This window comes from Cinclus cinclus, chromosome 5 (assembly GCF_963662255.1).
Source record: "Cinclus cinclus chromosome 5, bCinCin1.1, whole genome shotgun sequence".
Lineage (NCBI taxonomy): Eukaryota > Metazoa > Chordata > Aves > Passeriformes > Cinclidae > Cinclus > Cinclus cinclus.
Window position 1 is genome coordinate 12,224,910 of NC_085050.1, and position 144,179 is coordinate 12,369,088.

The 144,179-nt window shown below is 38.4% G+C and overlaps 2 protein-coding genes across 2 annotated transcripts; one reads left to right on the forward strand and one right to left on the reverse strand.

Annotated features, from left to right (window-relative positions):
- Window positions 1-205: 205 nt before the first annotated feature.
- On the reverse strand, window positions 206-48,883 carry EVC (EvC ciliary complex subunit 1). The gene is made up of 21 exons (XM_062493370.1): window positions 48,713-48,883; window positions 45,635-45,745; window positions 43,162-43,245; window positions 42,409-42,641; window positions 41,400-41,484; window positions 39,084-39,182; window positions 36,777-36,914; window positions 34,665-34,823; window positions 32,856-33,072; window positions 29,083-29,231; window positions 26,216-26,314; window positions 17,805-18,017; window positions 10,377-10,486; window positions 9,579-9,789; window positions 6,784-6,990; window positions 5,872-6,013; window positions 5,011-5,116; window positions 2,969-3,095; window positions 2,613-2,706; window positions 1,297-1,408; window positions 206-287 (listed from the first exon to the last, which is right to left on the reverse strand). Exons 1-21 carry the CDS (start codon window positions 48,881-48,883, stop codon window positions 206-208), a joined length of 2,949 nt encoding a protein of 982 aa, XP_062349354.1.
- Window positions 48,884-49,082: 199 nt separating this feature from the next.
- Window positions 49,083-113,555, forward strand: EVC2 (EvC ciliary complex subunit 2). Its single transcript, XM_062493371.1, has 22 exons — window positions 49,083-49,211; window positions 52,604-52,658; window positions 59,895-60,055; window positions 60,603-60,668; window positions 64,488-64,674; window positions 66,320-66,429; window positions 67,537-67,599; window positions 71,424-71,558; window positions 73,050-73,201; window positions 82,457-82,781; window positions 85,344-85,583; window positions 87,013-87,188; window positions 93,212-93,371; window positions 94,611-95,071; window positions 98,004-98,208; window positions 99,515-99,637; window positions 103,558-103,785; window positions 105,575-105,783; window positions 107,209-107,296; window positions 111,817-112,010; window positions 112,906-113,007; window positions 113,234-113,555. The coding sequence occupies exons 1-22, from the start codon at window positions 49,083-49,085 to the stop codon at window positions 113,553-113,555; spliced, it is 3,891 nt and encodes a 1,296-aa protein (XP_062349355.1).
- The last annotated feature ends 30,624 nt before the right edge of the window (window positions 113,556-144,179 follow it).

The window sequence follows — 144,179 nt, forward strand, 5'->3', positions numbered from 1 at the left end:
CCAAAGCTAAGACGGAATGTTTTATTAACAGCTAGAGGAAGTTGAGATTGATTCTTGGCCTGCAGCTAAAAAAGATTTATGGGTTATTATTGATTTTCCTCGTTGTTCCTCAGCAAAGCAGCTCAGTAAGTACCTACAGCTGCTGAGATTCCCCAGAAGAATGCCTTGGTACACTGTGTTCAGACAGCTCACACAAAGGCTTTTACTACCTGCTGCCTTTCTTTTCTAACATCTTTGAGTTTTTCCTTGGTTCAGTCTCCCCTTCATGTGAACTCTGTGGCATCTCTCTGAAAGAATAAATAAGAAAAAAAAATTGCAGATGGTTTTTAAAATGCTATACTTCCCTCTTAAACTAAATTAATTTTGGTGAAAGAAAGACCCTTGCTATATAACTTCTGCACTCACTGGTTTCAGCTGCCTCTGTTAAGGCTGCCAAAACAAAGTTGCAAAAACATAAACGCTCCTTTGTTGGGTCCCTGTTCCCTACATACGTGTCCCTTGTTGGCTGTGGGAAAGGAGTGTGTGAAAAGGGTTGATGCTATCAGGGAAAGGAGCCATCTCCTGAAGTCAGTCCCAGGCTGAGGTCACTCAGGGGATAAATACTTTTCCCCAAAGGCCTGTGGCTCCTGAGAACCAACTGTTTGCTTTGCCTGTCAGCAGGATTTTCTCTGCTCAATATATCAAGCCGCAGTGACCAGCTGGCTGGTTTGATCTGCCTGTAGTAATCAGCTGGCATCTTTCAGGTTTGTAGCCATTTCTTCTCCTCTAGTTAGCACCCCAGCATAAGCCAACTGAAACATCTATCAAGAAAATCATTGTTAGAGCTGCTACCCTCATCAGCCAAAGACAGCGCTTGCCTTTGTTCCTGAAATAAAGGTGGAAGTTGAAAGCCTAAATACCACAGACCATATTTTGGTTGCTACATTTCAGCCTAGTTCCATTGAATTCACTTGCCTCTGCTGATTTATGCTGTCTGTGACTCAGGTTTAAATAAAACTAAATAAAGGAAATTTGGAAACAAATTTCTATTTTCTATGTCTATTTTCTCTATCTTTAACCAAAGATATTTATAAAATACACAGCAGTACAGACAAGCAAATACAGATGAATTTCCTAACTTCAAAAAAAGATTATGGGGTAAAAAAAGCTTAATTACATGTGTGAAGAAAATATTGAGGAAGCTCAGCTAGTGCAGGCATTGTGTTTTGAGTTTGATTGACATATCTCCTTAAGACGTAGATTCTGTAGCTTTTATAAATAGTTTTTCACATACCATATTTTTAGTCTCTAAAGTACCTGCATAAGCCAGAAGTTATTCCATGAGGCTCTTGAATATTTTCATGAGAATCGTCTATTTCTGCTGGTTCAGGTGACTGCAAGGTCTGTCTTTTGGAATTTGCTTTTTCACCTGAATTGCCAAATGCAGTGGATTAAAAAAAAAAAAAAAAAAAAAAAAGAGAATCACATATAGTAGAGCTTGTCTCATTTTGATTAACCTGAAGCCAAAAACTACACTCTAACACTTCTTATATACCTATTATTATTCCAAGGAAATCACTCTATATTAGCCCAGCACATTGCTTTTTTACCATTGGTTAGCTCTCACACAGCAAACTATGAAGGGCCATGCTTGCTGAACTGAAGTAAGTTTCCATGTGGTGCAACAGTTGAAAGTCCTATCATATATTTTCTTATCAAGTGACTGAAAATGGCTTTTTATTACCACCAAACAGAAGAAAAAAGAATTCAAATTTTTGAGTGATTTGAATCAGAACAACATGATGTTAAAAAATCAATTGCTTTTAGGGTCCTGAACTAAGCTTCCGTATATGTTCATGCAGTCATGGTGCCCACCAAGGCAAACAGTTTTCACACCTGAGAAATAACAGCTGGGGAGAGAGACTTCAAAATTGCGCAGGTCAGTGAGTTGCTTTTTCCTTTCAGGCACCCATCTTGCCTTTCAGCATCTTTCAAATGTAATACCATATGTTTCATTCTGATAATGACAGCAAGATTGCACGGCTTAAAGGATGACATGTACACTGCATCTGAAATGTGACCTAGGAAACACGACTGCTATTCTAAAAATTTGTCTCTAAGTATCTCTTGAAGGATGAATTAGTATAATTTTTTAAAACTACAGTGAACTCATAAAAATAGATCAAGCTTCCTGATTCAGTAGGATTGTAATCTTGAGTACATGTGTGGGAGGCAGTTCTTCCATTCTACCAGGAGAATGAAAGCTGGGTGATTCAACTCTGCTGTTCTCCCATAGATTTAGCAATTGAGGTGAACAGAGTAGTTTCTAAAGGACATGACAAAGACATGAAAAATATTTTCGTTTCAGCTGGGCAAAGCCTTACCTCAGTGGACACAATGTAATCTATCAGCTGAAGGGCTGCTCCGAAGTTAGAAAAGGTGACACTTGTTTGTGGCTGTGCTGCTGGAGAACCGGGTGACCTTGAGAGGTTTCATTACTTTTCTACAACCCAGTTAGGGGAACGGCACTGATGAAAAATCTCTTCTAAAACTGCAATGTGTTATATTGCAAAATTTGCACTGTATTGTGGAATTGCGCACGGGTTTTTTTAACAATTCAGGATAGTACCAACCTGCTGGCTTGCTCCTTTTGGAAGGCTTCTTCTTCACAGCAAGTGGAACTCGGGTTAGCGCAGCCAACTCACGCACAAAGTCCTGCTCTGCTTCCTGCATGCAAGAACAAAGCAGCACTCAACACAACACAGCTCAATTCTGTGCTATGTTATTACATGTGGCAGAACAAAACAGGCACATCACTGCAGAAACACAGGAAAAGATATTTATGGGAAACAATCAGTGAAGCGTTCCTACAAGACAGTGATGAATCTCAGCACTGATTTCACCTAGGGTAGCAAAGAGATTACTACAATCTGTCCCATGTTTTTCCACTGAATGTTTCAGATCCATGAGCCATTTTACCCCTATTTACCCTTAGCTGATTCTCCAACTCCGTTCCTAGGTGGTGCAGTCCCAGCAGCTTCTGTTTCAGAGACTCCAGGCGAAACTGTTGCTGCAGTTCAAACTGTGCCAATATCTTGTTTTGCTGTAGCACGACCCTGGTCAAGAGAAATGTAAATGCATAGATGTTCAGTGCAAGGGAGGAACACAATCCTGTCAAAGTCTATTGAGAAGATTTTGTAGAGAGAAAGGTTCATTAACAGTATTGGCCTAGCCAACTTCTGCTGGGACAGAAAATTTTGTGGTAGATTTTTAATAACCTGCCTTGGCTGTCCATAGGATACAAGGTCCTTTTGGAGGCAGGAATTACAGGAGTTTACAGTGTCCATGCCTGGACTTTGGGAGCTGGAATTCAGCTCTAAAGTGGAAGCCTGCTTTCAAAACCATTGTATGTTCCTAGGGTCAGTTTTACTGCCTGCTTGTCAAAGGGCCAAGCTGTTCAAAGATCAGGTGTGAGGATAAAGGATTAAGAATTAGGCACTTCATCCAGGGTTCTTCAGTATCAGACTGAGCCATCACCAGTACCAGACTGATCCATCAACATGGTAACTCAAAACTTGGCAACTGAAAGCATTAACAGCTGTATTCTTCACTTGTTTTACTTTTCTGGCTAAGGATTATTATTAAAACAGTACAGCCTGCACAGCTGCAACTTCGCTGCATCTGTATTTCTTCTGTTTTCTTGCCTGATCTACCTTAAAGCAATGCTGCCAGTCACCCAGCAAATTCCTCAGGGAAGGAGGTAACACAAATAGACATTTACATTTAATGAAGTTGCTATTGCAATGGTCACTGGTTACAGAGGTTACCTTTCAGCATTTGCTTTTTGAACTCACACTCCTAACCTTGTACTAAGGGCAAAAAGAAATAAAACAATAAAACAAGGTCCAATTTATAGGAGTTAGACAAATTAATGCAAACTTCATCATTAATTTACAAAGGACTAGACCATAAAGAAATCATAATGGCAGTAGGAAAATGAGTTTGATCACTGATGATTATGAGATCAGCTTAGATGCTGCACACCACACTTCTGCTTGTGTGAAGGCAAATTTCATTGTCTTTTAAGATACTAGAATAGTTTACGGGAGAAAAAAATGAGACAACAGCTAGAAGTGAATTTGTGTGTCAGAATAAATGATAACTTTGATAATGAATAACTAACAGATCTTTTATGAAACCCTTTATTACATAAATCCATTAGTTTACTAACTTAAACAGGGATGAAAAAGTGGTCAATGGTATCTCTCAATAGTGAAGAAACAGAATGTCTAAAAAAAGATTTAACCTCTTTACAATGTCAAAATTGCAGCTGTTGTATTTTTCTGGATAATAAACCAAGAGTTAAGACATAAAATTATTACAAAAATGTATCACGTACATGACAAGCCATAGATATTTTTATGACAGCTTACTCCTTTATAATTGCAGTGCTTTTTGTCTGGACTTTAGGTTTCATTAAATCAGTAATTAATTCAATTTTATTTTTTATTTAACTAACATTTGAGGGATTCCACTCTAAATTTAGTGCAAGTAATCTTGATTTTCCAAGGCATTCACTGAAGCCTTCTTTCCATTTTGAGTATTTTTTTGGTTTAAAATAATTTCTCTTCATTATGGTTTTCTCCACAGCAAACTAACACAAACTTTTGATGTTCAAAGTATAAAGGATGGAATGCAATGAATTACATTCAGCATTGGTTACCATCCTACATTTATATTAAATTTCTTCTAAAATTTGGCATATGTTTTGGCATTGTATTTCATTCTCTCATTTCAAACTGCCTAAGTATAGTTATTCAATCTGTAACTAATGACCATCAAAAAGTTTATTTAATAAAAAAATAATTCTCTGAGATCAAGGGGAAGACATCATTTGGCAATAGGTATTTCTTTTCCATGAAAGACAAGTATAAAATGCACACTCAAGACATTTATTCAGCTGGATATTTATGTAGATCTGCAATCACTCACGAAGTTTAAATAGACAGCAGTGCTGCTGCCTGGTCTAACCTCTGATGGACCGTGGATGACACATTTAGGAGGCCTTTGGTGTGCTTTTCCTTCAATGCCAGTTCATTCTCTTTACTCTTCAGTCTGATCCTTTCATTTCTTTCTGCTGAAATAATGTTTTTGAAAAATTTTCTGCTCAAAATTAAAAAGTCTTGAGTTGTGACAACCTTCATCACAAATTAATCCTGATTCTAGGTAGTCTTTCCAAACTTACTGCTCCTTAGGGATATCAAGAACTTTACACACTCTGCCACCGTGATCTGCTGCAAAGAGAATACTTTGTGCATCATTTAACTGAGACAGAAATGTCACTGAATTCCTGTTCACCTACTTCTCCCACTAGGCCAACTGATTAACATGGAATTCAAAGCAGAAATTTTCTAAAAAGACCTTGGTGCCTTAGGCAAGAACTGTAACACCTAAACAAAAAATGCAATATAAAGAAAACCCTCCATGCAGAGGTGACTTATTCTGGAGAATGCCCAGCTTCACAAGAAATCCCCTCATCTGATAGGAAAGTATTCTGGTAACTTTTGCATATGCTCACACTCTGTGACTGAGTGCTTATTTACTGGCCAAACCTTTTCTGAACACTCAGAGAGGTTGACAGGCACCTTTCCTACCAACTGCACCATCAGGGACAGTTACTGAATGTACTCTGAGCTGAGCTGGGCTGGGCTGGGCTGGGCTGGCTGTGCAGGGGAGGTGCTCTCTACCTTTGCTCCTTGTGGCTCTGCCAGGCAGAGTAAATTCAGATTTACTAGGCCAAGGGATGCCAGAAAAAGCAAAATCTTCTAACCTTACATGAACTAAAGTCACCGGGAAACAGAATTGTCTTATAGTTGTCAATGTCATACGAACCTTGAAAGGATTTCAGATGTTGAAGCTTTTTTTCTTCATAGCCTTCTGTGATTTTTCCTAATTGCTGGTAGTAGTTTTGCACCAGTCTATTGATATTGCTGGTCCCATACACACTTTCAACAGCAGATTCCACCAGTCTCTCCTGTATCATATGGTACAAGCCACAATTCATTTTCCAAGCCCAAAAGTGTTTTGATCTGTTTAAAAATGCCCCATACCTAATTTGGTATGCTCACACAAAATTGTGAATTTAAAATGTATCATTAAAAATAGGGCAGACTGAGATACTGAAAACCATGCAACATATCATCATGAAAAATTATCATCAAAATCTTTCTAATTTGCCTCATCTCCATTTGGAAAGGGGTTATTCCTCTATCCCTTCAATCTCTACAGCCAATTTTAACAATCAAACCAACTGCCAGCAAAGCAAGCTGATCTATGTGTAGCTCTACTGTGACTTTCCATTACACAGCAAATCCAAATATTTTCTTTGGAAAAAAAATATTAATCTATGATGTAAGTTTTAATTTTAATTTTATTTATCTATGAATTAATATTAAGCTATTAGTATAAAAACACTATTAATTAGTCACAAACCCTTTATCAACAAATAACCATCTCATTTCTTTCTTCTTTTTGTTACTCTTTGCCATCAAGTGTTGTGACAATTTTTTTCCTGTTCCAGTGTTCACTTAATAAAACCAGTTTTGGCTGCTGTAGCAAATACTGTACTGCTACATAAGTGTTAGCTTGTAAATACTTTGCAAATTATGCTCAGTTTTAACACAGGTCCTAACAGTCTTCTGCTGATACTTCTAGGCATAGGTTAATGCATACATTAAATTGCTTTCCATCTGTGCAAGGTAGCCCTTGTTTTGTTTGGAAAACTGCTGTTGACCACTTCCATACCTTGAAGTCCTGTCCATCATCTGAACTCTTTCTTTCAGCTTCCCCACGGGCATACTGCAGCAATGTCTGCCCAATCACCTGCTCCATGTGCTGCTGAAGAAACTGTAGAGCTTCTTGGATTTCTGTGACTAGCTGCTGGTGAAATTCTAAATTGGTTTCTTGTGTTTCTTCCTCAAGCTTCTCCTCCTCTTCACGAATGTGGGATTCCTGGTAATCAGACAATAAGACAGCACCACCATTTAAATATGTTAACAACTGTAGCCAGCTTCACTTTGAAATAAAGTCCTGCACTCATTCAGAATGTTAGTTAGAGTAATTATTATAATTTATAGAGGAAGTTTGTACAGTCATTTGGCCCATTTATCTTTGCAACAGAACTATAGCCTCTGTCATGATATGTAGAGTAAAAGTTGCATCCTATCCTATTAGTCACTTCTAAGCGATGTATTCACATGTATGTGAAATATCCTAAGTCCAGTAAGGGATAATTGTGGATGCCTTGATAAACTGCCCAGGAGCAAGGATCACACCAAGAATAACTGTACAGTTTGTGTGGTCTATCTGAGAAAAATTTGGTTTGTTGGTACTTGGGAGTACCAATGGCCCTTGGGACAGGTCACAAAGCTGTGTAATAACACTCGAAAACCATTTCCACAACATCCTCTGGTGGTGAGTTCTAAAGCTACTCTACATATTTCTTAATTCTGAACCTGCCATCTGGTAACATTGCTAGGTGCTTTCTTCTTTCATTTGAGATGTGAAAAATGGCTCTCTATTCACATATTTGATGCCAGTTTTAAAACCTACTATATTCCAGAAGACACCTATGTTTTAGGCTAAAGAGTTCAAGTCCTTTGAGGTCTTTGTACCATCCTTGCCTCCATTTTTGTGCATGGAAAGTGCACACTTTTCATCTAAGCTCTCTTCAGTGAGCAGTAGTATCTGCTTACCAGCCTGGCCTGTTCTGTCATCCTTAAGTGTAGCAGTCTGCCATAGATGGCCTTCTATTCTGTTTCTGATGTCTTTCTTATATACTCAGTTAAGGCTAAATAACATTAAAATATTCTGGGAGATGTGATAGTACCAATTTGATGCCTTCTTGGAAATATGAAATACAAGTAGAAAAAAGAACGTTCATCTGCAGAAGTACTCTTATTAATGCTGGGTTGTTCTGACATGTTTTATTTATATCTAAGACATATGTTTTTGAGGTTTTTGAGAAAGTTGGAATGTCATTAAACTGCTTCTTATTTTTTTGAGACACAATGTCATGTGATTATGCCCAAGCTAGGATTCATTAGTTATTTTCCATTCTATATGAAACCACTGGATAGACATGACATTGTCCACCAGTATAAAACTAGCCCAAGCAAAAATTAAGTTCGGGTAAAACAACAGAGTATGTCTAAAAATCTGGTGGAGTGTCTGTAAATTAACCTTTACTGATCTCCTTATAGATTGGTTCTACTTTGGGAGGTTGTTTGCAACATGTTTTTTCTCTCTTGAGTTTTCGCAGTTCCACACCTATGCCTTACTTCTTCAGCATCAAGAATCCTACATGCGTATTTTTTATTTTCCTTGAGAGATGGGTTTTAGCTGGACTTGGAAAGCGACTTTGGAGAGAGGCCAAAGGAACATTAATACCAGAGGACATTTCATTTTCACTAGGGAACCCAGTGATTGAGTCAATTAACGTCTCCATGTGAGCTAAGTGAGAGGGAGTAGTGGAAAGCAAGAGGAATGCAGTGATAAGCATTTGCATTTTATTATATTTTATTTCTTCTGAAGGCTAATAAATTTTCCAGATTTTCAAACTTAAAAGAAACTGCTTCAATTGACATTTTTCAAATATGAAAATAGAAGGACACATATTTTCCTTATTCATCTTCCATGTGGAGATTGAGGGTATGTATTATGCAAATCAAAATTAGAGGGATACAGAGTTTTACCTCTCAGCTAATTGCACAGCAACAGCATGGAGCATAGAGCTGCAAAGTGTTTGATGGGTTCAAGCCATATGTGCAGCAGCAGTGGGCTGGGCAGAGCTATCACTGACATCTGCTGGGAGGGTTGTCTGAGGTTGAAATATGAAATATAGTGTTGTTCTACATAAACAGCCAATGCAGGAATTGAATAACCAACAACACTTAATAGATCAACACTAAAAATCAGCCATGAATGGATGTGAAAAGTGACCTATGGGAACATCATGTCTAAAAATCTCTTAAACTTTCGTCTTCTTGACCTACAGTAGACAGATAATTTGAGAGGATTGGGAATGGATGCTGATCTTATGGACAAAGAGAGAGAAAAAAGAACAAAAAATTATGACAGTATAGAAGAACTTGCTTGTTGTGGTAGGAGTAAGAATTTCTCACATGCATATTACAGTTCCCAGCAGAATTAGTAGGAGCTTCTCTTACCATGAAGCAGTAGCTTTACATAAGTCCTTTATACATGTTGGCATCCTTGCCTTCTTGCATTAGTATTTTCATAAAAATGAATTGCTAGGGTAACACGTATCACAGACAGCTATACACTCTATAAAGCATAAGGGATTTTAAAATGTCTGCCCAAACTACAACAGACACACACAGGGACCTCCTATGCAGTGTGCACATTTTTGACAAAGAATATTTTTCTTTCTCCTTGGAGCTTGAGCTTCTTTTTTTTTTTTTTTGGGGGGGGGGTGGGTAGTGGAGTTTAGATCTGCCATGGCTACTTCTAATGCTAAATATCACATCACACGAGAGTTCTGGAGACAACCCACCTGGACACTGTGACACTGTACCTACCACTGCCTTCTGTAGCTGCCACTGGTCCTCATCTTGGCACAGGGAGGATCCCTTCTGCAGGGTATGTTGCTCTCTCAGCTCCTGAAGCGAGCTCTTTTTTCTGGACAGTCGCATGCACACCAGGGCTGCCATTCCAACTCTTCGGAACGTTAACCTTCTGAGTACTGAACACAGCAGAAGTCGGTGCTTTTGCAATATATAGCTAACAGACCTGTAAAAAGGACCATTAAAAATCCATCAGTGAAGCTGCTTGCCGGTTTGGCACACCTGTGTTCAGCAAAGTTATTGCTTAAAGGTGACAAGAGTTATTCTTCACTCTGTGCAATGTCGTTTTGTACAAAGCATGCCTTTGAAAGCTGCTCAGGTGTAAAGCATGGGTACTGCTGTGTTACAACTCTAGTTCTGTCAATGAAGTTAAATTAAAGTTCTAACAATGAAGTTAAATTAAAATGAAAACAGAAATAAAATAGCTAAATAACCATCTATATGTTGCTGGAATGAACATTTTATCTTGCAGAAAGTGCAACTCCACTGTGACATAGGGAGTGCAGAGAGAGGCTGGTTCAAGACTAGAAACCTCTCAAAAAACACAGCAGATATTCACAAAGCACACCAGTGACAAATCACGTAAGATTATTTTTTCTAATTTCCGAGAGTCATAATATACCTATTTTTTAAATTTTATCTGTCTGAAGGTGCTAATAATCTCTCAACACTGCTTTCCACAATGTAATGTTTTTATCTGGGCCTACAACAGTGAAGTTTTACCCCACAGCTCACTGATGAAACTGTGCTTACTCATCACTGAGGCATCCTAATCTGTTTACGACACCTTGAATTATCTTCTCTTGTTTCTCTGACAGGTGCTTTTGCATCACGGCAGACAGAGCATATTCTGTTATCCAGAGCTAAAAGCAGGGAAAAGAATTACAAATATAAGATACTCTGATTTCAGCCATTCACTGCATAAAGAAACAATGGTTTATTTTGCTAAAAAACTCATCCCTTGCTTTCAAAAACAAACTGATGCTGAATTAAAATTATTCTACTTAGGAATAGTATTTTCAATTATCAAAATCTTAAACAAAACTCACTGAAAAGAAAAACTTTGTACTGTTTTGGATCAGGCCTAAGCAGTGTATCCTACAGATATTTTAGTTTCAGCAACAGAGGAACAAGAAAAAAATAACAATACTGGCACAAAATACTGTAGTGACTCTTATCAGCAGGTTGCAGGAGGTGTATTTTTGGTCTCTTTCTTTTCACTAGTAAAGAATGTAGTTTTTATTTTCACTGAACAAAACAAAGATATCATCTTTCATCACACTTCTGTCATAGTAAGCATTGCTAATAGTTGGAAATGGAGATTATGTGATTAGGTAAATATATGGACTGCAAGTTTACATCTCCTTCACAGTGATATTTAGATCGAAGAATTTAATCTTTAAATGAATTTTGATGGATTTGCCATTAGACTGGAAACTTTTGAAGATATGGACTTCAGATTTTGTTTAGTACATTGCCAGTATTTAAGGAATAGTAAGTCATAAGCTGAAATATTTCCAAGGCTCCAACTCTTACTGTAAGATGAAGAGTATATTTTAGGCTACTGAGAGCTGAATAAAAGCAGGTTACCGCTGATGTATCCAGAACCCTAAATGAAATATAATACCCAGGATGTCTGACAGTTTCACTTTGTGTTCCAGCATCATTCAGAATATGAGTGACTAAATCTTCTATTATAGCAGACAGGTAGGTTTCATTAGATCAGTATGACCAGCAAAGGATTAGATGTAACTAGATGCAACAATAGATGTTGTACTGATTACAGGAGGATGAAGCTTAGTGTGGTGTGGGCACATCCAAGCTGTCATTCTATACTGCCCATATCATAAATGTGGGAGTGGTTTTGAGGTGAAAATGAGCACACCCCTCAGAAGTGGGCACCATTTTATGACTCTCTCTCTAGCAGGAAGGTATCAGCATCAGCCCCTGTAGATCCAGCCCCCATCAGCACCTCAGCTCCAGTTTTCTCTGGAATGCAGCTACAGGACCTGGTGCTCAAAGGACAGCGGCAACAACACTCATCAACAGCAGGACTGAACCAACAGAGCCTGGCCAGAGGCTGCCACGGGGGAAGGACTGCTGGGGTTGAACCCCAGTCCATTTGAGGGGAACCCCACTGACAACAGCTAAGCTGAGCTGAAAGGAGTTGGCAGAATGGTTGGAAAAGCTGCAGCGACCTGCAGGACCAGTGCAGTGGGATGGGAGAAACAGCAGCACAGACACCTGTGCAGAACTGAGCCCAGCAGAGCAGTGGTGCAGCCTGACTCAGGGGACTTATCTGTCACTGGCTTTCGTTGTTTCAGGCTGGGGTGTGTGGGAAATGTTAGCCACGGGAGTTCCCTTGCCATCCTGCCTTTGCTCCTGATGGCCCCAGAGTGGGAATGGTCTCCATATTACCTTTGTCTGGGGAAGTGGACACCACCTACAGGAAGAATCCACCATCTCTTTGTTTATTCCCAGTGGTGAACTCCTTTTTGTTGGGTAAAACACCTTCTCTTTTTTATACCTTTGCTATTAATATTGCTGTTGTTATTGTGTATTTCTTCCTCCATAGCTTTGTGCTTTCAGTAAATTGTTATCTCAATCCATAGCCTCTGCTTTTGCCACTCCCTTGCTGGAACAAGCAGGGGAAGGGGAGTGGCTCATTTGCAGTTTAGTTTCCCTCTGGTGCTAAAACCAGCACAAATCGCACAACTGTTAGTGCTAGAAATCAGGAGTGGTACTGGGCCTCTCTGCTGGATATGAGTTTTTTTGTTGGGAAGCAGTGATATGTGCAGGAGAGAGGCTTTCTCTGTGAGCACAGAATGAACTCCCTGGGAAGTACAGAGAACATCAGAAACCTTGTCATCTTAGGCTTCAAAATAAAAATGTATTTATTTCATAGTTAGTGCCTTCTCTGTAGAATACACAGTGACACATCTAACTGACCTCTCTCCATGTAGAAAACCTTACCAAAACACATGTTCCTGACCAGGATGTCTGACAAGGATGGGCAAGCAGTCAACAACAAGTGACAGATGGGAAGAGTGCAGCTGAGCATGAGAAGCACAGCCCAGAAGACTGCATGGCACTGGAGACCCACTAGGCTGCTCTTGGCAAGAGCCTCAGACGAACCTGTGTAGCCAGATTTCAACTGATCTGAGTCTAGGTAGTGTGATTATCACAGAGCACAGCTGAGCACAGTGTCTTCTCTGATTGCATGCTGCAAGCAGCAAATTAAGGTCTATCAGGTCTCCAGGTATCATCATGACAGATGGCAAAGACTTGCTTGAAGTAATAATTGTTATCAGCATTTCCCTTTAGCAGCTCTGTGGATATAGCTCCTAGTGTTTCATACCTCTCTGCACACATATCCATCATATTGTGTATTTCACTGTCTCTTTCAGCAGTTACAAGAAAGTCTGAAAACGACCTTTTACTTTCCAAAAGTAATTTTATTTCTAATGAGAGATTTGCTGTGGTTCAGATGTGGGTTTCTATAATTTTTGGAGACCTGAATATTTACTGAGAAGTTGCTCTTGAAGGGCAAGTCAAACAACATGAGGGTATATATCACCAAGAGACAGAACACAGGAAATGATATCTGAATTACAACTGAAATGGCAAACGATATAATATTGCAGCCAAGAACCCAAAATATAGCACCTCACTTGCTATCAGTATATCCTAGCACTGTCAGTGATAATAATGACAGTGCTTCTTGTAGCTGTTCTTTACTTCTGTTTATGAAGAAACAGCCTAGTTCTGTACTAGTGAAGAGTTCCTTCTAAAGAATGAGTCACCTTTTCCATTAAGAGTGCATTTAAGGTAATCCATATGCAGAATTTATAAAATGTCTCTGCACCTCCCTGAGACCAATGGGAAACTGAGAATACAGCATAAATTCCTCCAGCACACAGTTATTAAACTCAAGAGTAAAAGTGCCTCAGTTGTGTAAGTAGTAAGAGAAGAAGAGGAAGGGAGAGGGAATTATTACACATTTATGATGAGAGGATAAATAAGGAAGATTGAAAGTTAGACCAAATACTAAACCAGTGTTTTGTCTCAAAAAGGCCATTAGGAGGATGATCAAGATGGAAAGGGTCAGCTGGAATAAGCAGGATATTTTATGTTTAATTGGAAACAACACCTAGGCAGCTCACTGGGATGGGCTAGCAAAGCTGGGTATTTTCCACCTCCACAATACATGAAGAGAGGCAGAAATGTGACAGCAAAGATTTCCTGGGAATATTGAGGCTGCTGGAAGTGGCTGAAAACCAGCAAAACAGAGACAACTACTTCTACAGGCCAGGTGGCAACATCAGGCTTTGTGCTTGCACCAATACTCCACTGTTGAGTCAAGTCACCAGGCAAATCTCCAAGCTTTCCTATTCTTGGGAATCGCCTTATTTTGCACAAACATGGGTCATATGGAGGGGACAAACTTGTGCTGCTGCACAGACTTATTGGCTGAAACAAAGCTCAGGCTCTTTGATTCTTACATTCAACCACTAAAACCAGTGACTAAAGTATGGTAAATGGGCGAGTAAAGCTCTAGAAGGAATGCCTCACTTCCTGAAGTGTTATTCCAACCACTATGAAAAAATAAACCAGAGAAAGTGATAAAATGCACACACCATGTCAAAACGGGTAAGCAGGTGGCAGTTTAGCTTCCTGGATATCAAGCAATGATGTGGGGATGGATGGAAATCTCATCCCATTTCTATTCTGTAGGTTTTCAAGTATTTTGCTTCTTGGTCACAAGTTCACTCCAAGATCTTCTGAAGCACTGCTGAAGTATATTACTCTCTGGCAATAGAAGTGAGGAATATGCCTCTCCTTTCTGTTTTGACATCTTTGGCACAGATTATTCAGGGAATGAAAGGAAAGTGATTTCTCTGTTTCAGCCTGTAGATGGGGTGCAATGCACACTGACTGCCTAGTGAGTCTCAGCCTGGTGCAGGTGCCTGCTCCCTGAAACTGCTCTCTACAGAAATCATGAGTTAGGGACTATGTGGGAAAATGCTCAAAATTTATTTTCATTAGTCATTTATTCCTGGCCTCACTCATACAGTCAAGCCTACAAGGCAAAGTTATATATGAAACTGATTTTTTTTCTTTTCAGTTGTAAAAGTGATTCTTTTCACCCAAAGGACATCATATTCCAGACATGTATAAATGCTAGGAAAGATCATCTAAAAATAAAGGTAGTTAAAGTAAAATGGAAAAATGTTTCTTAGAGCCACTTTGAAAAGCACACATAAATATCCTGGTGAAAATCTTCTGGTGTTAAGACTTCCCAAGCCAGTAAAGCAGGTGACTGTGTAACTCTTAGCATAGCACATTTATCAAGAGGTAAATGAAAGACATATCTCCTGCTGCAAAATGCCTGACAATTTAAAAGGTTGTCAATATGACTGTTGATTTATGGATCTCTTGTCAAACCCAGAACTCTAACATCTATGGGATCTCCCAAATGACATAAACTGGCACAAGGATCCAATATCTTCTTCTTAAAAATGACCTGGCAAAAGGGTCCAATATCTTCTTCTTAAGGTGGAAATCAAGTGTTCCTTTTTGTAGGATGCAAGTGTCAGCTTATTGCTAAAACTTTCATGCTGCTTTTTTATAGTAGGAAAGGGACAAGAAATGCACTTTGCATCTGAACCTAATATAATAGGTTGTGGTGTTTTTCAGACTCATGAAAATTTGCCAGCCTAGCTTTGGTGGAACAGCTATCTCCCAGCATGCTCTCTTTGGAGATAAAGCAGATCTTTTTCCCGTTCGAATCCTTTCCAAAAAGCCACAAGCATTAAGTTAAAAAAGGTACTTAGGCTCCTGCACAGAATATTGTTTTGAGGAATCATAAGGTGGATTTCTCACTAAGAGAAACTCTTATCTCTTCTTGGAATTTATCCTTTAGAATCACTTGTCCTTAGGACAGCTTTGTCTGCCACTCAGAAAATTTTTGTATTGAATAAAGCCCAGCTGCACTGCTGGTGAGTCAGAGACCAATGCGAGAGCTCTGTCATTGCTCAGTTAATTCCTCTATAGCTCAGTAATTACTGTTAATGATGTCAGCAAACCCTTTATTATTTTATTTTCTTTTTTCTTTTTTGTTTTGTTTTTTTCCAGCTAGGAAGTCATCTGCTTTCCATTATGCATGCTAGGGTACACAAAGTGATGGAAAGTCAATTTTCTTATTTAAATTACCTATGCTTGGGCATGACCAGAACACCTGAATTCACATACAATCAATCTTCACACAGGGCTGCCCAAACACCTATTATCTAGCAGCTGAGTGCTGGAGATGAACTAATCCTTTAAATCCTTTGAGAAAAATCCCCAGGGTATTGTTTCTCCACTCAACAGTGTGCCAAATTATAGCAATAGAGGAATGTACAAAACATCATTTTTGGACTGAAACATCAGACTTGAGATGTCCCCCCTCTGTGGTGAGTCTATTACTTGTTAAGCACATCCTCTCAAGCCCTGAACAATGGCTGAGGTTCAATGAGACAGTGGAAAGGCCACAGCAGAGGTGCCCTAATGTGCACTCTGACATGACATTATTCTGAAGTTGCACACTAGAACCTCCTGCTTCTCTGTTTTTTTATGACAGAGAATGCTACCACGTTGCTTAGGGCTCTATGTGCTGTGAGACATGCTTGTTGCTCACCTACCAGACCAGGCTGCTCAGGCCATGCACATAAAAGGACAGGCAATTTGTGCACCCTTCAGGAATGTGGAAATAAACAGCAAGGTTTAAACTTGACAAGTCAGATATTCAATCTAATCCTTGATAAAAAGGGGCAAAATATTTTTTTTAAAAAATTGAGGTTTTCATTGATTCATTAATCACAGAAGGTACAGGTATGCCAAAATCAAACACTAAAAGCCAGCCAACAGCTCTGGAAAATACAAATGTAACTAAGTATGTGAGCAGACCCACTGGCATCAGTGGTTGATCCAAAGCACGATTTAGTTTAGTTTGCTAGATAGCCCTGTGAAATCAAAACAGAAAAACAGAATTGTTTTTCAAAACAGGTCAGTTACAATGACAGGAAATACAAAAGGATCAGGGAGGTGCATGCTGCATAACTACAGATTAAGGAAAATAGAGAAGAAAAAAAGAAATGTCTCACTATGAAAAATTTTACTTTTGTATTTCTAAGGGTGTTCTAAACCCACTGATTAGCAAACAACTCTACCAGATTTAGTAGGAAGCCCACAGTTTCCTGAATCACAGTGTTTTACAGCAGAATCCTAAATACAAGTGGGTGAAAAAGTTGAATACCTTAATCCAGTTGCAGTAATTAGGGACTTGTTCAGTACCTCATTAAGAATGTACTGGATTTTCTAGGCACTTTGGAGAATGAGGGCAAGGGAAATTACGATTCTACCAGTGTTAAAGAAATCTGCCAACCCTTCATTTAAGAAGCTCCAATTGCTGTACACACTGTAGCACACATTTAACATTTAGGAAAGGACACCCCTTTGAATAGAGAAGGTCTTTCTTTGACTAAGCTGTGTTAGAAGCAGTGCTAATAGAGACATAGCATTGCATTAATAAACTGAAGGTATATTTGATGCTGAACACACCTGTCTCAGCATTTACTCTGGTTTTCTCCTCTGGCGTCAATGGCCCCTATAGCAGGCACACACAGAGCAGGAAAGCTGGATGTGTGTTTTTTCACCTTTGCAGGGCAGAGTAAGTTTATAAAGGTACATATCATATGTTTCCAGTTATTATAGTATTAATACATAAAAATTAGTAAGAAATCTTTATCACTGCAAGGCTTTCTTGCCTGCAAACTGTATTTATACATACCCTCTCCAAACAGAGCTGGTGAAGGTTTTTTTGAACTGTTTCTGTAGATGCCAAGAGTTGAGGACATCAGAGAGCAGCCTTGCCAGAAAGCATTTATGTGCTGACAAAGCTGTCAAACGCCCTGGACAGATGTTCAGTAATTACTCTCTGACTCCTCTATGCAAGCCTACATGCACAGCATACATATTCACTCCATTCTACAGGTAAAACTGCTTCTCCTCAGCCTAGAGCTGTGTCTGGATCAGGCTATATATTTATACACTGAACACTCCTCACAGGTAAGTATCTTAATTTTTTTCTGTATCCTGATTTTTAGACATTGAGATCTCAAAATGTTACACAGATCTTACTTCTTTTTCTTGCAATAGCTGTTCCTGGAAAAGCTTCCAGCGTCTCTGGCGGTGGTTCTCCCATTTCTCCAGCTGAGGAACCAAATTCTCCTGCCATTCCTCTTTCAGAAGCTCACATTCTCTGTAAGAGAGGCTGGTCACCACAGGCAAGGTCTGAAGAAACAGCTCCGTCACCAACTCTGCTAAAGCATGGGAAGCCTTAGAGTACAGCTCCTAACACAGGGACAGAGGTGAACAGAGAGAAACAGGTGACAAGGTGAACCCCCAGCCCTTTGGAGCTGTTTCCCTGCACGTTCCATGGTTGATACCAGTGAGGGAACCATGTGAATACACTGGGCTGGTGACCAAATCCTAGAGTAACATGCAATGCCACTAAGGCTTGAGTTAACAAGACCAGGTTTTGTAGATAGAACAATTAAAGTGTTTTGGTTCAAGCTACACAAGGCATTTAAAATGCAACAGTGGCAAGTGCACATGAGACCCTGTGCCCTAACTGTTGCTCACATGCGACTGCAGTAGAAAAGAATATCTTGTTTTACTGGCTATGGTGATGTGTTATAAAAACACCTACTTTGAAAGTTGCTGTAGAAACAATCTGGTGTAGCACAACACCTCACAGCACATTTTCTCAAGCACTGATATGAGATGAATGAAGAAAGAGGGAAGAGTTAAAAGGGATGGTATGGCCTTTAGCTAGACAAAAGTGACATTAGTCATGTCAGTAGTTGGTATTTCAAAATACGACACGCTTCAGTGCCTGAAGAACAGAATTATTCAAATTCATCCTGATGCAGAATAGTTTCAAGGCTAGGAAAACAAACATCTTCTGGTAGTTTTAACAAAACTAGTCCCATATGAACAGTTTCTAATTGCTGAGGTTGTTTCACTCACAAGAAGCTTTGGGGTGATTTAGTCAGATGACATCCAAGGTAAAAACTGTTCTAGTTTCATTGTCAAATACAGGGTGGTGATAGGAGCTGTGTTGGCAAACTTAGTGACATTTGAGATAATTCCTGGGGTGAAGGAGTGGGGACAGGTAGCTTTCCCAGCTGAAAAGGGAACAAGAAAACCACACTGGAAAGTCACATGGACACTGCAGTATTCCTGCAGGATGAGCTATTTTTGTGTGAGCTCTGCATGATCCTACCAGTCCAAAAAAGCTTTACTGCCTAGCTGGGCTTGCTTTCACTGTAAACCAGTGTTAACCCTCTTGAAAAGACATATATTTCTTTCTTTTCTTTAAAATATTGATAATATTTTTTAAACTCTTTTAAGGTTTCCTGTTGAAAGAACAAGTCAGGTCTTCCAGATTCTTCCTTCTTTTAAATACAGGTTTAATTACAATTTCTTAGATGATCAAAACCTAGAACCTCTCAATAGAAACATAAGGATATTTATTTAGATGTCAATTATGCTTGTCTGCAGCTCATATTCAACAAAAGTTCTTGTGGAATTTTTTTTGAGGGGGCATACACTGCTGTAATGTACCATTCTGTAAGAGCCCATTCCAACTGCTAGATATTGAATTATAAAATACAAAATACTAAAAAATGATAATAAAAAACCCCCCCAAAAAGCAAAAGAGAATGTTAAAGTGCAAGAACAGTAACTCAGAAATAAAGACCAGAACTTAGGTTGAATGTGAAATACAGTTCTGTGCCCCCATAATGATACATTTGGGGTTCGTGTAATGTTTCCACAGCACCTTTATCTGTTCCATGTTTAGGTTTATGAATATCCTTTGAATTGATTGATTTCTGAAAAATACTTTAGTATTTCTCATTTATTGTAAAATATACAAGCTGTGCACTGAGTGCTAAATCATTATTTTCCTCCTATGATCCCTCTAGGATGCTAATCATCATATTAATTAGCTGTTTCACAAACAATAAATAGCTTAACAGCTCCCTGCAGTAACCTCTTCTTATGGATAAAATTGAGGCACAACACTACAAAACATATTCACTACGCCTTTGAGACAACCTGTCTCAGCTCTTCCCACTCTCTTACCTGTTTAAAGAAGGCAGGATTTTCAGAATCCAGCTCCCACTGGTTTTCTTTAATCTCAAAGTATTCTGAAAATCCTGCAAATTGGACTAAGGCTTTTTGAAAATGAATTCTGGGCGTAAGTATGAGAATTAGTAGTCAAAGACCCAACATAATATCTAACTTCTGATAGTACCTTTTCCATTTCTAATGATTGCTCACAATCTAGACATGACAGTATCATTAGGGTATTAGTATCATCATGTGCTGAAGGCTTATTGCCCCTACTCCTTAATTATTATAGTTACAAGTTCCAGTTACAACAAGAGGCATGATTTATACCATCCCAATCATCTGTGTAGCTGTGAGCCTGGCTTAGCTTGGCAAAAGCAATGCCAAATGGTTTGCCTGAATTCTCTCTTTGGTTTGCCTGAATTCTCTCTTCTGTTATTTTAAAACCTCAGACTCCAAGTTCTCAGATTTAATATAAACTCAAAGATACTGCATTTCTAATCCACATATCCCATACAACATTTAACAAATAATAGCTCTATCTGTATAAGCCATCTCTCCTCTGAGCTTTATCAGCCTTTCAGGACATGTTAATTCTGCTGCCTTTACTGGGTTTTCAGCAATATAAGAATTTCTATTGGGTCTGAAACGGTTCAGAAGGAGTCTAGAAGAGTCCATGGCATTTCTACTGCAGTAGATCAAAAGATCTCAGGCAGGGTGTTAAGGAATTCTATTCTTAAACAATGGCAGCTAAATCCCTTTTGAACACATTTTGTTGTGGAACTGATAGCATTTCACTGGCACGCTCTCAGCTCTGTGGTATTATTTGCTATAAAATATTTTGCACAGAACAAAAATAGGGTATTTTGTTCATTGTTGTCAATACCATTTTGTTCTGCCTGTACCCCCTGCACCTTCAAATTATACTGTATGCTCACCTTTGGCATGACCACAGTGGAGACACTTAGTGAAGAAAAATGTGATTAGGTCCCGTTCCCACAAAATTACTTATCTATATCACTTCATTAATGTGATGCTCACATGGACACCAGAGCCCAGGCAGTCCTTGCATGCCAGACTTAAGAGGAGAGCATGCTGTTCCCAGAGGCCATACCACACAGTGGCCACGCTGTTTAATGCAGCGCTTGAAAAAAATGTAGTGGAATGGCCTTTTAAAATTTGGGAGGGGAAATACTAAGTCTACATTTAGGAAAGACTGCAGACGTGATTGAATTCTACACAAAGACTCAAGGTAACAGAATAGTTCAAAACTATTTATACTCTAAGGAATGTATGTGATTTCAAACTGCAGTAAAGTCTGTCTGTGAGCAGGGATGGCACACTAGGTATTATAAAAGTTATTTTTCACAGGAAAGAAAAAGGAAAATCAGTACTGCTTCCAGGATCTTATTTTTGGACTATGGCCTCTACAAATATTTTTTTACGAGCTTCCTGATATGCCAGCTCTTGTTTTTAGGGTTTTGACTTAATGAAATTTATTCAAATTGATTCCATAAATAGAATAGCTGATTGCAGTATTGAATGAACCTGTTTGTAGTACCTGGCAGTCAGTCTCAAAGCTTTTCAAAAAATCCCCAGAGAAATACAGCAAGCATAAAGAAATACCATGGGGTATACATAGAAACAAAATGGGCTTAGATTAAAATGCTGAGTGCATCTGAATTTTAAACAAGGCAGTAAATATATAATTTTGTCAAAAATCAGGGGAAATGCATAGCTTATCTCATTTTCCCCATACAACAGTATTAATTCTCTCCCTTAAACCTAAATGATTAAAAGGGTCCTACATATAGATGAGTGAATAGTGAAATTGTGAAGCAGAAAAATGTATTGAGAAAGGCTGGTTGTAGTTTATTTTACATACTAGCCGCTGAAAAGTATATATTACCTTAAAGAGGCAACTGCACAGCTATTTATTAACTTATGGTACAATATTTTATTAAAGGAATTGAAGTATCTGATCAAAGCAGTAGAGCACTGTTGCATGTGCCTCCAGAAGCTCAGTGGCTAGGACACTTGTTTAGTAGGTAAGAGATTAATCTCCCAGCCCACACTGTATCTTAGGAAGGACAGAGATTCAATACTCACATCATACATCCTATAAATACATTAACATTCTGGGACACTGGACACACACATCACTGGCCACTACAAGATACTCCACATACACTCAGAAGATACACTCACTGGAAATGGGGAAGAGCTGATTGCATGTGCTTCTCTCTTCCTTGTGAAGAATTCAGGAAAGTCGATTGGAATACTAAAACCCTACCTGCTTTTAAGCATCAATAACATCAATACAGCACAGTGACACTGAAGTCATCCTTAGCACAAGTTAATAAAAAAGCCCAACTGCTTGATTTCCACACATTTAAAATAGAGGTTTATTGAAATTTCAGTCTCACCCCCTCACTGGCCTTTGATTTATTCAGGAGACAGTTTCAATCTTCTCTTTTGGTACTACTTTTTTAGAAATATGCCTTTGTGGATGAGGTTAAGTCCTTCAGGAGATCTAAGTATTAGCCAGTGGTGAATCTGTACAGTGGTAAAGCATATTTTCTTATGCATTTCCCCTTGCAGGAAATGTAAGGCAAGAGTAAAACTTTAGAATGAAGGCTACCCATACCAGTCAACCTGTATCAGCTTTGACTGAAGCAACCAAAACAAATCTAAAAATGCCAAAACCCAGAGTTAGAATTGGCTCCCAAGGTATGATTCACAGATTTAATCTACCAGATGTTGCTATATTTTTTGGGTAAATCACAGGGCAAAAATTTCAAAAATGAGCCTTTGAGGTGGAGGTCTCTTGATAGGGATTTCCACCTGAGACAAACTGAGTGATTCCCCTTAAAAAGATGCCAGCTCTTGGTACCCAAAAATGCAGTCCAGTATCCCTAACCATATCTCATTTCAACAAAATTACATAAGGAAAATAATGAAAGAATAAGTCTTTGAGAATCTGTACTTTTTATCTTGTCAAAAATATTTTTTGTCCCTTTTATTAATAAAGGAAAAAAATCAAATACTTTTCCTCAAACTCACATTTATGTCTACCAATTCATAAAATGTCTACTGCCTTGCCCATTGACAACACTCATGACTTAATAGCTTTTAGTGTAAATTCTTGTGCATTTCATTCCCCTGCCAAGCCAAATGAAATAACATTCTGGTGAACTGCTATCAGCAAAGGGGAATTATAAATGACAATAAATTGTGTTTTTATGGTTTTGAAATAAAGGCAGAGGAAAAAGACCTACCTTACCACGTAGTATGTAATTTCTAGCTGTTAACCGATTTCCTTTGTGCAATCTGCATATCTGTTTTCTTAATAATGAACTGTTATCCCTCAACCTCTTCACTTCTCCTTTCCCTACTGAAACATATGTGTAGTTCACACAACAACAAAAAAAGGAAAAGATGAAAGGTTGGTGACTATCTGATATGTTAAACTTGAGACAGACTTGAGATAGCCATTAATATGTTCAAGGTAAACAGAACTGGATATACTGGGGCAGGGAGTGGGGTGGGTGGTGTGTTACTGCTGTCATGTAATAGAAAATTATAGTAAAAACAACACAAAATTCCTCGTATACAGGATAACTCTGCAGACCCTGTTTATGAAAATATTAGGCTGATCCATTAAATTAGCTTTGCTAATTACTAAAAAAGAACAATTTTTCGTTAAGCTATGATGCACTGTGATAAGCAAAATCATTCAACCCCATTCTTCAACGCACATTTCAAAAATTAGTTACGGAGCATGTGTCTAGACACAGACTATTCACCTACAGCACACTATTTTAATCCCCTAGTGTGGCTGAAAAGTCTTACACTATCCTCCAAATATAACTCATTCATTCACTTCAGGCATCAACAGATTCTGTTGGCCTTGGTTAAATCATTTTAATTGATTTATTCATGTGTACACAAAACAAACCTACTAAATTATTCTATGCAAACACAGTCAGCTTCCAGATCATTGAATTTTTACATATTTATTCACCAATTTGGATAATTCTTCCATGTACTGTAGCAATACAGACTTCCCTAGTGCTACAGGGTTATATAAATCTATCTTGATCTGTTTAAAAGGGGAAACATGAAAAAAATGGAAAAGGCATAGAAATTTGCTAAGGGCTTAGAAGAACATTGTGAGAACAAGCTACAGATCTTCCACTAGGGAGTGGCACTTACAGGTTAGTGACACCTTTTCTTCTGTCCTGAGATTACTCACTGGTTCCCTGCTCAGTCACATGGTGACCTCTTCCTTATATTTTAGTATCACTTTTTTCATTGAGATCATGTTTCAGCTTCTTCATTTGCAAGGCAAATGACTATCTGTTAAGCTTCAGGTAGTGCAGAACTTCCGGAAAGGCAACATCAAGCTCTGCAGTGTTTACAGAAGTGCCCAAACTAGCTGGTTTTACAAAGGATTATGGTCCAAACGCAGTGGGGACACAGGTCTTGTAGCTCACAGCTGCTGCCATGTGAGGCTTGCTGGTACCCAGCTTGTTAATGCTTCTTTGTTTAATTCTACTTGAGCTGCAGTCACACAACTGCACTAAGGAGGATCTCAAATCCCTGTCATCTTCCCACTACTACCTTGCCTTCCCCATTAATAGCAGCAGCATCTTCCTATGACAAACCTGGAGCAACTAAGTGAAGAGGCAAAGTCCCGCTGCCCAGGGAAAGACTTGTACATGCTGCACTTCTGCTCTGGATGTGTTGTGGAGCAGAGAGAGAAGCAAAGGCATTGTGTTTCTGATGCACCTCCTTCCTTTAACAGCAAGTCTACTTTTTATTTTATGCCCCTGGTTATGGAAAACATGCAACCACTGCACTGTCCTCATCTGTAGAAGTCAGAACAGCCCCATTTATCTTCAGTGAGGCTATGCTCATTTGTACTATCTCTTCTTTCTAGCTTACAAGGTATATTCAAAATCAGCCTCCTCTCCTAAAACAGTTCATAGGATCAGTATTTGGGGTTAAGGGTAGAAAGTGCAGTTGTTCATTATATTAGATATTACAGTAAAAATGTTTTGTTACAGAAAAGAAAAAATGGAAATAAAGATTTATGGGCCCTCACTTAACAGATGCCAGTTGGAAAAACCTGTAGTTTTTCACATCTGGCAGTATTTGGGTCTAGTCATAGGAGAGCAGCTGTAATATGGAATATAATGGCCTAGAGCTGGGTGAACTGGCAGAGCTCAACTTTGTGCAGTTCTCCTGGCAACCTGGCAATTCTAGAAAAGCTTAATTTACCCAAACCAATAGTGGGAAAGAAAACTTAGCTTAGTACTGAAAGAAACAGGATTTTCAGTCTGGTCTTAGTGTTACTAAGGCATAGTACACAATAAAGGAAAGCAACATAATTTCACAAATGAGGTGAAACTGTGTAGGATTAAAAAAAAAATAAATTCTTTAATCTCCAGACTTCAAACGAATAGAGGAAGGGGATGGAGAAGTTAGTAACTATGGATGATGAACTAAGCACAGTAATATCAGCAAATATGTTGACTTTTCTTATATTACACAACTCTGTACGTTTAATATACTCTTATTCACTGGTATATTCTTCCAAGCAAACCTCTCCTTTCTCCAAAGCAGTAATTTTTCTCAAGTTGTCTCTTGCTTTCACTATTACATAAAACCACGGCAAAACTACTTGTTATAAATAGAGTGGCTTTATTTTTTTTTATCAAATTTGATAAAGTGCATGTGGACTACTGCCAATTAAGATTGTATGGGTATATTATCATTATGTGATAGGGACCACAAGTTTCTACAACATCCTGATTTGATCATAATTAATCATGACAAGGATCCTGTTGAGCTGAAATTGATTAGTTCCAGCCTAATAAAAGGTCACTACTGAGTACAGTTTTGGGCTTCACCAGATCATATTATTGTATTTGTTCTGCACAGACACAAAATAATTAAAGATGATGCAAAAGCATGAAGCACCTAGAATTTTCCAAATCAGTAACAAAGAGAAGTGCAAAAATATTACTTACCAAAGATCTGAACTTATTTTCGGGAACTAACTAGAGTAAAAAAGAATTATCTGTGAGAAATGAATGAAAAGACTGTATTTGGAGGTGTAGTGAAGGTTCAGCTAGAATAGTATCATCCAGCAGAGAGGTAATTATGCCACATAAATGAAATCTCCCTTCTGGTAATAGTGACAGACATTGTATGTTCTCAACATTGCTGCAACCTTGTCAGCCACCTGGCAGCATGTTTTGGCAGACCTTGCAGGCATTTTCTGACTACTGCGAGGTTAGGAAACATAGTGTTTTGGGAAGATAATGGAAAAGGTAAGCTAATATGGAAGACTGTCCTGCTTCAATCTAATTAAATTAGCAAATGACATTTATCACTAGAAGTGGCACCTTGTAGAGATCGGCAACAGCCTCTGTGCTCTCACAGTCATCCTCCTCCTCCAGATCCCACTGTGCTCGCCAGTGTTTCTCTATCAGCTGGTGGTAAGCCTAAAAGAAACATAGTAGGTATATTTAAATAACTGGAAAGATCTTAATAGTTTCTTGTGATCCTTCCCTTTTCTTCCTTGATGCTCTTCCCATGTATCACTACAACAGTAACTGATTACCTGGAACCATGACTCAGAGTGAAATGAAACTTGCCTTACCACCTTAATTTGAGGTTATCCAGTCTCGAGTATAGAGTTCCTTAGTTTTGGCAATATGGGGTTAAATAATATGTACATACTACTACAAAACATGTGAAATAATGTGATTTGAAACCTGCTTTCCAGTGTATGAATATCACTACATCATAGCCATTCCTAGGAGGTGCAGAACAACAATCTCACATCATCATGAGACATCTGAGTTACAGCTGTATCACACTGTACAAGGCTTTTGCACTGGGGTTGGTCACCATGTCCCATGGTGGTTCCTAAAAGGCTGATCTATGATGTGGTCCTGACTTGGTCCTTGGTCACAGTTTCAACAGGAATGCAATTATTTTCTTAAAGTGAGGACTGTGACTGTGAATGTGTTGGCAGGCTCATGGAAGGTTATATCTCACAAAGACTCCCTCAATCTAAAGACTAATGAATAGCATTATAAATAAATATTTCATATTCTTACTTAATCTGCCAAGTGCTCCCTTTCAATGCCACGGCAAATATGGCTTTCTTCATTAGGTATGTCAATAGAGCTCTTCTGAAGACGACCAAATTGCCCATAAATTCTTCATAATTCTTGTAGAGGTATACTTGAAAGTGCACACATCTCACGGAGTCATAGTTTATGACAGAATTTGACAAATTAACTGCTATAACTTCTATGTCCACTGTGGGTAGGCAGAGCCAGACTGGATTACTGTAACTGACACTTTATGGTTTGTGTTCTTCATTGATTATTCATGTATTCTCTGCTAGTAAAAGACAATATGCTCCTTTCCCAACAGAAACATAGATGAAGGAGAAAGAATGATACATGAACTCTTACCTTTACTATATATATCATTCTGTTTCATAAAAAAATCGGATCTACAGCAACTCAATTGTTACCACCCTACTTGTGTTCACAACAATCTGATGTGAATGAAATTTATTGCAATAAACTTCCACCATCATAACTGGCAACCACTTAAAATTCAGCAGAAAGGTCCATTACTGGCAAGGCTGCTACCATGGTGGTGTGAGCCCCTTGATGAGGTGAAGGGGGAAAGGCAGAGAAAATGTTTTTGATGGGTACAGCTCTGAGCTCATGGTGATGCTTTGGGATCAATTCCTTTATTGATGGGCTGGCTGTGAAATTATGGAACAAACTTAAAACAGCTCCTCAGTGCCAAGTGGATTGTTCTCACAAAATAATTACTGAACTATCAAAGTCAAACCTTGGGAGCTGCAGGTACAAATTTTTCTTATTCTTTGAAGAGTTTCTGCACTTAAGATCTCATCTGTTCTGGGACAAAAGACTCTCCCACTGTGCAGCAGAAAGGCTTACATTTCTGACTTTCATAATGTGTACACAGGCATTTCATAATCCTGGGACTCAGCTGTGTTCTGTCCTGCAGCATGAAGTGCAAGTTGCCCCTCCCTGTTCAGCCTGTCAGAAAGCTGTTGAGTAGGCTTAGTTAAACTCCAGGCTAATGATCTGCTCGTAAGGTGTACAGAATACAGCATCTCTTGAACAAAGCTGTGTAGCTCTATGTTTGTAGGAAAGGGGACTTGGCAAAATTTTTAAGCTTTGTTTTATGAATCTGGGATGTGTCAAAGTGTCCAATAATGTGTAAAAGGGAAATACACTCACAAATTCACACTGGCTACAAAAACGAGTGACAGAATTATTTGTCTCAAGTTATGAAAAGCCAAAGACCTAAAAAGTGCTCTACTTGTTTCAAAGTGAGGTGTTGCCAGGCAAGTGTGCATCCAGAAACAGTAACTGTTTATCCAATTCATACAACATAATTAAGGAACATGTCCCCACAGAACAAAATCGCAGTGTTAAGATCAATATATTTTGATAGTTTGCTGCAGTTGGAATCTGGGTCTTCTCATACAGAAATTTTATCTGAGTTATTAGATTTCATCAAAAATTTAATGGTGCTGGATGTAAGCACTTTCACCTTAAATTATTTTTTATGAAAATTGAGGATTGATTTTTTTAAAATTCTTAATAACTTGGGTTTGCAGTTCTTAGCAGTTACTTGAATTTTGCAGCTCTCAGCATTTACAGCTAAGAACTCTGATTCTGTATATTCATTTGGAACAATAACAAATTTCTATAGAAAATATGACCATGAAAACATTACACTGGCCATTGTATATGATATTAAATTATCAATTGCAAACATTCTCTAAGGAATCCTGCCAGAGATCATAATTACTTTTTCCTCCACTTCTCTGAAATTTAGTAAGTCTTTTGAACCTCAGTAACCCCACTCATAGAAAAGTAATTAGATCAGTGCAGACTGTTTTCTTCTGTAATACAGGCCAGATACTTCCCTCCAGATATTTCCTGTCTTGAATCCAACACACACTAAGTAAAAGATGTTTTCCACAAAACACGCAATTTTGCATTAACCCCACTGGCATTCTGTTCCAATACAACACCAACACTACAGGAAAAGCCATGGCAACAAGGGTTCTGATCTTGTCCACCTGTGCTACTGCATGTGATTCTCATGAGGACCCGAAATTCCCAATTTTACAGAACTGGGAGAAATCTGCAATACATTTGGACTTAAAAACCAATGGAACAGGGAAAATAAGCTTTTACTTGTTCACCTTGAGAAAACTGTTAACATCTTCAGTAAGAAAAGTTTTGCTGAGGAGACTCTCTTGTTCAGCTTCCTTTCTGTGTTTGAACTCTTCCTTCTTCTTTGCACGGCACTCCAGCCGTTTCAAGATCAGATCTTTACTTTGTTGCATACATTCTGGAACATAAACCACAAACAATTAGCACCACAACTCCACCGAGAGAAAGCAGCATCTGCTACTGTCACACAACATAAGCTCACAGAAATCTGTTAGTGAGTGAAACAGAGAAGTAATTACCTTGCAGGATCTGAAATTTGCTTCTTACCCTGATGGCCTTTTTAGATGTGAACTTCTAAATTGTTACATGGCACTTAAAGCTATCAGGTTTTTGGAGTGCTATCATCCTGCACCCTTCCTTTCACTGGTGCTGCTGTTTATGCAAAGGCAGTGCGTTAGTCCAAGAAAGAGATTTCCTCAAGCAGCACTCCAGACCTCCCCCTCCTGCTTCAGGAAGGCCGGTAAGTGGCTCATTACCTAACTGCAGATATGCAAATGCTGCTGCAAGGACAGGGACAGTAACATATGGTGGAGAGAAAAGGTCTAAAGCAGTGCTAGTTCCGATTAGTTTGAACTGGCATGCAGCCATACATATCAGACTTCTGAAGTGACTCATCCAAGAACCTGCAGTAAAAGTTGTCAAGGTCCCTCCAATTTCATGCTAGTAATGTGAATGATTTGTGACTAAATTCTTCCCCTCCTTCAATCTTGCTGTAGCTCCAAGTGATGTGTAAATTCATGAGTCTATTTTCATTCTCGGCTGCTGAGTGCAATTGGTGCTCTAAATGTTCTGCCACTTCATGTCTCATTGCCTGTCCACCTAAGAAGAATTTTATTCATTTCCCCGAGCTGCCCTGCCCCAGAGCAGTACTGCACTCCTGACACAAGCAGCTACAGGGGAATGCAAAAGAACAGTTACCTGTAGCTGCTGTTCTGCCACTACATCAAGCTGCTGTAACTATGAGAAATTATTATATATTGTAGAGAAACAAAAGGAGCACCGTAATGCAGCACCAAGAATGTTATTTATTCTCCATGCTAATTTATTGTGCTTATCCACAGGCTGATGATGACAGAACACTTGAAAGTTCACCAGAAGTACAGGAAAGCCTGTAATGAACATATCATTCAAATAAATGTAGCCGTGTTTTACTTTTAAACACTACTGATTCTTTACTACTTCCTTGTTTTGTATACTAGGAGCATAGTCTTGCTGGCTTTGTGCTGTTGGTAAATTACAGGTACAGTTTAACTTCTGTATTTAGGAACTCATAAGAAAGGTCAATGTAAGATTCCATTGGAATAAATGTTGCACTCCAGATAATTTTTTAAAAGTACATTTCATTTCTATCTAAAACCAGGAGGTTGATAATGTTCTTCTACACAGGATGTACCAACTATAATATATAGCTATATATAACTATAAATACCTACTTTGCATAAAATAAAGGCCTTGACAGAGGTATTTTTGCTTTGGAACAAGTGAAAATTGACAAAAAGATGGAAAAATCACCCAGAGACACCCATTTATGGTTAAAGAATGTTAGTGGCTGAACCTATGTGAAAACTACAAACTAGGCATAGATAGTTTTAGAAGCAAACATACATTAAAGAAACGATATCACAATATACATGTATTTGTGAATATCACACAGCTGCTCACACAGCTAGATGTTATAAAAGAGGACCAAGTCTGCAGCACCTTCCACAATGAAATAACCAGTTCAGTAGGTGATAGAAGAGTGGTGGATATTGGTACCTTGACTTCAGGTAAGTGCTTGATGCAATCTTCTAACAGATCCTCACAGAGAAAAGGAGGGATGTGCAGTCAGATGGATTGAAAACTTGCTTAAAGTCCACCCGGAAGCCAGCACCTACTGGTGTACACTAGGGGTCAATACTGAGTAAAATCCAGCTCAATAGCTTCATTAATAACCTGGATGATGGGGCAGGGTGCAAATTTAGCAAGATTGCACAAAAAATGGGAGTGGATGATACACCACACATGCTTGTACTTCCATCCCCAGGGCACTTGACAAGCTGGAGAAATGGGCTGATGAAAATCTCCTGAAGTTTAACAATGGGAAGTGCAAAGTACTGCACCCGGGGAGGAACACCCCCGAGCACAAGCACATGCTGGGAACGACCCAGCTGGAAAGCAGCTTGGCAGGAAAGGACCTGGGGGTTCTGGTGGATGCCACGTTGAATATAAGCCAGCAGGTAGAGGGAAGAGATCCCTTCCCTCCACAGCACTAACCAGCACTTAATGGAGAGAAAGGATTCACACTTAGAGCACTGTGTCCAGTTCTGGACTCCACATCCAAGTACAAGAGACAAGGAGATACTGAAGAGGATTCAACAAAAGGCCACAAAGATGATGAATGGACTGGAGTATGTCACCTGTGAGAGAAAGCTGAGAGAGCTGGGGCTATTCAGCCTGCAGAAGAGAAGGCTCAGGGGGGATCTGAGCATGTTTATAAACACCTGGAGAGTGGGTACAAAGAAGACAGAACCACTCTTTTCTGCTGTGCCTGACGAAAGGACCAGAGGCAGCTGCCAGAAACTCAAACGCAGAGGTTCCTATTACCATGAGGATGACTGAGCACTGGAACAGGTGGCCCAGGTGGAGTCTCCATTCTTGGACACAGAAGCTGTCTGAACATGATCCTGGGCAATCAGCAGTAGCTCAACCTGCTTGAGCAGACAGGGTGGACCACACAACTTCCAGAAGTTCTTTCGGCCTTAACCATTTTGTGATTCTGTGAATTTATGACTGTGATGTGAGATAAGGCACAAATTGTCACCACTAAGCCCAAAGTGAGTGAGCAGCACTGCAGCAAGAACATACTGCAACAAGACTGCATTCATTCTGACTATTCAGTTCACTGAAGTCTAAGCCTAATGCCATTTCACCATGACAATTTTCTTTACACTTGTCCAACAGTAGCAGAAATGGATCTGGAAATTGTGTTGAAGTAGTTATCATTATTTTCCTTCTGGCTACACGTTTACTGTAATTTTCTGTAAGTGCTGATGGGAGGCACCGAGCCCTGAAACAGCACCTATCAGAGAAGCTGGGGCTGCATTTCTCAACACTGGGCATCAGGTAACATACAAATGACACAGGGAGAACCTTAAATCAGTGGGTCAGTCAACTCAGCATTTATTTTAATTGTGTACTTTTCAGATAGGCAATAAGAAGACATGTAAAAGGAAGAGGAAAAGCCTTAATTTTAAAAGTATTTTAGTCTGACATAATAAAAGAGAGACTTATAGCAGGATCATAAGCTTTAGCATTATCTTTTCGGAAGAGTGATAGCACAAGTGCTTTGTATATAGAACAACTGCTGCTGGCTTTACATGCTAGCTGAAAATCACGAGACAGTGTCTTATGTCAGCCAGTATCACCAGCAATGGGAAGTATGTGAACTAAATGGATAAATATCACAAATACTTGTACCAAGTGTGATTCTTCTTTTATGTTCAAATTAATGGAATTAGATTATGTGAACTGTAGAGTAAGTACCTCGTAATACCTGGAACAAGATATAAAAGGCCTAAAGTCAAAGTTCCCATTCCAAACATACATCCTTCAGAATAAAACTGATCCTGGTCAACTTGTTAGTATCTTTTTAAAAGATATATATATATGTGTATATATATATATGGCTACAGCTGTAATTTTTCACTCTTTAAAACAGTGAGAACTCATGTAAGTAATGAGCTCCAGTCTAAGTACTCACCATTACTGTAATGTGACAGCTGTTCCCAGAAGGCCTTATGCAGATCTGTTAGAAGTTCTTCCTTTCGACGGACTGAAAGATTATTCTTTACAGTTAAGTGGTCCAGAATATTTGACACAGTATTTAATCTACCCTTACACTCTTCTGGTATAGAGGATTTCAGTGAATCAATCATTTTCACCATAAGCTCCCAGTTGAATAACCTTTCCTGAATGTCCTAAAACAAACATAAAGTCCTTTTTAGAAACCAAGAATGTGTCTTTGCTTTGTGTGTTTTCCTTACATTGAACTATTGATTCCCAAACCATGAAGAAAACCACTGAGTCTTCTCAAAACCATGTGAATAACCATCTTCACGTACTTAAATACTTCTGAAAATCCTGATCAGTGCAGGCTAGCAGTAGGTTTACTGCATGTTCAGTTGAAAGAGCTAATCTAAAACTATTGCTGTTTTTCATTATTTGTAGCTGTCAAGATGACATTAAATCTGGAAAAGATAAGAGACTTGTAGAACAAACTTATATACTCAAGGAGGATAGATGGACAGAAGACAACATGTAAATCCTGGACCTATACTATACTATGGTAGATACTACATGGCATACCAGTACAGGTCCTCAGTTTGAAATGAGGACACATACCTGATTCTGATAATGCTGTGACTCCTTCAAATACACGGTCAGACAGAGTTCAATACATATACTAAAAATTAGTATAACTGCCTATGGCCTAGCAGCTTTCATTGCACTATTAAAGAAGCAGCTCATGATCAAAGTAGGGAAAGATTTCCTGGGTGAAAGTGCAGCTGCTTTAAAGAACGCTGCAAGGTTAGAAAGAGTTTGACAATGCTGCGATCAAGTTAGGACTCAGTCTCAAGGGTCTTTTCCAAACCAAATGATTCTATGATTCTCTGACCTACTGTCAAGAGAACTAATAGAGATGTACCTACAATTACCGCTACAATGAGATTTAGCATCATCACAGTAGTGACTTCAGGCAGGAATATCTCCTATATCTGTATCCAGGTATCTTATCTGCCATCTACCCATCTGAAGGAACTTACCGTACAGCAGCCCAGTTTGGGTCAAGTGTGACAAACAGCAAAGACTTTTTTCATACCTGGTCAGCTCAGTCTACTTAGCTGCTCTGACACCAAACTAACAAAATAACTACAGCATCTGTTTATACACCAAATTACTAATAAATTCAGTGATTCCAATTGTATGGCAATCTATAAATTACATGTAGCTCTTTCAGGATAGTATATCCTGTGAAAAAAAAATAAAGAATCTGTTACATTTAACACAACATAAAGCACAGTGTTGGTGCATTTATGAACAGAGGTTTCCCTCTTCAGACTATATCACTAGGAGCTGCTAAGAATTTTCAATTCCAATTAAAAGTCACTGAACACACAGAGTCACCCTCAAATTTAAATTAGGATTTGTCAGTCAAAGTGGAATAAATATTTTGAAAGAAAAAGAAATTTCATAATGCCACAGTAACAATTCTCCACTGAATAGTGCTCTAGCTCCTGGTTCACCAGCTGCATTAGTAATACTTTTTCCTTATATGAATACCTAAAAGGTAATCTGAGAATCAGAACTCAAGTGCAGAGAGTTCATTCTCCTGTGAGTCTTCCTAAACTGCAATGGAAGTTGAGCTCTTTGCAATAAAGCTCAAAGAGACAACTGGATTAAGCAGTCTGCATCACTCCTGAGGCAGGACTGGCAGACTCTGTGCACTGACATAATTCTTTCTGTTCAGATTGACTAAATCTGTCTCAACTTTCATTTCTTTTTACTTTACCATCGCCTGCAAGTCTTGAGATTCACTTAAAAAGCTTTCTACTGCAATCAGCTTCTCAGTCAGATCCGTCATCATCTTTGTTGCTTTGGCACTTGAGCATTTTGATTGGTCCAAAAAATCCTGCTGGGCTTTGTCAGTCTGCTTCCAGAAGGCTTCCATCTGTGGAATATGAATCAAAAAACAACCCATGTTCCCTCATTAATCATCTGGTATTTCATTACACAAAGAGGCATATATATAAGTCTACTGAAATCTAAGTCACTGAGATTACAGACAGCTCTCAGTATTAATTATGTTGAACAATTTGCAAAGCTAAAGAGACTATTATATATTTTATATATATAAATATATATATATATAATATATTGGTGGTGGCACATAATCAGTAGGTCAAACCTGACCTTTTAAAATAACTGTAGTAATTCTATTTAACTAGCTAAGAATTTAATTCTCTACACATTCCATCTGTAAGAGTCAATAATGCTTTTAGTATTGATGGTAGAAAACTAGAAGATAAACTGCATCCTTTTTATTCTGTGAAGTTTATTTAGCTGTCGGAGCAGGTATTCTAGTTGAACAACATTTTTATAAAAAAAGAAAAACTGAAAATTATTAAAGCTTTACACCATCAAAGCCTTTCACAGCTGGATGTTACATAAGCACCTTACTGGCTGGAATTAAGTCCTTTATGCAGTGTCAGCACAGTGTATGTGCCAATTGTGATAGATTTATTGTATGGACAATCCCTAGTTTTAGGTTCTGATTACACAAACATGACTGTGCACAACTGTCAATATTTTGTGCTCTGTGGGGTTACTTGTACACATAAATGTAAAAAACGTATCCATCACCAAGATTTCTATTAAGTATCCATGAGTTTTGGAAAAAAATGTGATTATGGCATCTGTGAGTATAGCAAAAACCCTTTTATATTCTCAGGGGAAGACTGGTTTAGTTCAAGGTACTGATCTATACAAATCTGCATAGAGGGAAATTATTTTCAATACGATGAAAAGCATCTGCAGGTACAAGAGTGACAGACCCACTGAAGGATGACTGCTGCTGGTGAATAAATGCCTCATGCTGCTCAGCAAGGTTGCCAGCAATTATATTTACATGACTAACTCTGGAAAACTCTAAATAATCATTTTTCCACTGAGCAAAATTAAAGTGAAAAAGAAACTTGACACAGATGATCCAACATGACCGGGACTTCCACTATAAAGTGAAGAGCTCAGAGAATCAAAAGAAAGCTGAGAAAATTCCCAGTGAAGCACTTAAGCACCAGACATTAAAGAATGCTAACTACTGTACAAAAAAGGCCCAAGGCTGAGGTGATGGGCTGTTCGGTCCAGGGCTGAAGTGCCAGAGTCAATCAGCACAGGCAGCTCACAGAGCTGTCACTCCCTCGTTTTCATCAGCAGTCAATTTGCTCAAACTTCAAAAACAGGGCTGGGAAGAATATTATTCAGTTTAATGGAAAATAATACATACAATGTTCTTAACCTCTAGTTTTGTTGCCTGAAAGCTATACAGACACAGTGAACCTACTCTAGAGAAAAAAAAAATCTTTATTTTGAAAATCAAATGCCTGCTATCAAACTGTATTTTCACATCAAAAATTGTCAATATATTCTTAGACAGAAAGTTGCTAAAGACGTATGCTTTGCTAAAATACATGCACAAAACATACTAAAACACTGCCCAGAAACTATATTCTTAGTACTTCTTTCAGCTGAAAAAAAAATTGTAGCCTCTCGTTACTACCTTACTCAATTATGGGGATTGACAAAAGCAAGATGCTAGAACAACAATCCTAAAAGTCAGGCCATACATAGGCTTGAAATAAATCTTATCATCAGACGAGCACTAGACATTTCTCAGCTGATAAAACAGTAGTGTTTTACAAAAAACGCTGAAAAATGCTTTATCTATAAAAACATACTGACACCCAAAGGTCTTTGGAAATGCTTTGCTGGGTAAAAATACTTTCAGGATTCATACACATATAAAATACTAACTGTGGACTACTCAATGAAACCATTCCACTAAAGAACTCCCCACCAGAAGAAAAACATTACAATAAAAATTTAGAAAAAATTAGAAAGTTACATTATCTATGATGTGCTCAGCATATTCCCTTTCCCTCCTTTCTAGGTCTTCTAGAGTCTGGAACTCTGAATTATGGGCTCCTGACATTTCAGTATTCTGGAGTCTCGAGTCAAGTTGTTTCTGTAATTCTTCAAAATCCTGGGGGAAAAAAAAATCAAGTGATTTGTTAAACAGAAAGACAGACATAACTTTTAAATTTGGGAGTGAATCTGTATGTCAGTTCCAGCTCGTGGCTAAGGAAGTTGAACAGGAGTGTTCAGAAAATTCTGTCTCTTGGTGATGTGCCTTCTGCAGCAAGCAAGGAAATATCCAGATATATGGCAGCTCTCAACTAAACTAAATTAAAAGTATGTTCAAAGACATGCATTTCCACTAGGATGTGAGTACAGTCAAGACCTTAGTCCATCTCCACTGAAGTCAAGTTTTAGTAAACACTGCTTCAGGAGCTTTTATACTAATAACCCCTGGAATCTATCTACAAATATTTTTATTTTAATGCACATGCCCCCCCTTAAATGGCAGCTGTGCATGTACATGCTGTGTTTTTAAAGCTCAGGTAAGTATCCAGGTGATAACCAGATAGTGATGCCTGCAGAGTGCTGGATGAGCACACCTGTAATGCTCACAAGGGACAGACTATAGAGTGCATGATTACACGAGTTTTTACAGTTTTTCATTCCTTTAGAAACCATTTTTTCTGAAAGCTGATGCTGCTGACAAATACTTGTCTGCTGCCATTGCTTAGTAAATTGATACCAAAAAGGGGGATTCTTCCTTTGCTGCAACATGCCTTACATAGAAAGCACTGACTTCTAATACCACCTACTTTTGGTTGTCAATGCATTAACTTGATATCCTCATGCCTTAAAGAAATGTAAGTAGAGTTTGACAAACTTCACTAACAATTTCATCAAAATCCCATGACGTTTTATGGTGCAGAATTAAAAGAGGAAAATGCTGTCTGCAATAAAACATGTAACACTTTTACTTATCACCAACATCTCTTTTACATGAAGGTCATAACCAGCCTTGTTCCTTGTATGACATCCCACCTCTAAGACTGTCAGGTTTACAAGACCTTTCTCTCCATCATATAGGACACAGAAACCCCATACTGGCACTTCAACTGGACTTCTCTGGCAATTCCTGCATCTAATTTTTCAGATTTAGTCCTTGTCTTGCAGCATCTTAGGAGCACGGAGAGGACACCTACGCCATGAAACTTCACTGAGGATGAGGTTCTATCAGGAAACATGCCTATTCTAGATTAGCTCTGTTTATAATTTGAAGTCGTTACCAGAAGACCACCAGTAAAAGGATTTTGCACATCTAATCCCACTTTTCATCTAGTAAATAGAGTAAGCTTTAATGTTAAACCTGAGGATTTAAGGCAGAAGTGTACTTTAAGGCAAAACACATTCTGATATAAACCATAGCATACAACTACAGAGATTCTTTACAGTAATTCACAGATTGTGAGACTGTACAAAGTATTCAGCTAGACCTCATGAGCTCTAATGAGACTAATGCCTAGATGTGAAATTCCATCTACATGTAAGAAAAGCATAATGGGTACTGTGATTAGGTTGCTCTCAGTACAAACATTCAAGACTTGGATTGGCAGGGCACTGGATAACCTTATATAAAACAAAGCTTCCTATACAAGGCCGGACCAGACAATCTTGAGATGCGCTTCTCAATCCTGATTTTTCTGTGACTCTAAACTGAAAAGTGTAACCAATAGCTCTCCTATTTTCTGTAGTTTTGAAAAGCTTTTTGTTCCTTCTAATAACCTTAAAATAGTACTGTGACTCCACCTGAAATACACATTGACTGTCAACATACGTCTTCCGTTGAGAAGTGGCATATGAACTTTGATACAAGTACACGAAAGAAAAAAAGGAGGATGAGGAAAATAAGTGATGAAAGCCTTGAACTTTTTACTGCTACTTTCTTTGCTGCTATTTTATTATCAGCAATGATACCTGGGCCCAAACAAAGCCCATGACAATCAGACATTATTAAATATGAGCGAAGAAGGTTCAAAATGTTCTGTCTGCTTAAATGGATTCAACTACAAAATATTTTGTCCTTTAACAGATTACACAGATCACTTTGTGCAGCAACAAAGAGGAAAAGCATACAAGATAATAGAGAAAATCAACTAACAAGGGAGTTTCTTTGCATTTTCTTCAGAAACGTATTACAAATGACATTGCTGTTCAAAAGGAGTAGGTGAAATGGCCAGCTGTTGTAATAAGATTAACTATTATTTTGTGTGGTCATAAATGTTAACCAATAACTTACATTTTCCTGATTTAAAAGGATCTTCTTCAAGAAATCATCAGTAATCTTCTTTCTACGATGGAAGTCTGTGAGGTATATCTTGAAAACCTGAGTAAACATCTGTTTAAAGGAAGAAAACAAAACCCAGGTTAAGTGGCTGTTCAACATTGTAAGGACATCTTTGTGATAACTTCTGCTGATTTAAATCAATCAGGGAGATTATAGCGAATCATAAATGAAACAACAGATAAATTAACAGATAAATCACCAGTGACTCTCAAGTACTTTCACTGTGAAAAATTCTCTGATTTTGGCTTCAGTGAGGTACTAGAAGATGGTGTTACACATAATCTCATATATCCTTGTAACCACACAGATGCATGTGAAACTATTCTTGACTGGAGAAAGTGCAGGTCACTTGAAAATACAAAGTCTATTTTTCTGAAGTTTAATGAACCCCAAAACTGGAAGATATTAACTATTCAAGAGATTCTAAAGACTCATTACTCTGACTTCAAGTGTAGTCAGCCACATGATACATCAAACATCTTTATACATAACCCAAAATAAACTCCTTCAAATTCTAGCCAGCTTCTCTTGCAAGAAAAGGACTTATTTTCCATTTGTGTGCCCATTTTTTTAAAAATACTGTAATACTAGTGTCTTCAAAAAGATGGTTTTGAATTTTTTTAAACACTGGGAAAACTTTTGGTTAACCATTTCCCCCTCTTGCCTCACTTAGAGTTTCAGTGTAAGGTTAATTCACTTCATTACTAAGTGCTGCAGCATTTTCCATTCATTGTGGAAGTAAAAATACATGAAATTTAACAGCCACCTGCCTGTTCCTCATAATCTTGAAAATAAGATGACGCAGAACTTGCCTGCTTAAAATATATAAAAACATAAATAAATACATATTTATATACAGAAACAGTTATTGAAGCCAGTATGTCATGTGAGTAAAATCTGGAAAATATAATTAGAGCTCAATAGAAGAGAAAACCATACAGGAGTCATGTATTTGATCTCTTGCAAATGTTTTGGACAGGAGTTTGGCAAGTTTAGAACACACTACCAAGATACCATATACAGTAAAAAGAAAATAAACAGGGTTCAGGAGAAGTCTGAAAGAAAAGGATATATTTCCTTAGACCTGATGCCAAGAAAGACTGAAATCAGAGAACACAAGAGTGAGAAAGGAAGAAATTATTCTCAGACTGCTTTATTTTTTCCCTTTTTTTCCTTCTAGCAAAAATATAAAGCTATTTAAATATTCAGCTAAAGGTCAAAGTCATTTGTGGTGATTTCTGGTGGGCCACAAAGTGCATTAAATACTCATTTTCTCCATGTTTCTGTGATTACATCACTATTTTGCTACTTACCTTCCTTCAGAAATTGATGATTAACTTAGACATCGATTTCAACCTTCTATAATCAATCTAAACTTCCTTCTGGAAGTCTGATTGCAAGTTCCCCTTCTCATCTAATTAGATGTGGATAATCCATCAGATGAGAAGTTGCTTTCCAGGTTTACTTTCCTGTTTCCTCCTTTGGGTTGTGTAGAAATTTGTTCAGAAAATCTCACCCTTTGAAATATTCTCAGTGCATTTAGTAAATTATAACAGAAATGACCAATTTGTTTAAACAGAGCCCAAGAAAAGAAAAGAGGAGAAAGCTATAGACTTTATGTCCAGATTCATATTTACTGAGCTAAAACCCAGTAGCAGTAATGGTGCTGTACTTGATTATAGCTAGTCACCACAAACAATCATTACTGAGTATTCTGTGGCTTTAATTGTACTTTTCTTTTTTTCCCCCCTTGTCAGTTTTGGATGCTGTGACTTGATGTAGGTAGTTATCTATGGTTTAGATGGTACCTTAATCCCTCAGTCATACAAAATTACAACTATTGTACTTATCACAATGGCACTGATTCAGCTGAACCAAGTTTTAAATTTTATTCCAAAAGCTTTAAGTCTTTGGAGTTGCAACACATAAACAAGCAATTATGTCCTTAAGACAAACTCTTCTATTAAATAATTTATAATCTCTTTTTATGAGCCTCAAGTGCTGTATGTTAATCTCTGGAGAAATGTTCAAAACCAAATTTTTGTATTTGCTATATTGGTATTTCACAGACCAATATGCTTCATTATATCTTACTTCTTTACGAAGCTCATATACATGCATATCAGGAGAAAAAAAAAGAAGAGAATAATGAGGAAATGAAACTCTGCTACACTACATCCCACCTAGCCAGCTGTTTATGTTATTTCCTAAATTGATATTCAACAGATGTTCAAAACAATGAGCTATAAATGAGATGTAAGTACCTACCACATGTTTTTCTTTTCTGAGTTCAGTATCAAGAAGCATGAGATCTTTTAAAGTAAGACTGCAAAGGCAGAGCTTAACATCAAAACTAAAACAAAGATTAAAAATGCATTAATAGCAATCTAAATGACAGTTACACAAAAGGACAACACAATATAAGTTTCATTTAAGCACTAGATTCTCCTGAAAGCACTGCCCCAAAACACAAGTGAAGTCACTTTACTTCAACATTGCCTCCTTTAACAGAAAATATTTCTGTATGTAAAAGTCAATAAAACCAAGTAGTGCTTTTAATGAAGTTGGTATTGCAGTTTCCTCTAGAAAAAGACAAGGTGAACATAGGCATGAGTGGATACAACCTGTGAAAACATGGCTTTAAATTGAAACAGCCACAGTAGGAGTGGATATTTCGCAAATATTCTTCAGTGCTTGTACCTCTCCCAACCCCTGTGACACAAATATGATTTTCTTGTTCTTGCTGACAGGAGTGCAGACGTGTATTCATCTAGGGGTACCTTGCCATGGTACAACTGAAAGGAAATCAGAGCTGACAGCCCATTTCAATTACCTCTACCTCCTCAGCAGTGTCAGAGAGGAACTGTTTTCCCAGAGTAAGACATGTGTAGTTCCCATTAAAACAGAGAGAACAGACCACTGAATGTTCTCAAGGCACCTGCAGTTTCAGATGGCATTGTACAGTGCAGAGGACTCTATCCCCAGCACATGTGAACTGAGCACAGGAGCTGCAACAAAAACATCTCCTTATCCTAACAGTGGATAATACACTCTTCATGAGACAGCTGCTGGCCAGTTCTGATGCCCAAAACTTCACAAAGAACAGGATGACTTCCAACAGCTTAATGTCTTTATCTCCCCAACAACTTCTTAGGGTTATAAGCAGATAACCCTGTCCTGATGTGGTGACTGTGTGCATTTATGCCCAGCTTTTCACATTTTGTGACCGCTCTAAAAACACAGGAAATGACCAAACAAGAACAAGTTTACTGCTTACCTCTCACATGTTAGCACTTCAGGGAAGCTGGCCACCTTTAGGAAGGCTCGAGCCTGAAATCTGTCATCGCTTGTTGTGGAATGTATGGATGTGGAGGAACTACAGTCCTCTTTGTCTCCCTGGCTCAGGGATCCCAGGCTGCCTGACATAGATGTCTCCACCACTTGATGAGGCAGAATTGTCTGCTTTGGATTCTCATGCAAAGATGGATTGGATGAGCCATCTGCCAAAGGCTTTAAGTCAAAGGAAATTCATTAGTTCAATTAATACAGTACAATAAGGAGACAAACATGACATCAATTTTCAGTGTTTACTTTCAAGGGAAAAGTTAAACCGTATACACAGCAAGAGTGCTTCCATATACATGACAGGCTTTTGCATTGCCCAAGATAGCATTCTTCTGTTGTAGTTAGCTGCTTGGTGCATGCTTTCACTATTCCTTTTAGATCCTTGTGGTGTTTTTCTTATGGCTCCTTAGACAGATCCAACTTCCATTAATGTTAAGGGGCAGACAACCTCTCTTAAGTACAGTGAAAACTGACTGGGCACCATGTTAAGTATTGCAGGCTTCAGGGGGAGCCGAGTGCAGCTGACACCTTACAGAATAAGCCATGAGTCAATAGACTGGCAAAAAAAGGGAAGATCCCTATTATGCAGATTGGCAGTAAATTTTTCTCCATTACTTGAATCTGCAATTTACTCTGGTACAGAATGATTGTTAGTAATTTTAACAAGGAGAATCTAAAACCTTACCCTGAATTTCTGGTTGATGGGATAGATCACTTTTGCCTTTAATGCAAATGCTGCGATGTTACTGCTCAGAGGAGACTCACTTTCCTGTATGGAAAAGAACAGAAAACCATTTGGGAACACCATCACATCTGGCAATTATTCACTGTAAATACTGTGTGCTTCTTTTTGTTACACAACGTGAATGTTCCTATTGATAACTGTTTATTGATTGGCTCTGCTTTGGTACAAGAAGTCTTCTCACAAAGTCCATTCCAAGTAGGAAAACTTGAAAAGGGAACTCTTGTCATTACCACTGCTACAAAATAGTTTTAATTCTCCAGGAGGAAATAGGTAGTATCTGGTATTAGCAAGGTATTTTCATTTTGTGTTTTGTCACCCACCTCCGTACCCTTAGCAACAACTAAAGATTTTACAAATAAGACTGATAATAAAAACTACTAAATGATAATGTGCTTCACAGATGTCATTATGGCTATAAATTCTGTCTTTCAATTTAAATAAAGAAACAATAAATTAAGCAAACCCAGTCATCATTTTGTCCCAGGAAGAACTTTTATAATACAATCCTTGCCCAAAATCTAGAGAAAGTAACAATGTTTTTCCAAAGAACATTTAATAGATACTGATTTTTTTTCCCACAACTTCCTGTATCACGTAATCTGACTTTCTGCTACTGCCTTTTTCTAGAGACTGGAACAATGGGATAATCATTTGTTTTGAGAGGTTAGGTATGGCTTAATAAAAGTTTGGCTAGAAATAGCAGATAAAATGTGCAAATCCAAGCACTAGGATTTCCTATTTTATCTCTTTTGGTTCTGTCATATGAAAGGAAAGACTATGATTTGTCAAAACACAGGGTTTTTGTTTTTTCTAGGAAACATAAAAGCACTAATAGAATCTAAAAAACATAAATGGAAAGAGAAGAGCAAACTATGTAATTCACTAGACCTCTACCATTGCACTTTTTCATCTCCATTTATTTCCAATTTTTGGTTTACTGATGAAGTATAGAACACTTGCCCCTAGTGAGCAGTCCCAGCAGTGCAATATCTCATCAGGAACAGGAGTGGACAGAGCTACTGCTCTGCAATGGCTGGAAGCAGAGCAGCCAGTGCAAACCTTGAAAGCTGTATTGGAAAGCTACATTGCAATGTGCTAGAAACAATGCATCCTGCTTCTCAGCAGGCATAAATAACACACAATTATTATTAATACAGTAATTATGGCATTACTGCAATGTGTAAAGTCTCAGAATGAAAATATCTATTTTTGTGAAGTGCTCTGACCTAACTATAAGCATTTTTCATCTATGCTTCTTCATAAAATGTCAATTTGATGCTACTAACAGTAAAAGCCTCTGGAAATCAGAACAAATTAATAGAAAAAATACATATAACCTCAGTAGTTAGACAAATAGGTGGGAGAAAGTCCCCTCAAGTAACAAGGTTACTTCTTAATGTCTTATAAATGAGCCATGTTATGGAAATGGGTATAGTTGTGAATGATCATCTTTAGAAGACTGTGATCCCATTTCAAAAATACTGGTAATTAGCATAAAGAGGTAAAATTGTTAAAGTTCTACCACAACACTTACACTTCAAAAAATTACCTAATCCACGCTCATTTGTTGTACTCTAACTCAAACAAAATGACCAGCATGTTTTGTCATCACACCTAATCACAAAGCTGAAATGAAGATTCATTACCTGTCAGGATTTAAACCAATAGTTTAAATGTTAACAATAACATTTTCTTGAAATCATGAAATCAGTTCTTGTTACAAGCTAAGCACCAGACTGGCTGGTTTTGATTGGCATTTTATGCATGTATTTAATTTATGTATAATAGACTGAATGAGTCAGCTGAACTGCACATTTGAGCACTTTAAATTACAATCTTTAGCTTCAGCAAGAGCAGTCAAATCAGCTTTGGGTGAAAGATAGTGATCTAATGACTACACAGTAGGACTGGTTCTCCAGTTATTTTTGGATTATTAAAAAAAAAAGTTACTCAAGTTACTTGATGTTCTCACTGAGAGTGGGTTCTTAAGTTTGTATTTGTCCATCTTCACAAATTCTCTACATGTCTTTGAATCCCAGTTCACAGTGGTCTTTCAGTACTTCCAAACCTTTTTATGTTAATAGTGTTAATTTATCCCATCAGCCTTTTGAAACTAAGAATGACATGGAGATGAAAGCAAAGAAGCCTCTGTCCAAAAAGAACTCAGGATCTTGATTAAAATATCCAAAGAGTGCCCCAGGAGAAACGGGATTCATAAGGGCAGTAAGTGCTTGAAATGGTTGCATTCATAAGGAGCAATCAACTCCCACTCTTCATCTTACACTTTTCTGAATGCTTTTTAAAGTCTCTCTCTCCAAACCCACTAAAATTAAAACAATTTGGAGCAGGCCCTGAACATGCTTACTGCTAAATGCAGCAAAATGGACATCTACCTACAAGAGTAGAGCTTTACCTCCAGCACCATTTCCTCTTTTGATGTATAGGGTTCTGCTTTACTTTCCATCAGTGTTGGCTCTTTTTCATCAGTGCTGAAGCTTTCCAGAAGTCTTTGAGAATCATCTTTCTGAAATTCCAAGAGAAAACATAAAATATAACACTTGAGATCATGCAGATTAACTGGAAACATCTTCCAAGGAACCTGGATACATTCATGTCTCCATCATAAAAATTATTCCAGTATTAGCTGAAAATTCTGGAAAAATGCAATCTGAAAATGAATTAAAATTTTACATATTCAGAAAGGAATACTTAAAATTAATGAACTTTTCAAATTTGTGATTCTAGAAGTAGAATTTTGATATAAGAAGTTTTAAGAGGCTGTGAACATGTCAAATCAATCCATCTGCTCTCAAAATGTCATACTACAGACTATAGCGTCAACCTCATAGTCTGAGCTCAAACATCTCAATTATAGCAAGTTAACTAAAATTGTCTGTAATTACCAGCAATAAAGAGAATGCCAAGTATTTTTGCTCCCTTGCCATGAGACAAACTTCCTAAATTAAGCTTTATATGTGTGGAAGTTCCTGTCAGGGAAAGTAATTATCAGAAAATGTTCATCACCTTCCTTACCCAAATGCAGCCCGTATTATTGGCCTCGCTTCATAAGCACAAAAAGCCACTGGTAGGGACACAGATACTGCGTGGAAATGAAACCTCCTGCTACATATGATTTTCCCTACACACTGCAGAGGTCAGAAAAAAACACTAATGTGCCTCCCTCCAAACACAGCATTGAAAGGACGTTTTTAATTAAGAAAAAGATGGCAGCCACACTACATGGACTACTTTTAAAATTATTTTTCAGGTTTTCAATCCACTGAATACTTTTTGATGTAGTCTAATAATACAGCTGCAGCCACTACACGTCACTGCCTTATGGAAAGGTTTGCCTTAAATTATTTGGAACAGGTATGTAAATTAGTCCATTTTCTCAGAACACAGAGAACAGCCCAGCTTTGGAACACATTTAATCCCTTATGTCTTGCCTCTATCACCTCTCTGGATCTTAGATGGTGCAATAATTCAGATTATATTCTTGGGTTAGCCTTTTCAATGTAATGAAGTGCCGACGCTGGCTCCTTAAAATCTACTTATGAGAAAGAGCAGCTACAAATCTCTCTCAGCAATCTTGTAATTTATTTGTTCCCATCGTGAAGATTTCTTCTTAAAACTATCCCAGTCTATCCTATGTACAAATCAACAAATAACGGACTTATGCATCCTCCACACATCCAGGTGCAACAGATTCAGGCTGAGATCTATAAAACAGTGATTAACTGGGGCTGAGTGATGTGTTGGCTTACTGTGGTGCTTAAAGCTGCTTCAGACTCCAGGTACTTGCCCTGCTACCAGGTTAAGGATAATTTAGGTGCCTGGGATGGAACACATCATACTCAGGAAAGCTATCCCTGCTTTTACTCTTGGTACAGAAGGCTGCAACAGATGCAGTTCAGCACCTGCTTGCTCCATAGCATCGGTGGGGCAGATAGTTGGAAGAAGGAACAGCCCAAGCTTGCCCTTTTCAACTGGGGGAAATCAGAGCCACACCTATGAGGATGGAACCTTCCCACCCTTCAACGTGCTCTGTATGCACCAGAGAGCAGTTTATTTTTCTTTCAAAATAAATAACCCTTTTACAGCAGCAGCATTGATTTTCATGGCATTTAAACATCTAAATGCATCTGAAGATCCAGACCAGGGAGAACTGACAGCTTCAATTCCCTATTGACATTTATGACATGAAGGATAAAATTGTACATGGCTACATTTGAGTTGGTAGTGGCAATACAATACAGATACACCCATTAAGGCAGGGAAAATGAGCAATTGAATCAGAAAGGCTTGTACTTGCACAGGACATATTGATCCAGCATTTGAAGTGTCTCAATAGCTAGGCTAAAGTCTGGCTTCAAACAGCTTCACTCCTCCAACTTAAAAGCAGTTGGGAACAAGAGAATTTGTCTCCTATGTCACATTTAATGATGATCAACACCAGCAGATACACACATGCAGCAGAGCTGTTATAGCTCAAAAAAAGGTGTGAAAAACTAAGCCAGACCAGACCCCCCACTTGCAGGCTGGCAGAACTCTCAGTAGGGCTCCAAATCCCTCAGCTGCGCCAGTGCCAAGCACTGCTATACCCAGTTAGTCCAGCATGACCTGGGTCTAAGTGCCATGGGAGAATACAGCATAAATCAATAACAATTCTCAGAAAAATGGTGTCTGCCTCGTAGATGGGTGAGTGTTGCCTCTGCAATCTTTGAGTCCAAACAAACATCACAATGAGATACGAAACACGGTTACTTAAAACAGAAGAGTAAATATGTTATTAACAAAATCACACACTTCAGAAAACCCTGTTAGTTTGGCATCATGCAAACCATCAGCGGTGCTCAGGCTCCTTTATTTCTTTAGGTATCCACGAGCATACCCTCAGTGCAAAGTTACTCTGGGGGTTAGTACTAATACTCTGTGCTGTATTGTAACATGAACTTTGGAAAAGTTTCAAAATACTTTGGAAATAAAATTACTGGTTTAGGGCGGAAATTAGTGTTTATTTTCAATTATCTCACAAAGCTTCTGCAAACCGGGTCCATCTTCCATTACCCCCAAAACAACACCGCCTCGTACACGAAGCGGTGGTTGCGACAAGGAGCTCGCAGGTCACCTACGTCAGAGATACAGGCCAGGGGGGCAACACTGGGAATACGCAAACACTTTCACCGGCCTCCTCCTAGAGCTAGTCCGTTTCTTTCAGCAATTGTTTAAAGGAAATAGAGAAATCCTCTCCAGCAGAGGTGTGGCAGGAATCACAGCAGGCTCCATACCAACCCCGCCGCAGAGCCCGTCCCGCCGCGCCGCTCGCCCCGGGCGCAGCCCCCCGGCTGTCCCGTGCAGCGGGCAAAGCCCTCAGGCGGCACCTCCCGGGCCCTGCGCCCTTCCAACCTTCACGAACCACTGCTGCCGTTCCCCCCGAGCTGTTCGCCCGCGGCCGGCCCGCGCCTCCCTCCCCGCCCGCCCCCCGTACCTCTCCGCCCCGGCGCGGCCCGAGCGCGCAGCGGCAGAGCAGGGCGGCGGCGGCGGCGCCCAGCAGCAGCCCCAGCAGCACGGCGGGGACCAGCAGGGCAGGCAGCGCCTGCAGTGAGTCCGCCCAGAACTGCAGCCCTACGGCCCGCAGACACCCCTCGGCCGCCGCCATCGTACGGGGCCCTGCCCGCGGCGAGGAGAGGGCAGGGCGCGAGGGGAGGTCCCGCTGCTCGGGGCCCCTCCGCCCCTCGCCCTCGCCGCGGTGGGAGGAGACCGATGGCGGAGGGATGTGGCGGCTGAAGCCGGGCCCGATTCGGGCAAGGCCTGGAAAATCTCCACGGCGGGGTCCCGCGGAGGGTCCGGCCGCCGCTATGCGGTGGCCGCTGGCCGGGCTGCTGCTGGCGCTGCTCCCCGGCGGCCCCTCCGCGCCCGCTCAGCCCCTCGCAGCCGCCACCGGGCGGGGCCCGCCCCGGGAGCCCTGCGGTCGGACGGCGGCTGGGGTAAGCGCTGTGCCCGCGGTGTGCGGTGGGGAGCGGCCCCTCGGCGCGGCGGTCGGTGGCGGGCTGAGGGCAGGCCCCGTGTGACTGTGCAGCCCTCGCGGCGGGCTGGGCTCGGGAGCGGGGCCCGGCTGAGCAGCGGCCGCTTCCCAGGCACTGGGGCGAGGGGCAATGGCCCGAAAAGCTGCCAGGCGTCGGACTGGTGAGGCAGCCAGCAGGTTCTGGTCAGGTTCCTCAGTACAAAAAAAGATGAGGAGCCACTGGAGAGGGTCCAATAGAAGGCTACGAAAGCGATGAGGGGTGTGGGGCATCTCTCTTACGAGGAGCGACTGCGGGAGTTGGGCCTGTTTAGTCTATAGAAGACTGAGAGGAAATCTCAGTGGTACATATAAATATCTCAAAGCTGGGTGTCAAGAAGATAGTGCCAGAATCTTTTCAGTGGTAGCCACTGAAAGTGGGACAAGACAAGGAGCAATGGCCATAAAATAAAACACAAGAACTTTCACCTCAACATGAATAACTTGCTTTCATTGAGGGTGGCAGAGCTCTGGCACAGCTGCCTGAGAGGTCTTGGAGTCTTCCTCTCTGGAGACATTCCACACCCACCTGGATGTGTTCCTGTCACCTGCTCTAGGTGACCCTGCCTTGGCAGGGGGTTGGACTGGATGATCTCCCGAGGTCCCTTCCAAGCCTAATGAACTGTGTCTGCTTCACTGTGCTTCTGAGCAGAGGCCCTTGGTGTTTATTAGGTCACAGCATCTCTGCTCACTGCTGTCAATCTCCAGTGAGGAGTGGAATGGCTTTTAGGATGGAGCTTTTATGTTCATTCTTTCTCTTTATCTAGGTTTGTGTCTGTCAAGCCATCTTGAAATGTGTCGACTTAGTTGTCTTTTGCCCATGTGGAGAGTACCTTACTGTGCAGTGTACTGTGCAGGGATTACATTGAGTCACAAGTGGTTTGTGGTAGAATTCAGAAAGACTAATGAACAGGAAATAATATTGCAGGAAAAGAGCCAAACAACCCCCTCCCCCCAAAAAAACCAGGACCCCCAAAAACCAACAAACAGCACACCAACTTACTTTACCAGAAAAGTAAGTTAGTGTAAAACCTGGGGGAAAAGCTTCCTGACAATGTTATTGCATTAAATTAATGACTTTTGAAGTGTGATGTGAGTACAGGTCCATGGAATTGGCGATACTTGTTGATGTGGAGCCCCTTGTGATGTCCTCTGCTATTGTGGATACACCCGAGTGAAGGGCTTCTGCTGAATACTCAAGCTATATTTTCCACTGAAAACTGAATGTCAGATGTGGCAGAAGGAAAAACAAGGATTGTCTTTATGTCTTCTGTACCTGACACACATGGGCATACAAACGCCATAGATTCAGTGCATCAGCTCTTGTAAAACCACACGGGAATAAAAGCCTGGAGCCTGTGGAAATCAGGAACCAATTGTGTGCTGATTTCCTAGAAAGCAGGAAATAAAACTTGTTAGCCAGAAATCCACATTTTTAGCATTTAAGGCTTTATAACATATTTAGTCTTTATACATGCTTAAATGGTGGTCTACTTTTGTTGCATGCTCACAATGCAGCTGTTGACATCTAACACTGAAATTCATATATATGCTGATTTAATGTATAATAGTAATATTTGGGATTTATATTTATAAACAAAATTGCCTCTAACATAAAAGACCATGTTGGTGGTTTATATTACATAAATTTAGTGGGCTGGTACACATTTCCTTGATGCAGATAGGGCCCTACAGTGCTCTAGAAGTGTCTGCCAGGGATTGATACCCTTTCAACATGACTTCTGTTGCTGCATATCCATATGCATAGATGGAAGGGCACAGGAACAGCAGTTTTGATTCCCTTATGGGCCATTCATTCAAGAGCAAGACACAATGATCTGTGAGGGTCCCTCCAGCTCAAAAGGGACTGATTTTGTGCATAATAATAATAATAATAATAATAAAAATAATAATCATCATAATAATCTGTCTGATTTATTCACCAGGCAATTTTTTCTGGTTTCAGCTTGCTGCTGTAGTTTCCTGTTCTTTTTGTGTTCTCGAGGTGCTTGGTTGCTCAAAATCCATGGTCATACAGATTGTTTAGCCAATGAAAATAAAATAATAATGACATTAAAGGACTTTACACTTCAGCTTGTGTGTAAGAATTCTGATCAGGAGACCAGGAAGAGCTGTACAACAAGGTATATGGAAATAGCCTCTAGTGAAGAGCTCAGCGCCTGGGATCTCCCAGAGCTGTGTCCCAGAGCTGCTCAGAGTTTGATGCATGTACATGCTAATATTTGCTTCTGAGTCGCTTCTTTCTCTCAAATAATTGCTTCCAGTCCAGTGTGGATGTGTTTTCCAGAGACTTCTTAAACCCCAGGGCTTCTGGTGCATCTGAATTTGTGGGATACCTTGCATTTTCTGTTATGTTGAGGGAAAGTGCCCTGTCTGAAGTGAGAAATATTTTCATATAAGGATAACCAAAGTTACAGCTCTAGCAAGAATCAGTGATGGCTTCTCTGAGCAGGCAAAGAAGAAAATTGCTCCTAACATGTACTGTAACAGTGGTGTTGAGATAAATCAGTACTTAACATTGCTCACATGCAGTGCTTGGTAGCAAACAGAAACAGCAAATGTGGCTGATGTCACCAGGCAGAGTTAGATCCCAATTAATCAGCCCACTTTCCTAACTCTCTGTTGGCTCCTGCAAGGAAGAATTTTCGATAAATGAGAACTTGCTGATATGACTACTACATTTTGATCAAAACACTGGGCAACAAAACTCCTTAAAAACACTGTTTTCTCCTACTGATGTTTTGAGCTGTGATTTTTGTAGCAGTCTCTGTGGTCTGGACACAGGCAGACAAGAGGCTGTTACAGATTGCCTTGCAAGCTGCAGTTTTAGCATATGGCCCCTTTGAAAGGCTCTGTGTAGTTCTCTGGAGGAAAAATGAGTGTGATGTCAGTGGACCTGATCATCTAATACAGAGACTTTCCTGCTGCCTTCTAGTGATCAGATTTTCCTGCGTCCTCAAATATGCCCATAAAAATGGCAAAGAAAGATTGTTTAATCAAAGTAAACTAATAACCTGCCCAACTCCACTATTGTGCAGGGACTCATCCTGATAGTATGAAGTTTGAGTACAATTTAAGCTGTAAGAGTGCATATCCATGCTGGGCAGCAGAGCCTCATGCTGCTTAAGAAGCTGTGGGAGACCTCTGGAGCCATGTTGTGTCTCTTCTGGTAGTTAAGTTTGGATTTGAGGCTTTGTAGGATAGGGTTCTGTGTAACTGTGAGGCATAAATTCAGTGTAAAAGTTGAACAATAGATACTTACAAAAAGAGTTATTTTTTATAATTGCTCTCTTCCAGGTTTTTGAAGATGATTTATGGCTTCAGAAAGAGATGGGATGCCTAAGAATGGCAGGTATGCAGCTGTTTCCTCTCTCTTTTCAGCACTGTGGGAGGCCCAGGACTCAGAGGGCAAAGAGTGTGAAGGTGAGCAGGGATCTGGAGCTGTGTCTTGGTGGCCTGCTGACCTCAGTTGTGAGCTACAGGGGAGTGTTTGCACAGAAATTAGGAAAAAGGGTGCTTTAAGTTCCCTGAACAGCTCATCTAGAATGAAGCCCTTGTGAGAAGGCCTCAGTTCATACCCTGCTCTGAATAATTTTCAGGAGGAGCCCTTTTTCACTATTAAACATAATGGTGTAGAGCAACACCCTCTAATGTCCAGAGTTCCTAGGTTTGTGAAAAACCCAGATTATTTAAAGCTGATCCAGGCGTTCATTTTCAGAAACTAGCTTAAACCCTGTGCATTTACCAGCAGTGTTGCCACACCTATTCTTGAAGCTCTTTTTATATATGTCTGGAACTGCAATGCCTAATACACTTTGTTCTGGACCAAAGACTGATTGTTAAAGACTGTTAGATGTAGTGGGTTAATGACTGATAGATATACTGGGTGTAGAGGTACTTCTGGGATGCTGGTACCCTTCACAGCAGATATCAAGTATTCTTGTCAGTGATCTCAGGTACAGTGAACATCTCCAGTGGTAGTTGTGTAATCTGATCAAAACAAGGTCCCCCAAAACTGAGAGAAGTCAATTTGAGCTTGGAGTAGCTGTATCTGAGGGCTGACTGCCACAAGCTCTTTGTGTAAATTTGAGAAAATCACTCTGTTTCTCTGAGTCTCTGGTCTTTAATTTCTATACATGTATTATAAAGAGTGTCCTGCTTCACCCGAGTGTGGTGGAGATGAGTGTATCCTGAAAGGTTAGGATGTCCTCATATACCACATTAACAGGACAACACAGTGTTAAATAAACCTCTCCATCATTACAGTTCCCCAAGAGATGATTTCATGACATGCATTTGCCAAGAAATTACATGCTTTGAAGCAGCCATCAAGTGATATACCTTTAATTTCTTTGCCCTGTGCCATGGCTAATTCACAAATGTGTTTATTAAATTAAATATGAAAGCAAGTAATTCAGATTTTCTGAGCTTGTTTTTTTCCAGTATTTATTCAATGTCATCTTTGCTGTGTGCATCTTGCTTTGTGATGGGTTGCAAATTATTCATCTACCATCCACTGAGAGAGGAAATGAGTGTGGTTTTATACTTAAGAAAAACCTTCTGGCCCTAAAAAAAACTTGACATGCAGTATTATTTTGTTAGTGGTTGAAATAGTGTGGCCAGCAGGATGATGGAAGTCGCATCCCTTTGAACTGAGGAGGCTACACCTCAAATCTTGTCTTCAGTTGGCCCCTCACAACAAGAAAGGCATTTGGATGCTGGAGTGTGTCCAGAGGAAGGCAGCAAAGCTGGTGAAGGGTCTGGAGAATGAGTCTTATGATGAGTGGCTGAGGAAACTGGCGTTGATTAACCTGAAGAAAACTCTCAGGGTGGGACCTCAGCACTTTGTATACTACTGAAAGGAAGGTTGTAGTGAAATAGGGGCCAGCCTCTTCCCTCAGGCTGAGACAAAATGGTCTCAGGTTGTGCCAAAGGAGATTTAGTTTGGATATTAGGAAGAAATGTCTTCGTGGGAAGGGTTATACTAAGCATTGGAAAAGGCTGCCCAAGGAAGTGGTGGAGCGGCCATGACATCTCTGGATGTATTTAAAAGATGTGCGCTTTGAGACGTGGTTTAGTGGTGAACTTCATGGTGCTAAGTTTGCAATTGGACTTAATCTTAAGGGTCATTTCCAAACTCAATTATTGTGATTCTGTGAAATTCTGGCATTTTGTTTGTAGGTAAATATGTGTGTTAAATGAATGCTACAAGGACTGACTTAGATGCTTGATTTTATCACTGAAAAATCCCATTCTAGTGAACATCAATTTTTAACATATTTTTATTTTTATGTTTATAAGGTTTTAGTGATTTGCCTAATCAAAGTACTAGATTCTTTAGTTTTTACGGAGGATGTTCTTGATGAAAGCAGAGAGATGGGACCTTCTGCATAAAACCTTTGTCATTGTGACTGGCAGTGTGCTGAAGTGTGAAATGGTTTGTGACAGCACACTGATCTCAGTGTTTCTGTTGGAAGCTTTTTCGAGTTGTTTCTGCATAAGATGAGAAAAGACAACCCCAGAATATTCCTGTGACTGGGGAACACAGTGGATTGTTGAGAATTTGAGTCTGCTCTGATTTATTCAAAACAGACCTGGAAAGTAGATTTGTTTTTTCTTGTTGATGCCCATAGTTTCTTTGACATTGTAACAAAAAAAAGCTAATGGCAACATTCAAAACTGAATACCGTAAATTGCTACCTTTGCCTGTTCATTGTTGTGTGTAATTGAAAGGACTTCAAATTGGATCTTGTATCCTGGATGGTTTTCAAGACAGGGAGTAATTTAGAACAACAACAACAAAAATATAGCAAGCGAGTATATTTAACTCCTTTCTTCCCCACTGAAATAAAGCAAGATTGTTCAAAGCTTTGCTGATAAATGTGTGGGTAAGCAAGTGAGACTCTGGAATCTGAGTTTAAATACTCAGCTTTTGAGAGCCATAAATTGGAATTAATATCTTAGTTAAATTGCTTTTTTTGCTCTCATTTTTAATTCTGAACTTGAAATTTCATAAACTTGCCAGTGTCTTTGCTTTCCTAATGTAATTTGGCATCCTAGTGCTTAGAATGGGCTGTAAAGGTAAGGGAGACTTAAGGACCTACTGGAGTTTTTGCTGTAAACCTATCATAAGACTATTTTATTTTTCTCTGTTTAATTGCTGTAGCCAAGAGTAACCTTCACCTTCTATCGCGGTGTTGTGTGTGCTGTTCTGATGGTGGGCTGTCGATACCACTGACACGTTCAGGACTCAGCCCCTTGAGTCCAGTGGTCAAGGCTTGGGCTGTGCCAGATTCATGTCCTTCAAAGCAAAGGGCAGTGTGCTGACCATGATCAGGGGACAATTTCCTTTCTTAGAATACCCATCCTTCTACCCTCAGTCTGTATGAACACAGACCCACTGCCACTACACCCTTTACATGGCGGGTGCCTTTTGTACCAGGTCAGATCCTCAGTATTTGCACTCCCTGAGCAGCAAGTGAAGGCAGTGAGGGCTGGTAGTGGGAACTCTCCTTCCTAAGCATATTGCCTGTGCTTTGAGTGTGGCAGCTGGAAGCCCAGAAGAGCAATATGTCACCACCCAAGGCGATAGGGCACAAAGATGGAGTGGCAAGTAACTACCTAAGGAGAACAGCAAAGAGAATTGAACATTAAGTAGCAGAGACTGCTCTGATCAACTGTGCATTTGTTATTTTGTATGGTGGTGGAATGCATATGTGGGGGACTGAGTGAATACTACAGGAAGGTGAGAGGTAAAATGTTACACCAATATTCCAGCTGTTGAAGCTATATTAATATCTATTTTCATGTTTTAATTTTGAAATTCAATACAAAGTCTACCTACCAGCACTGGTAATTAGCTGGGAATATGCAGTTTAAGGGGTTCTAGCATACCTTTTTATGTAGAATTAAATCATGGGAAAACATTTTACTAATGTGCTAATTAAAAGTACGATAAAATATTTAACAGCTTGATAATATCTTTTAAAAGCGGGGAATTTTTAATTAAAAAAGAAGAATTTTTTTTCTTTAAGATTGTGATATTGTCTCACATCTCAAAAGAAGGTGAAATTAGTGTCTTTCTTTGATGAACTGTTTGATTTGGCATCTTTGGTGATGTTTACAGGAAAGCCCTAGATTAAGCCCCATGCTCTGCTAGTGTGCTTGCTGGGAAGTGTTTTGGCCTGAGGGCTGTATTCCTGGAATGCCTGGTGGAAGCCTGGCAAGCCCAGCTGAGAGGGGACCACTTGGGCTGTATGGAGAGCTCAAACTGTTCCCCTGCATTGCAGAGAATTTCTTTTGAAAAGGAGTAGGGATCATTGCCATTTAGAAACCAATGAAAATGATGACCATGCAGCCTGATAATGACTTTTCTGAAAACTGCCAGAAAAATGGCAAAGATTGAAGCTGTAGGAAGAAAAGTGTGGAAGAAACAAGGAGACCTCTGAATCACTGACAGAACAGGGATGCATCTCTGAAGGGGCACTGTTGATGGCACCATGGAAACAAATTGCACTTCTGAGCAGCATCCAAAAGAAAACTCTGTGCTTCTCAGTGACAGGTTTCAGCAGTCAAGTGTTAGTATTTTCCAAGGTCAGATGGATCTATTTGTTAAAATGAAAAACAAACCAAAACCACCAAATTTCAGAACAGAAGTCTAGAATTTCTGTGAAAATGACAATGTATTATGCCTGTACCATCCTTTCTCAGATATTTAAAATCCAGCTTTTCAAGCACCCAGCAGACATCTACAGTCCTACATCTAAAATAGGAACTTACTTGAAAAGAGACAGCAGGTGAATGATAAATAAAATTATGTTGGCTGATGTTGAGTATGCAGCAAGTTATGTGGAAAAGCAGTTAAGTTCTTGTATATTTGCTGTTCCAGTGACAGTTAAATACGTGTGGATCAGAAAATAAAATATTTAACTAACAGTCAATACTGAAAACAAGAATACTACAGAAAAGTGCAGCTTTACTGGCTGTGGATCCAGGGTATTATGGAACAGCCTATATTGTTAAAAATTAATAGGAAGAATGAGAAGAATTCTGGAGAAGGGCAGTGGCACAGGCTGTGTGGTCATCCTTCATATTGGTTGGCTCTGTTTAAGCAAAACCTTCTGCTGGGTGCTGGGAAGATACAAGTGGATTTGCAGAAACATCCTTGTCATCATCATCATCAGTGTTGAGGCCGCTTAATATAATGCTCAACTACTTCAACTACTTATGATGGAGCAGGCAAATAACATGCCTGGAGACTTCTGCTGGGAGTTGGGAACATTATCTTGAGATTGTAAATGATGACAAAGCACTGCTTGAAAACAGGCTCATGTCTGTAATTATTAATCCAGAGACTCATTCAAAGTCAGGGAACATGATCAGTTAATTAAATTGGTTACTGTGGACTTGTTGCTCTCTAGAGGGGGAGTGTCAAGCTTTGCTGTCTCATGTAAAGTGCAGTTGGATGTGCTCATGGAGATGTTATACTACACAGGACACAAGGTGGACAGGTACTCTATGAAGCAATTACACACTTCTTGTTGTCTGACTGCCCTCATCCAAAAGTCAGAAGGAAATGATCTGCTAAACTAGAAGTACTTTAAAGGTAGTGGTTGCTCAACAGAGTTTGTACATTTTGTCATTTTGACTTCTGACTCTTACAAAGCCCTGCAACAAAGCTCATTCAGGGTTTCTGTTTACTGTAAAGGAAAGTGCATTTTCTGTAGTCAGGCAAGAAAACAAAAAGGAGAATTGTTGCCCCACCTTCATAGGAATGGGGTGACAATTGCATTAATTTATGAGAGACACAGCTTATATAAAATTAATCTTCTTCAGTGTAAGAATGTACAAAATTGCAAAGAGGCTTGATTCAGTAGTCAGAAATAAGTTTAGAGCCATTGTAGGTGAGATACTGTATATTTGTGTTGCTGGGGAGTGCCATGGCTAGTTGAGCTCAGATTGGTATTTATCAGGTTTGTACTGCACTGAAAAAGCACTGGTTTCATTATGAGTAATTTGGACCATTGCTTAGTCATGTAATAGAAATAAGCCATGCATGACTGTCTTGAAAAAATTCCAACCCCAAAAATACACAGATATTTGCTATAATTATATGTGTTCCTCTTCTTACCAAGTTTGCCATGTTGTTTTTACAGTCCCTAAATTAGTCCAAGTCTGTCACATTGTTTAACAGTGCTTTAAATATTTAAGTAAAACTCAGAGAAATGAATTAAAACTGGTCATAAAATAAAGACACCAGCTTTCCCTGACCCATATATCCACAATTTTGTCAAGTATAAACTAGTCCCTTCCAAATAAACATGGGAAGACAGGGAAGCTCCCCAAGTACGTGTCCACCAGGGTTTTGGAAGCAACAGGATTGCATCTCATTAATTATGTTAACAGAATTATTTTCAGTAATTTGTGTGCATTAACGCTTTAAGGCTCCTTTTAAGGGTCCAGTTCTGAATGCTCTGTTCATGCTTTTCTATTTGCAGCTAATTGTATTTCCCTATATTGTTCTTCTTACAAAGCAGTGGCTTTTCAAAAATACTGCTGCTTCTCATATTAATGAGATTTTAGTGTCTTCAGCTTTTCATATTTTATTAATATGTAATAGGCTTTTTCATAGAAAAGTAATTTCACAAAATTACTTGCCTTTTTAATGGGAGTTTTTGTCCATATTGATGTATATTGCTGAAAATTGATTTTAAAATAAGTAATAAATGAAAATAATATTAAGTGAAAAATGAAAAAAAGTAACTTCTTTGAACATAGACAGCCAGCTATCATTTTAAATTTTCATGACATTTTTCTCTTAATTCAGCAGCTTTACCTTTTGGCAATTTAATATATTAAATTATTTAGTTTTAGTATAAGCATATTTTATTAATGTCATAGGTGCTTTTACTTTCATAGATTAAAGTGATATGATTTTAAAACTATGCCTGTTACTTTGTACAATATCACTGACTAATCTTTCATAAAAATTTAAGAATATAAGCTAGCATTTATATTGCTTATTACTAAATTTATGAGCATTTGATTTGATGGCACTTCAACTGAAATGTAACTGAGACCCATCCTCAGCTGAGTATTTCAGTTCTGAATATGTATTGGCTAGGTCAATGCTTAATTGGAGACTGTATTTTTGAAGCAGAACACCTTTAGCACTGATGCCCCTCACACTGTGCATTGTTTGAATTCTTTATGCTTTGCTGAAAGTTTATTTATGTTGAAAATATTAGCGGTTGACTTATGGCTTAAACCTTTTAATTAATGCATTAAATGCTTTATATTTAACTGGCTAGAAGTTTTCTGTGGGGTATTATGAGAGTTCCTTAGGGAGGAAACAGTTTTGTTCTGACTCCTGCTGGGTTTTGTAGGACAAATCCCATCTCTGTTTCCTGGCTAGCCTCAGTCTCTGTTGGCTGGCATGATTTTGAGTGCCTCGAGGGAGAGTAGCTGGGTCTGAGTGCACACAGACCAATGGTGCCATGTGCCCCCTCCCTGGCTGAACTCTGCACCAAGTGGCTGCCATGCAGGACCCAGCCTTAGCTCTAATGCTGAGTGTTACCTTGGTTTTCAGCAGTGCCCTTACCTGTGGTCATTCAGGCAAGCAAAGTCCCTCACCAGCTCTTGACCTCTGCAGCCTTGGACAGCCAGTGGAGCCATTCACTGTTTGCCTTGATACCCTCATGGACAAAGAAGGTGTTGTTCAAACGAGAGTCTGACGTCACCCACCTTGTGGTCAGTAAAAGATGGTTTGTCACTTGCAGTAGTTGTAAGGATTGTAGCAATTCTGTAAAAACTGGATGTTGGGAATTTACTCTCCAGTTAGTACATTTCTAGTTTTGTCTCAGATGTTGTGTTCATTTGACATCACTTCAGCAGCACCAGCTAATTTTGGGACTTACGAAGAATTTCTGTGGCAGGTGCAGCTGTGTGGTTGCTGTGTAAATTCTGATAGATATTTGGTAATGAAAAGAATCTTTATAGTCTGATGAACTTGGTGCATAGTGTGGGGTTTTTTTTGTGAATTGTGATAGTCAAAAGATAAATATATAAATTAATGTTCTGACAATTACTTGTGGAAATAAGTAGTTTTTGCACATTTGGACTAGAAAAAAGATTTAACCATTGGGATAATGGAACTCCAAAATTTGAAGGTGATTTGTACCTCTAAATTTTTAAAAATAATTTCTTTGTTTAATAATAATAATAATAATTTACTTGTAGCTGAAGTTTGTGAATTATGTTTTCATACACTATGTAAATTTTCCCCCTTCCTCCATAGCCTGAAGATCTGTCCAATATATCAGTGTCTTCTGAATTTGGAATAACCCTTCAGAAATGTGGTATGGTAAGTTTTCTTACATTTGTCTTGTTAATTTGATATTAATGACCAAATGACCTTTAAAAAGTGGGAACCTAATTGTGCCCATAGTGAATTTTTGGGAGTATTTGCATTTTGATGTTACAATGGTCCGACTCTCTGAGGGGTACTGTTTTGCAATGTTGATTCAAAACAGAAGTTGGTGAAATCTCTCAGGCTTCATGGCATTTTGGATTGTGGTTGATGTAAAAACCTGACTCTGAATTTCTGAAACTGCAAGTGAGTAAATCCCAGTGAACTCCAGAGTAATGAGCCAAGAGGCTGGATAGAGATAGAGACAAATTTTACAAGATGAAATAAACCTTCTGAGATACTCTACTGGCCCAGCCATGGGTGCCCTACCTGGATCAGGTATGGACTTCTTTTTGAGGGATGAAGCACTGACCCCTGTATTGCCCATTGTGTGTTTGAGCATCCTAACACACAGCTATAGAAAACCTGTTGTGTCATAGTCTGCCTATTCAGTGGGACTCAGCTACAGCACAATATTTAATGAATAAAGGTTTCATTTGTCTTGTGTAAATGCTTATGAGGAGCCAAGACGTCTTTATTGTAAGAAATTTTTTAACTTTCCATTTTATTTTTACAAGACTGTTATTTTTCCTTTATTTTCATTTTTATTAATCCTTTCTTTGCACTGGATGAAGCAGGTATGAATTTTTATAATTACTGCCAGTTCATCTTAGCTTGTCTCCTGGAGAGAGAGAGCACATGCAACCAATCTGAATTCAGCCACTGAAATGGTGCCTATGAGGGTAGAGGATTCAGTAACCAGTGCAGAAGAGGTGACGTTATAACCTCACCAGATCAGCTCGGTAGAGAAGAAATACGCATCACATCTCATGGCACTAATCACCCCCAGTGTCGTTATTGAAATGGCAGCATGTCATGATTAATGAGGCTGAATAGTGAGCATTTCAGACATAAGTAGTTACACAGAATCTTCTGCTTTTCTATCTGTGGATTCTCAATTTTTACACCAGAGCCTTTCAGAAACAGACTTTGAAACAGTCTCATATTGTTTTTTCTGCTGTTTACAGCACAGCCTCACACAGGCTCATTAAAAGATGTAAAATAACTGCTGTAGGAGATTAAAGGTAATCTGTTGTAGATGCTGGCTTTATCAGAAAATAGTTTTGTAGTGCTATTAATTGCAAATTACTGAAAGCTGTACAATTGTATGTGATTGTCTTCCACCTGCAAATGCAGTTCACATTTAATTTTCCTTGGCTTACCTTGTCTTCTGCTTCAGTCCTATTTTGAGTGAACAAATGCTTTCATCCTAAGAGATGGACTGGCCATATGGTGCTTTTTAGCTGTTTTAAATAGAAAAAAAAAGAATTTTTCAGATTTTCCTCCTCCTGCAATGAGTTGCTGCTCAGACCATAGGAGTGTCGTATGTCTTGTAGTCAGGATTCCTCCAACATCTTAATGTAGAAATAGCCTTATTAAAATGGAGGTGTTTAAATTTTACCAGTGCTTCCAGCACCTACTGTCTTCCTTCTTTCAAGAAATGTGTTTCTTTAAGAGCTTCATTCCATACTATGAGGTGAACTTTTCTGTAATAGTACTTCACAGTGACAATTTCAGCAGAGCTGAAATTAATCTTTAAATTTGTTTGCTTGTTTTCTAATACTTTTACCTGCCTTGTTTCTTAATCTCCGAAGCATTCATGAATTGGGGATTATCACTGATTCTATAATCTTTTTTTTCTTCCTCCTTTCCTGTTTCTAGTTGTTCTAACTTATTTCTAAGAAGATTCCTCCTTTCCTTTTAACTTCCATGGCAATTCCTTCCTCCTCTCTTTTCTCCAGTTGTGTCCATGGTCTTGCTGTAGCTCTTTCATGCCCCTCTCCCAAGTGCCTGAATGAGGGTGCTTGCAGGGAGTGATGACACACATGGGGCACTTCAGCAACAGAGGGAAAATAGAGTATATGTTCTTATGCATCATTAATGGCTGCCATTGGATTTGGTTCCTGTAGATGCCTGGCAGCCTAACCATCTGCTCCAAAAGCAGGAAAATAACATCTTCAGGCAAATTAGAGGAGCAGCTTAAACAAGATAACCAGTGGTCACTGATCACAGTGGCAGCACTTCATAAAGGAGCTCTTTCTAGGAGCAGTCAAACCATACCTATTGCTTGATTCTCATCTGCTGATTTCATGTGGGAAAAAAATCTGAATTCTTTCAACCCTTTAGGAATTGAGTTTAAATCTGATTGCCAGTCAAAAATAAGGAATGGATTTAATAAAAAATGGATTTAATAGTAATGAGAAATATGGTTTTGAGACTTTTTTTCCTGTTTCATTCTGGTTTTGCTTTTTAAATCAAGTATCTAGACTTCTTGATGGCACATGAAATGTTGAAAGGCATCTTGACTGTATCATGCCAGTTTAGAAACCAGGAGAGAAAAAGTCTGACCAAAATATAACACATTTTTAAAACTTGATGATTTTAACTCTCAGAAGTTGGGGTATAACTCATTATATACAAGCATATGAAATTGGTGATGGTTTCCTCAGAAATATAACTAAGCCTATTTTTGTGCATGCATTAATACCTACATTTTTATACATTGTTTGCAGCTATTATTATTTATACAATAAATAGTTGTGAATTTTGTCACTTAAATAGAGAAATAATTTCATTAAGCTGTTTCTTCTCCTTGATTCATGTAATTCTAAAACTGATCTGGTTCTATGCTGAATTAGTATGAAATACAGAGATCAGTGCACAATGACACCATAGCTGCATGGTTTGAACCCTGTGGCTACCATGAACTCTGGTGTGATTTCTGAAGTCTTATCACAATTCATATTTTTAGAACTAATTTTTTGTGGGGACTGCTTTAATATTTTATATTTGCTGGTGTCCAGATGCAGTGTAGACATTTCCTTAAAAGGAAGGACTAAAAAGAGGTTTAGCCTGAACCATAATTCTGGCAGTTAAAGGACTGTTAATTTAGTGTCATTTGAAACCTCATAAACAATGAATATACTATAGATCACCATATTATTATGGATCCTGTAGAGATTTAGACAATTCTGGTTTCATACAAGTTACAGAGGAAGGTAGTTTGGAAGGTGAGAGGTCAGTAAGCAGCTCTGTGCTCAGAGTAATTTAATTTATAGGGTATAATTGCTCAATAAGACTTAAGGGCTTAATGGAATAAATAAATGAAATCACATGAGTGCATGTTGCTAGAGACTGGTGATTAGTGTATGACCTTCACTGCTAATTGGAAGCAGAGCCGTGAACTCCCAAGCTGACTTGGTGGCTCCACCTGCCCTCACATGGGAAGGGCAAGTCAAGACACCCAGTGTCCTTCAGAGAATGGGGTTGCTATGAAAGAAAGGAAAATAGAGATCAAAGCTGCTTGTAGAGAGTTACTTTGCAGTGATGCAGCTTGCAAAAGAAACATCCTCGTGGTACAGAGGTACAAATTTAAGAATTTTCCAAACTCTGGTTATAAAGTTATGATCCAATTTTGCAGTATCACAGGGATATTCAGAATTTGATTATGCTTCTGGTCCTGTATGAGCTGGGTTTCCACCTTCTGGCTTTCTGCCACTGTCTTCAAGCAACAGCTTGACATACCAAAGATTAAAATCCTACTGGGAGTGTGAGATCAAACTGAATGGAGTTTCATTTGCAGATCAGTTAGAATACCTTCAGAAAATAAGTCTACACATATAATGAATTTTTATTTCTAATCTAGGCTGATTTTTCTGTTAAGATGCACATACAGCTATTTTGCACCATTAATACTAATATTTCTGTTTCCAGGTGGATGTTGAACATGACCCTCAAACTGCATACATTACGCTTGTGATTAATAACACCAACACATTGGTCTCAACAAACATCACAGATCTTATCCTCCTGGACAACATCACTGGTCTACATGTTCAAAAAAACAGTGGGAATAAGACCACAGATGGCATACAGATTTACAGGAAAAGTTTCTTGCAAGGTAATAAAATCGGCAGTAAAATGCCCCTGATAATACATGTCACAGTGCAGCTGTTAAAGTCACCATATTGATTGATTGATTGATTGATTGTGGTGTAAATTGTTTGATTATCAGTTAATACAGGTGAAAGGCTTTAGGCTGCAGTGTCCAATTCTGTCAGCTCACTGTTAACTGTTTTGACTTCCACCTTAGAACTGCTTCCATTCTTCCAGGCACAGAACTGAGCTTCCTGTACTTTGTAAAAGTTGCCATCAAAAATTAAAGTCTTTCACAACAGTATTTGTTAATTTTGGGTATTCTTAAAAACTTCTTCAAAAGGCATCCTAATCATATTTTGAGCCATTTTTAGCAAAGTGTGGCAGTTCAGCTTTCTGAGGTATTGAGGTGCATTGGAATTGCAAAAGGCCATGCAAACAGTGAAAATGATTCATCAGAAATCAAGCAGCACTTCTCAGTATCTCTTCTCTCCAAACTGAACAAATTTTTAAGTCAGAGCAAGTAATAGAGAAATAAACCTCTTCCAGTTGTGAAGTCAGTTTGTTCCTTTTCTAATTGGTAGCAGTTCAATCAGTGCACACACATTAAATTTTATCTTTCTTGATTTCTTCATCTTCTTCTTCCTAATCACAAGCATGTCAAAAACTAGCAGCTTGCTTTTGGGAGGCACGATATTTCTTCAGGAGCTTCAGAAGTGTGCACTGATTTCTGTTTATGATCAAAATATCTCTGGTTATGATCGTTTTATTGTGAAAGAGTTCCACATAGAAAAGGGAAATAAGAAGACTTGGGGATGCTGTCTGATTGCAATTGGATAATCAAACTCAGTTTCTGATAACAGCAGTGTGAGCAGTGGTACTGATTTCAGGACTGTTTATTTTTTTTTTTTGAAATGTCAAGGAGTTTCTTGCTTTCCGCAGAGATTTCCTGGAAACAATTATCCCTGAGAAAGAATAGAAAAATGACTTGCATATCTGATCTAGTAAGCCAAGTTGGAGCTGCTACGTAATCTATTTATAGTTACTGAATCTGGAGTTGAAGCTAGCTTTTCCAGAAGAATCAATGTGAAAAGTACTGAAGCGGAAGAAAATCCAGCCCACCAAATTTCTACATAGTTTAAGGTTTGGTCATTAGTATTTTAATCCTGAAGTCAGCCCATACCTTGCCACTAGGGCTGGACAGAAAGGCTCTATTTACACTGGCCTATGTACTGTCCTGCTCAATGTTGGCCATAATAATTTTTCCCTCCTTCACTGCATTGTGAATCAAAATTCACCTGGAATCTGTCAGGTTTCTTTTTGGTTTCAACAATAGGAGTATCAACATGTTAGTGGCTAAAATGTAGGCAGTCATTTTATAGTAAAAAAAAAAAATAGTCTCATGTAGAGTTTTGGCATCAAAAAATAATGCTTTTGGGTAGGTTGGGGCATTATTTAATGCAGTTTCCAGATCCTGGGCTGAATTTGCTTGACTTAGAGGCAGCAGATAGGAAGGATGTTGTTGAGCTCAAGTGGCTATGAACTATGTACTCTGAATGTGTGGCATCTGCTGTGTCAGAAAGGAAAAGCTCCAGTGCTGTCCTGAGCCTTCCCCAGGGTTCTTTGAGAAATTTTCATGGAACACTGCAAATCTATCCCTGTTTTCATAGGTGGTGAATACTTTGCAATCAACTACTCTGCACTTCTTGATGCAAAAGAAATGTGGCATGGCAGGGTTTTGACACTGCCTGCAAAGCTGACTTTCAGGAGTTCATCGCAGGTATTTAATTCATTATTTTATTCTCCTTTTCACAGTTTTTGTGGGAAAAAAAACAGTCTCCAAAGTGGTTCTTGCCTGCCAAAAACAATGAGGCTATCATGTAATGAAATGAAACTCTTAGGCTCTCTGATTGTTTACCATGAATCTATAAATGTATTAATTATTCTTCATAGCTTAAGAAGTCATAGACCTCCTTAAGTAAAGTGTCTTTGTGTGTTCTGTTGTAGCCTTTCTTTATACTTTTCCTATTTCTCTCCAGTTTATTGATCTGTCCTGGAAATAAGTGTCCCACATGCTTACGTGTGTATTCCTTAAGTCTAAGAGAGATTGGGAATTTTGCCATATTTTTATAATAAAATAATTTCTTTTAACTGAAAAACAAGTCTTTCCTTTGCAGCAAAGGAAAATGTCATTGCTCATAAGAAAGACACGTTTTGGTATAAGAGTTTTCTGGTTCTGAAATATTTTTCAGAGAAGCTAATCAATCTCCATCCTTGCTTATTTTTGAGAACTCTTGCATTAGATTCTGAAACAACTGGTCTAATGCTGGAATTAGCCTGGCTTTGAGTAGGAAACAGGACAAGTAGTTTCTGCCAAAGTAAAATTTTTCAATTCTTAAATATGGCTTGATGGTTTTTCTGGGTTGTCATAATTACATGTAATTATAACCTGCAGATGTATTTTCATTTCAGTTGCCTTTCTCCTTGGTTTTGGAGGAAAAAATGTTCCATGTGTGGGAGTGGTACTAGCAAGGTGGAGAGGAAAATTTAAAAACACAGGGCATGGTAAAAGTAGAGATGTATGTACTGACTGTGGCTCCTGTTCTGTGCATTCTCAGTCAACCCAGATTTTATAGGCAAAGAAAAATTTAATACTTTTAGCACTGGGTTATGGGGAATGTATCCCACAGAGCAGCTGCTTCCATGTCTTTTAGTATTACCTCTAAGTATACTGCATTTTCCTATCAGATTTATTTCAGCTTTAAGATTAATGAGAAGTATAGCTAATCTTTTAAGAAGAGGCTTTTATAGAGACTCTTGGCTGTTTGCCAGTGGATTCTGCTTGCTTTTTTTTTTTAACACAGGTAATTTTTTATATCTCCCTCAGAATAAAACACATCTCGTGTCACTGACAGCATCATTTACCATAACAGAAGAAGAAAAGACCAAGGTAAATTCTATGATTTGGTATTACATTGACTCTCCTGGTTATACTTCTGGACAATGTAAAGCATCCTAGGAGCTAAGGATGTAATCGTGTACTTGTCTCATCACTCATCTATTGGCTAGTAATCATACACAAGTTCCACCTTCTCAGATTTTAAGAAGAAAACAGGACTCAACATAAGGGGTCCTTTTGTGTCTTAAACCAGCAATATTTAGTATGGAAAATCTAAAATGGCCATTATACTCCTTGCCATGTTCTTTCATTTGAAGAGTCATTCAGGAAACGGTGATGAGGAATATGCTCACCTGCTGGTGTGCATAGCCACCACGAGAAAGCTTTTTGTTTTTCCAATAGGGTAAAGTTATCCTCCACCCATTGAGGGAAGTTTTATGTATGATGCTGGTACTCAAGCCTGAGAAATAAAACTGCAGAAAGAGTGGCATAGTTTGTGCTTCCTTTCATTTTTTAACTAGTCATTCTTCCAATATGACTTTCTGTTCTTGGCTTCTGAAGTAATTCTGAAAAGCAGTTTTTAACAGGCCAAAATAAACCTTCAAAATTACATTGATTGCAGCCGTATTATTCTTCTAGATAATTTTTTTAAGTTAAAAAACTCTCTACTTCATCCATCAGTTTCATTGCTAGAGTAATTTCTAGACCAAACTTGTTTTTATCCCCCAGCCTCTCATTAACTTGACAGGCTGCTGTTGCAAGGGGTCATTTTTAAAGAAGCTGTGGGTGGGTTGACAAGAGTACTGGGATTATTTGTGTTCAAGCAAACTGTTTCACCATAGAACATTTTTGCCATGGTTGTGCCTGTGGATAGGGCTTGCCGGAATAGGTCCTGAGGACTAGACCACTCATTCCTTCCATGGACCTGTCCCATGAGTTATTCTCTGCCTTTAGAATAAGCAATCTGTTTGGAGATTGGGCACAGGGGCCTCTTGTTCCACTATTCTCTTGTGCTGGGGATCTCTGCCTTCTCAGCTTTTATTATTGTAATAGATGTATGTCTGGACATGGCTTTCTTGTGATTGAAGATCAAGAGAACTCATTGTCCCTGGATAAAGATCTAGTAATATTTAAAAGAATTAGATGTTTGTATAGCTAAGAGTTACAAATGGACTTACCATAAATCTATTTTTTGGAAACTCTTAGAGTTGTAAACCATGAAGATAGCTGACTGGGTTAGAAAAATAACTTCATTAATGTTTTTTGTAAAGTTCAGTGTGAATTGATTTGCAGCAGTTGCTTATGTCTTAAGCCAAGACTGTAAGCTACATTGGTCTCAACTGACCATGAAAATTTCTGCAATCTGTTATTATACGAAGTGTGCTTATTATTTTTTCTAGCTTGATAGTTAGACCTCAAAAAGTTCTTGTGAACTATTCTGTAGGTAGGTGAAATTAGTTCATCTGCATTTGAACTTAGTAAATGAAGAGGCTTTGTAACTAAAATGTGTGGTAAAGATGTGTGGAAAATACTGTAAATTTTTGAAAAATAAAGCTTAAAAATTATTTAACACATCATGTTTCACATGCATAATATTTGACTTTGGGCTGTGGCCAAGCATAAGGTGTTTTGGAATGAAACCAGGTTGTGCAAGGAAACTAGGATTAGTTGGAGAAGGTGTGATGTGTTTTATTTCCTTCGTATTGTCTGCTGTCATAAATGCTTTCCATCTCAGATTTATTTATGAAAAATAATTACTTAAGTCTGTTCATGGGTATTTTAAAGCCAATACACATATGTGACTAAGTGGACAGTAGATGCTGACTTTGGGAATGACAAGTGAAAGATTAATTACATAGTCATGGCAGTGTCATGCTACATTGGTCCCATCAGCTTTCACATGATTTGCTTGAACACTTAGATACTATGCTGTTCTTTAAAGTTTTACAAACCCTGTGGATTTCTCCTCTTTGCTACTGGAAAAAAGTGCATGGTTGCCTGGAACAAGGTAATTTTGTGGGTTATGAAAAACATGAGTGTTGTTCATCTGAGCATCTGTGCAGGTGTCATCCCACAGGGCTTCAGGGCGTGTGAGTATTCTGTGCCTCTGCCCTTGGCTGGGGGAGTTTGATGCTGAATGGGACACTGGTGAAAAGGGAAGTTCTCCCAGCTAAGCATGTTGCATGGGAGAGATGATAATTCCTTTACACTGATTTTTATGAGGCTTGCTTCCCTCAGCATCATGCAAAGCAGTGGGTGCACATCAGTTCTTGAAAGAAACTTGGGCCTGTAATGCCTCTTTCCCACTGCTGGGATGCATTTAGAGGTTAGCTTAACCTCTTAATCTGGTTTTGAGGCCTTCTGATGTGTCCATGGTTTGAAGGTCAATCTGCAGGGCCAGCACTGATCTTGACTTGAGCCAGGGCTCTGGCACCTCCCCTGCACCTTCTGCTGTGGTGCTTTCAGATGGTGTTGAGCGTCTGCTGTGTTCTGCTTGGACTGACAGTCCCCCCAGTGACATGGACTGTCCTTCCAGAGCCCATTTTCTTTAGGTATAAAAGCACAGACAAAACTGCCTGCCCTCATGCAGACTGACTGTCCCACCATGGGTCACCTTTGACATAGAAAGTGCAGAGTAATTCCATAGCCAGTTCTTTTTCTTCACCCAAACTTAAGCTAAGTAGCTTCTTTCCAGCTTTGCTGAATCCATAGCCTCACCAGATCCTTGCTTTCCCCAGAGGCCTAGAGAGATCCTTAAATTTCACAGAATGCATGGAAATTAGACAGATGCAAGTGGGTTCAGACAAAAAAATGAGGTGGTTTCAAAGCACCTTTTTTTCCCTAAGTGTTATCTATGGCATCTCCTGTTCCCTGAAGTTGGAGGGATCTCAGTCAGAGTCCTGATGTGACAGAGGTGTTAAATTGCAATAAATTATTTTCAAATTGTGGACCATGTTTTAATATTGTTTCCTATGCAGAATTACCATTGACTCTATGGAATGCTGTCAGGTTTCTGCTCCAAGAAAAAAACAAATCCAGATTGCAAGCAGCATGTTAATTATTTACAGTTCCTAGCCCCAGCAGAGTGATCAGTTTGTGGTGAAACATTACACTAATAGCTGTGCTATGTTTTTCATTGAAAGATCTGATAGAACTAAACAAACATGGAGTTAACTTTTGCTACATAGAACATGAAGCAAAAATAAATTTTTGATGCAATTCAATTTAAAGATTAAGTTAAGAGCTGAAGTGAATGGTCTACAAAATTGTTATCAGGCTCATGGTTCCAGTGCTCCTGCCAGCCTTTTCTGACTCAGGTTAATGCAGAAGCTGTGAGGTTGCACACAGATTGGGTGGGTGTCAGCTGCACGTTTATTCTGAACTCATATTGGGACTTTCTCCCTGTGGTGTTTACTCAGTTTCATTCAATCAAGAAATGGCCATTAATTAAAGTAGCCAAAATCTGACTGACTTTTCAGAGCCCATGAATAACATCAAATGCCATCAATTTCAATGAAACTTCTTAGAAGAGTGGCAACTTTGGAAAATAGGCTATTAAGTGCAGGACACCCGAAAGTCACAGTAAAAAAAAAAATCAGTCTGTGGTGTTCTCTTGCTTGAATCACACAGGAATTTGGATAAGATAAACATAGCAAACTGTTCTGACTTGGAAACCTATTTAAAATACACACTTGTTTGAAAATATTCATCAAGATGTAGTAATAACATAAGGCTGAGAAATCTTGAAGTTGTGTGAAGCTATTTTAAAATAATTTGGTCTTTTGCTTACAGTTCCAGTCTTAGAGTTACAGTTATGATCTGACCTTTAAATATATCTAAAATAACATTTTAATTAAATTATCTTACAATTTCAGATTTTATACAGCCATGCCATCAGTGCTTCAGGGTTCTTCATTGCTTTTTTTGTTTCCTTTGTGCTGACGTGTGCTGTCTTTTTCATCATTTACCGAACCCAAATATTAAAATGGAGTTTCTGTAATAAAAACCAGGTGAGTTGTACTGTCTGTCAGGGTAGGTTTTTTTTTTTTTTTCACTGATCGTATGTGATGATATAACTTGCTAACTAAGATTGTCTGAAGAGTTTTTGAAGATGAATAAAAAGCCATCAAGTGATGGATTTGGCTCACAGGTAATGTAATCTCTACAGCCTCTAAACTTCAGTGCAATCAGATTTAGAGGTGAGTGTAAGAATGATACCTGGATCAAAAAAACTGCTGTCAGTACCAGGATATTGGCTGTAGGTCAGAGGGGGATTGCCCTTTGCCTGTTGGTCTTTTTACATATTCCCCTCTTCCTCCCCTCTGTCCCTCAGAATTAGAAGCACATGTCTCTGGGTTATAATTAGTTGCCAAGGGAATAGACAACTTATCTTGGGCACAGCAACTTGGGTGCAATTTTTTTTCTGATTATCAGGAAGAGGGATTTGAATTTTGGTCTTAGTTTCTTCAATGTGCAATAATACCTTCAGTGATTAAGAAAAACAGATGGGCTTGAGGATGAAGTATTTTCATTGTTTTGTGCCAGTTTGAAGAATGTATTTCAGTATATATTGGACCGGAGAAAGAAAGTAGAGAATCTGATAATCAAAGTGTGATTATCAAGTTGGTGCAATTCCAGCCATTCCTTCTACCAATTATTTTTCTATTTATGTAAGGTATAACAACTTCATTGGGAGGGAGCTAGAGATGTTGGTGAGAATATAACAGTGTTTGGAACTGTCGTAAGAGAGGGATGCTGAGAGGTTTAAACCCCTTGTCTGCCAAAAGGTTTGTGGATCTCTCATCACTCTGGACTGACCAGAGTAGCTCACAAATCACTTACAGCCTTTCTGTAGTTGAAAATTACACCATCAGTAATCTCTGTTTATTTTAGGTTTGAAAAGTTAATCTCTTTAAATGAAAAAGATGTGACTTGTTTCTTTTTACAAAAGAAATAGTGATAATGAATTAGTAAAAAAGGTTCAGCTTAGTCCAGCATCAGATATTTATAGTGAGGTTTTTCCACAATATTATAAACTCTCAGTCTGAAGTCTCTGTGAAATGAATCACTTGCATCGTGAATAGGATTAGTTTTTCCATGTTGTTCACCTAACAATTCTCTAATGTTGCTATATGTAGTTTGTATGCCATGGCAATTTAAAAAAAAATTACCTAGAAAGTTTGAAGTGGAGCACAACTTTCTAGATGACTTTCACAAGTGTTCTGTGTTCTCCATTTCTTCATCTTCCAGATAATTTCTTCATATTCCAGATCAGTTATACACTAAAAAAGATCAGTCTGAAATAAAAGTAGTATATTTGATTTCAGATACATATCTGAATTTCACAACTTCTTTATACTCTTTCCAGCTTTACAGTTTGATGATAAGTAGAAACCTTCTTGACTAGAGTTAAACTGAAATAAAATTAGATCACACGGTCATTATGCATTTTTTTTATAATCTAAAGTTTGCTACTTTTTATCCTTTATTTTTTTTTTTAGGAGATACAGCATGATCTCAGCCAAAATCACAAACTGGAGCATTCTCAATTTAATTCAGGTGATCTCTTTAGTGAGGATATAATTACGAATGACCAAATCATTGATATTCTGTCCTTCGAAGAACCTGGGAACATGCTTCAGGCTTTAGAAGAGTAAGAATTCACTGCTATTACATTTATTATTTTTATCATTAGCCAAACCTTTGAATATCTTTCAAGTATGGTCTCTTTATTCTTTTTTTTTTGTTGTGTCTGTTTACACGTATTACTGCACTACCTTAGGTTTTTGAACTGTTTTAAACAATCATTTATGGAAATGGAAAGCCATCATATTTCATACTGATTCACTTGTAGAAGTCACAACTCCATCCAGGCCTTAGACATGCAAGTTTTACAATCCAAATAAACACCTTGCTTTGTCTCTCTGTGGTTCGCTATGTGAAAGGTGTGCAAGAAAATATTGAGACACGGTATTCTACTACTGCTTAACTTGTTCTGCTTTCAAAAGTGTGGCTTTTGTCTTAGAAAAGAGAGCCCTTGCTGAGTTCCAGCATTACTGTTCAGCAGTGTATTTTGAAAACAGCTGGATCAGAGTTTAAGGTGTGATAGTTTGTAGTGCTGCCAGAAAGATACTATGTACCTGTGGTTGGTGGGACCACTTCCTAGAGCACAGAAATGCTCCTGATACTGTTGAAAGGCTTTTTAACAGAAACATGCCACTGTTAAAGGTCATCTGTTCTTCAGCTGAATTTTATGGAAAGGTCTTATGTGAGGATGAGCAGATGTTGTTTATGCACTCTTACCATTACCTCCTGGTAAGTGAGGTTAAAAGCAGTGTTATGCAACTATAAAATCTGTAGAAGCTGAAGAGTTACAGGACCATGGGTGGAATTCTCTTTCTTACAGGGTAACTAACAGCATTATTGTTTTTTGCCTTTCCCTGATGACTGGAAACTTATCTCTATAAATTGCATGTTGTTCCTTGCTTTTATACCTGTATAGCAACTCGGGCTTTGTGAAGGTTTATCTTTAAAATAATTTTATAAATATTAAGAAGAACAGGATCAAACTTTTTTTTTTTTTAACTCACTTTAGTATCAATTTATTTCAGGGATAGTTGGTGTCTAGCTCTGTTGAAAATACATTGTTGGACTATTTTCAGATCCATTATGGATAGAAAGACATATATTCTTGCAAACCTTTGGAAAAGTTTATTTTTACAGCAGGTTATTTCTAAACCTATAAAACAGGTTTTGTGTCTTAGTTTGAATGTGTGTCCAGGGGCTGAAGTTTTTTAATGTTTTTACAAAGTTAGTGCATATGTGTCTTGCTTCATTTTTCTATTTTGTTTACCTCTGAAGAGGTAGAGTGTTGCAGTGAATCAAATAGATGCCCATTAGTCAACACTCACTAACCTGCTTCACCTTCTAAGCTACCTTTTCCTTTTACTAGGTTGAGGATAGTAGATAGACCACAAAGGTATCCAAAGTTACAGTGATTCCTGCTTTGAGAGATGATTGAAAGGGTGTTAGCTATTTTCAGCCAAGCAACATCATCTTGCTAGTACGCTATCTTGGTAATTCCTTCTGCATGTTTTAGTGCAGGTATGTTTCATTTTTGTCTGCATGACACACAAGCTTGCCAACATCCTTTTCATTGCACTGTCATGGTTGGAATCATTCTGCTCTTTCAGTTACAAATGAGAAAAATACTCTGAAAAGTAGAAGCCACATGTTGTTTTCTTCTTTGTAACATAAAGTTGTCTTTTTAAGAAGTGACAGTGACAAATCACTTAGGAGCTACATCAGGAGCATGTGTTTAATATTTATGGACAGGGACACCTTTGGAATGTAGACAGTTTACGGTGTCAGGAGGATTGGCTAAAGAACAAAACATACTTTTAATGTTTCATAAGGAAACTTCTTGGTTACTCATTTTGTGAATTTTGTCTTAATAAGTCATGTCCTTGATGTACATTATGCAGCAAAATAGCTTGATTTTTATTCTCAGTAGGTTCCTTGCTGTGTATATTACTGAATATTGGCTTCTGGACAGTGAATACTAATGAGGGGAAGCTATATGATTTGTATATTTGACATGCACACTACAAGATCATGTTCCAAAATGTTGTGGGTCTCTTTGTCTATATCTCTACTGAAGAATATGAAGAAAGCTGAGTAATTTGGGTTTTTGTCCAGCATGATGGAGCTTGACCATTTTCATAATTTCAAAACATACAGACATGTTAAAGGGAACTTAATTTCTTTAAATGGCTTTTCACTACTACACTTTTTCTTTTTAATCTTAATTTTGTACTGCTGTGCTTCCTTGAGTTTGTCAGAGCTCTAGCTGAATTTGAACCTGCTTGCTGATACACACTATGTACTACCAATTATTTTGGTAAATGCGTAAGTAATATGTGTCCATTGCAGCTAATTTTTTCCTGTGGTAGAGGACACTGAGGCCAATGTACTAGAGCACAGGATCAAACTGTCTCCAGGAAGCCTTGACAGAAAAACAAAATCAATTCACCATGATCTTAGAAGTTCACTTTTTCTTTTAAAATCTAAATTTCTTGGTGTACATGCCAGTTTGATCTGCTATGGAGCAAAAGTTCTATTTTTTTAAACCCTTAATTTAAATGGAAAGTAAGAATCATAGAATCATAATCTTAAGGGATTGGAAGGGATCTTAGAGATCCTCTAGTCCCAGTGCCCCCACCATAAGCAAGGACACCTCCCACCAGACCAGGTTGCTCAAGGCCTTATCCAGCCTGGCTTTGAACACTGCCAGAGATGGGGTATAAATGATCATGTTGTCATAGCACCTAGACTTGAATATTACTACACAGAAAATGGTGAGAAATAGTTACATGGCTAATACAAAAAAAAATGAGGAGATAAATTTCTGTTTTTCATAACTTGGAAAGAGTGTAATTAAAATTTTGGAATTTTTGAAGGGAAAGCGTATTCAGTACTCTCTTTTTGTGAAATGTGTACAATGCAGGAATAGAACTATAAATAATAATCACTTTTATATAACTGTGAGATGCAGTGAATGCTCACAGAATGAACTCCAAACCCTACATTTGTAGTTCTGTGTTATGAATGCTGCTAGAAACTTAACAAGTATAGTGTAAACTATACTTTTTTTTTCATCAGAGCACAAATGCTTAATAAATGATAAGAGCCTGTATGACTGGGGAGCTGAAGAAAACAAGTAATGTAAAATTGATGAATAAATTTTTTTTTCCATCTTAAAAATGTCACTTTTCTTTGATGTTGGCTAACTATGAAGTGTTTAGAATTATAAGGGTCATTTCTGCTGTCTACCTGGAACAATTTATCTCGTCCGGAAGAGAGTCTCCTTTTGAGAGATGTGCTGTTCCTGATGCTTTATTCTATATCATTTTTAATGAAGATTGATATCTCCTACCATTTCGATCATCTGAATACTCATCCTGCCTGGATAGATGAGAAGACTCTGAGGAGATCATAGCAGAGTTGGAAGCTCCTCAGGCATTAATGCATAATGCATATAGCAATAATACATATTATTTTGTTAGTATCCAGGTTGAAGTTGGAGGTTTTGAAATCAGTGGTGAAATGTGTGATGACTTCACCAGAAGCAGAATTAGAATCTTTCATACGCTCCTTTTGCATAGATGCTTTTCTGAGTGAAATAGTGAAATAACCATTTTCTGAACTCTGTTGCAACAGTGATATTGTAGGTAGATGGATTTTTAAAATTGTTTTTCTGAAGATCACAGATTGATCATATTTCTTATTTTCTGCAAGCAATGCAGAGGTTCACAGTCTCTTAAATGCTGTATTTTTAAAATGCTTTCTTAACAGGTAATTGTAAGAATTGAAATATTCTCTTTATATTGTTGTGGAGAGTTAAAGGAATTTGATGGGTGAAACTGCTGCCAGATCTAATGCTTAGACTTTCTATCAGGTTTTTATGAATTTTTGTTTTCTGAAGAGCTTCTGGTCTCTCAGCTCAATTTATCATCTTTTTCAGTTTTTATGTAATTGTTACTTCTTGGCTTTATATCAGGAATCAGCATTGTGACTTCTGGAAAGCTGAACTTAACCTGTGACTCATCCATGTGAAAGCATCCTTAGATATCCCTCAAGTACCTTTCTTAGCAATTTCATTTACTGATCTGATGTCTTGTATTCTCTGTAGGCTGCTGCATGAGCTGTGCTGAGTTCACGCTTGGCTGTGTAGGTGCCACAGGACTGATGGATGAACTCCCCCAGTTCAGAGCTGGCTTCAGGCCAGTGTAGCTACTGGTGTATCACAGAGAATCTTCAGACCTGTTCTAACACAGCCTGGCAGCAGTCAGGGACCAGGGAAAGGCAACACATCCCACTCTGGCACAGGAGGCTGAAAAAATCTGGGTTTGGCAATCACTAGCTATTGCTGGGTGTTCAGATCTCACACCATTGCCTCTGCTTCTACTTTAGTACAGTTTGAGTCTCCTGCAGAGGTTTGTGCCTTGTCATGATGCACCTGTGTAAATCCCTGCCCTGAAGTGTTTATAGTCTCTGTTGAGGGTGGACCCAGTAGAGAGCATGGACTGCAAAGGAAAGAAAAAAGGAGGGAGATGTTGAAGGGAGGAAGGTATGGGGCTGAACAGAGGGGTCACATTGACATGGTACTTTAGAAAACCACCAACAAAACACAACAAACTAAACAGACAAAAAAACAGAAAAAAAAAATATCAAAATACAGCCCAATTTACTGCTATTGTATTACTGCCCCCTGAAAAATGGATAATTTGTGAAACAAACCAGATCAGCAGCTTTTGAAGACCTCTAATGCCCATTATGCTCTAATTGGCTTTCTCTGCTTACTGTGACTAAAGCCAGCACTGGTTTCTTTGTGCTTCTTCATGTCTGACTCTCCATCTTCCCTCCTCTGGAGTGTGACAAGGCAACATGGACAATAATGCCTGGATGTTGTCCTCCAGTTTCCTTCCTCACTGCAGCTGTCCCATTGTTAGTGTGCCCATGGGTACAGGACGTGGTGCTCTGGCTGTAACAGTGGGTGCCACTGAGTTGGGATGCTTGTCCGTCTGTCCTTTCCTCTTACCATTCCCTCTCCATCAGGAGTTGGTGCAGCTACTGTGCCTTGGGCCTCCAAGTCACTGCTGGAGACAAAGTGTCCACAAATGGCTCTAAATTGCTTAATTACATGCTTTTCAAGAGCCTTGTGTATCTGAAGCAATACTTTTATAGAAGCAGCTACCACTGAGCTCCAGTCACCTCTGGATACTTTTGTAATATGTGTGCTACTCATTGGCTTCCATTGGAAGAGGAGAGAAGAACTTTCTGAGAATGACAGGCTTTTCTGTTTTGGTGAGAAAATATCACCAAAGAAGAATTTGTTTAATGCTTCTCTCCCTTTTAGACTTCTGAAAGTTGTGTTACACTAGTTTCTTATCTTTATAAATTCAGAATTAGTTTTTAAAATGTGTCTGAAAGCCAATAGTTATTTTTGGGACTGTTAAATACAGCAGCTATTAGTACTTGCGTTCAAAAATTTTCTCTGTGGGCCTGTAATTTGAATACTAAGACTTAAAGACGCAATTACTTGGTAGTTAATGAGAGGTTTCCTTTTTTTGTTGTGTGTTGTGAGTTTTTTGTTTTGTTTTTGTTTGTTTGTTTGCTTGTTTGTTTAAATTTACTATAGTTGCTTTCCTGACCCCCATCTGCTGTCCTGTATTCTTTCATTAGGTCTGTGGAGGACATCAGTTGCTCAGGCACTCTCTCTGCTTCTCTATTTTGGCATCTGGGATTCTCCCCTTCCAGATCTCTGACAGATTTTTAAAACCTCTTTCTCTTCAAGTGAGTGAAAAAGCTTTACATTTGCTGTTTGAGGTTACATTTTCTGTGTGTCTGTTCACCTTTCCTTCCCCCACCCTTTTGTGCCACTTGCCTTCTGTACTGTCCTCATCCTTTCTCTGCATGCTTTGTCCAACAATAGCTTTCATCTTTTTCATCAATAGGTTGCTGTCAGTGATCTGTACTTCATTAGCCTTCATGTTTCTATGATGCTGAATATGCTCAGAAATTGAAGCAAGACCTTTTAAACATCAATTGCTGTAACAAGCAGAGTGCATTTAAAGCAAATTATGAAATGTACCTTGGCTTGAGGAGATACAGAGTGTTACATTAGAATTTTTTTTCCCTATGTGACATGAAACATTTAATCTGGTTGATTGTAAACATTGTTCTTCAGAGGGAATTGAATGAAATCAAATGAAAGCATTTGGTTTATTATATGTGCAGGATTTCTGTGTTTACTGACTGTTAGTGTGGTGCAGCATGCTGGGGTACCCTCAACCTCTCTGTTTTGAGTAAAGGGCTTGAAGCAAAGTTTCTGATGTGTGTGATGAGCTTGTCTCATTTCTGCTGGCTGCTGTGTGAAGATCACAGGCCAGAAGTAGAGCACATCACATGGAAGGGAGCTTTCAAGTTTTATAGACATGACCTTTCTTCAGCTGCCACTGCCAAAAGGTGATGGTGTGGCTGCTATCTTTGAAGATGTGACCTGGGAGAGCTGGAGCTTGTAATTATTTTTTTCTCTGCTAGTTACCCTTGGTTTGGTGGAACAGTTAATAAAGTTCTCTTCCATTGCCTTCTTCACCAATGTACTGTCAAGAAAAAGAAGAGTGTGTGTTTCAGGTTAAATACACCTGAGATCGTAGGAGTGTCTTTATTCACTTGCTGACACACCAGCATCAGGTGGTTATTATCATTGCTCCTCTTGCTTTTTGCATCATGTGGAGTTACTGGGGTACTGTAGTTCTTCAGGGTGAAAAAGAATGTGGGAATCTTGCTTGAAATGGAATCAGGTTGAGTCTGTAATGACTTGCAGCAAGTAGAAAGAGTGCTGTGGAAAGACTGAGGAAAAGATAATGGGAAATGTTCTGATGGTGTTTCATTTTGGTTTTCATTCTTGGGATCACTGGTGAAAAAGAGTGGAAAAGTAACAGATAGGTGGGTGAGGAATAGCTTTAATCTTCTTTGAAGTGTTTAAAAATTTTTTTAAAAATCCCCTGTGTTTGTGATAAGGAATAAATTATGTTTTATAAACTGTGTAACAATGTGGTAGAGCTGTGAAGTGTTACTTTCTAGGGAGGGAGATGAGGAATTCAGTCTTTCACACCTCAGTAAGAAAGGGTTAGTAGGTGCTGGGGTGACCATCTATCGTTGCATGCTTGAAGAACAGAAAAATAATGATTAAGAAACTTGTTGTTCTGGCAAACAAAGATAGTTGAAAGTTGTAACTAATAAAATTCTGAGGATGAGGTTACCATTTTTTTAATAAGTTATCTAGCGGAACAATTGATTAAAATGTTCAGTTCTTTGTTAGGTCATGCTTGAAAACCAGGATGTTTCTCACAGAAGACAGATACGCTTCAATTAAATAAGAGCTGCTGAACTTAAAGCAGGAAGTAAAACAGAAAAATAAATCTGGTGGCTTGGATTTTGCAGTCTAATAGTGAATTGGTGAATCTATGAAGGAAAGCCTCCTACCACTGCCTCACAGTCATTAGAGAAATACAGCATAAAGCTCCCATTCTCTGAATCCTTGTTTTTGTTTAAGTGTATTTACACAACTCTGAAACACTTCTTTTTCTTCAAGTTGTCATAAACAGCTTTATAATAGCTGGCTGTGTCAGCAAAGGTCCTGAGACTATAAACAAAATGACTTAAGAGAAAGCACATATCTGTATCTGCTGTGTTGCTTCAGCATCCTGTTACCTTGATCTTGCCATCACCTGTCTCTGTGTGGAACAAGAAGGGCTCTCCCCAGGGATCAGTGCCCTGAGGTACTTTACCATGAATGTAGGTGAATGTTACCCAAGAGAACTGTGTACCTCCCACTGCAGTGTCCATCTGTAGACAGGGTAGAGAAGCTGGATGCTTGTGTTGCCTTGGGGATATTATAGCAAATATTAGCTCTTACAGGATCTTCAGATTATCGTGAGGAGTGTTGCAGGCTCATGGTACTTCAATGGCAGCAATTTCTGTTCCTGTATATAAGGAAGAGGGGATAAAATGGAGGAGGATTAGTAGCTGTGACCAACCAGCCAGACCTGCAGCAGATTACCAAGATGAGGACAGACATCACCAGTGTGTATCTGTGGTTTCAAGAAATTGCAACAGAAAATCAATCTGTGCTAGATGATTACATTTCCAAGCTAGTCTCCCAAATACTTCACGTATTTGAGTTTTTATAAGAAAACAATTTCATCCCATCAATTTCAAGATGGGGAGAGTACTACCATGGAGGCAATGATGATATGTCACTGGTTTACTTTTGATTAAATTTTACTTGCTTACATAAGGAAAGGAAAGTTTGACAAAAAAACCAAGATGTTTCTAGATTTGCATGCCTTCATTTATATGATTCTGAATGTAGTATCATTCCACTCTTTTGCAGGTCTTACCAAGAGCTTTGCTATGGATTTGAAATTTATTCTGAGATTTTTCTATGAAAAAATTAGACCAGTAATTTAGCCTAATCAAAATAATGAATGGGTTTAAGTTCCTAAAATATGCTTTATAGGTCACAAGGAAATGGTCCATACACAGAAGAATGCAGTACTCTGTATTCATGTAATTTGACATGCAGGAGCAAATGCCACTGAATTTTCCAGTGTGGAATTGAGTTCAGGTGTAGAATTTAGACTAGTTACATTGTATATGAAATTAGAATAATTTTAATTCCAATTGAAAGATAAATGGGAATGTATTTATATGCAACATGACATACTGCATTTTCTAAAAGCTCTTGAATTTCCATCTGGTTTTAATCTCTTTTCTATAACTCTATTAATGTTCATGTACCAGCTATTTTATTTATATGAGCACATAATTGAAACTGTCCTTTCTTCTCTGCAGAGAAGGCAGTACACCAGCCAAGAATATGAAACACTGATGTATCAGTCTAGATGGGGCAGTGAGTTTAGAACTGTTTTACAAAGTCAGTAAAATTTATAGTCTATTCAGGTGCCCATTTGATCTGCTTTCCAACAGAGATAGTGTTTGTTTTTTTTTTGGGAGGGGGTCAGACATTTCTATTAGCTTTTATCTGAGGGAATGTTTTGAATATTAATAAAGAAAAGAATTTTCTTCTTCTGTCTGAAATGGAAATGGAAGCATGGTCATACTTCATTAAAGCTGCTAGAGTAGAAGTTGACTCACCCTGCTGTTTAATGAATTATTACTATCATATACTGTGATATTCCTGCACATCTCTGACTGCCATTTCATTACCCAGTATTGAATGAATCTAGATGCAATCTAGAGATTGAATGCTCAGCTCTTGTCTTCTGATAGAAATTTCCCATAATCTGTGGCTTTTAACATCCTCATAACCTTTGTACAGTTTGGAGGTTGCCAGCCTGACACGGGCAGATGCTGATCTGGAGGCCAGTCGAACACAGATCTGTAAAGAAGTGGTTGCAATGATGTTGAAGAACATGGTCTTAAATCACAGCCTCCTTCCCCATGTGGAGAAGAAGATAAGTTCCCTTTTCAAAAAGCGGTTTCTTGCAATGGAGAAAGAGATTCAAGAGGAGTATGAAAGGAAAATGGTGGCTTTAACAGCTGAATGTGATCTGGAAACTAGGAAGACAATGGAGGCTCAATACCAAAAAGTAAGAGCTGCAAATGAAGAGGCTGAGGAGTTAATGAAGAAAATTAACGAAAAGGTAAACCTGGTTTTAAAATCAAGATATTTTGCAACATATGTAGTTTTATGGAGATGGTTTCACTAAGACTAGAACATCTTAGTTATCCTCCTAGAAGAGTCAAGATAAAGATCTACAATTAAGTACGTTCAAAAGTCCAGATGTCATGGTTAGGGTATTTGTTACTAAGAAATTCTGTTTAACTTCACCAGAAAATGAATTTTTCTTGAGAATCTGCGACATCTGAAAACAAAGGGTTGTCATTATCCTGTTCATTTTGGGGTTTTTTAATAATCACTTATACTATTCCAAAGTGATGTATTTTTATTTACTGTATTTTACTGCAGCACTTTCTGAGATTTCAGAGGCATGTGAAGTATTTCTCACATTCAGAGCAGAACAAACTCCCTGCATCATAAACCTTAGAGTCTAGATAAAAAGCTTCTGATATTTATGTTCTATTTTTGAAGAAAATTAGAATGTCTGCAAAACAAAGTTTGATTTCCTTCTGGAATTTAGTGAAGGCAACCAGAAAAACCCGCATTTTAGACAGCAAGGAAGAGACTTGTCTTAGAAATAGCCTCTTTATAATAAATAACATTTTTTTTGTAAACTGAAGTTAGAGTATGATTCCTTACAGTGCTCCAGTTTGCCATGTCTTTTTTCAAGTATTTTGAGTGTTTAAAATAAAACTTATTTCCCCCACCCTTTTTCTTTATTATTATTATTTTAACAAATTCTTGTGGCTTGGAAGGATTCTGTTAAGTTTTGAATATTTCATCTCTATAGGTTTAAAATGCCAAAATGCCCAAGTTGGTGTTTCATGATTGTCTTTTAAGAGGGTGACTTGTTGGGAGCAAATAGTGCAGCTTGTTACTTACCAGTGGGGCTTTGCTTCTGGACCACAAGTGGTATTTGCATATCACATACCCATAATTGTTAAGGTCTTTTATGACAATTCATGATTAAATTTTGGCACAATAATTTTTTTTTTAGCTGAGTATGACCCATTAAAGTACTCCAGTATGTTGAAGCTCTCAGGAAGAACTTTGTTTTATCAGGCTGTTGCATAGAGAAAATTAATTGCACAAGGCTAGTGTGCCAGTAGAATTTCTTTGATGTTTCCAGGTGCATTTTAAATTGTGACTCTGTAGCTTCCCATACCTGTAGGATGTGCCTATCCTGAACTAGAGGTGCTATAAATGCAAGAGGTGAGAAGGAACAGATACTTGTGAACAATGTAAGGATGTGGTGAACTGTACTCTACAGGAGATTTTTTCCTTCTGTTGGGTACAGAAAGAGCCTAGACCTCACTGAGATAACTCCTGCCTTTGCAGAGAGAGGGGCCTGACTGAAACTCAGTGTGTGAACCCACACTAAATATACTCTTATCAAAGTAGCTTTGCTTTGTAAGAAATGTATTGGTGTTGGTTCAGTCTGATTTATAATGAGAATCCAAAATAGTAGGAGTCAAGCAAATTATTAAGGGCAGTCTAGTACCTATCTTGCTCCATTTACCATGTCCTGTCATGTTGCTGTTCACTTTTCTGTCTGTAGAAGGAACTGGTTTTATACTTGCCATGGCACATGGTCCAGAAGGACATTTTGGAGTGGAAGGGTTGGCTCACAGCCATCCTCCTGGGCAGCAGGTGTACTGACACCCAAGGGATGGCGATGGAAAACAGCAAGAGCAATGACCTCTTCCCCTTCTCAGGCAAAACATAGAATTTATATTCCTTGCCTTTTTGATTAATTATTTGCTGCCTGCAATGTGTCTCTTGGGAATGAGAAGTGAAGTGCAGAGGGCAGTTCTCCTCAAGATAATTGGTATGAAATTTAGCAAGACTGACGGTGACTGTTAGGTAGCTCTGCTGGCATAAGAAGCATTCTTTGCTCTGTGGGACATGTATGTTTTGATTCTATAATGACTTTATGCCATCTGAGATTAAAACTATGAATATTTAAGTCTTACTGTAGAACTAAGAAGTATTTCTGGGAAAGAAGCTTTTAAAGTAATTGCCATTTAATTCTTCTCCATGGTTGGAAATAAAAATCTAAAATGATGCTCTTGGATTGATTTGTAGAAACTAAGAGTTAAAGTAGGTCACCAATAGTAAAATCTTCTCGTGATTTTTAGTAGAATAAGTTTCTTTCCTAATTTATGTTGTTTTTTAAATTATGCTTATTATTATTTCATTGGTATGCGTTATATGAGTCTGAATCTGTTTAATTTTAATAGGATTTCAGGATTGGTGAAACCTAAAAAATTTATTTTATATATAGACTTTGTGTTGACTTTCATGCCATTTTATATAATTTAGCTTATATAAGACTTGTGAATTCTAAAAGGACTTCATTATGCCTTGGAAGTGGATTAGAGACTGGCAACTGTACAACCCTGCCATCCAAACAGGTGAAAACTATGGAAAGTGTACACTCATTCAATATTAGCCTTCACTTAAACCTGAAATGACAGTAACTGAAGTATTTTTAGAATTTATATGAGCTAGTAGCACTGATACTTTAAAATGTGTGGAGTTCTGAAAATCACTTCTGATGCATTTGTTTCTTTCTTCTCTGCAGCCTGCTGTAGAATACAAAAGTCTTCTGGACAGACTTCACAGACTGGAGCAGGACTGCCTGAAGAGGTTCCTTTTTGTAAAGCAGGAGGAATATTTTGCAAAGGCTTATAGAGAGCTGGCTGTTACCCAAAGAAAGGAGCTCCATACTATCTTTTTTACACAGATAACAAATGCCACTTCAAAAGGGGAGCTGAAGTTGGAAGCAGCTAAAACATTAGTGGAAGGTTACTCTAAAATGCAGGTAATAGGATGATATTGCCGTTCCTAAGCTAAAGACAGAATACAAACCTGCAGTAGCTTTTGAGAAATGTTTCAGAATTAATGTTATCCCTTTCCTAACTAGCTTTCATAGAAAGTATTTTAAAAAATGATAATGCCTTTATTATGCACATCTAGATATCTAGACAACTATATATTGAGCACAACATGTTCAAAACCCCCTAGGCATCAAGTGCTCTTCTGTAATTCAGAAGATGTACTGAGCTCCCCAATCCAAATATGTAGATTAGTGAAATTGTGGTGTGTCTGAAGTACTATGATTATGTACTTAGAGGAGTTGTGTATCTTCAGGTGATATGATTGAGGGGTGGTGATGAAGAGTATGTTCAGGATTTAAGTTTTGATTTCAGTTACATTTTAAGCCTCTTGCAACAGAATAGCTTGTTTCCTCATGGTTTGCTTTTTTTTTGTTTGGTTGGTTTTTCCTCCATTTGTGTTGGAAGTTAGTGCTCTAGATTACAAAAGTTCTGGGAAGTTTTATTCTGGCTGTTTCTTGAGGAAGAGTATGATTGTTGTGGTCCTGCAGGTTGAGGGGGGAGGTTAAGAAGCAACATCTGGAAAGTATATTTCAAAGCATGTAAGACCCACTCCTAAAATCTGATGCACAACCTTATATACAGAAGCTGCAACTGGTCACTGTCAGAGGGAGATGCAGCAAGGACTTTGACCAGAACTAGTTAAGCAGCTGGGTCAAAGAGATAGAGCAAGTGTAAAAAGTTTTGACTGTGTTTTGGCTGCTCAAACTTGGGTCATGTAACCAGCAGACCTTGTCTTGGCTATTTATGCTAGCAGAATGTCTGCTGTACAGCACTGTGTGCCTAACTCTGCTCTCTGCCCAGACCCATCTGTAGGTATCTAAACCCTTCCTGTTCCCAGTGTTGGAAGGTGGAGCTTCTAAGCCAGCCTGTGTTCAGTGTGCTTGGCTTTCCCTATGCTGTACTCAACATACATGGAAGAGGGTAACTTTGAAGCCAACTTATAGACACCTTTGAAAATGTGACCTTTTATGTAATCATGCAGCATGTTGTACAGAACAGTTCTGCTAATGCTGGTAGGGTTCATGTGTTTGTAATTTTGGATATCTGATCAAAAGACCTGTTAACTCAGGGCACTCAGGATGTGCACTAACTGTTCAGGAAAGTACATACAGCTATCAGGTAATCAGGCAAAAATCTCAGCACATTATTTATTTTGTTTTGTTGAAATAACCATTATCATTTGATATGGTCATTAGAGTAGAGTTGATGTAAGCTTAGTTTTTTTTACACTTTTAGGCATTTTTTAATTTTGCCCTTTTAATGAAAAAATTTGGTCTGATACTCACAGGTATTGACTGAAGTCAGCGTTACATCCAATTAAACGTTCACATTTGTTCACATTCTTTCCTGTAGGGTGACATTGAAGAGCTAATGGATTTTTTGCAAGCTTGCAAGAAATATCATCTGAATAAAAGATTTTCTTACAGAGAATATCTTATAAGTAAGATACAGTCAAGGGATTCTCATGCCTCTGCTCTTATAAATGCTACAGCAGCACAGATATCAAGTCTCATTAATAAGACTGAAAGGTAAATAACTCAGCTTGTTTCCTTGTCAGCCATTTGACTGTGTTATCTCACAGAAAACAGACTCTTCAAAAGTCTTTTTTCTGGTTACCTATCAGAAGAGTTGCATAAAAATGTTATCTTTTAGTTAATTCTAATAAAATATTTCATAACTGATTGACTTTGTTAGTTAAATCCCAGGAGGTGCTAAGATGAGGGTTTTTTATCTGTGCCCTCTTTGTACATCACAGAGATGAATTGCTGGAAACATACATAGTACCTGTTCGTAATTCTGAGTTCAGTGGGAATCAGACTCATGTAAGATTTGCCAGAGTCCATTGCAGCATGTACTAGTGGAGACTATTTGTCTACATGCTTTATGCACAAATATCTCGATTTAACAGAAAAGAACAATTTTGATTACTTGTGATTGAATATGTCTGAGGAGTTGGACGTACAATTTCTCTTCTAGAGCTGAAAATCATGAATATTTTCTATAGAAAGTAGATAAAATTTATAAATAATGTAACTGTAGGATTTTGACTAGCAGAGAATACACCTGTTTCAGGGAATTAAAAGGTGTTGTCAAAGAAGTAAAACGTAAGCCTGGAAATGGACTGTTGTAATACACATATTTGATTTATTTGGGATATCATACCAGATCCAGGCTGATTGAGTGCTCTGTGATAGGATACGCAGAATCGTGGTAGAGGTAGAAATGGTGACTCAGTGGACACACAGAGATGTCTTTATTTAAAATTGTGTGGCTGTGCGGGGCGCTGAGAGAGACATCATGGTGCTACCCAGGGAGGTGTGTTAGTTTGGCATGTGGAGAGATTACTGAGGAGCCTACCAGGGCAGCAAAGCATGTCAGTGTACAGGAAAACAACCTAGCACTGCTGCTGTTGGTCCTGTGCTTGCAGCTTTATTTGTGTATTTGAGATGACTGTATTGATGTCAGTCACTGACAATATGTGAAATGTGCATTATGAGAACTAGATGAACACTGATCTTTATGGTGTGTTTTTTCTTCCATAATGTTAACTTAAATTAAAAGTAATTTAATATTAGGAAGCAGGAAGTCTGTTAAAAGCCACCAAAGATTGCATCTGTTGATGTGACAAAATAATTTATCATGGTTTTTTGGAATCTTTTCCTTGCTTTTCTTTTTGATTGTCCTGTGTTCTGCCTCACTGGAATCATACCATAAGTTTAGCTTGAATCACCCTGAGTTTAGCCTTGAGATTCATTGGTTGAAGAGAGCTTCATCCAGTAGTCTTGCACCATTTTGATAAGGTCTGGAGCTGTGTGGCTCAAACACAAAGATGTCCTGGAATAGGAAATATAATTCAGACACATCTTTCACAGAGAGTTCCCTTCCATCAGTTCATGCCTCTCTTTTGAATTCTCTTATAAGGTCTAAGATATTTTCAGAGATGATGTGGTTGTATGAAAAGCCCTTTTGAGAACCTCACTGTGTGACCATTGCAGTGAACACCTGGGACTTCTCAAGCTGGAAAACTGTTTCACCCATTGTTTAATGCTTGTTATTGCACCTAGCAGTCACAAAACAAATCAATTATAAAACAGAAAGGAAAGGTGTAGTGTTAGTTAATTGAAGACCTCATGGGTCTTATCCCCAAAAATGTATTAAATGAATTTAAAAACCATCCAACCCCCCCCCAAACTTCCAAAAGCAGCAAGCATTATTGCCAAAATGAAAGACTAATTTTTCTAGCACTCTCCTATTAAACTTTCAGAGTATTCATTGGTTGGTTGTTTGTGGACAAAGGGCATGTGTCAATAGTTAGAGATACCATTTGTAGAGAAGCAATCCCATTTGGCTCTCTGGGCCTAGAGCTAGTTATTTTCATCTAACTTCCCACACCTGCTGCAGCAGTAATTCCTCTCAGACAGATGTTGGCCAAACTCTTATAATTCATTCTTTAGGTCATGTGACTATAAAACTCCAGAATGTAGTATGTCAGTTTATTTGCTGTTGTTTTATTTTCTACAGGCAAACTGAAATTACCTAGTATAACTCATGAGAAATTCATTGCTACATAACATAGTCTCGTATTTCAGTTTCTAACTAGAATGTGATTTTGGGAATTTTTACAAATTGGAGCATTAAAAGGTGAGCAGCAAGAGAAGTCTGGTCTGAATGGTAATTTAAATTGTAACCATAGCATCATTTTATCATTTTTCATTTTATCATGCTTGTCTAAATATTGATACAGCTCTGTCTTAATCTATTTTGTCCAGCTTTATAATAGAGTGCCTTAAACTTACTGTTATAAAAGGAATTCTAAAATACAAAACTTAAATGGAGAAGAGAGAGAAGATATAGATTGGATATACCACAGATAGATGTAGTGATAAACCAGCAGATAGATATTGAAGGGAGAAGTCTTTTAAAAATGAGGCTTTAATAGTATGTTTAAAATTTATCAAATAGCAAAGCAATTTCAAATTACCATGAAAAGGATTCTGTGTGGTTTGAAATGAATGTTATAAAAAGTGAAATAACCCCAAACCAGTTCTAGGGAGGGCTGTGAATATTTCAAGTGAAATAGAGCAGCCAGAGTTTTCAAGCTGTATTTAAATTAAATGTCCCATTTCTCTGGACTAGTTTTTGAGTACTCAGGGTCTTTCGAAAATCAAGTCTGGACTACAGTACCAAAAAGCAGGAAAGGAGAATTTAAAATATTATCTGTAATCATGGTTTTGAGGGATGGCTACATAGGCTCTTTATGTTTTTTCCTAAAGAATAATGGGTAAAAGGGCAATACTTGAGGTAATGTTTATCTTAGGTTACTCTTGCTATCAACAGAGGTGCAAGGTGCTTGATGTTATTAAACTACAACATCTGTAAAACATTGTGTTATTCTTCTGCCAGTATCTTCTTTTTCACAAGAAATTTCTTTCTTCTTCAGTCACTTGAAAATTGAATTCAGTTCTTGTGACTCATTAGGTACAAACAGTTGCAAGCTCCTTTATAAATTTATCCCAAAACCCAAATTTTTTAAGACCTCAAGAATTTCCTGTGCATTGTGTTCCTAAAGTGGTCAAAAGATTGAAGCAAGCACCTTGTGCTGGTCTCATTCTTCTTAATAATTATCATTTATATGGACCTTGTCCATAGAAAGTAGTTTTCCAATGGTGTTGTGGCTGGACATTTCTGGGAGTCAGCAGTAATTCATCAGTATGAAGTTTTCTAATGATCTCTTCAAACCTTTTCTGCTTGTAGCACTCTGCTGTTTAGGGAGTACATTTATTGCCCTGAATTATTTACGTGAATTGTGATCTGGAGAACAGCAAGATGCCAATTCAGCAGGTGAAATCCTGGTGTAGCTGGAGTAGCATGGCCAGAGTCATGCCAGTTCTCTCTGTGTAATTTCTGTATAGTGTTGTGATTCAGCCTCCATGTACATTCAGGCTTTTCTGCTTTGTATCTATCTCCCTTTTGCTTTAATAATGCTCCTGTTCGTTCTCTAGCTTTATGAAACAAATTTCCTTTGCTGGGGTCCAGTATCCCAGAACACTGCTTTTCTGTAACATCAAATATGAAGGCCTACTTTTTACTTCAGTGCTCCTTAATTTGTTGGTTTTCGTTCAATACAGGGAAGTCAAGGTCTCTCTCTGGTTGACCTGTGATACAGCTGCTGTTGGCTGCACACTTCACCTCTGTACTTTCCTTGTTGCTCACTGCCTTTGGGAGAATCTCCCTTTAAGCATCCTTGGCATTACCACTGTATTCTCCTTCATTAAAGTTCTGTTTGTTGAAAGACATATGCCTGCACATTTCTTCAGTGATTTAATGTCTGGCATGCTGAGACCAGGGAGTTTATCATACAGTCTATACTGTCTCATTACCTTTCTCCTCTCCTTTTGTTTTGCACTTTTGTTTGGAGTCCTTTGAGACTAGGACATCTTTTATTCCTAACACTGTAATTGGTTTTTTATATTGCATTTATATGAAACCATGAATGAAGGAATTTTAGGAATTACCATAACACCATTTAATGTAAGTTGACACATAAACTGACATCGGCTTCTGTGGTGGGATACTGCATCACCTACAGTTTTTGCTGTGGACATGCTGGATCTCTAAATAAACCAACTGAAGTGCTGTAGACCTTTTTTTCTTTTTTTGTTTTTTATCCTAAAATAGGTAGCTTTATATCACCTTCCTATCATTCTGTGTTGCATGACTTTTCTTAAACTTTCATTAGCTGTGTGGTTCCAGTACATCTATCTTTTTCTATTGCAGACTATTTTCACTGATCTGGACAGGGATTTTAATTGGATGCAGCAAGCCTGGGTTTATTTCCTACAAGGAAGGATGAAGGTGTTAAAAATAATATATTGGTTATTATCTTTCCTCACTTCCTCACCATAATTAATTACCCTTATTCACATATCTTTTGTCTTGGGTTCAGTCAAAAAGGAAGGGCAGGACTTACGAGTTACCAAATACGGGCTAAAAACTTGGTGCCGTTTGTGAGTTTTTTGACATTACACTGAATTTTGACATTGATTAGTTTCAAGGCAGAAATTACCTGGCCAAGAATGATGCTTGATGGATTACTCTCAAAATACTGAAAGGTATTTTAATCCTCTTTGCAGATTAAAGTAATGCAATAGATAGACTTTGAAAAAGCTCTGCAAAAGGAGGATCTCCTTCGACATAACTGTGATAAAACGTCTGTGTTCCTGCCCACCATGTACATTATAGAGGTGTGATGTTTCATGGCTTGATCAGATAGTTGTGGATGCTTGAGCAGAAGATGGGGAAGTGTGAATTATGGGATCTGGCCACGCTGGTTACAGTGCAGTGGGTGCAAACAAGATAATGTGGTAATCTTCTGCTTCATTTTAGCTCTTCTTTTGAGAATTTGAGTTGGAATTAAGTTGTCACAGTAGCAATAAATCTTAAACCAAAATGAGACTCTCCTTTCTGGAGAAGGGCTTGCTTAACACATTTAGATGCTACTTTAATTTAGGTATCACACTGGAATGAAACCTTGAAAGCCTTGGATTCATCTGAGTCCTGACTCTGTAATGTTCATGTCTTCAAAAAAATGGGGACTGGATAGGTAAACTAGAAGGTATCTGTATAACATCCAGGTTCAGGTCACAAATTGGTGCTTTCAGTTCAAAGTTTCATGTTGACATTTTCAACACAACATTTGTTACGTCCACTGTGTTCAATAGAAATTATAAGTCATGCATGTCCAGCAGCCTGGTCTGAATTGTTATTTTATTCTTCTGACTAAGAAAGATTTGGGGAACTTGTAGTGTAAATGTAATAGCAGGTAAGTTCTGAAATTCAATTTGAGTTTGTGGAAAGGGAGATTTCTTTAACTGTTGCAGGTACTGTTGAGATCATTTTTTCTCTTTGGCATTAAATACTGTAGCAACTGCAGGTAGACCATAGTCTTGAACTTCCACAATTTGCCATTTCAGATAATTGAATTTTGCTATTATTTTGACATCTCTATAGTTCTTCTGATGTAATTTTAATAAGAAGTATGAATATAAATACTTTGTGGATATGATTGCTTTGTCTGCTCAAGATAATTTTTGTCCTTTTTACTTGAATGCATACTTTAAAGAGAAATTTTTTTTTAATGCGGAGAAGGAGTTGGAAAAGACATAAAATGGCATTCCAGGGACATTAACTGGAAAAATTAAATATGCATGATATATAAGGTTTAAAATGTCTCATTTGAGTATCACTTACATTACAAACTAATATAATTGGTTTTGCACTTGCCTGACCTTCCTGTCCATCCTTGCCATCCATCCATCTTTCCTGTTTCTTTTTCATGCACCTTCAGAAGCTGCCTCAATTCTGTGCTCATCTCTGAGATTGTCCTTCGATTATCCCCTTCCTTGTTTGATTCTCCCAGGTGTCACTACTAAAGAAACAAAGATCATTCTTTGTGTCTATTGTGCTGAGCACTTTTATTCTGCTAATTGCCTCAGATGTCCTTTTGCTCTTAAGAATTTGGGATAACGGCCTTCAAACACTGTTATTACAGAGCAGGTCATCTTCCTGAAAGTCATTTGGGAATCCTGCTGGACCAAGCTGAGACTGAAATTAATTTTGTTAAACAGAAATTTGATCATGATTTAAAACAAGAAAAGCAGAAGCTTCGCCAGAAACTCATTACCAAGCGAAGGCGGGAAATGCTGCAAAAGGTAATTATTTTCAATGTATTTATTTTCATAGGGCTTATCATTAATTAGAAATTGAACTAATTGAAAAATAAAATTTAATTCTTACAACAGGTGTCAACACTGCCAGGAGTCTGGTTTAAAATAAGTGCCAGTTGGTTTTAGCTGTGTACCACCATGTTCTATGTTAGTCATGCAGTAATTCATGGCTGTTCTTTTAGAAAAACCTGCAAGAAAGTCACTTCAGCTTAGCTGGAGAGACTTCTGAACCTCCTCTGCTTAGTGTAGTGTGTCCAAGGGGGTCATGACAAGCTTCTGTAACATGAAGACAGGCAAAAGCCAACTCAGGTTCAGGAGGTTGTGAGGCAGTGTCTCAGACAACAGCCACTGTTTTCTCTGGGTTTCCTGGCCATGTGTGACCTGAGTGAATTCAATAGCACAGTTAAAATTCACCTACAAACCAAAACTATTTAAAAGATATTCTATCTATGGTTGCTGGTGGTGGAGCTCATGTCATCTCAGCCATCTAAAACTCAAAGGTAACGCCAAAAGATACAGGTCATCACATAATGTAGGGTGACTTGCAGGTGATCTAACAGGGAGTTGTTGTCCAAAGGTATACTTCAAAGTTACCTTTCTCTGCCTAAAAAATGTAGAAAAAAACTACCTTGCATTAAGTGGTAGTTCTTAAGATGATCCAGTTTAGGTGAGGTGGATCTTATCTTTTGCTTTGTGCTCTTTAACAGATATCAGTATGAGCATAGAAAGCTGGCCTGGTGATGGTGGCATCATTTTTTATATTTATTCTCAGTGTAGGTAGCTTTGGTTTTTTTCCAATGAAACTGTAAGATGAGAGGGGGAAAAAAACCCTCACTTTTTTGGTAATTTTAAAAAATTCTTTTCCTTCTTTGCTGTGCAATCCAGATTCATTTCTGGAATACTGTCAGATCACTGAAATTCAGATAGCTGAGATTATGTCAAACCATATGAAGATGCATTTGTTTAGGTGTTAGCTCTTATCTAGCAACAGTCCACATTATCACAGCCTTTATATCTAGCCATAGTCAGAGTTATGACAGACCTCCTAGGTGCTCCCAAAGCCAATCTGTTGAGGGCTAGGTAAGCCTCTGGACATTGAAAAGCACTTTCAAGAACATGTAAAAGTATGAAATTTTGCATTGTTAAGAAATTCATACTTAGGGAGCTAGAATTCAAGATGTTCCTTTTTCTTAACTTTGCTCCTCCTTTTGGTAAATGAATCAGCAGAAAGAGCATCAGAAGGAGCAGGTGTCATTTGGAGACCCCTTCAAAACTACTAATGAGATCTCTCGCTACCTGAGACACTGGAAAAATCTTCTGAGTGATCACACCAGTGAATTTGAAGAACTTACTGAAAAGCTTGACAATGAGGCCAGCGAAGAGCTGAAGGAGCTTCTGTTTAGCCTAGCACAGAAAGCCATTGAAGAGCTTAAACATGTTCAGTGTGGAGTGTTTGTGCAAGAACTGGTCAAGCTCAATGTGCCAAAGTTGTTCCTGCTAGAAGCTGTGGAGGAGCACAAAAAAGAGATGGTGGTTAAACAGGCACTGCTTGAAAGGGAAGAACATGACAAGAGCATGGCTGCTGAAGAGCTGCTTCAGCTCACCAGACAGAAGCTAAGTCAAGAGCTGGAAACAGGCATCTCGGAACAAAAAAAGATAAGGAGCTGGGAACAGTCAATATTCATGCAAGTATCTCTCTCTACGCTCTTTTCTTAGTTACTATGGCAAATAGAAGGGAACTGGGAGTTTTCACACCTGTTCAGTTGTAATTCCTAATGATCAGTTCTCCACTGGGCACTTAGGAATTTATTTTTTTTCCAAGCACTCAGCCCATGTAGTACCAGTGGGCGAGCACTGAACTGGAAATCCTAGGAAGCAGCAGCTTTTTTTAGCTTGAAGCTAAAAACATGGAATAAAGGTTTTATACTTCCATTTATTGCATAGGAGGTATCACTTGTCTTCCACCTCAGTCTATTCTTTGAGGTCCCGCACTTTGGGAGATGCCAATTAGTATGTCAGACCCCAAGTCCAAGTTCAGTATATTCCTTCCAGCCACAAGTCAAGCCTTTACTCATCAGGTTAATTTTAAGCTTTGGCACAGTATTTCCACCTAGTCCCTAAGTACACGGTGCAGTATCTCCTTTCCAGCTCATGGCTCCAAGTCATACTGGGCTGCTCTGGCCTGCAGTGTCCCTGGCACCAAGCCCTGAGCCAGACAGGCATCATGGCACAGACACTGCTGCAGAGAGGAGTTCTGGCCCCTGGAAGTGTTGTGGCCATTGCTGCCTGCTATAGTGTGCCTCTGGGGAGGTGGGAAAGCACTTGTCACATTTGGGAGACCTTGCACATGGAGAGCCCATGGCTCTGGACAGGAGTGGTTCTGCCTCTCACAGTGGGCAACAAGATCCCTGAGAGATGAGGAAATGTTCATGAGTGTTTCTTCTTAGTTTCAAGTACATTTATGTCTGGTTGTTAGATTGCCTGAATATTTGCAGTACTACATTTCCTGTACAATGTCTATTTAATAAGAGACATTGTTAGAGACATGGGAAAACAAAAAAAATTGCAGCTTTAGGGGAAGCAGCTGGAACAGGCAAACCTATAATAAGCTGTGCGTCTCCGAAGACAGTATGCCAAGCATAAGAGGTTGAACAGGGAGGCAGAAAAAAAAGAGAAAAAAACGACACTGGTAAAAGTTTCTCCTTCATAACTCTTCTTTAAAGCAAAATAGATTTGTATGGGCAATTTTATCCAGACAGAATCTTTATAAGTATTCCTGCCACATGTAAAACCATATAACAGGAATATAAAAAGAAACTTTACCCATTAGATTTGCTTTGCTAAAGAAATAAAATCATTTTTTCCCATTGTTCTGGTTCTAATTTTAAGGGCTTTGTATTTTATTCAGCATTTTAAATACTTTTCTGTAAGTCACATATATGTGTTTTCTAGCTTGTCTTAACTATCTCTTGTTTACATTGCCGAGAGCAGACCTGCAGGGATATGAAGGTAGATTGTATGACCCAGCAGGACTTGGCTTTTTCTAACTTAGAATTCCATAATAATTGTGTTCCAACCTGCAGTGTGCCTGTCATATTTGTTAGATGCTATCTTTATCTGAAGCAGCAATAAGCTGTTTGGTTTTTTTTTTCCCGGTAAAATGCAGAGAAATGTATACCAAAAATGCAGCAACAACTGTCCTGTCAATAGCCCCTTAAAATCTGTCACTGTCTTTTTTCAGTCCATTGTCTGTCAGTTATGGTATTCTAATGACAGATGCCAGCTCTCATATTTATGTTCTCATCTGCTATCTAGTTTTCAAAAAGCATTGCTTTGAATGATAGCTTTTCATTTTTGTTTCTTATCAAAGAGGCCAATGGTTAGTCCAAAATATTTGTGAAGACTGTTAATGCTTACAGTCCTTTTTAAATATAGACATGGCAAAACTCTATTTGCTGTATTTTATTTCATATCTCTCACTGTATATCTGTACACATGGTTTTATAGCATGGATTTTCTTCCATAAGTCTAAGACAAGATTGCAAATGTGTAAGTATGCTATAAATGATTGTTTGGAGTAGTCTTGTCTTAAAGTAAACAAGTATTTGAAGGGAAAAACCTCATGCATTAAAAGCATATTAACTGTTCTTTACTGAATCAGTAGACAAAAAAAAAGAATTTCTAAACTCAAATATTATATTGAAATTATGAGCTAGTAAAGGCCTGGTATACATAATGAAACATGCAGTATAATACATTTTTCAGTGAAAAGTACTCTTTAAAAACCATGCTGTTCATGTTTTAAATACAAACATTTTAATGGAATAAAGGAAATCTTCGAACAAATAAAAGTATGTTATTTTTTTGTGAAATATTCTTAAGGAAATAAGATAAACAAGGTAAGAAAGTGAATGTAGTCTGTGGTTAATCAGACTTTAGCATGCTTTATTTTTGAGTCAATTTCAGCTTGACCTGATGATCAGTTCCTTAGAGATCTGTGCTGAGAACCTTATTTCTACAAAATAAGAACTTTGAGTAATTCAAATTGCTCTTAAAATACATTGTATTTTTCAGATTGCAAAGAGCCTTTTTATATATAACAGCTAGAGCCCTCGTCACCTGTTGTTGGAAGGGGTGAACATATACATTTATAATACAGATTTTATTTTATTTTTTTCTTTCTCAGTAGCTGTGACTGCTAAGTGCAGGGAAACAACGCAGGGAGGCTTTATGGGAAGATTTTGTCTTGATTTCAGCTGAAGTTCAGGGACTGTATTGTCTGAAGAGGTGGAAGGATTCTATGCATAGGAAATGTGCTAAAAATATTAATTTATTTTTTAAAGATTCAAAAGCTTTTTTCCTTTGAAAATGAAGTTTTACAGTCCAGGAAGCTCTGTATGCAGAATTTAAGGTATCCTTAAGGGTATTTTGTGCATGCTGAGCACTTCATTGCTGTGTGTGGAATCACTAACTGATATATGAAATAGACCAAAAAAGGATGATCGCTGCTGAGTAAAGTGTTTGTGTGCATGTCTCTTATATTTTATTCAACATTGCCTAAATGAATGAACAGCAAATGGCTCTTTTTTTGTTTGTTTGTTTGGTTTTTTTTAACAGGCAACTTCTAAGTTTACCCCTCTCACTCTCAGAAGAGGAGTTGCTTAGAATGAGGCAAGAGTTGCACTGCTGCTTCTCTCAGGTGGACAGCAGCTTGGCTTGGCCCAAGATAAGAGCAAGAAACTTGCTTCAGGCTTTTGAAGTGGAGCAGAGGGACACTGAGGTGCTGAAAGTTGAGCAGAATTTAGCCATGACCAATAAACAGGTGGGAGCAGCATGGGACCAGTGTGGGGATTTGGAAGGGATTCCTGGGGATACCTGTGCCTGCTGGCATTGCTTGCAGATCTGGGTCTGTAGCTTCTTCGTAGGTGGGACTTCTAGTGTACACTTCTCCTCTCTGCATGGACCAGTGGACTTAAAGATAATTGTGTGTGCAGCAGTTGGACAAATAGTTTTTTCACATACACCTGTGTATTTCTGTTGCTTTTGTGAAAGTTTTGGGAGTTTTTGAAAAAGAAGCTTCTGCATTGTTTTGTCTGTTTAGGAAAGTAAATTTCCCAAGTTGGATGGCCTTTCTTGGCAAGAAATTTGGCATGATTTCTGTTTCTTGTTTCTGAAAGATTTAAGTGTATGCAGACAGTTTGGGGTTATTTCCCCACAGCTAAATATGTAGAAGATGAGGCATGCTCAAAGTTAGAGAAATATTTTCAACAAGGAATCTATCTGCCTATCAGATCTAGCACTTCTTAAAGAGCCCTGTGAGGGGTGTTTAATTCCTTCAGGAAAGTGGAAAAGCTCTAGAATAATAAATGGTTTCCAGTTCTCATAAAGTATGGGGGCAGAAAATGTTTCCTGTATTACTTGTGTCTGGTACCATCTTAAAAAGGAGGACTTGCCCTTGCTTTGTTTTGGCTCGATTATGTTCTGTAAACATGTTAGCTAAGTTGGGTTAATTGTGCTAGGGATTAACCTGGTTCAAAGCCTTAATAGTTTCTAAAATACTAAAGGAGGGAAATGACTTTGCAAAACCTTATAGTTGAACAGATGTTGTCATTTCCCCAAAGAGTACATATACTTAGTTGGTATTCTTGTAAAGAAATAGAAAGGTCAAGAATAATTTGATTACATGGAACGGTGCTTCTTAATATTATCATGGTTCATTTGTGATTCATAGACTGTGTTGAAAACAATGTAGATCTTAAATTAATATTCTTTGTTCGTTTTTAACTGTGCTGAGGAGACAACGTATCAGTTAAAATCTTCTCTTATTATCACTGCTAAAGCTTGTTTAAAATCAAATTTATATGCTATGAGTTTTCATAGAAAGGATGAATATATAATTCTACTTGAAAGAATTTTTTTTTAAATTCTAACTTTGTCTGAATGTCTGAAATGAATCTTCTGAATCAATAGGCAGTACCCTCATTTCAGAAGTACTTTCTTTGTGAAAGTCATATTTACCAAGTGTTTCATTATTTGGTGGATGTGCCAATAATAGCAAGTAATAATCTTAACATTAGCATCCTGATATACCTCTTAAAAATAAAGTATTTTTGCTCGTCTTGTTACAGCAGCATTCTAAAATGGGAAAAACAGGATCCAGGAATAAAAATAAGTTAGGTATTCTGAAGAAATCTTTACAGGACAAAATTTTAATTTATGAGAACTCAGTGAAAAGTGAAAATTTGAATAAGGTAAGTAATGTATATCTTCAGTAATTAAGGATTGACAGTATTCTATGAATGTGAATAAGAACCAGAGAAAAAAAGGTGTAAGGTACAGTGGCATGATGCATCTCCCTAGTATTGCCTGTGTTTATCAAGATGTTGCATTTCACACTTAATAATTTTTGCTTTTTTTTTTAATTTTTGCATCTTAGTTACAGAACTGGTTTTGTGTCTCACCCCTTTTTCTTCCAGTGGTTCTGGGGCTTGGTGTGCGAAAGATTGCAAGGATCCCCTAGATCCTGTGGTTTTCTTGGAAGGCTTTCAAAACATGGAAGGTGCTTTAATGCATGCTTCAGCTGAGCAGAATTTAGTTCCTGAGCATCTCCTAATGCTGCTGAAAATCCAAAAATGGATTTTTAGATCCAAAAGCATTTTGGATAGGGTCTGAGTTTATTTGCACAGAGGTAATTGAAAGGAAGTCTTGATTCTGGTGGGTACCTTTTAAAGACACACAGCCCCAGTCTAAAGTTAATCCTTGACAAATGAGCAGGGCCAAGCTTAATATGGGATTTTGAAGGTTTTTTTTACTTCCCAACTAGTAGATGCTCCAAGAGATCTTTCACATGTGTACGATATGGGTAATACTAGTTTTGCATGTCAGGAGGACATTGCAATGATAAGTTTGTTAAACATAGTTGGTGCACAGCTGTAGAAGCTACACACAACAAGCAGGTGTCATTGGTAATTAAAATTGCTAGATAAAAAAATAGTTTCAAAAGTGATTACAATATCAATTTTAGTACAAATTTGGACAAAAAGCTATTTTTATACCTTGTTCTTATGCTTTTTATACCTGTATCCTGAAGAATGAAAAATACTGGGTCAACATCTTAATTCAGAAATAATTTCACTCTTATGTGAGAGCAACACATAGTTTGGTTTGGGTGCAGGTGATAAAAACAAATGTTTATCTAGTGTAGTACTCAGTCTTTGAAAGTGAGAGCGGGTGCTTGAGCAAGACTGCAACAGGAAGGTAAGTGTGTTCTATCACTCTTCACTAGTTTAATAACTGTGGTCTGAGAATATTCTAATCCTTTAATGGGGGCATTTAAATTTTTACTTCAATGTAATGCCCTGATCTTCAAAATTGAGGTGGTTTTGGTACTATTCCTTGAATGTACATCAGATTATGGGCTAGGCTTTAGAGGCAAAAAAGTACAGAATACTTGTTTGGCAAATGTAAAGCACTAAATACAGCCTTATATATTTATTAGAATCTTGTTTTAAAATTGGAAAATCAGCTTCTCTAAATATTGTTGTTCCAGTTTTATATGAACCATCTGGCCTGGCAGTTGTCATTCTAATTGTATGGCTGGTTTCAGAGCTGGCAAGAATAGTCAGAAAGAAACTCATGTGGCTAGGTATAGATAGTAATGCCAGTTGAGTGATGCAGCATTTTGTTTGTTTAAGAGGAATTCATTTACTGTATAATGTTGAAGGTATTTCACCACCCTCACTGTAAAATACTGTGTCATATTTCTTCCTATTTTTAAACATTTCATATTAATTGAATATTTATTTAAATATGCATTAATAAATATGCTTAAAAGGTTAAATATTTCTAACTGTTCTAAAATATTTCTTCCTTATATTTAGTCTAAATTTACCTTCTTATAGTTAAAACAATTGCAGCAGGCCCTGCTAAGTGGTTTTATTCCCATCTTTTCCCCTTAAGTATTGAAAGGCTGCAGGAAGGTGTCCTCCTTTTCTTCTCCAAGAGAAAGATAGAGAATATCACATGAGCAATAGAGTATCACAAGTGTATTTGCTTCCAAATCACACTTTACATTTCCTTCTCTGTCCTGGGTTGACTTTGTAATGCTGGTATCCCCACACCAGCAACCAGGGTGTTCTCTCTACTGGGTAATAGAATTTGGATGATACACAACCACTCTTCGCAGGTCTCTTATCTGAGAAAATTTGTGGCCATCCTATTAATTATTTATCATCTTAGGTGTCTAAAACCTCTGTAGAAGTATCCTTAAATGCTTGTTTAAAACTAATCATAAAGAGAGTCAGTGATACATATATATATATACACATATACATAATTGTAATTAACATGAATAAGAAGGTGTTAAGGTTTTACTGTCTTTAGTACATATAATTTTGATTTGTGCAAAGATATTCTGATGGTTTTGTGCCAATGGCAAGTCATACAGTGTCTAAGGACTACAGATGACCTTTCTGGTGTTGTAGTTCACACCAGCAGGGCAATCACTATAAGTCTTCATTATTTTTAGACTGGTAAAATGGGGGAGATTGACTACATGTACAAAGGGGGTGCCTGCTGTGTTAAGGTACTAGCCTTGTAGATATCCCAATTAAGTAGTCAAGCTCCTCTATGCCTGTTCTTTAAGAGAGAGGCCAAACTTGGTGGCATAAATGCTTTTCAGTAGAATGCAAATGTGAGTATCTGCTCTCGGAGGCCATGGTGGTAAGTAAACTTGACCAAAACTTTAAAATGTTTTGAAGTTTCTCCTTTCATGACTGTAGCTCTTCCATTCTGTCATAGGCAGTATTTATTTGAGCATTGCTGTTAAAGTACATAGTACTGGAAATTTCTGAAAATACTGGTTTCTGAACGTGGTTGTGGTTGGTTTGGTTTCTTCTGGTGCGCTGTGAAACCTATCAGATTAGATTTGTCAGGATGAAGAGAGAATTTAGAGATGGATAAGGAAAAGCCTTGGGCTCTGATATCCAACAGTGTGTGTGGATGGGCATGTGAGGCAGCAGGTGATAGCAACACCAAGTAGTGGAGTGGGAGCTCTCCAGGCTTCATGTGCTTTCTCTATCTGTGTCTTCTCTCCTACAATCCAACTCTTTGGGCCCACATTAATATTACAGGGGGAGAGAATAAGACCAAACTGGTAATTGTTTACTGTCTTCTGAAGATTCAGCTCCTAAATGCAGTGTAGCCATTGTTGTCTAACCTAGGCATCCACCTTACATGTCAATGGAAACCCATATCTTAGGATATGAAACCTACTGAGAAGTATATATTCCTTTTCTTTGAGTGCGAAGCGAGCTTAGAGTGACAAGCTCAGATGGAAGCATTTAAAGAAGGTAATTGCAGCTAGCTGCTATACACATTGTCCCACAGAAAAAGTCACAGTGCAGTGTCCTTGGCTGTCAGTGTCAGTGGTACAGCATGGAGAGCTCATCAGTCACACTGCATTGGATCATATACCTGCACATGCTGCACTTGCCTTTCACCCTTGAATAATTCCTGTGGATGTTCCATCAAATGTGTGGCACCACTACAGTTATTGAGTTAAATCACCTTGATTTTATGCTGTTTGATGTTGATCCAATCCAGTTTTAATCTTATTTGAAATCCATTGCCAATAGACTTTTGATTTACAGTTTAACTTCGTTTTATATAAGCAGATTTTTTGCTTTTTGCTCAAATAGTGGGTTGAATGTCATCAGTCAGCACTAACTGAAACTTGCCAATTTGAAACTAAATACAGTCTTTCTATAAGTCTAATGTTTTTTCTAAACAAAAGGGCATATTTAATATTTTCATTTAAGCATAGATTTATTTGTATTTCTAGATTTTAATTTTATTATTATAAAAACTATATAGACCCTCTGTTTTGAGTTAGCATTTAATATTAAGGTTTTGACTACCCTAAAAGAAAGCCTGATCTCTTTTCAGTATTTGACTGTACTGTAATTTTTTTAATTACAGTAAAAACTTGGAATTGAAGGTTAAAAGCACTTCTTGAAACATTGTATTACATTATACCATATCAGTATTGATTTCTTTGCTTTCATAATCCTGCTTGTTATTTACAGAGTACTAAAATCATAAATGTGCATGTAAGAGTTTCTGTTAATCTTTCTATCTTTTGTGTTTTGGGTTTTTTGTTGATTTTTTTTAGATTAAGTATGAGTTGCAGCTTGAAAAAGAGTGTCACCTGCGCAATCTGGAAAATAAACTTGGAGAGTATATTGCTTCTTTAGCCTTTCAAAAAACTGTTAAAAAGTCCAAAATGCTGGAGCTGTATACTGCTATCATAAATGTACAAGTTTTGCTCTTTGAACAACTGAACACATCAAAAACCCTGTCAAAACTGGAATGCATTCAGATTTTAGAAGCACATAATCCTGTAAGTAATGTAGATGTTAAAAGAAAATAATCATGTTAGGAAATAGCAACTATTGGAGTATCTTTGATTTAGCTGCTGGTTTGCAGCTTCTGGTGGCCCAGACTGTAATTTCTGTGAGTATGTGCACTTTAATGCGTTCAGTAAAAGACATAAAGAGAAGGAGAGCCAAAGAGGATTGTCTATTACTATTTTTTATTTTTGTTATAGTTACGTGTAGTCAGAAAGGGTAGTATTTTGGTAGCTACTTAATATTTTACTGATTGAAAGAAAGAGAGTTGAGAAGTGGTTTGCTCTCGTGACCGGAAGAGTAAATTGTTGTGTCTCTGCTACAGAATTTCTCATGTCATAATGGTGTCCATTACTGCATTGTCCATAACTGCATTATATGCTTCAATTGTCAAGTTTTTAGAGATTATCTGTACAGCTTCCTACATATCTCACTCCAGGCACACTCGTGCAGTTTAAATAGTAGAAAATCTGGAAAAGCCTCTTCCCTTCACCATATATATTACATACTTGATATGTGCCAATTTTCTAATCCTTTTTTAATACTTCAGTGCTCCGTTTGCACAAGGACATTTTTTTTCTGCATCTGCTATTTGAAACCATCCAAGTGAGGCTTGGGGAGAGCACTGGAGTAGAACAAACAAAATGGGTTTTTGAGAAAAACCTCTTTGCTAGAGGGCATCATTAGACAGCTACTGCTGTGAAAATTCCTTGTTAAATTTTAATGTGGTCATCTCTACAGTTTCTCATAGACTGGCAGTTAGAATGCTTATATGCCTCCAGTTTTGCTTGAATTTGTGTTAGATCTGTAGGAAATAGTGAAAGTTCTGTGTACGAAGAGTATTTTTGCCTTTTATGCCATAAGTGTGAGGGGGCTTGTCAGAGAAATTGCTTTTACCTTCTCTGTCCTTGAACTGGTGAAGAAAAGGGATTGAAGAAGAGGCAGAAGTGAGACCTAGAATAGCTAACACTAGGTTAAATACAGCTGATGAGGTAGAGGAATGGATTAAAATTCAGCATTTTCTCCAAGATGCAGGTTAGGAAGTGGGGCTTCTAGATAGTAAGCTATGTGAAGGTTGAGGTGAGACAACAGTGACATAGAAAATGGGAATATGAAGCCTTACTTCTGGTGTCTAGTTTGATTTTCTGTCCAAAGTGAGATCTTTAGCATGGAGGATCCAGTCCCCTGAAGACTTTGGATTTTAACCTTTTGATTTTCAGAGCATTTTATTTTAACCCTAACTTTATCAGACTAATTATTAATTACTGCCTTTTAACTTAAATCCGTTTGATATTATCTGTTACTTGGGTATATTGGCATAACTAAAACTAGTAGATTGGTATATATTGGTACGTATAAAACTGTTGTATTGGTATAACTAAAACTAGTTATTCTGAGTTTCTCAAGTTGTTTCAGTGGGTTTATGCAGCTTACAAATGAATTTGAATGGTGGTGTTCCTTAGTTTTGATCTCAACCATGCTGGCAGTATACTTGCTGGATGTCCCCTACAGTGGAAGGTTTCAAAGAGCATTGACTTTTAACACAAAGAGAATTGAGTCATAGCTTTCCTCATTCTGATATTCATAATGTGCCAGACATGTTTACTGAAACTGTGCAATGAATTGAAAAGTGTAATGACTGCAAGTGGCTGGGTAGAGCAAGAAATGAATAAAGTAGTATCAGAAAATCTGATACCATCATCTTTTTTCTTCACTCCAAATGAAATTTGTTCTTTCAAGTTATAATTTAATTTCTTATCATCATGTGTTTTCAACCTCTAGGAGATTGAGGAACTTGACAGGAAGCTGGAGTATGAGATGCTGCATAAGGAATCAGTGCAGCAGCATCTACTGAGTAGGCAGAGGTGGATTCTGGATGGTTTGGGACTCTCAAATGAAGTTGTGGACACCAATGGAGAAAGACATGTGACAGTTCTCTTAAGACAGGCCATGAATAAATGTAGACAATATATAAACCTGTACCAGCAAGGGTAAGTTCTTTGGTCTCAGGTTTTACTATGTTATTGCAGTTCACATGGACCATAAGATATTCTGGAGAAACAGCAGGAGGAATGTTCTGCTGTACTGGGGAGGGACCATGCATCTGCCTTCTTGTGCTGTGGCCAAGAGCATAACTGAGGAGTTGGGAATATTGAAATAAGAAGCATGAAAGAATAATAACTTAGTAGCATATAAATTGTGCTGTGTGTTGCATGTCAGTCACCATTTTTTTGACAGGGATAGTGGAAAAATAATGATATTCCTTAGCATTATGGAGGAAAATAATTTCATTCCTCTTACTTTGTCTCCCAAGGAGATAGGGAGGATCTTAAGAGCAACATGATCTGCTGGGGTCAGAGGAAATAGCTGAGATAATTTAAATTGAATTTCCATCTCCATTGTTATACTGTAGACTGAATTCTCTGGCATACAATTATTTTTTATGAGATGTATAAACTCCTCTTCAATTTCAATTTTCACTGGCTAGTTTTTAAGTAAAGATATCAGTGACAAATAAAATGCCTCTTGGGAGGTATATAGAAATATCTTTCTTGTCATAATGGCTGACTAGCAAAAATGGGTGATAATTTGAAAAATTGCAGCCTATTATATTACTTTTATTAGGGTTACAGGAGGTAGAAATTACACTTCCATGTGTATTGCACAGTATTAAAAACAAAGCACATTTCAGACTTCCAGCAATGTCCTCAAAGTGTGCTTTCCATTGGGAAGAGGATTTTCCATAAAACCACTGATACATTAAAAATGGCTGCGTTAGTGGTAAGTCTGTTTTAATTCTGAAAAGGCTCGAACTCTGCTCAGTTTAGATGAATAACTTTCCTGTAGCAGAAATAAAAAGTCAGTAGAAGATCAGATAAATCTCTGCACCAGTATCCACAAGCTAGTATCCTATCAGGGAAGCCTTCAAAGAAACTGCAGCTAGGCTTTACTTGAAATTTACTGGAAGAACCAAGTTTTGTACTTTGGTACATTGCAGGGTTTGTACGTGATGTCATCCTGTTTAGGTCTAGAAAAGAAAAATAATCACCAGCAATGAGGAAGACAGCTGTTTAATATAATATTTCAGCTACAGAAAGATCCACAACTTGCCTTAAAATGTGGTGATGAAATTTAAAGAGGATGGAAGAGGATGGGGATAGGTTGAATCACATTGCTTTGGAGTGGTTACAGATCTAAATTGTGTGCAAGAGCATAGACTTAGATTCTGCTCTGATGTTTGGGGGTTCAGGGAAGAAGGGAAGAGAATCTGGCATATTTTAGAAGTTAGGCTGCTCACAGCAGATTTGCTGACAGACAGATATGCTTCCCAAATGGGTGACTTTCAGATTTTGTTTTCTATAATGCAGTCATTGCACCGGGGAAGATTTCTATGTTAATTCTGTCTTTCACTTCAGCTTGAGAGATGAGCAATGGAATTGTGTGGTGCTTGAAGATCTCCTGGAAAATGTAGAAACTAATGCATTTTTGGCAATTTATAGTCAGGTAAGCATGAAATTGTACAAAGCTTCCAAGTTTAAATTACAGCAGTATCTGGATATCAACTTTTCTTCTTTTTTGGGAACCATTAGATGTATTTAGAGGTATTCTGCTAGTAGTTGGTACCAGTTTACAGCCTATACTGTCAATCACTTCAGTTAATTCTGAGCTACTTTCAGCCTTTGGAATTTTACTGAGTTATACTTCTTTTTGTTCCTTTACAAATTCTTTCAGGGTTTGTCCTGTTGCATGTCATTCTGTGGAGAGCTGAAGTGCTTGATTTTCTGTTTAACAGACAGATTTACAGTTGGATTTTGATGTAATGAAAAAAGGGTTTTGTTTGGATTTTGATGAGTGTTAAGAATGATTTGCATTGATTATGTTTAAAATTAAATGATACAGCTAGTTAAATTTTCTAGTATCATTACTTATGCTTGTTTTCAAAATGAGTGTTTTGTCTTCAGGTAATTTGCTGTGTGTCGACTGCTTGTCAGTCCTACAAAGGTCTTAAAAATTAATCTCTTGATTGACCCCAGTTTTTATCTGCAGGCTGATCTTGGTTGAGATACATAGCTAGCATCAAAAATGACCTGGTGGAGCAGTTTTCTGTCTCACAGGGACAAGTGTGGTCGCAGTCCCCTGTACCATGAATTGGGAGCTTCAGAGACCACCATGTCAAGGGAGGACCACATTAGTCTAAGGATCTCTCAGCTTTTCCTGTGTCTTTGTTTCTGCTGAGGCACTCCAAAGGATCTGTTCCATAACCTTAAGCACTGAGGTTGGGCTGACAGGCATCTGGTTCCCCACATCCTCCTTCCAGCCCTTCTGGGCTGATGGGTGTCCCATTTGATAACCTCCAGTCAACTGGCACCCCTCCAGTTAGCCAGAACTGCTGGTAAGTGATAGAAAATGCCCCAGTTGCCACTTGGGCAGTTTGGTCAGTCCCTTTGGGTGGATCCCACCCAGCCCCATAGACCTGTGTGTGTCTGAGTGGTGTAGCAGGTCACTGACCATTTCCCCTTGGTTTATGGTGATTTGTCTTCTTCCCATGATGCTTGTTAAGATTCTGTGATGCAGATACATTGTGAAATGGCTTCTCAACAGCATGGCATGTGTAGTGCAAGTTGAGAGGTTAAAATTATTGTCTTGGAGATTACATAAGCATGCAAACAGAGTATGTCATAATTTTCACAGTCACTGTCCTCTTTGCACTGTAGTAGGTGAACAGTGACCCTTAAAAATTGTAAATCTTTACATGTTGTAGACAGATTTAAAAGTATTGCTGTCACCTCACTGAACTTGAAAAACTGGGTACACTGTTCACCACAGACTTGGAGTACTGTACTCTGTGTTTTGTTGATAAGATTACCTAAAGAAATAATTTATTTGTGTAAATACATATCAAATATACCATTGGGGTTTTTGTTTTTGTATTTTTCATCAAAGTACAGCCCAGAGGTACCTTGCAACATACTTCATTGAAATTCCATAAAACCTGTATGTATTAATCCTTCAGATATATAAAGCAAAATTTGTTTTCAGCAGGTATAATAGTGCAGAAACTCCCAACTATAATTTCAAACCTAACTACTCTTAATTCAACAGTAAAGAAGTATATCCTTGTTAGAGTATTAACTTATTAATTTATTAAGGCTTATGATATAACACAGTCCTACTTTTGGATCTGCTTATCCTGTGGACTGATGCTGGAAATTGTTTTTTAAATCCTTATTTTCCCTGTTTTCTTGCAGTTTATAGAACACATTACATTGACAAATGTTAGGAAACTATAGCTGTCTTACACTCATTATTTTTAAAGAGGATTTTCCCCTTTAGACTACTTTTCAGAGTTGTAGATGGCACCCTCTCTGAAAAAAAAAACAAAACAAACAGGTGAATTTTACTTTCCTGTATTCCATGTTCCATCCTATATCCTTATCAAGACAGATCTAAGTCAGTAATAGATTTGCTTGAATGATAGTGAGTTCAGGATCATAAGCCTCTGGCTGAGATGTTACTTTTGAATAAACTCATAGCTGTAGCCCTAGGTACACCAAGTACATTTTTAGGTCCGACAGATGATTCACGCAGACTGGCATGTGGAAATAGCACAGGATGGCTGGAGTTCATTGATTCTTGCATCAGTAGTTTACACATTGCTCAGTCCAAATACTTAAAAACAATTCTGCTGTTTGCAATCTACCATTCATTCCTGGTTTTATTGTCGATATTCTGGGAATACAGATGAGGCTACTGGTGGCACAAGTAGCACTTGTATCCATTTGTTATTGTAGAAAAGTGAATTCCTGTCCTTTGTAATATTTTACCAATAATATACCTGAAGAATCAAACTCATCCTGTGCTGGAGGGCTTTTGATCTGACTATTCCTGTGTTTGTACACACATTCACTTCTTTCCACTTCTGCAAGCTGGTCTGGGTAGCTGTGAGCATCTGAAAATGGTGCTCAGTGCTGGCACATGTTCACACACCAGTGCTCCCTTTGCTGTACATGTGGCCAGGTGCATCTGCCTTATGGGCACCTGTGCCACTTCTGGGATTGCTGACAGCTTGTGGCACCCTACAGAATTGCTTAACTGTTGGTTCTGCTGTGCCAGAAAAGTATTAAGGTTTGCCTCTCAGTCCAAGTCATGCTTGGTGCAGAAAGGTAAGGGTCAGAGAAAAGAACATTTTAAAGAGGAAACTGCTACAGAAGAAAGCAGTACTAAAGTCATGATGTATATCTATAATAAATAACTGGTTTAAAGGTCCTGAGAACATTTAGGCAAAAAGAGCAGAATAGGTCTTGGAGACCTGTCATGTTTGCTCTCACTTTACATTGCATTTTGTAACTTTCTAGAAGAGCAGTTTTTAAAGACCAGAAATGCAACACAGTAGTGTAGAAATTAGATTTAGGTATCTGTATTAAGATTTAAGCTCTTCTTTGCATTCCTCTTCAAGAGTCAAGTAATTTCTTTCGCTAAGTAGCTGAGCAAACATCTCTTTGGTGTTCAACTTTGGTGCCTGGTCAGGCTGAAAATATTTTAAGAACTGTACCAATTTACTAATCTTGCATCAGTCTTAGGATTTTTTCTTGTTGATTCTGTGTGATCTCAGTGGTTTTCATGGAGAATCTGTAACAACACTGAAGAGGCCGGAAAACTTTGGAAAGTGGCTAGTTTTGTTACCTTTTGGAGAGAATTTTCTGCTTGAAAGACAGTTATGGGAAAAGGAGGGTGATTGATTTCTTCTTTTGCTGTGGCTGTCTAACTTTGGTTTAAGACTGCCTGGCTGGTGATGCTTTCTTTCACACATGGAGTTAATCCAGGGATCTCTGAAGTGAATTCACTCTCTGAAAAGTTGTCATGCAGAAAAAGAGGCAATCATTTGCTGTGACTTTTTGAAACCACTGTGGACAAAGAACCTGGCTGTCTTCCTGCATGGTGGGACCTCGTGGGTTTTATGTGACATGGGCTTTGTAGTCATCTCCTCTATCAACACATACAGGAGGGTCTGCAGAGTGGTGATAACTCAGCTGTCATGAGTCATTGTGTTTGGCATGTCTTACCTAATTTCAAGTACGTGAGTTAAATGTATGGCTTGAATAGACAACAGCAGCTTTTTCTCTGGCATTCTTTGAGACATTTAACTTGCTTTCATTTGCCTTACTCTTTTCTTTCCATGTAATTTTCAATATACTGTAGACTTTTTATATTTGTTACACACGAGAGATCTGCACCAACACCCTGGAGACACTGTATTTATGACAACAGAGCAGAAAACAGCAATGGAGTTTTGGTTTTTGGAGTGGGGCAGGAAATGGGGCTGGCTGAGTGTCTATGGAACAACTAAATTTGGAGTCAATCTATTTGAACATTATATGAATATGCTTTACTACTGACCTTTGGACAAAAATGGGCAGGACGTTTGGAAATAAAAAAAAATACCACTAAAAGAGAAGCAGGTGTTTTCCTTCACCTCTTAACAAGTGTTACAAGCTGATCTCTGAGCTTTTCACAGAATCTGGTGCTAAGAGAAGCTGAGCAATGAAGTGATCTACCATGACAACGTGTAAAATTTTTCGGGCCTGTTTTTCCCTCTGTAATTTTACAGACTGAGGAATGCCGTATTGCTTCCTTACCATCTTGAAAGGATTTCCTTATAGTAGTAGAATCCATAAATTACTTAAGCCTTACGTGTTAGAACATAATTGTCTTGTGACATTTTAGACCAAAGGGCATCAAGTCCATGCCCTAAGCAAATACGCCAAGATCAACTGGTTGTTTAGCATTTACATTGCCAAAATCCCAAATGAAATGGACAGCCATGATATGCATGGGTCACTGTGGGTAGAAACAGTGAACATGGGAGTGTGACCACTTGATACCAAAACTGGCACTACTAAAATAATCTTTAGTAATATTTTCTGTTTCAATAATGACTATTTATTTAATAACAGTAATTAAAATTGGCTAACATTTATTTTCAATGCTAAATTTATCTATCTTCTGCTCATTTAATCCTCTAGGAGCTTCGTCTGGCAGGTTATTTAGCTAAACTGATAAGGGTGCCAATGGGAGTTTTGCACAGGGTCCTGAACTTGTTGCTGCCTTCCAGCTCACAGAGTGAGGTCCTTTCTGTCCTCGATTTCATCAGTAGATACTCAGATGGTGTTGTTGAAAGTGACAGTAATGCAGATGAGTCTGGCAGCTGTAAGAAAAGGTAGGTGTGATGTTTTCTGGTAGACCACTGCAAGACAAGATTGTTGCTTTACATGTATATATATTTGCTGGACAACGAGATTGACAGCTATAGAAAAAAAATCACAGGCATGTAAGTTCCCTTTTGAACTGTTTTTCTGGGGTAAAAATACTTTAAACTGCTGCCTTATTTAGTGAAATATTTTAACTATAATAAATGGATTGATGAAAAATTTTTACAAATTTGTAAGTTCATTAATTAAACAGTTATGTCATAGATTTATAAATCCTGTTCTGATCACTTTATTTCTGTTGCCTGAATTGGAGTTTATTAAATTATTTTCCTTCCACTTTTTTATATAATATTCATAACACACTGAAATTGAAGTGTCTGTAGCTCTTAAAGGTGCAAAGGAGATCTTCCTTCCTGATAGTGGAAGTTGCAACCTTGCAGATGTCTGTCCCTTTGTAGTTAATTACTGAAGTTCCAAGTGGCCATTGTGTTTCCTTTTCCTCAGAGAGACTGGTAGACTCTCAGGGCCTTCATCACTCCCCTTCAGCCTCATTAACATGAGCTGAAATCTGTGCAGTAACACCAAGGGATGCTCCCAGACCTGCTCTCCCAACTCCCTGCCTCGACTTGGGAAGGAGATAAAAGCAGATGTTGTGGCACTGAAACCAGTTGTTGGCAGATGTGGGTTGTCAAGGAACAGATAAGAGTCCTTGGTACCATGCCCTGAGGTGTGATCTTAGCTGATTAAATGATTTGTGTCAGGGCAGCAGAAGCACTAGAACACTCTTACTGACTGCATTTATGGTATTGCTGTCATAGGTTTGGTAGCTAAAGTCAGAGAGAGGAGATAAATATGTACATTTGGGGATTTACTGCTGGTAACTTTTCTTTCCTGCTCCTTCAGGAAGAGCCAAGAGTTGTGGCAAACACTGGAGAGCAAAGTAAGGCAAGATCTGATAAACAGAAGTTTAGAAAAGATCCCTTCTCTAAACGAGAGAAAAGAGAGGTAAGGGGAAAACCAGAACAAACATACCTGTGGTTTCCAAGATTTTTCTTACAGCTGTAAGAAATCAGAAAATTAGTTCATAAGTGTGCATTTTCTAACAGTGTTCTATTCACTGCTTGTGTTTCCTACAGCACATTTACATATAATACACAGTGTAGTAAATACCTTAAAAGATTTTTCTATACATATACAAAAAATTCTCACATTTTTTTTTTCATTAATGTAGCTTGATAAAGAAGAAGCAGCTTGCTCTCTTGGAAAAAGCAGCATTCATTCATCTGGGATGTTCAACTGCACATCCTCCTGTGGAACAGCCTGGTCCACCTGTTTCTCTGAACTCTGCAACTGCTGAAGCCATAGAGCTGTTAGACACAGGGGAGAAGATATTTTTGTTCCGTGAGCCAAGTGATCCAACACTTGCTTTGCATAATTTTCCAAGAAAAAAGAAAAAGAACTTTCTTAATTCTAAAAAGGCTGCTCATGCAAACATGGACTTGCAAGAGCAACTTCCATTTAAAGTATCAATTAGGGAAGAGGAAGTTATTTAAAATTCAGTAAAATCATGAGGAAGAATGAAATGTACAGTTCAAATGACATGCGTGTTGTTTTAATCTGATTTGTCTGTTATTAGAAATGTAATTTTAGAATGGCACAGTTAGTGATGTGCATCTTGCATTTTTTAATTCTTGTAAGTGCATTGTTGCACTAGGTGAAATATGGGTGTTTTATGATGCACATTTTGGCAGGCAAGACTCTGTTCCTTCACTATATTTTGGTCATTTTTGCACTGATCTTACTGTAGCTGTATTTTTGTAGTAGAGAAAGGTTATTTATTGTATATAGTAGGTACTGATTTACTATTCTTGTATTTATATTTTTGTGGTAATCTGCAGTATAGCAGATGGCATGAAGAGATGAAGTGGATGAACCACATGTCCTCTGTTGTCTGATTTTATGTAATTCTAGTTAATTTACTGTTTGACATTGTGTTCATAATAGGCTTTGCATGTTAATTCTGCAGTCTGTATTCTACAGTGACAGCTGGTAGTCCAGGTCTTTACCATATATTTCTGTACTTAGCCTTACATCTTGGACTAACTTCAGCATTTCACTGTTTCTAAACTGCCTTCAGTTGAACTGTGTGTGCGCTATGGTTCCAAACTGTTAAATATTTACAACCTGTTGCAGTCTTTTTCTTGGTGAAGCAGTGTCATCACATTTGCTCAGTAGGAAAGTGAAAAATGTAAATGGGCATGTAATACCTTCAGAAGCTCTTTTGATTTCAGTGCTGCCAATTTTCACAATTTTAGGTATTTCTGAAGTTCTTATTTCTGAATTTCTCTAAATTGATAATAATACAATTTTACGCTTCAAAAACAGTTAATTTTTAAACCTGTCTCATTGACTTGAAGAATCCTATAAATATGAATCCTAAAAAGAGCTACAGGAAAAAGCTAATTAAATTAGCCACATGTATTTGTTAATATTTTATTCAAGCCTATTTTGAGGGGGTTGTAACTGTATTTGAATGCTGTGCTCTGAGGCCACTGTAATAATATATTTTGTATTTTTTTGTACAGAGCTTCTGTATCTTCTTATTGCCTTATTATTAAAAAATTAAAATGTTACAGTATACATGTATGTGTAGTTGGCTTTTTTCCCCACTTCTCTGACAAGTTTAAATATTCATCCCACAGTAAACAATAATTAGTGTTTCCTGTCACTACTAGCGTTAGAAAATGTATGCATTAATTAGAGTGACAGTCCTAATTATTATTTGATTGCATTCTTCAGTCTTTTCATGGAAGTATTTGCTGTCACAGAAGGAAGAATCTGTCAGGGTTGTGGGAGTTCAGAGTTGCTGTTTTAACTGTGTCTGGTATTTCATCCCCTAGGCACAGGTGGGTAAAGAGTAGGGTCTGTCCTGCCATGGAGGTGGGAAAGAGCTGTTTAGGAGAATCCTCTGGTGTTTCAGAAAGCAGCAGGAAAGCAATTTGCCTTAGGCAAGAAAGCAATTGGAAAACTTGGACAGCTCGTGGCTGCAAGGAGCACTTGAAAGTTGAAGTACCTTCTTGAATGTCAGTCCCATCCAGGATTTCTTTTCAAGCCCAGACTTTTCACTGTTACAATGTAAGAGGGAAATGACAGTAACTCATTACAGAAAAGACCTGGAGGCCAATAGCTCCAATAGATTGCAATAATAAAATGCAACATCTGAATATTGATGGCAATATCAATTTATTATCCTTAATAGATAATCTCTATGTCTAGCAATAGAAAGCTGATATGTAATTCTCTCACACTTCATCACAAATTTGAAGCAGTTCAGTGATTATAAGTATTCTGGCAGGGAAAGTCATTCCCTGCTATGAGTCACTCTCATATCATGAAATACCTATTCAAAGAAACGTCCAGATCTTAACAGCTCTTGTGCCTTGTGAAAATACTAACTAGGAAATAGCCCACTTCAGTAAAGAGTTGACTTACATTCAGCTTTGAGTCACTCAGAGGTCATAGGGCCTGCTGTTGAGTGTGCAGTTTTGTATGTATGCCATAGGTATTACCATCCTTATTTCACAGCTAAAGTCTCCCAGAGAACGTGTGTGCTGGACAAGCCATTCAAATTCATCCCATTTGGCTTCACAGTCATCAATACAAGAAGAAATATAAGGCCAAGTTCTTCAGTATTTGAAACGTTGTCCAAATGAACTATGTTCCCCTGGAAGTTCATTGCTTCTCCTGTTCCCTTGGCAGTTCCCTGTGTACTCCCATCTCCACTGCGCTGTTGTCTTCCCTCAACATGAAACCAATGGACAAAGGGCCAAAACATACAAAGAACAAGCAAAAGTAACTGTCCATCTGGACAATGATGCTTTAATCCATACAGTAAATGGGTTACAGTACTGGCAGTGGTAAATTTTACTGAAGAAATTATTCTCCACTCTAGACTAATAAACTGTATTTTTGCTATGTTTTTTTCAACACGTATTTCAGTAATGTTAGCTTGCATCTAACAGCCCTTGTGTCCAGGGTTCAGGATTTTTGGGAGGCTTATGCACAGGTTCCTCAGCATTATCAACAGTTCGCCTTTCTGCTTACCTTGCTGTATTTTTGGCTTGGGATATCTGGATACTGGATCAGCATGCAATACATATTCCTCACTCTGTCAAGCTTTTATTTAAAAGATTACATTTTGAAGGTTAGTATTTTTTTAATGAAAGAATCCCTCATGATAAAAAAAATTTTAGGGAAGATGCATTAAAAATATCCTGCAGTGATTGAGGTGAAAATGCTTCTGTGAAACAAGTGTGTTGAGATCTCCTATCATAAATTTATATTTAATTTCTTTAAAATTGGTTTTGTGTATTAATTTAGTATGAAATAGAATACACATACTGATGAAGAATAATTCATACTAAGAGTGAATAAGTGGATGTTCTGGGAGAGACTGTGTCAATCTGTTGCAAACAAAAGTGAGAATACCAGTATGGACCTGGCACTTCACTACAGAAAAATGTAAAAATGGAAGTAAAAAGATTGACACTTTGGTGGAAATAATTGTTATGTTTAATAGGTAACTTTTATCTTCACTGATTACTGTAACTGTTTCAGGTTTAGATGAATTTTTAAAGTGATAATGTCTTTTTAATAAGGTCAGTTCTGCAAAATACTTGTTTGGCTTATTTGAACATGGGGAACTCATGCTGCTTTCTTTCATTATCTGGTATTTACCCAGCTGCTATTTTAACACCTTCATTTCTTCTGGGGAATGTTAAGTTTTTATGCTGTTACCTTTGTACAACCCAGTGCCAATAGTTACACTGCCTTTCCTTAACAGCTCCAGCTTCCCAAGGGACCGACAGAGGGATTTTCAAAGCGTCAAATGCCAAGTTCACTCATCTGTTGCCCCATGCTGTGCTTATGTAGCTGGTGCAGCCTTAGGTATACCAGCAAAAAGCTTATTTTCCTTGCTGACTTACAAAGCTGTATTGTCACATGCTGTTGAGAGCTGTGTGAGTTCATATGAATAGCAGTACTGAGCAAGCGATGAACATTATCCTCCTAGCTGAGTGCTCCAGGTAGGATCTAGCCTTTTCCACATTCTGTTTCTTCACTCAAGTTCTCATAAAAATCACTGACAAAGGCCACCAGCTCAGGTTTTTAGTACTGTCTTCCTACTTGTTTTCTTGTTATTCACAGGGTGCAAGGCAGGGAAAGTCAGTCAGACTCCACACTTGTGAAAAACTATACCATGGGCTCACCATTTCCCTTTGTGTTGCAGACAATCTGTGACCTAAATTTTAATTTTAATTTTATCTAACAAAACTGCTAGTTTTGTAACTAGTAACTGGTAACTAGCTACTTTTCTCACCTCAGCTGTATCCAGAAGCTTGAGAGTCACACTGATCAAAAGCAATTTGTTTTCTCCAAAGTTTAGAGATTCCTCTGGAGAGCACAAGACAGACGTTTGCAGGGGACTGAATTTTGAAAAAGTCAACTTCTTTGGAGCATCTTCTTCAATTGTGCCAGAGAAACTACCTCAGAAAAGAGGTTAGGTGTTTTCAACCACTTTTTCTGAGAAAAGGTGACCAAATAAGAGAATAGATTAAAATCTGGAAGTGGCATGTCTCATTCCAAGCAAAAATAGCACTCAGAATGTGATGGTAGATTTGAGCATTGCTGGCAGAATTTAGACCTTGATACTATGTAGTTGTGAATGGCAGCTGGTTACAATATGTCAGTGGTTTTATAGTTATTCAGCTGAGCAAAGATATCCATATGCAGTGTTTCAGAAGAAGTAAAGTATTGCTTTCAGGAGTATGAATTGAAAGGCCATTATAAAATACCTTGAGTGGATAGATGTGCAATGTTGGTACTAAATGGGATAAATGTATAATTGTTTGTCATATTTTTCCAATATATTGTTGTTCTGCTTATGGCTTGACCATCACTAGTAATTAAATCTTGTCATTTCTGCCAGCGGATTTTTATTCATTTGCTGTTGACTGCTAGTAATTCATCACTCTAAACTTACCATTTTGGTCCTTGCTTTATTCTTTCCTTAACTTTCCTTTTTTTCCAGGAGAACAAATATGTTAGAGATCGTGATGTTCCCTGGTGATTCAAACCCACATGAATCCTCACTTTTTGAAATGGTTTTAATTTGTTTTCTCTTTAGTTGTATGGTTAGATGATGGTTTAATGAACACTGAAATGCTGGTGGCCAAGTCTGGGGTACTGTACATTGCTTTTCGGCACACAGTTTTCAAAAACAGATGTAGTACGCCATGTTTAAAAAATCAGAATCTACAGAATCTGTCACTGATTTGTGTGGGTTTTTATAAAGAGATGTAAGCCTTTGAACAAGTTCTAGAATAATGCAACTATATTTTCATAGGAGAGAAGAGGAAAAGCTTCATCTAGCCAGTTGGATTGATACAAGTGTTAGATTCACAATTCTATTTACTAATTTTTTTACCTTATTTATGTAACAAACCAGCATGCTCTTAACATGAATGTATTTTTAAAGGGATGCAGTACTTTTTGTAGAATATGTTCATAGTTGCATAGATAGTGGAAAAAATGAAGTGCTGGGTTCCATGCACTGGTTTTAGTCCCACATCTGGGTTTCAGACAGAGCTGGAATTATGTGGTTTTCCCTTGTGTGAGGAGAATGGCTCTGTGCAGCAGCTAGTGGAGTCTGTAGCTTTCTAGAAACTCTGTGTGTTCTCAGCTGAAGAAAGTAATCCTTGGGGAATTTTTTTGTTTTGGCTTTGTTTTGTTTCTTTTTGTTTGTTTGTTTGTTTGCTTGCTTGCTTACTTGTTTGTTTGTTTGGGGTTTTTTGTTTGTTTTGTTTTTTAAATGAGTTCTATGAGACAATATACAAATGTAGGTTTTCTGTGCAGTCTGTGAACATAGTCCCAGCTGCATCAGTGCTAAGCTGATTATAGCATTGGGTTTTCTCTGCGGTGTCTGCGAGCCCAAACAGTCATTCTATGTCATCTCTGCTCAGAAAGCACCCAGGATGAAGTGATTCCCTACAGATCAGCTCCTACTTTGCCCTCCAAAGTCTCTGTTTTTTGAATGGGTATGTGACAACTCGTCACATGTACTGGGATCCAAAAACCTAAGAAATGCTCTGGGCTTTTTTGTCAACTCCTTTCATTCAGTTTTATTTTTCTGTCATGAGGGGGTTAAACAAGAAGCCTGTGTAAATCCCAGTGGTAGAGGAATAAATATCTGGGAACTGAGGCAAGGCCTGAGGCCCTGATACACTTAATTTCACTTGTAAATAGAACAAGTGAAAAATCCTACCAACAGTGGAATAGCAGTTTGCAGCCAGCTGTTGAATATGCAACATGGCCCTTCATGGAAATTCACTCCCAAACAGCAGTGCAGTGGTGGAAAGGGGATTTGTGAGCTATCTTCTCCAAAGCAGGCATAGAAAAGTTGTGGGTTCAGCAGATTTCCTGTGGGTTTTTGATGCAAAGCAGGAAACTGTAGCATTAATGATGCCTGTGCTGACAAAGATCTTTGAATGCGTCTTGTATGTTGCTGTTAATAGTAAAGTTAATTTTGTATACCAAGCCCAGACTGTGTAAAGAATACAATGAGGTTATGAAATTTATTCTGAGAGGAACTGTATTGCTGTCTTTGTGTCTGAGTTTGAGAAGTTTTCTTCCTAATTGGAGTGTATGAAGAGAGCACTTCATTTGGAAGTAATATTTGCCAAGGACATGTGATAAGAAAATTATGATATGAAAAACTTTAAAAATTTTGGAGAGGGAAAAAACCCTGCAGAAACGACTGGGCATCTTCCTGGCTCCTCCAATTTTTATGCATATGAATAGTTCCTTAAATGTGATACTATTTACATAAATAAGGATGTCAGGGTTTGGTTAATACAAGCCCTGCAGACAGTGATTCAGTGTGGCACAAAATCTTGTCAGCATGTTCTGGCTGTCAAAGCACGCTCTGGGTGCAGGGTATGTGCTGCAGTTTGTTTTGCTGTATTTTGACCATCTAAATATCGTGGTGTCTAATTGAAGATAAATGTCATGGCTTTCCTCATAGCTGTGAGATAGGTACAGGCACTACCCTAGGATGGTTTTTCCTTCTCTTGGACCTTTTTGCCATATATGGCTCCTGCAAGGCAGAGTTGCATTTTCATTGTGCATCTCAGAACCTCTTTGCAGAAAAGATAAAAAGATACTAAGTTCTAGACATCATGGTTAGAAGAGAGAACAACTATGTTTTATTAAACTAACTAATATATTTGGGCGAAGCAGAGAAGCTTTACTGCTATTAAGTTGTTTTTAAAACAAAACCAGAACTTTCCAGCTCTTGACTGCAATTTCTGTGGGAACAATTTCAAACAAATATGGTATTAGAACTGGTCAATGTTTATAATGAAGGAATGTCTTCCATTTTGAAACAAAACTTGTTTAGCACATATTAAATGAAACAAACAACAACAAAAGAAAACCATTTAGGCTGGTTTGTTTTCACTTTCCTTTTCCTTCTTTTACTCAATTATTTGAAATAACTGGAAGTCTTTTTCCCTTTTTCTTTCCCTTGATTTTATTTAAATAGGACTCTCTTTTTTTTTTTTTTTTATTTTTTTACTCGGGGCAAAGCTTTTTACAAAATGCTTGGATAAAAGATTTGTTCATTTTAAACCAGTTTTCATGGCTAAATCCAAAATCATGTGACCTTGCATTTGTACTAATAATAGGATGTGTATTTAAGGATCCAACATCCAAAATACGATTTTCAATGAGTTCTTCTCTAAAGGCACCTATATTTCAGAAGCCTCGAACTGTTACTTTCCACAGTTACCTAAATTTTAACCAGCAGTTATGTGCCAGTGGTCCCAAGGTAGTCCAGTCTCAGTGGGACTACATAGCTTGGTGTCGGTTTGATCCTAATACATGTTTGTCCTCTAGAAATTGGGTGGGGGTGGCTCAGTGGAGGCTCTCCAGCTGTATGCTGTTCCCAGAGCAGCATTTTGTGTGTGATCACTTGAGGGGCTGGGCTGGCCAGGTTGTGGCTGAGTGCCTGACACAGATCACACTTGCTAGAGGAATCATAGATGTACATGTACTTTCTCAGTTAAGAGTTGGGGTTTTTTTTCTAATGCCTTCCTAGGGAGTCATCAGGGCTCTATGAGGTGAATGTTTTTTAAGCAAGATGTTTTAGTATTTCATCCTTCAGAAACAGTCAAATATATAAAATACAGTTCTAGAAATCGTGTGGAGGTGCAACCTGATAGCCCTCTCCTGCCTGTATGGATGGCACTCACTCTAAGCTTGCAAACAGAGGTGTCCCCCCCCCCACCAGGCTGAGTTATGTTATTGCCAGAGAAGTAGCCTTTACACTGTCTAAATTCTCCAAAATCCTTAATGTAGTTATCTGAAGTCTGAATATCCAGTAATTCAAGTGCCCTAATTTCAGTGGGCAGAGAAAGTGAAGCGACACTTTCAGTGTCATCTGGGTGTCATCAGTGTCATCATCACTGTCACAGTCATCTGGGCTTTGCATTGGACTTGTTTTGGACCCTTGGAGCAGTCAGTCTGAAGGGAAGCTGAGTAACCCCTGTGCTCTTTACCTGCTGGTGTCAAACAACACTTTAGACTATGATTTATAACCATCATTAGAAGATTTTTGAGTGAATGAAAGATTTCTGACAAACAGTTGTATTTTAGCATTTTTGCACTGAGAAATATGTGTTTGATGAAAGCATTTAATTTATTGTTGCCACTTTTCATACCCAACAGCTCTTGCTCCTTCTCCAGCTTCTGTGAGTGAGTACTAGGGCTGAGCCTTGGGGGAGTCAGCTACAGACACTTTACAGGAGACTGAAGGGGGTTGTGAGACCAGTATGCTCAGGATGCTGCCATGCTCAGCTGTAACTCACCATGCTGTGAGAGAGTCTTGGTTTTAATGCTAGAGATTGTGCTAATCAAAATGAAAACCAACAAATCTTTAGATTCATGACAGTCAATATCTACAGAGCTACAAGTCTATCTTTGAGATAGGTTTGCCTGGGAATGTGTCTACTGCTGTAGACACAAGAAATCTGCTCTCTCTGGTTGAGGATGCTGCCATTGTGTGCAGGAACTGCTGCTGCTGTGGGCTGATATGCAAATAGTTACACATGTGCCATGCAATTGCATTACAGAAATTAAGTGTTGATCATATCTTTCGATCAGTCCAAACAGGAAATTTTATGCTTTGTTGTTTTTTGTTGGTTTTTTTTTTTTTTCCTTAGTTCTTCCTGATGCCTTGGACTAAAAAAACCAGCAAGCTAAGAATGTGGACGTGCTTGGTGAAACACTGGTGTTATATTACATGTCTGTGAAAGTTTCACTTGGAGCCAGACCTTGAGCACAGATCCATCAATGTTACCAGATGTCTCCTAATTGGTACCCCTTGAAGGTCTTTTGTTGATTCATACATTTATTCTACGTTGTGGGTTTTTTAAAAAAAGTATCTTTCTGCTATAGCATAAACACATAAATACAAGAAATAAATGCATCTGTGCATACTTTCTGCATTTTAACACAAATCCTTAAACCTGAAATCCATGTCTGCTCCATTCATCCTTGCATACCCTCCCAGAGACTAGGGAATTTCCATTCCATTTTGTTCCCACCACAGCTAAAATGTAAAATTCTAACTACTTTTTGTTCAGCATATCTGGTAACACTTGAACAGCCTTGCAGGGCATAAAGAATTGCAGGTGGAATGACAACTACCAGCCTAGTGATGCACACTAATGGGCCACACTAGTGGGCAACTACATCAAAACATATTTTTTATCTCTTCCTTTTGCTCGCTTTCAGTGATTCTTATTCTTTTATAAAACAACTGTTTGTGTTTTAGCAATATGGACTTCTCAATATTTCCATGCCTCCCGCAACATTTTTTATTAAGAATGGTAGGGAAATACCACTACTATCACTTCGCATAGGGGGAGATGAAGCACAGAATAACTAGATTTAAGGAAAGAGAGAGTAGTCTTTCCAGCAGATGCTACCACGTGACATTTATCCCATGACCAGTGGTTAGGAGTAGATGATGCCATCACTTCCCAGCGAGGGGTGAAGAACAGCTGATGCTGTTTCACAAGTGCCCTAAACACAAAGGACTGTGAGAACAATCCAGGGGGAAAAGCAGCAGCGTGTATTTCTCGAGCTTGCAACAATTTGAACGAGGGACTGAAAGTCTTTCACTTCAGATAATGCAGAGTTGTCATTAAAAAGAATACCTTTATTACTGAGACTTTCAGTTATTTCTTGAGAATAATTTTCATTTCAAAAGTGTTTTTTCAATTCTATTGTGAAAGTAATCACTTAAAAAAAGATTATGATTGCAAAGTAGTTAGTGTGGAGTTAAGGGCTATCCAGCCAATTCTACCACTACTATTTCAGTGAAATGTGTGTGGAGAAAGAGATAGGGATGAGATCCCAGTTTCTTTTCAGTGAATAGAAACGTGTTCACATTGCCATGAAGTTAAATGAATATAATGTCAGTTCTAAAATTCAGGAGCATGGATAGACTCATCAGGAAGGGTTTCAATCAGCATGCATAGAGTATAACAGCTTGAAAAATATGTGTATGGATACAGCCCTCCTGAAGCTGTTTCACATAGCAGCTCCTGAATACCAATGAGTGTCCTGGCCTGGCAGAAGTAATCACTGAGGCAGGAGTAGGGGCTGGGTTCAGAGTTACTGCTTACATTGGTTTGGATTAGTCACTTCATGCTTGGTCTGAACATAATTGTTGGTTGTAGTTGATAGTAGGAAAATAGCTATTCTGGTTACCTTTTTTTGAATCAAATTTTGATTAGTTTCCAGAAAGATCACAAAAGTAGTATTTGCTCAAATCTCAAGTGTTTTTATTAAAAATAGGTCTGCTTGCAGCCCTGGGTCTGTTGCTCAGGGCTGTATTGTCTTGTGCTTTGTGCAGGGCAACAAGGAAAAGCACATCCTTTAGCATTTGCATTGCATTTCACTGCTGGGCTGCACATATCACCAAACTGAGACAAAAGAGGTTTCTGGGGAGAGAAGACTTAGAGAGGCTTAAAACCTAAGCTCTCCAAATTTTAAGTCCTTTTCCTATAAATGTTTCTGCAAGCAGCATAAACTTCTGAACTTGTCAGAAAAAAACAAAAGGCTACTTCTCCAAGAAAGATCAAAAGTTACCTGGAAGACAACATGAAAAAAAAAATCAAGCTTTGATTCAGGCTTCACTGACAGAAAAATTGAGAAAACATATTGTTCCCTGTCACAGTTTGTTCCCTTGGTCCATAATCTTTCAGGTGGTATGAAGAAGACAGGTGGACTGACGAGAGCAAGGCCATCTCTGGGATGGATTTGGTGATCTCTACTGTGCTACATCTCCACACCATCACTTTGCTCCTCAGTGGTGACTGAAACAGGCAGGGTGTGTTTGAGGCTGTGGGTGCCATCATCTGCACCATGGCTCCAGCCCTGGAACTCTGCTTACCTGCACCATCCCTCTTCCATGTCCTGTCCTTTCCCTGCACTGTTCCCTGCTTGCAGCATCCATCTCCTTTTGATTTCTTTTAGGAAAGAGGGTGAGAAAAAAGAGAAAAAGAAGGAAAGAGAAATAAAGAAGACTAGAAAGAAAGAGGAAGGAAGGAAGGAAGGAAGGAAGGAAGGAAGGAAGGAAGGAAGGAAGGAAGGAAGGAAGGAAGGAAGGAAGGAAGGGAAGGAAGGAAGGAAGGAAGGAAGGAAGGAAGGAAGGAAGGAAGGAAGGAAGGAAGGAAGGAAGGAAGGAAGGGAAGGAAGGAAGGAAGGAAGGAAGGAAGGAAGGAAGGAAGGAAGGGAAGGAAGGAAGGAAGGGAAGGAAGGAAGGAAGGAAGGGAAGGAAGGAAGGGAAGGAAGGAAGGAAGGAAGGGAAGGAAGGAAGGGAAGGAAGGGAAGGAAGGGAAGGAAGGAAGGAAGGAAGGAAGGAAGGAAGGAAGGAAGGAAGGAAGGAAGGAAGGAAGGAAGGAAGGAAGGAAGGAAGGAAGGGAAGGAAGGAAGGAAGGAAGGAAGGAAGGAAGGAAGGAAGGAAGGAAGGAAGGAAGGAAGGAAGGAAGGAAGGAAAGGAAGGAAGGAAGGGAAGGAAGGAAGGAAGGAAGGGAAGGAAGGAAGGGAAGGAAGGGAAGGAAGGAAGGGAAGGAAGGGAAGGAAGGGAAGGAAGGAAGGAAGGAAGGAAGGAAGGAAGGAAGGAAGGAAGGAAGGAAGGAAGGAAGGAAGGAAGGAAGGAAGGAAGGAAGGAAGGGAAGGAAGGAAGGAAGGGAAGGAAGGAAGGAAGGGAAGGAAGGAAGGAAGGAAGGAAGGAAGGAAGGGAAGGAAGGGAAGGAAGGGAAGGAAGGAAAAAATAAAAATAAAAAGGCCAGGTATCTTTAGTAGCTGCACAGCCAGAGAGGCAGCAAACACACCTCTCTCTGCACTGCTCCCCTAGTCTGAGATTTATCAGGTCTGGACAAGAACTGAGCATCTCTGTTAGTTTTTTATCTGCTCCTATTTTGTCCTTTGGGAAGCAAAAACAGCCTCAAAAGCAGTGACAATCCTAGTTCTTCTCTTTTTGCAGAAGAGACAGCTAAATGCTTTAATGCCCTTTAAACGAGTGACAAATAAATGTATTTTTCATTCAATACAGCTTCTCTGTACAGGTAAAGGGAAAGAGGTAAATGACATTGTTAAATTTAATTTCACTTTGGCTTTCACTTTTCAATCTCTTTAAGAGTTTTCTTCTCCTCCTTTATATCTTTAGGAGAGGGTTAAAAAGATTTACTAGAGGCTGTTGCTATGGTGCTCGTATCAAGGTGTCTGCATTCATTCCTCTGAAACTTGGTTAGTACTTGCACATGTTTACAGCTTTGTCTGTCTGGATCTGTTTGCTCTATCAAAATTAACAGAGTGTACCGCAGCTGGTAGAAAATGTGTGCTCAGTTTTGCCTTGAGAAGATGCAGAATAAATACCATGTGAAAGAAAGGTCTGTAGGCCTTTTTATAACACTTATGAAGTGTTTTGTAAACTCAGAATATGCATTTTCAGGGTGACAGGAGAGATGCTGTACTTGGCAATGTTTGCAAATCAGGGGACAAATTAGGTTATTTTAATAATTAATTAATTTTAATAGCACTTTGAAACATTATGACTGGAGTCATAGCAAAAGATGGTTACCTTTTCCAAACACACCATCAGGTCAGGGCTGAGATTATCATTGATGAACTGCAGTGGAATAAAAAGGTGCCTTTGTTTTCTAAAGGATATGTTGAACTACACCGATACGTGAGTGAGCACCACTAACTGCAAGAACTGGTGTTTCTGACAACTACACATCTTCTTCTTTGTAGTTCTCTACTATTCCTCCATTTGGGAGCTGATGGCAGTGTCTGTTTAGTTAGTACCACCAGTGGATTTAGGTTGTATGTTTGTTATCCTCTCTCCTGAGGTAAATCTGATACCTGGAGAAATACAACTCAAGAGGGGTTGTGTGGTATGTGCATTTGTTCTGATGTGACCTGGCAGCATTTTTGTCTGTGACATGGATATTTTTGTCAGTGGGTAATTATACCTGTTCTAAAATACAGGCTGTTTCCTATTCATTACTTTAAAAATTGTGTGCTTATTTCAAAGGAGAGGATGGCTTCATAAGTGGGGGCTTCTGTATTAGAGAAAAAAGAGCAGAACATTAGTGAGTGGGAATGAAGGTCTCTTGGCCTTGGTGGTGCAGCCTAAGCACATCACCATGAATGATCTCCTTGGAGCCAAGGGGTTTAGGTCTTGGCAAGAAGAAAGTTGTGTGTGTCCTTGGAAGTTTATTCTGAAGTGCCTTAAGAAAGGCTGCAAGTGGTCCATTGGAAAGTCTTTTGAAGTCAGTGTCATGTCCCCAGTGATACCATATGTTGGTGCTGAGGTAAAACCAAGACCTGGGTGAGCAGGTCTCATCCTTTCCCAGTTTGCAGCTAGTTAAATGTCTGACAATGTGATATGTTGTCTGTGTTTTCAGTGGATTTCTCTTACATCTCCTTTTCCACCTCTTTCTCCACCCCTGTACCCATGTAATGCTGGCACTTACAGCACCCTTTGGCAATGGGATCCACAGGTGTATTTCCTAAATAGAACAAAACTTTGGTTTTGTCTAAACAGGGCTTTATATAGGACAGAAAGAAGTGTGCTAAGTTGCTTCAAAGTGAGTCTTTTCTGCAGTATGTCCATCTTTTTCTCCAGCTCTGGCCAGAGCTGTCCCCTTGGAGCCACACATGGGTGCCAAAGCAGAGGTCTGAATCTGAGCACCGAGTGACATCTCCCAGGGTTTACATGTTTACTCATGCCTGTCTGCTTTCTAAGCTGCCCGTGTTTACTATGCTTACAAGTTGTACAGTTGAAGAGGAAAGTTAAAATTTCCTTGTTTTAGGGTAAATAATATGAAAATGTCACTTTGGAAAACCTCCTCATGGTTTGGTGACTGACAGTACAAGTTTTATCTCGCTGTAGTTTGCTTTTCATGGTGCTTAGCACCACAGTGTCTAAACCTCTCACAATGCATTATCACAGCTGCCTTCTGGAGAAGGTTCATTCTTCTTGTATGCAGGGAGAGCTGAGATATTTGAGGTCTGGTTTAGACCCTGAGAAAGCTGAAGACAAACCTGTTTGCTAAAGGTCAAACCAGGAGTCTGTGGCAGAGCTGAGAACAGAATAACAGCTCAGTACTTTTACCTCTTGACCATATTTTTCCTTCTTTTTAAATATCTTTGCAGGTTTTTTTTGAGTATTCTCACTTGTCACAATTCACTCACACACCTACATCTCTAAGATGAAGTATTATTGCAATATTTTGGCACTTGGCATATATGTTCTGCTTAATATTTGCAATCAGTTAGAAAGTTCAGTTTCCAAAATGAGAGGTCATTGGGTGAAGGAGCAGTGATTCATTTTCTGTGGGAATACAAAGGATTGGTAATATCAGACTGCTATTTTCTTTTCTTGAAGTTGATCTGTTCAGGTAAGCTGCTGTATTTTGCTCTGCTTATATATCCTAAGTTTGTTACAGGTTTTCTCCATTGATAAATAATCCTTTAAGCATTTGTTTTCTGTGACAACAACCCATGTAAAATTGAGGTTTATATGTGACCAAGAAATATCATAGAGTAGTTGTCCTCTTGTTCTTATTTTAACTCTTATTTTGGATGGGGCTTTTAGCAACCTCTTGATCTAGTTGATGTCCTTATTCATTGCATGGGTCTTGGACAGATGAACTTAAAACATCCCTTCCAACCTGAGCTATTCCATGATCACACGATTTTGATTTTGCAAACAGAGAAAGGTATATTTTCAAAGCTCTTATTGTGGTTTATTTTCTTTGCAGGGTAATCAATTTATTTTTCTGGGATACTGAGTAAGATGTCATTTTTAAAGTGTCATGAACTTCCCCTCAAAATATTGTACAAGATCACTGTAAATTTACTTATTTTATACTTTTTTCTTTCTTCCTGCTTCAACTGAATAATCTATTACTGTATTTATATTCAGTGATAAAAATTCTAGTAGCATAGACATATTCCTGAATTCCCTTTAAAAACTGGATGCAGTGTCAAAGAAGAAAAAACAATGCAGAATATGAGCAACAATGATGAATTCCTGGATGAGTTTTGCTGAAACCATCACATGAAATACTCAGAACTTGCTAGGAATAATAGCAGTCATGGACAGAGAGATCGTAACTCTCAGCAGAACAGTTATTGCTGTTAAATGGCACTGTGGGTTTAGATGATGCAGCCCATGTATTTTCAAATAAGTGCGAAAGTAGCACAGAACTAATTTAACCCAAATTTCATTTATGGCAGCTTGTTGTTCTAAAATCAAGGCAGAGTGAATCCTGAACAAAAATGATCCTAATGAAACAAAATCAGTGTTTACCAAGAATTGCTCTCTTCAAAATGTGATAGACCACAGACATTGCCTGAAATGTGTTAGTGAAGCAAAGACCCTGTATTAGTGAAGCAAAGACCCTGATTCCACATTTCCTGATGACACTGGGAGGTTTTTCATTCAGTTCAGAATATTTGGGTTCTGGAATATTCGAAGCACAGGTTTTCAGTCAGACTGAAGGGCCTGGCACAGAGGAGTGCTGTAACTGCTACCACTGCTCCTGGAGAGATGCTGGCCCCTGTGTTTGTTCAGCTCAGCCATAGAAACTGCCAACAACTGAGCCCAATGTTTTTCTGTCTTCCTTGGTCTCATAGTAAATTAGCACTGAATTCTTTGGCTATTAATTCATGCAATGTACTACAGATATTTACTGTCAAACTGAAAAATTGTTCGCTAATCAATCAATTGCATAAAAACCTCAAAGAGACCAAATAAATTGTTCAGCTGAAGCTGAACAAAAAATATCTATTACAGAAGGAAATTAATTTCAGTTCTTCAATTAATTTAATTAAGTGACTAATTCAATTAGTTTAAGCTTATTTTAAAATCCTGATCTGAGGACTGAATCTCCAGGTCCATATATATTTTATTTCTGTCATTTCCTACTTCTTCCAGGTCCCCAAATTAAAAACTTGTCAAAGTGGTAATTTCATTTAGCTTTGACATAGGCTACTGTATGTATGTCTTGCACCTCTCATTTTTCTGCTTATCCTATATAGACTTAAGCTCCTGGGATGAACAACTAATTTTTTTCTGATTTGCTCTGTAACTAAAAGTTAATTTTTTTCTTTCTTTTGTTCCAAAGTCCCCATAAAATATGGGGAAATGGCTGAAACTGAGTGTCATTTAACAGCAATTGGAGGATCAAAAAGGAACACTGACAAACTTCCAGATGAATATACTCCTGAAGAAAAATGTTGACATCCTAAATTTTCCCCTCTTACTGCTAGACATGTTGATAACAAGAACTGTGTTCTTGTTCAGCCCAGCTTGGGCTGAGGCTGCATTCACCTAAGCAACGTCAGCAGTGCAGCAGATTTGGGTGGCATCTCCAGAGGAGACTACGTGATACAGAACACAATACAAAACCAATTATTTTTGGATATTTCTAACCTTCCTTTTATTACATTCTAATGGAAGGGGTATTTTGCAGCTGAAAAAATAAAAAAGTGCATCTTATATACATGAAGGACTGTTTAGCTGCTCTCATGCACACTCTGTATAAATTGTTTAGCTGATGACTCAGTCTAATACCAGACCTTTTCCCCATGTTTGTTGTAGGGTTCTGTGTTACACAGCCCCTGAAATTGAATCATAGCACCAGCTATCACTGTCATCAGCTGGCTGAGATGGAGCCTGAAGGAGTGAAATACAGCAAATGAGCCTATTTTGCAGTTAAATCTCAGCAGGCTAAATATGTAAAATGATTTTAAAAGAGTTGGAGTTTTGTAACTATTGAGATTATGCAGTGAAATTAGAAAAAAATTATAACTGTAGTTTACATCCTATGGGACATTCTTCTACCTCAATAACTTTTTGTTTTTAATTTTGAAAAACTCTGCAAGAAAACCCAGAAGTTTAATGCTGCCTACATTTCATTCCCAAAACACAAACCCAAGTTTATTTTATTTTACCAAAAAGAATAAGGAATTATGAAAATTGGTTTTTTAAAAGTATAAATGTACTTTTTTCTCTGAGAAATTTTGATTTCTGTATCTGCCAGTATTCTCCTATGAATTTTCTGAGCAATAATATACTTGGAATTTCCATAAAATGCAGAGATTTTTAATTCAGAATCATTATATTTGCCATAGGCTGCTGCACATTCTGTACCTGGTTTTCAGTCCCACCTTTTCATCTCTATTTATAGTGAAAAAAAATTGTGAATTTTATTGCTAGGAAAAAAATATTTATACAGAATTAATTCCAGTGAAGCCTAAAGATTAATATTATTAGAATATGGCACATTTATTTAAATTTCAGGAACAATTTTGGTAACTAGACATCTGCTATTCCAATAAAGCTTTAGAGAAGATGCAATAAAAAATATAATCACATTCTCTGATAGTTCCCAGAATAAACTAGCCCAGTGATGACACTGAGTCTTGGTTCTGCTTGGGTTTCATGCTCAATATAACCATCTGAATTTTTGCCATCTACCACATAACTCTTTTGGAACATAAACAAAATGTATTATCTAGGTAAGATTCCTATAGGAAACACGTTATAGTTGATAAAATTAAAAAGCCTTTATCTCATGGGAAATGGGCAATTTCAAATTACATGCAATGAATTTCACAAGTGTTGTTTGAATCAGATTTTCACAGCGTGAAATGGAGATGCTGCTGTAGTCCCCTGTGTAGATGACCTGGTTCTCTTTGACCACCAGTAGCTGCACCTGAAGCAACAAAGGGCTTTGTACTCCTAAAACTGAGTTCTAAAAGGGCTCTGGCTTCTTATGTGTCAGCTCTGCAGGTGAGCCTTCTGTCCTTACCTGTTCCCAATTTCTAGCTGGCACTGTAGATGACTCTCTCCTAGGGAATACTGTAACCATCCCAGGGCTCTCAAACTTCAGGGAGGAGGTTACTAGGACAGAACACAGTTTCTACACTAGGGAGAGTGAAATCCTGAAAACTTTTATGGATTTCAAAAAGCTTACAATTTTCTCTACAACTTTATGTTACCTTCTTTTGATGTAAATACCAAAAGATCTTCAATGACAGCTGAATTTTAATTCCATCTAAAGAGAGCAGTTCCATTAGAATGCATTAGGCTCCTGTTGACCCTAATAAGCTAGGAGAAAAAGTCAACAGCAACACAGCTGTATTGTTTGGAAGGAAGATATATAACAAAAATGATAACACAAAAAGGGTAGGATTTTAAAAGGAAGAATCAAAAATAGTAAACACAGTGTCTTGACATTAAGAATACAGGAGAATAAGATAATTTTTGTCATTGCTTTCAACTTCCATTTATACACTTCAGAAGAAAGTCAAAGACTAGAAATACTATCTGATCTAGGAAAATCTGAAAGACTTTAGAGTACGTGGAAGGACTTGAGAGTTGTGTCCATGTGCTCCAAAAACCTACATATCTGAGTAGTCCTTCTGTTCCCTTTGCTGAGATTAGCAGGCATGAGTGATTCAGACAAAACACCCTATGCTATTTTAAATGATGACCCTAGGAAAATATTAAAAATAAAAAACTACTTTGCAATCATTAACCTTTTCCAAGGAGTTTAAAAATTCCTTTGTAGCTGAATTTCCAAGTGTAACTGAACACAGGAGAAGAGTGAATACTTGGAAACTCAGGAAATTAGGACAATTAATTGTTGGGCACACAGGTAAAAAAGTGTTATTATTATTGGCTTTCAGCGACAGTAAAATGTCAAAGTAAGACATTAGTGATCAGATCCAAGATGCCTGGCTTTGCAGAGTCATTCCCTCCTATACCCCCCGTGTAGGGAAGCAGGGGCTGGGGGATGACTCTTCCCCCACCTAAACAGCACCGTGTGCAAGCACCAGCCCACCTGGAAGAGGAGGAGCTCAGAAACCCTGGATCTCCTCTGGGCTTTGCTTCCTTTGCCCTCCTGGACTGCAGTCCCTACATTGTTTCTTGGGTTTTTTTGTTTTTTTTTTTTTTTTATGAAGTGTCAGCTCACTTTTTAATTTCAAGCCATACCCTGAAGAGAAGACAGATCTTACTTTTGTTAAGTACCATTCACTTGGTAAGTTTGACACATCCCTCAAGCTTAGGCACACACATTTTCTGCTCACCAGGCACACACCAGGCATCTCCCAAAGGTAACGTGGGAGTACTCTCCACACCTCATTTCACAGGGCTGTTGTGTGTAAAAAGAATAGATGATTTCTGAAGCTATAGGTGAAAGGTTTGGCTTTATTCCTACCCTCATCTTTTCCTTATTGGTTGCCTCAAGGCATTTCTGAGCAGGATCTGCTCACCACCACACATGTATTTGTGTGCTTGCTGGTGGGGCTCCTGTTACAAGTGACCGTATTGTGTTCAGAAACGAGGATCTCCCATGCTTGTTCCTGATTCCCAACCAAGACATTAAAATTATCTGGTCATGCAGTTGTCCATTTCAGTGTCCACTGGGACACTGGCAGTGCCCATGAGTGTTTCCTTCTGGTGGGCTACTTTCCATGTGAATGTCTCGCCTTTGATAAAACTGTATAATAAAGCAAGATTAAAAGGTGGAATATTTTTTCAGAAATGGAATCAAAATTAGAGGAATACAGGAATACTTGCATAAAATATGGGACGGTAAGAAGTTAACTTTAGCATGGATATACTGAAAAGACTATCAACACTTACACATTAAACCTTATGAAATCACCTTGAAGGAAGATTACAAAATTAGGATTTCTCTCACTTCCCTTCCTGCTGAATCTAGATATTGATTAGAAGAGTATGAGACTGAAAAATCCTGTAGTCCTGCTTTACTTAGGGTCTGATGGCATCAGCCAGCACAGTGCTCATTTCCTGTTACATCAAAGCTGGGTACCTGATCCTTTCTCTGGACTGCCTGTGGAGCCACTTCTCCCTGAGCAGAGGCACAGCAGCAGCAGCCTACCCCTGTGGTGAAGTGGCTGCCGATTACTCAGGAGAAAATTGCTCCAAATTGCAGTCTATCAACTGCACATTTTCACAAGACACAGAACTCTTGCACCTTATTGTTCAATAGTTCTGTGGGATTCTGCAAGTGGAGTTTTGTTGTTACATCTGCTGCCCTCGGAGGAACTCAGGGCTCTGCTTTTGCTTGCAGTTTCTCTTTCCCATCAGTACCCGTTAATGAAGCAGAGTGTTGTTCTGTTGCAGAGCACCAAAGTCCCATGCTATTTACACTCTGGGAATTGCTGGTTTTTACAAAGGGTTTCTGTTGGGTTTTTGGGACCAGATGATAACTATTGAAATAATACATGGTCCTGAACAAATAAAGGGAAAACTAGGAACATCCAGTCTTGACAGATAATGGAATCAAAGATGAGCAAGCCTCATTTCTTTTCTGCTTTTTGTATTCAAAACTAATGCTTACTAGTGACATTTCTGAAGTATGTGAGTACTTCAGAGAGCTTCACCTGAGCAGTGAGTACCTTCAACAGGCTCTGATTGCTTCAGGATCATGTGAATATGTATTTCTCATTTTAGGTCTGTAGCACTGGGATGCAAATAGGCAAGAGCAATTGTTTCTACCGTGCAGGTGAGATATTTCCTTTTAAAACCTTTCTTCCAAAGTGACGATAGTGCTTCCCTTTCAACAACTCCATGATCAGGGACCTCACATAAAGTGAGGAGTTTGCTTGGTGCTTTCCTCTGCCTAAGGACTGTCTAATCCAGTCTCTAGGAAAGGCCATTAAGCATGGACAGAGGGAAGTTTTCTCTGTATATGCATTTGACAGGACCCTCGCTGAAGCCCCACCACTGATATGCAAATGAGAAGAGAGGATGCTGACATTGGAAAAAGAATTTTATCACATCCTGCATCTGTCTAAATCCTACTGAGGTTCCAAAAATCTCTGTTGCTATAAATCTGGGATGTTACTTTTTTCATTACTTGGATAATAGAAACGCTGGCCATAATTTATGGCTATTAAACAATCCCCTGTAGAAGGCACAAAACCTGTCTGGAAAATATTGCTGGTCTTTAAAGGAAAGAAAATCACAAGTTTACCACTGAGTCTGCTAAATTGCCTCAGGACATTCAACCTGGTTTTGTGGGCTCTTGTGCTGTTCCTCCTTTCCCTGCTGTTTTCTATCTTTTCAGTGTTTTTCCATAACCATACGGTAATAATATTTTTGTGTGTAAATAACTACATCTATCAAGAAGCCAGAAAACCAGGATTCCTATCTTGCTTTCAGGTGGTAGAAATTTTTCAAGACAACATATTTTCAGATAATGAAGCTTTGCAGAAACCTGCACTTTCCAAGGAATGTCTTGGTTTCCATGAAGTGCACAGGAGCCTTTCCTATCAGCCTGTTCCCCATCTCCCTGAGTTCTGGCAGTTCTTATGTGTCAGCTTTCCTGCCCTCCAGTTTTGGAGCCACCAAAAGCCCCTGCTGTGAGGATGCTTTGATTGTTCCAAGGCCTATTGGTCTTAAAATAATGCTTTTGGAAAATATTTTCATGGGAGCTGGTGATCATGCAGTACTTCATTTGTACTCGTGTTTCCTCAGCAGGTCTGAAAGAGCTGGCTCTGTTACACAGACCTCTGTTGTGAGTGGTTGTATTCTCCCTATTTCACTCTATTTCTCCACAGAAGGGTAAGATGTGCTTTGCTGGAAGATTCCCATCATTTCATAATGCGGTGGACAGCAGAAAATTAAATCTCTGCAGGGGATTGTGATCCACTGGACAGCAATTCTTCCATCCATTGCACAAGAATTTCTTCTTGCCTGACACATCCACTTTCACCCCAAGCCCTCCAGGCTGCTTCTTGTTGTGCTTTGCCTCTTTCTTCCCTTACTTTCTCATCCCTGCACTCCTTCACCTGCGCTGCCTCTTCCTGGCCAAGCTCTGCCAGCAGTCCCAGGCTCCACATCTCTTGGTGTGTCTCAGCTTTAATCTCCAGCCCAATCTTTTTGTGTAATCTAAGACCATAGCCTCATTCCTGGTTTTTCTCTTCCTCTTTTCCCAGACTCAGCTTTTCAGCCCAGGTATTTTCTATTCTGTTTCACCACCACCACTTTTGCTCCTCCTCCAGGTACTGCTCCAGCTCTCTCACTTCACAAACACACCACAGCAGCACTGAGTAACCCACGTACTAAAGAATGTTTTGATAGAATCTGGGGTTTCGTTTTCCTATGGTTTTACTGAATTTGATGCAAAATGGCAGTGGCAGAGGAACAAGGAGGATCTGTGACCTGTGTCTTTCTGCCCAGGTAGCTTGTTTTCAACTGGGTGCAAAAATGTCACAGAAACAGGATAAACTGTGATCCTAAGAGCTGCTTATGGATGAGTCTGTGGAGCACTTGGATTTTGTGTGAATCTTTAAACAGTGTAAAGTTGGTGTTCTGCTCAGGTGTCATGTGTGTTGGACTGTGCCTTTCCAAACAAGCCCAAACTGTGCTGTGAGCATTTCTTTGCATCAGTTCGCAGTGCTGGGGACAGAAGGTGAGAAAGGTGTTAGAGTGAAGCCAGATTCCTTAAATAGAAGTATAGTAAAATATAGTTCTCTGTCTTCCTTCTCAGTGAGGGGTGAATGGAGAGAGCTATATCTCTTGAAAATAAATCAACTTGAATCATATACCAGACTTGGCTACAACATCAACCACTGAGGGGTTAAAATATGAAGTGGTAGGCAAGGGACCAAAACTATTTCCAGTATAAGTGATGTTTTCCTATGTATTTGTTAATGTTTAGTTTATCTATACATCTTTTCATGCTTAACAGAAAGTAAAATATGTGAATTTTTCATTACTGGCCATCCTTCCTTCAGATGGACTGTGGGAAGGGACTCTTCACTTTCCTAGCAGATACTGATGGCTATTTAATGAGGTTAATATAAGTCAGCATAAGTACCATCAACATGTCAGAAGAAAACATTCTGATAGATTTCCATTCAGCAGCTTTCACCTTTTACCTTGAAAGTAGAAGAAAATGCTCCAGCTGACACTTGCTTTTATGTTGCTGCTTTGATCTTCCAATGGAAATGGATCTATAATAGCACTGGTGACTTCCCTTGCTTCCTTTACAGTGGAGAGACCTTTTCAGAAACATGATTTCTTGATAAAAGAAAAAGGACATAGTGCTCCTTATTTTGGGTCACTGCACATTCCTCTCTTTCCTCTAAATTTTGTGGATGGACTATTTCACAGGCTGGCTGAATGATGTTCACTTGCCAATTCATTTTTGCAGCAAATGAAATTACTTTTCTTAGCCTTATGCACCCATTCTTCCCTCTGATACACACTTCTGTTGTTTTGGCAGAGCAAAATTCTGCATGAGTGCTAATGAAGGCTCTTGCCAGTTGCATTTTTTGTTAAAAAACTATTTTCAAGCTCACTCCACCCACTATGCCATATTCTTCATCCAACAAAAGGGATCATCCAATTTATTTGTGAATTAAATAATATAAATTCAAAACCCAGCCTCATTTCAGGATATATTTTAAATGTGCTTTCATAAAATGCTTGGATGTACCTAAAAAAAAAATGTTTGCCATCTAAGAAAATGTTTGTCATCTAATAAATGACAAAACCAAAAACATACAGACATTAAGATTTGTTGAAGCAAATAATTCTCATCTAACTGATATGGAAAAAAAAGCCTGAAATACATCAAAGCTACCACTGAAATGGAATTCATTCTCATTTTGAAAAGATGGAACTGAGAAGCGTTCTAGTCTCTCAGGATTCTGAGTTACAGTTTGAACACTTTCATATGAATACTGATTAGAGAGCAGTAACTTTTTGTCCTGTAGTTGATCTTGAGAGCAAGCATATAGATGTGATACTTGAACAGAATGTATTTAGAGATTTTGCCTTAATTTTATGTTAAATGTAGAGAACTCATTGTGCTCTTCTGTATGCTCCTCTATGTAAGGACATTGTATTTTCTTTCAAAGCATTTCCCCCTGAATTGAAGATTTGTAAAATAATCTCAGATACTGGGAGGAAAAAAAACAAAAACAAACATTTCTTTCTACTGTGTATCCCCCTCTCCTGGAAGGACATATTTTAAACTCCCCAGGCTTTGGAAAGTTTCAAACTAAAGTATTTCATTTTCTGGATTAGTTGTCTCAGTGTTAGCTGTCATGGTAATTGCTGGTGTGGGAGTGCACTATCACCAGGACAGCTGTAGAGCTGAGCTAGATGGAGACCTCATTCCCTCAGGGAAGGCAGGGTTCTAGACATATCCCAGTGCCTAGGATGTGTTAGTGGTGAGCTCTGTGTGTCTGACACAGCCCTTGGAGCCCTGCAGGGCTGTGAGGTCTCCCTGTGAAGTAACAGAAAAGGGCAGGCTCTAAGAACATGGATCTCTCTGGGTTCTGTGCCTCAGGCACCTAAATTCATGGCACTTGAATATTTTAGCCACTGAAATCCCTCATTAGAGCCACCTCAATATTCTGCATCCAGAGGACCCAGCTAAGCCTGCTTCTAGGAAGGGCTGCGAAAGATGATCTCACATCCCCACAGAGGAAATGGCACCCAGATTGGTTAACGAAGTCCTTTCTTTGAAGTACAAAGAATTATTGCCATTAAGTATAATAAAAAGTTGTTTTACTTGAAGATGAGACATGGTGGGTCGTCATCGTAAGATATGCTTAGTTCAAAGTGGAAATTCTTGAGAGGAAGAGGGTCTTTAGCACTTGGGCATTGAAAGTGGGTAAAAATGGAGAGGTGCAGAAGGGAAGTTTAAAAAACTTCATTAAATTCTGATGTAGACAGACATTTATCTGATTGCATGAGAGAAAGCTCACCATGTGCAAGAGTGTTGCAAAAACCTCTTGCTATTAATACAGTACCTCCAAGTAACAATAAGCTATGGCTGGAGCAACACAAACCTGTTTAAATGCTTGTTTTATGTCTAGTCTTGCTGGCTTTTGTTAGGCAAAACACCCTTATTTTGGAAGACACAATCTAACAACAAAATATTATCACATTCCAAGTACTAGGCCTGGGTGTTTTTTCAGGGCAAGGGAAGGATTCCCTTCTCTCCAGCCCACTCTAAATACATTTCTAACTTTTCTGGCAGGAAATCTGCAGCTCTCAAATCCCTGGAGAGAAATCAAGGCTTTATTTTTGAACCCACTTGTGGATGTGTCTGCATTATGTTTCATAATACTTCAGCACATTATTTAGCTTGGAAGATTGAGGCTTCTGCCATCCACGGACAGGAAAAATCTGTTCTCTGTGTTATGACTGTTATCCTATGTATATTTGCCTGCAGGTGTGACTTGTCATTTGTAAAGGGATATATATTCCAAAGCTGTTGATGAACATGGGGCAAATGAACTCTGTCTCACAGCCACCCCTTTTAATTACAGATTAATATGTATATGCTACATAATGAGCATATCACAGTGTAAAAGATCAGAAGGATTGCTGCTTTATTTTAATGGAAAGAGTTTTGGAATAAATGTCTTCAAGAAAAACACAAGCATGTTTTCAGCACCTTTTAAATCTCATAACATTAATTTATGAAGCGATTTAAACAGTTGATAGGAAGTGAGAAAATTATTTTTGAAGTGTACTAAATGGAAAGGATTTAATTTGGTCTTCTTAGCTAGTACAAATAAATATTCCTTCTTCAAGGAGAAAAAATATAGTCAAATAATTGGTTCATACATATGTATGCACTTCAAGAAGAGCAGAGCTGTGTCCCCGCTATAGATACTGTCTCAGTAAAGCAATAATCTTGGTCCTATCAGCAAGAGTGGCAGCACTATGGAATGGAAGGTGAAAATCAGTATTGACACACTCAAGGTGGAAAGGAGCAGCCTCAGGGAGTTAAACACATTGCTGTAGTACAAACATGCTAAAGCTATGCAATAAAATACTCACAGGTTTGCTGTGCATTTAACTGTTGAGCATACCCACAATTACAAAAAACAACAAAAAAAAATCTTTAACTCCCTTTTCCCCAAGACCCTACAGTATTATGGAACACGATAGTGTGAAGTATTTGCAACTTCATGCAACTTAAATATTACAATGCAACTTCGTATCAATAACTTACAGTTTAGGGGCAATTGTAAACTGCCAGCATAATTCAGAAAGAAGGTTTTCCCAGAAATGAACAGCACAATGTCTTAGAGACACAGAAATCTTCATTTGTGTGGGAAAAGTGAAAATACTGTGAGAGCAAATCAGAGAAATAAGTTTCTCTGGTGTGGTTGCCAGGGTGTGTGTATACATTGTATGTGTTGCCTGGGGAATATTTATTTTTAAAGAGGAGATAAATTACAGTGAGGGTAATATGAAGTAATGAAGGATCCAGAAAACACTTATTATCTGGACCTATTAGTCTTCAAAACAAAAAGACAACGTTATAAAAAATAAAAAACTGTTAATATGAAATAGTATTATTTTTAAAATGTAGCTCCCACAATTTGACCTGTAGGATTCAATGTTGCTGCTAGAAGCTTAGCAGATACTTTATCTTGAAGAAAATAATGAGAAGAAGGTAATGAAAGTTAGTGCCATGCTCTGAGAGCACACTGTCAGTTACATACATTTTCTCTGATTTGTCTGCCCACATTGTGTGGTTATGCCTCCCATTTGAAAAAAAAAAAAGAACCTGTGACACTCACTCAAATAGCTGTACATATATGATGGGGGAAACATTCCAGAAATCTCTTAAAAATTTATGTTAAAACACAAGACAAGCAGCCTTACTTTATTTTATTTGCTGTTCAGTATTAATGTGTACCTCTGAAAAATGCAACATTAAGCTCAATACTGAAATAAAAGGGATACCGGCTACAGGAAATATTTTGAAACATTCTGGTGGGCTTGATGGGGCATCAGCAGACTCTAAGCATTTCCAAAACCTTTAATTCCTGGAGTTTGTGGCTCAAAAGTAACAGAGTAGGTGTGAGACCACCAGGAAGGTGTTTTGAATGAAAGGTCATCATCGAGGTGGGGATGGAATTTGGCTGGACTTTGGAAGGGCAGTATTTGTTCTGTGTCAGGCAGAATGTTGCTGAGCAGGGTGGATTTCTGTGCTGCAGTGCTCCCATGCAGATGTTTGCACCCCACACCTGGAGCAGTGAGTGCCCTGCCAGGCCCTGGGGAAGGCAGGATTTATGGAGAACCACGCAGGCTCTTGACAAGGGGGTGCAGAAGCAGCAAGCCAGCTCTGTCGACAGCTCTCATCATATTCACACACTTTACTTCATTTCAGCTCTCCACATCTGCCTACAGCTGGATTCTGCAGATGCAGGGATCTGCTCAGCAGAAGTAGCCTTGTGTGCTCTGCTGGCCTGAGGATGAGCACAGGTGACAGGTGTTGGGGTCACTGCAGCAGGCTCTGCCAGCCCTTTCTCTACTCTCCAAGATTATAATGCCTGAGCGTCCAGATATAAACCACAAATTTATGTCCTTAAAGGAGATGTTGAACATAATTGAATGTGGAAAAATAATCCACAAAAGTGCATTATATGGGTGACAATTATGTTTCTTAAGCTGGTTTCACTGTCGCCTGCTGCTCTGAACACTTTTTCCAGTTTATTCCTGGCTTCAACATTTATCTTATAAAGCTAGTTCACTTTGTAAATTCATTGAAGTAGTGTCTGACTTACCTTAATGTGTGGATATAGCATTCATCATGATAGGATTCATGATGAATGCTATATTTATCATGAGATAAATACAGACTTAGAGCAGACAGAACATTCTCTCATTACTAATTAAACAAAAAAAAATTGCCTCAATACCTTTGCACAGAGCCTGGAGAATATAATAGTAATTTCAAAACTGTGTAGAAAAGTCCTAATTAAATTATATAGTATTCTTCCAAGAGGGATTTTTCAAGTACAATATTGTCACTGTGGGAAAATTCCAGGGCTATATTACAGCACACATCAAAACAATGGATATTAAGAAACAAAAAATTCTCAAGAGCACTAGTTCCAACATAGTTTTGCCCATGAAAGTGTCTGTGGCTAAATCTAATTCCATTTAAAGGACGCTGGTTTTACATAATTCTGTATTCTTTGGCATACATTTTAGAAGGACTTGCATTTTATGATTGTTCTCAGTTGTGTTTCTTGTTATGGATATAGAAAGTTACAGTAGTTTTTATATGCCTGCTTTATTGTTTAAAATGGACTTAAGGAAATCCACAAACATCAAAGAGCAAAACTCTCTGACCTATATTTTAATTTTGATTCTTTGGAAGGGCTCATGAGGACAGTTGGGCAATTTTGTAAAAAAATGGTATAATTGACTACCTACATGGGTCCTTTCCAATTAAAAAGGACAAAAAAGGGAGTTTGTGACTCTGAGCCAATTTCATTGATGTATAGAGCATAGCTAATATCAGTCATTACTGAGGTCCTGATTGTAGCGTGTGTTTTCTCACAAACATGATTATGGGAAGCTCATTTGCATTGCTAAATGAAGGCTAAAAATACCAAAACATTTTTCCCTGCTGTCCAGAGCATAGTTGATTCAATCACTAAAATACAGATAAACAAAATAACTACTCTGATGAAAGTTGAGATGATGAGGCACAATGTGCATAAGAAATTAATCCTTTAGCTACTAGTATGCTCTCCAGAAGAAGAAAAACAAAGCTCCTCTTTAAAAATCACGCCAATCATGGAAGTTTTTGTGTGGCAGCAGAGGGATCTCTAAAAGTTTTACATTATCTCTCATTCAAAATTTAGCACAGGGTGTGTTGGTAGCATGTGCTAAGGGACTGAACTGCAATGGATGTGTAAGAAAAAGTAATTCCTGCTTTCCCCAGCAGGACTGATGACTTCAGCTGCTGCAGGGGCTATAAATTGTCTTTTTTGCTGTGCTAGAAGGCAGAGTCTGAACAGCCCAGCACTTCTGACAGAGAGGTCTTTTCTTCCTTTGCTTCTTAATCAGAGTCTGCATAGATCAACTCACTATTTCATGGACTAAATCTGGGTCAAATACAGAAATAATGGAGATTACTTGGAGGGCAGTGGTTTGTTCCCGGTCTCCTCTTGGGGCAGGTGCTAGAGCAGTGAGGCTACCAGAGGCAGCCTATTAAACATGTAGCTTTTTCTATTAGTACACTTTGAATATCTCCTTGCTTTCCAGCTTCCACCAAGACTGTAAATGTACCTGTCCAAAACCTCTAAGCCTCTCCTAGGCTGGCAGCCACGTTCTTCATAGCAGAAGTATTGCATACCTATCCACGTGGAAAACAGTAAAATGCTTTGGGTCTGATTCAACCTACTTCTGCTTCTCAGTACACCACATTACAGCAATATTTAGGTTTAGTTTAAACAGTCAGAAATAAGGTTGAAATTGTGATCACATGTTTCTGCAAGCAGAAAATATCTAAATGACCACAACGGGTGGATCAGTGCCTATTATTTCCTCTATAATGTACTTAACTGCAGTTTTAAATAATGTGCCAAGACCTACAACCAATCCTCCAATTCCCCCAGATCTACAGGAAAATCTTCTGGAAATATTACATTAATCACTTTTGTCAAGGCTACAGATGAAAGGAGCCATTTGTACTTTATGTCAGTTGGTAATTAAACATTTACAGTATTGTGCCAATATTTAATACACAATGTAGAAGGAGCAAACTGAACAGAAGGTAAATCTGGCAGAATTTAACGTGGAGTAATGCTGTGGGAATGTGCATGTGTGATCAGAACTGCAACACCACAGAGCAAGAGGTGCTGCAATAAACTGTAGCAGCAAACTGCTTTTCCAGCTGTGTTAGACTTCTTTCTTTCTTCCTGGGAACAGAAATGAGAAAAATATTTTTATCTTTTAAATGACCTGGAGAAACCAGGTGAGATTTTGGGAGCCAAGATCTGTCCGCTTTAATAAGACAATAAAGCTGTATAGAATAAATGAGTCCCAAGGAGTTTATTCTGGTTTCATGACTGCCCTGCTCTCTTTTTGTCCTCCATCTAGCTGAGTATATTGTAAAAACCTACATCTTATTTAGGACTTCCCTATTTTCATTTCTGCTGGAGCACAAGACAAGAGTATGTTTGTGTATTTTCTTGTCACTCTTATACCACTTCTGCACTTAAGGATAAAAACTGTTTAACGTCTCTTACTCCCATTGAATAGATCAGAAATGATCCCATTTTTTTTTATAAGGATTAGACAGCAACTCAATAAATTGTCTGTGTCATAACAAACCAGATTCATCTGACTAAATGTCAGTGCACAATGTGCATGTCCACATCTGAGCTGTGTGCACTGATGTTTACTCCATGGAGGCAGACCTACAGGGGGAACCATCTGCTGAAACAGACAATCAAGACAGGGAAAGTGCACGACATCCTAAAAGAAAATTTTCCCTTTTTCATCTCTATTTTTGAGCCTGGATCTAGCTAATTAGTTTTTCTTTTGTCTAAAGTAAGAGAGACAAGTCTCAACCAAGGATTTCTCAGGCGTGTTCCCAGGTTTTGGGACTTTGCTTGTTGTATGTGTTCTGTCCCCACAAAATATATTCTATTAATAATACCGTCTTTTCATTTTCTTCTGCACCATTATCAGAACTTCCCATGGCAAGGCAGATCCTTATAGC

Bases quoted from the DNA above. Each gene is read 5' to 3' on its own strand.
- EVC2 (XM_062493371.1), top strand. From the start codon at position 49,083: ATGCGGTGGCCGCTGGCCGGGCTGCTGCTGGCGCTGCTCCCCGGCGGC. The intron at 60,056-60,602 runs GTCAGTAAAAGA...CTTCCTCCATAG, and splicing joins CTGACGTCACCCACCTTGTG to CCTGAAGATCTGTCCAATAT. The intron at 112,011-112,905 runs GTAGGTGTGATG...CTGCTCCTTCAG, and splicing joins TCTGGCAGCTGTAAGAAAAG to GAAGAGCCAAGAGTTGTGGC.
- EVC (XM_062493370.1), bottom strand. From the start codon at position 48,883: ATGGCGGCGGCCGAGGGGTGTCTGCGGGCCGTAGGGCTGCAGTTCTGG. The intron at 6,991-9,578 runs GTAGGTACAGTG...TCTGATTACCAG, and splicing joins GGCAGCTACAGAAGGCAGTG to GAATCCCACATTCGTGAAGA. The intron at 288-1,296 runs GTACTTTAGAGA...TTATTCTTTCAG, and splicing joins ATAACTTCTGGCTTATGCAG to AGAGATGCCACAGAGTTCAC.